The 121896-nt window shown below is 39.6% G+C and overlaps 2 protein-coding genes across 4 annotated transcripts; one reads left to right on the forward strand and one right to left on the reverse strand.

The window, feature by feature from the left end:
* Positions 1-28541: 28541 nt before the first annotated feature.
* On the forward strand, positions 28542-38744 carry Mocs2 (molybdenum cofactor synthesis 2). Of its 3 annotated transcripts, none has more exons than XM_027401430.2 (6): positions 28542-28663; positions 29198-29358; positions 33053-33264; positions 34041-34191; positions 35257-35380; positions 37593-38744. In XM_027401430.2, the coding sequence occupies exons 2-6, from the start codon at positions 29261-29263 to the stop codon at positions 37659-37661; spliced, it is 654 nt and encodes a 217-aa protein (XP_027257231.1). In that variant the 5' UTR covers positions 28542-28663; positions 29198-29260; the 3' UTR covers positions 37662-38744. The 3 variants fall into 3 exon arrangements, with proteins under 3 accessions (XP_027257231.1, XP_027257230.1, XP_027257232.1); XM_027401429.1 differs by having other exon boundaries at positions 29214-29358; XM_027401431.1 differs by having other exon boundaries at positions 29214-29358; positions 33137-33264.
* A 6104-nt stretch (positions 38745-44848) lies between these two features.
* Positions 44849-110612, reverse strand: Itga2 (integrin subunit alpha 2). Its single transcript, XM_035438786.1, has 30 exons — positions 110603-110612; positions 109084-109201; positions 97700-97809; positions 93981-94072; positions 90098-90212; positions 89811-89938; positions 86281-86429; positions 81456-81606; positions 81048-81213; positions 79731-79807; positions 77373-77511; positions 75956-76101; positions 74985-75128; positions 73263-73466; positions 72430-72566; positions 69464-69603; positions 66756-66907; positions 64492-64602; positions 63570-63652; positions 63013-63154; positions 61735-61827; positions 61171-61247; positions 61002-61085; positions 57366-57468; positions 56035-56145; positions 54251-54355; positions 51626-51739; positions 48283-48372; positions 45636-45752; positions 44849-45130 (listed from the first exon to the last, which is right to left on the reverse strand). Exons 1-30 carry the CDS (start codon positions 110610-110612, stop codon positions 45050-45052), a joined length of 3489 nt encoding a protein of 1162 aa, XP_035294677.1. The 3' UTR covers positions 44849-45049.
* Positions 110613-121896: the final 11284 nt, after the last annotated feature.

Raw genomic sequence — 121896 nt, forward strand, 5'->3', positions numbered from 1 at the left:
GTAAGTAAGGCTTTTCCCTATTAAATACCCTTATATTTCTGCTTGGCTCTGTATTGGTAATTCCCCACTATAAATTGGGTTTTGCTCCTCTGAAGAAGCCTGGCTGCACAGAGAATCCTATGTTGATAGTGAGCATAATAACTGTACAAATCAGGGCACATGAGAAAGTGACAGGTGTGGGAGAACAAGTAACAGCAAGTACAAAGGAGATGGGTTGATGGAAATGGGTACTGGGTTGCTCTATATAAGAAGGAAAAGTCTCATGAGAAAGTGAGATTGAGGAGTGATAAAAGATACTGGGAAGGATAATGAAATTTCAGGCAGTGCCACTAGTGGGGGCAAAGGTCCTGAAGCAAGTTGTGCTTAACGTGTTCAAGAAATAGCAAGAGGGCTGGTGAGGCTGGAATGGGAAACACACAGGATTGAGTGGCTGCAATTATGTGAACAGCAGTAATATGAAGGGACAATTTTAGAGGTCATTGTGAGTCCCACTGTACAGGGAGTCAATGATTGTCACCATGTTTTCAGAAACTTATTTCTGCCTTCTGGATACAAGGATAGGCTTGAGTTGACCAAGGTAACAACAGAGATATGTGTCAGGCAGTTGTGTCCATTAGCTTTTCAGAGTAACAAACCATCTCAAATGTTAGCTGCTGAAAGCAAGAACCAGTAATTAGCTTATGATTACGTGGACTGGAAAATCAGTCTGGATTCAAGCAGGCAGCTCTTTTGGTCATTTAACGGTAAATACATTTCCAACAGGACCTCAAATCTGACATTCTGCAACCTGGCATGTTCCTCATTGTTTTTTCCTTGCCATCAGTCTCTTAGTTCCCCAAATCCATTCTGTAAACCATTTTATTAATCATATTAAAGCCTTGCTTTTGTGCCATTTCTCTTCTGAAAATCTGCAGTAACTGCCTCTTTCCAGCAAGATCCATTTGATCCCCACTCACTTGGGCAGGTTGGCTAACACAGGCAATAGCATTTCCAATTTTCCCTTTGACATCCTCACCTCAAAGGCTGGAAAGAGTACAGTTTTCTTTGCTCTATTTCAGCCGCAAAAGTCCATTGACTCAGCTTTGGACAATGTGATATAAGACTACTGGAAAATTGTAGGAAAGACTTTGTTTTTCTCTCCATGGAATATGTGCCATTGCCTTTCTTTTTCCCATCTTAAATATAGACATGATGCCTGGAGCATCTATCCTACAACCATAAGGAGACAGATAGAACAAAAAGTCCTAAAGTATGGCATGGGAGAAGTAGAAAGCTTTCAGTCCGTGAGAACTCTGCTGACATGCTGACACAACCCCGAGATTGCCTAATTCTGTTTTTTTTTTCAATTAAGAAAATGAACATTTTTGAGATTAAATCAGGTTTTCTGCTTATTGACGATGACATTACTCCTAATTAATAAGGCCTGGTGATATTGAGATACCTTCACTGCCTTTTCAAGGCTTCCTTTCCACACACATCCACCTTTAACTCATCCACGTTCAGAATATTCACTGGGTTTCATTTCTGTCTGGTCCCTTTTTGATTGTAGCTCAGGCTCCTGCTTCCCCAAGGGAGTCTTCTTTTGTGTTTTTCCGGTACCACCTCCCTTCTATGTCTAGAGTTTGCTATCAAGTCCTCAATGTCCGGCCTGCATCTGTCTTACCCCCTTCTGAAAGCTTTCCAGATGTTATGGTTTAAAACAATTTCCAGACGTGGAAATTCTTAAAAGAATTTGGCTTTGTGTGATAAAGTTAATAACGAAGCATAAAACAATATATTTGTAGTCTCATTTAACAAATTTTAATCCCTGACTGAAACTTGATCTATCAGAATTTCTTCTTGGAGAGGGATCGAAATGCCACATTTCAATATTTTTCCCCTAGATAAGTCAATGAATGGGTGGGGTATAAGTATGTAAAAACACAACATTAAGTTAGAAGCAACAGAATCGAGAAATGGTAAAAACCCACAGGATTCCATCGACAGGATCAGAGAACAAAATATTCAATCACTATTAAGAGGTCAGGGGAAGTTCCACAAAGGTACAGGACAACCTAAATGACATTAGGGTCAATGGCAAAGAGGGAAATAGCTCTTTGGTCTCATCACATTTTGACTGCTGTGTGTGGTGAGTTTTGTGCATTCTTCTCATTATGTTTAATGGAAATTGGGAACATAATTCTATATATTGTACAAGGAATACTGGGCCATAAAATATTCTAATTAAAAATTGTATTCTTTGTGGTTTCATTCACATGTTTTCTTCGTATTATAACCTAATATGATTGCTTAGGAAAACACATTTCATTGTTTTTGAGTCATTTCCCCATCTTGAGTTTATTAAACTTGAATTAAAATAAATTATCCTTAAAAACAAAGCAGAAGTTTTTTTTTTTTTGCACTGAAACACAAAAACCTTTGAAACTAAATAAAGTTAAAACTCGAAACACAATTTAACTTTTAAAAATGGTAAAGTCTTGCCCATCACTAATATAGACATTCATTATGGTAACATGGGAGTCACTTTTGTCTCCTGGACTTTTCTAGTTGAGGCCGTTTGATTAGTGTGATGCATGGCTAATATTAGGTAATAAATTAAGTTACTCATCCTATTCCTAGCCTCTTCCACCCACTTCTAGCAGCAAAGGGTAGCTGAGTATAAATAATTCTAAGCAGAGATATAAATATGTTATATTGATGTGTACTACAACATGTCATTTTTTCTTAAAGAGAAAGAGAGGAAAAACAACTTTGGAAGAAAATACTTCAAATGTTTCTTTCTCTCTCCCCTTTCTCTCTCCCTATTATGTTTTATAAATATGTATTGCAGAAGAAAAGAATTCTCAGCAAATTAGGCAAGCTCACTAGGAATCCCCAAAGACTGCTGTCACTACTAGATCTTGATGACAGCCAGCATTCTGAAGAAATATATCTAAATCATGTATTTTTTTTGTTTTTTGAAAGTTAAGAAGTACAGAAAAGTCATAGGTCCTGATTACAGATTCTGGCACAGTCTCAACAAGCTTGTAGACATCGTGTCCTCTCTGTTGGAAACCCACATATGGGCCTTTCTCTAGCCAAGGTTTTCATGCAAGCCTGGAACCCTATCTACTCCTTTCTGATCTTTCAACAGTTTCAAGGAGTCAGCCTTCCTTCTTTCCAGAAAGCAACCACCCACCCTTTCAATTTTGTGTCACTAACATTACTCATCACAGGAGAGGAATAGACAACGACAATTACATGTTTTTAAGCATTGGAAATACACCAAGGTTCTAAATCTCTCTGAAAAATTGTCGAAGTACTTCCCCAGCCTCTGTTAATTTCCTCAGATGTCATTAAAAGTTTCCTTAATTTGTTCTTCCATTCACTCTTTCACTCAACACGTTTATCAAGCACCTACTGTGTGCCAGGCACTGCTCTGGGATTAGGGGATAGATCAGTAGATAAAGCCCTAACGGAGTTTGTGTTATCATGGAGGATAAATAGTTATATTAATAGATAAATGCAAAGAAAATGGGTCAGGTAGTGGTAAATGCTGTGAGAACAACAATCATAGTAATGTGGAGAAAGAAACAGACACAGCTGCTTATGGGCACTGAGAGGTCAGCAGAGGGTGATCTGAGCAAGACCAAAAGAAACAGAGGAGCTCCAGGGGACAGATGTTGGAGATGTGAAGAGAACAGAAGAAAGAAGAGATGTTGGCTATGTTCAGGGCATGTCTGGGGCCAGTATGGATGAATGAGATGGTCAGAGTTGGCGCAAATGACACAAAATAAGGATGGTGAGGATAGATCACGGACCTGGATCTTTTAAAGGCTCTGGGATTGGTTTCAGATGAAAAGAGATGCCTGGGAGCTTTCAGTGGAGACAGTGCTATGGCCAGACTTAAATCTCTAAAGTATGATTTTGGTTTTGTGTTCAGAGCTAACTGTAGAGGTCAAGTTCACAAACAGGGAGGAAAGTTAGGAAACAACTGTGTAATGCAAATGCTAGATGAGTGTTCTCTTGGAAATACACAGATCCATAGATGAAAAGCTGCAGGGAACTAATGGTTGCTGAGAGAGGAAGAATCAGTCTTCTCCAGGAACCAGGAAGCCCTTTAACTGGTTGTTCAGCACCAAGTGGTCAGCCCTGAAATAAATACTTAAGAAACACCATATAGACGCATCAGGTTATATTTAGATGTTAATGTGTATATACGTAACAATAATAATTAAAGATAAAGAGTCCATGAATTTGAGAGAGATCGGGGGATGAGGAAGGAGTTGAAGACAGGTAAAGGAGGGGGAGTACTCGTATAGAAAATTCTCAAAAGATAAATATTAAAATAAAAAAGAAATACACATATCCAACCCAGTCTGGGTTCAATGTCAAAACATGATGCTCACCTCATGGCCAGTTTCTCAATGTAGCATTTTCTTAGAACCACACGTAGTCTGCTCTGATCTCATTTCTGTATGTGGGCCAGCACTTGTCCAGTCCACCTCCACCCAAAACACTATCCAAGGAGAGGAAGACATTTGGCCTTTTGGCTCAAAATGCTTTTTCTGTGTGTTTAGAAAAGTTGTGTTTGTAATGTTTTCCTCTTCCAAGGAATCTCAGATACACTAGGCTTTCATGAAATTCTGTCTTGTGGCTGGATTTATCTTTTCACTTTGCATCCTCTTGGTCTCAACTGTGGCACATCCAGCTGTATGTCACCAAAGCACATTGCTGCTTCAGCTGATATTTGGTCTCCCTGCCCATCCCAGGCATGCCTGAAAGAAGCCTTCCCAAAGCTTACATGTGGCGAGTGACATCATCCTAGGGATACCGGTACCTCATTCTTCAGCATTAGTAGAATTTGACTTGCTTCTTCTAGTGCTCAGACCTCCTACAATAGTATTTCCAGCCTGAGAGACATCCAGGGCCCATTTAGCAGCAATAATGATCAACAATCCCAGAGCCTTCATCCCATATTTCAGCTCTGACCACCTTCTCCCATTACCTATGCCAGAGGCTGCTGGCAACCCACCAGCCATATCAGCCCACAGATGTGCTTTGTTTGGCCCTGATTGTGCTTAAATTTTTTTGAGTAGTTGCCAATGCTTAAAAATAATGAGATTTTTGTGAAAAAGGGAAGTTGTCATTTATCTTGAGAAATTGGAAGACTTGGCTAAACCAGGTGTGATGTTCACATGGCAACAGTCAGTAGGAAGGGAGTAGCAGCTGCATCCTTTGACAGGCACTCTGCACTTCTCAGCCCACCCAGATCTTCCACATTCTGCCAAGACCCCGACAACCTAACCAACTCCCTACATATTTCAATGAAACACCTATGGCTTCTAATTTTATTGGTCCTTATCACATCATGCTTTCCAGAATTATCCCATGGTTCAGCAATCCTAAAAACTTGGGGATAGTGAACATAATGTATTTTTAGAATTAGACCTCAAGGTTAAAAAAAATACCTCCTAACATCTAGGAAAGAACAAAAGACATAAATCACATACAGGAAAAGTGACCAATTCTCATGTCTTCTCCAAATGAAGCTCCAAGTTGATTCTTGAGCTGTTCACTGTAATGCAATCTGAGCAACCATTAGACCTACACTATAATCTCTCTGTGGTTGACTCTCAATCTCTTCTATCAAGACTTCTGAAGTGGGTTATCTAGGAAGACAGACAAGGTGGTGTGGCTGTGAATAGGAAGGTACTAGTGCCACGTTCACCATGGCTGCTTCTAATCTGATGCCAAAGTTTCTGTTGATTGTTGGGCCATTTTCAGCTGCCTGCCTGAAGAAGGAGAAATTCTCCAGTACCCCATTAGAGCTGATGAACAATCCACTCAGTGTGGTGTAAATACATAAAGGATTTATTTCTTCCAGGCACTGCCTCCAACCATGCCTAATCCATTCTTCATTTCTTGTCACTTAATACCATCTGGGATAGATCCTGTAAATTTCCAGTCACTTTGAGCCACTAAGACCCATTACACTTACTTTAAAGCATTAATCTCAATTTTGACTTTAATCCTTTCCCTCTCTTGGGATCTTTCTTGTGTGGTCTACACATAAGTCTCCCAGTGGGTTCTATAGGACCCTTCTACTCTGTGGTTGTCTGTCCAGGAGACCCAGCTGTTAACTATACTGCTTCTACTTCTTTTATCCATCAAGACCTTGTGCCATAAACCTTCAACTTTGTATTACCAGAACTTTCTGTTTGGAGCGGTCACCACCATGGGTAGGACAAGAGATTTGGATGCTATCTACTTTCTGCAATACCTTCTTGACCCACTTGTCTTTGCCATGAGTGATGGCAGGAATGATCTCTCTCTATCCCTTTCCTTCTCCTTCTCTCCAACCCCTGTCTCTTTTTTGTGGTACTTGGAATTGAACACAGTACATTTCACAGACATATAGGTAATTGCTCTACCACTGAAATATATTCTCAACCTTCTTGTTACTTTTCATTTTGAGGAGGATCTCCCTAAGCTGCCTAGGTTAGTTTTAAACCACTCTGTACTTCAGACAGAAGTTGAACTTGTGACCTTTCTGTCTCAGCCTCCCGAGAAGCTTGGATTACAGGCCTGTATCACAGATCTAGCTTTGTTGACTCTCTTTGGCTGCTTTTTTCCCCAACCCAGACAGGAACATGTACACATCAGATAGTGGGACTTACACTGGCACCTAGCCAGGGAAACCATCTTTCTTTTGAGTAAGAGTCTGCAAGCCCTAAGCTCTGAGCCCTTCTATTGAGCCATCTTATTTGTCTTGGTGGAGGAGTACCTCCTTCTCTCTGGATAAAAGAGAGATAAAATCATTTGTGATCTGAAACCCTACAGTTTCCTCAATGAAAGGGAGTACACGGAACTCCACCCTCTCCTCTCCTCAGTACTCTTGGTTCATACAGACTAGAACATGGAGTTACTTCAGTTCTTCAGCCTTTATGTATATCTGGAGACTGATCTGATCCTTGACCACTCTCTTCCTAGTGCCAAGTCTGAGAAAGCACTGCCCAATATCCTCATAAATTGTTCTGCTTGAGCTTGGTGGATCAGCTTGGGGACTTCTCATTAGGAGGGACAGCGAATCTGACCAAACATGGTTCTGCTGGTGAAGAATCTAAGCAATAAGACCTGCTTCATGTCACACTGATTCCTAGCTCCCAAGACCCCTACATCCACTCTTCCTCTAGCTTTGTTGATTTCGCATGACATCAACCAAAGAAAGAGTTGATCAAAGAGTCTCAGGGTTTTTGTGGAAGCGCAAGAGACTCACACCATCAAAGACAAGCTATCTCACTGTTCATATAAATACCCTGCAATATGACCTGGCTTTGTACATGTCCCTGACCACAGTGCAGTGCTCAAGGATAAATTATGCTACTCCAAGAGTGATTTGAAGTTTGGAAATAGCTCTCTTTCATCCCTTCTCCACTTCGCATGACATCAACCAAAGAAAGCCATGCATTTTGCACATCCAACCACATTCCAACATATTTTACTAGATACATACAAATCTAAGCTGTGAACTTGGCAGTATCATCAAAATGCTGCTGGCAGTGGGTGTTGAACATATAGGATGTTGGGATAAGATTGACCTGGATCCAAACCCTTGCTTAGAGTAAGGAACCCTTGTAAGTACTTCGTTTCTCAGAGACTCCATTTTCCCAGCCATTAAAACAGTGCCATTGATAATACCTAAGTTTTCAAATTGTTAAGAAGATAAAATAAAATGTGCCTGATATAATTAATCTTATACAATACTTAGCAGAGCTGGGCACTAAATAATTACCATCTTTATTACTAGGTACCTCCACCTTCCCTCAGAGAGAAATACTATGGATAAATATACCAAATAAGAAGGGAGTTCCTGCACTCCTTAGAACTGGTTAGTTTGATAGTGTTATCCTGTACAAGAAGCTTGTTTTCTTGCCATTTCTTCTGTTACTCTTTGGATATAGCAAATGGAGAATAATGTGTTGAAGACCTAGAGGCATGAGTTGTCTTAAGTAATGGTAAATGACTACATGTTTTTATGTATTCACGTTGGTCATTAAGACCCTCAAATTAGATCCAAGCCAGGGGACATCCATAATTTCCAAGAATGATACAAAATACATTGGTGGCTCTACAAATTAGGGATACCTATTGATTTAGCAATATTTCAAGACACAAAGGAGCCACTCAGTGAACTTTTAATGTTTAAAGCAATACAGTATTTGGGCATTTTTTATTTATTAAATTGTAATATCGGTAATAATGTTAGTTTTTATTTCTAAAACATATTTCTTTCCCACTTATTTTTGTAGGACCTACTTATTATGTAGGTCTCCCAGAAGAAGTCAGCTGGCCTGGAATTCACTATGTAGCCAAAACTGGGTTTGAATTTCTAGTCTTCCTGCCATAGCCACTCCAGTGTTGGTATTACAGGCATGCACCATCATGGTCTGTTTGATATTTACTTTTTAAAATGAGATAATACCATGTTTAAGTTTCAATTTTAGTAATCTGAAATGTTACTTTGAAGGAGACAGTAGTAACAAAGATGATCTTTCTAAATAAATTTGTGTGTGTAATGAATACTTTGCATTACTACATAAATAAACAGCTCATTATTTCAAATTAGTATTCTGAGGATAGGTTATCACTAGCTCCCTATTGTGGAACTATTTTAGCTGTTGGAGAAGAAAATGTATAAAACAGCATTACAACTGTCTCTTTTTCCAGGCACTTGATGGCTTCAAATTAATTGTATAGCTTTTTTTTCTTAAATACACACAATCTAGAAAAAAGAATTAACATAGCAGAATGAATGTCTATACAGATTTACACTCCAAGGCTTTTTCTTGTTTTTAGCTAGCATTATTTGACTGTCCTAATTTGAATTAGACCTTGTTTAATTACATACATTTATATTTCATCCCAAAATGTTGAACCAGATTAAGTTCATTACAATATAATTGAGATGCTCTACAAATCCTGTGGAACAGACCCTTTGGTGTCTTCATCTGCTTTGTTCTCCAGTGGCATATGACCTGTCAAAGACTCTCTTGATGGTGGGAACCCAGGGAACAGTTCCCACCCAGCTTCTGGATATATATATATCACTATGAAAACTTTCAGAATATATATATATATATATATATATATATATATATATATATATTCCTACTTGCTGAAAACTGAAAGTAAATCTCAGACTGTAGAATTGTCAGACACTTGATTGGAGGGAGGGTGGTCAGATGCCCAATAGGCACTTGGGAGAACATATTCAAGTCTGGTCACTTATTTGGACTTTCTAATCCTTCCTGTTTCCAATGATTCTGGTGCTCACCTATTCAATCCAGAATCTAGAATCTGAGTGACCTAATTACCTCCGTTGCTGTTTTCTAGTCCTAACATGGTTACGATGTTTCAAATCCTACAGCATGGATCTTCACCTTTCTCTGAAATTATCCTTCTAAGAAAATTATCCTTGGAATCTTTAAAGGGACATTCCCATTGTACACTGACAGCAAATGGACTATGGTAGTGATGCAAGACTCCATTATTTTTAAGTGATTGTGTTTAATTGGGGACTATATTGGCTACTTCTAGTAGCAAGTTTTCAGGTATGACTAAGAGTGACATTCAATGCAGACCAAGAAAACGGCAATACAGAAGGCAGAAACACACTCATTCTAGGGTCTCATGAAGCACTCTGGGGTTAAGGGTCTGTGTGGCACTTGAAGCACAAATAGTTCTTTGCTCTGTTTCTTGCTAGATAAAAGGCCCTGAGTGTTTGAGTTCCCTTTCACTTATAAAGTAAAAATTATATCTCACCAGGCTTTTTTTGAAAATTAAATATTACTAAATATTGGCTGCACTGAGCATGGAACCTGACATAAAAATGAGTCTCTCTTAGATAGGGGAAGGAACAATTTAAGGAGTGGGGTCATGGCAGGAAGTCTTGCTGTCTAAGATGTTAATAAGCAATGACAGCAGATGACACACTAAATAAAATTTCTTGGATATGATTATGGTGTGTCCACTCATTTTTTCCCTGATAGTATTACCTTGTGAATCAAGGGGCAATATCACAATCTTCCATACTATTTTTGTAATATTCTGATGTGGGCTTACTATTTGGGACACTTTGATTTCTCAAATCAGGACTGGCTCTGTGGAAGATCCTTAACCCACCTGGAATTTACATCTTCATAAAAACAGAACACTGTGCCGTGTACCCCTTTCTTTTGTTCTGGGGGCAGCTTCAAAAGATGGTAGCAAAACCATCAGGAAAACTCAGCTCTCAGTCCTCACAGAGTGGGGAGGATCTTGAGGAGTCTTGGTAGTTAAAGTTTAAATATGAAATAGTTTAGAGTCAGTTATGGAGTTGATCAGGCCTACAACCTGGGTGCTCGAAGTTCATGCTGGAGATTCATCTATGAAGATGAATCTAGTGGCATTCAAGAGATGCATCCTTAAAGTCAGACTTTGGAGGCTAGTATTTGTAATTGTTAGTTGAAGTGGTGCCATCGTGTGGTGTGAGCAGAAACAGCATGCATTTAGCCAGTCAGTACTTCAAATAGCATTTTCTTTTTCATTTTTAATATATTGCTCTTGGGTTCTCTGTCTCCTCTCCCTCTCTCTGTTTGTCTCCCTTTCTCTTCCTCTTCCTCTCCTTCTTTCTCTCTCTACCACTCTTTCCTTTCTTCTCTCTCCTGCTGCTCCTGTCTCTGGAGGCTGGTCTCCCCCATTCCCTTTCCCTTTTCTATGATCCCTTTCCCTAATAATAACAATAACAATAATAATCATCATCATAATCATAATAAAAATAAAAACCTTCTGCTGGAACCCTGTCACACGGCATCTTTCTCTTATGAACCGCTTTTCTTAAAATACAACATTGGTTCCCTGATTGGGAATTGAACTCAGTGTCTTCTCCTGCCCTCGGACAGTTTGAGGCACAGTAGGACCCTGGAACCCGGTTGGCATAAAACAGCCTTGCTTCTCCGGATTGCTGGGCCCTTCCATCCAAACTAGTCATGATTGGACTACCAGCTGTGGTGATGGGAAAGGATCAGGTGCTTTAAGCCTTAGGGAGTCAATTTGGAGCCCCCAAGAATGGCATTTTGCCAGGTCCAGGAGGCACCTGATGGCTCCTCAGAGCCTGGACAATGAAGTGAAACAACCAGCTACTCCAGGACATGGCTATCACCCCAGCTTCCCCAGGTCTCTCAATGAAGAGTGACACCCCCAAGTCAACAAGAAGTAATCTTGAGAACAAGGTATCCTCATCCCCGTCTCACCTGCTACCCTTTTCGAACTCCTCACCTTTTTATAATAAATAAAAATGGAGGAATGTTAGTATTAAGGCATCCATACTGGCCTGCCCTTGGAGTTCTGACAGGATACGCCCTCAGCTGCAGCCACTAAGAGCACCACCACCTGTGCACATTTACTATGTTTCCTAATACTGGACAATTTTAAATATGTGCATAGTAATTCAACTGTGTATAAAAGGCAATATCTAAAATGGATTGGGAAACTAAGTCATTAAATGTCAAGGATCCTGGACAATGGTTAAAAGGCATTATATTGCTGTGATTTGTTTTAATCCCTGTAGCGATAAGTCTTTACTCCATCGGCCCAAGCCCCACCACCACATGGGCACCCAAAATAATACACAAAGGCTTATATAGGTTTACAAATGCTGCTTGGCCAATGACTAGGATTTCTCATCTCTAGCTCAGTCTTAATTATCAACCATAATCATAAAACTTATCTTATAGTGGACACAGGCCTTTCGTCCTGTCTTCCTGGTGGTTACATGGCAACTCCACAGAGAGGAGTAGGAAGAACAAGAGAATGACTTCCTGTTTGTCCCTGCTTATATATGAGTCTGCCTGCCATGTCACTTCCTGCCTGTATCACAAGACTTCTTTTTACTACATTTCCCAGAATCCTCCTCGACTCCTAGTTCCGCCTAACTTGCTGCCCCATTGGCCAAACAGTACTTTATTCAACAGTCAATAAGATAAACAAACACAGAAGGAAATTCCCCATCAAACTTCTTTGTAGTAATTTGATTTAATATTTTGTTGTTTTGTTTTTTCTTTAATAGTTTTTGAATTTTAATCAAAAGATAATCACATCCTTTGACCCCTTTCTTTTTTCCTTCAAATCCCTCCCATTTCCCTCCAACTCCCTTTCAAATTCATGGCCTTTTTTCCCCTTTGGTTATTATTGTTATGTCTCCTGCTGTATGTCAATCCAGATGTAGAACTCTCAGCTAGCTCTCCAGCACCATGTCTGCCTGTGTGCTGCCATTCTACCAACCATACTGATAATGGACTACACCTCTGCACCTGTAAGCAAGTTCCAACAGAATGTTTTCCTTTATAAGAGTTGCCATGGCCATTATGTCTCGTCAAAGCAATAGAACATTGACTAAGATACCACCTGTGGATTTCAACTTATGGAGTAGGCTTTAAGTTGAATCAGAAAGTGGTTGGTTACTACCATGACATTTGCCACTATTGTACACATGTTCATGTCTCAGCAGGTTGGTCATTATTGTAGCTTAAAGGGATCATGGATGGATAAGACTGATGATTATTCTTGCCCTCTGGAAGCATGCTTAGCACCTTCCAGTACTGTGAAAGCTAGACAGTATGAGTGAAGCTTCTAGGTTAGTATGATTTCTCCATGTTGTATGATTCAAATGTATGGTGTCTTCAGTAGGTTTTTAATATCTAGTTCTGGAGTGTAATCAAGAACATTGGCAATAGCCTGTAATGTTTAGGGACCTATGGGACTTCAGTGGTCAACAATTCCAAAGAGGTAGTCCATTCCTTGCACTGGACTTTTTGTTAGAGTGTGGTATCTATTAGGGACATTGCTGTCCCATTCTAGGATAATTTAAATTCTTCTTGAATATATGTAAGTATATAATGTGTATGTTTTAGGAAGCATCTAAAGTAGTAGGTTTGCTTCTGAGTGTTTTCAAAAGGTCTTTAGTGTTAGTTATCTATCTCTTTGTATTTCTTCCTCTGCATACACATCTCCTACCCCATTTATCACTTCCTATTCTATTATTCACCTTTAAATTCCTTGTACTTGTATAGTCTATCTATCTACCCTCCGTTAAAAACTCCCCTCCATAGCCCCTTACTGATTCCTTAGCCTCTATGAGCATTCCAAAAGAATAACACATACATGATGATTCAAAGCTAACACCCACAGATGAGAGAAAACACATGGCATCTTTCTTTCTTGGTCTGGGTTATCTCACTTAGAGTAATTATTTCCAGCACCATCCATTTACCAGAGAATTTCATAATTTTGTTTCTTATTTCTCAATATCTGAATAATATTTCATGAATAAGTGTACTGCATTTTCAGTATCCATACATCAGTTGATGTATCTAGACTTTATCTATTTCCTGGCTATTGTGAACAGAACTGTAATGAACGTGTATGAACAAGCAACTTTACAATAAACTATACAGTGCTTTTGTATTTATCCAAGAGTGAAATAGCTGGATCATGTGGCAGCTCTATTTCTATCTTTTAAACTACTAATCTACTGATTTAGAAAGTGGCTGTACCAGTTTCACTCTCACCAATGATGAATAAGTAAAAGACTTCTAAGTTCTAGACATTCATGTCTTTTTATGTGTAGAGTTCCACAGAGCTTCAAGCCCTAAGAAACAAGCCAGACAATGTGTCTTTACATTTCAATCCAATTGTGGTGTGAAAAGGCTTCTTCTGGTCAATGTAAAGTAAAATGGTCCAGCTCTAGCCTTCCAATGAAACAGCTAGAAAACTAGTAAAAGTCTATGAACCATTGTTTCTCAGGATATTAAACATCAGGCAGTAAGGACTAGTCTATCATGACAATTTGGAAGCAACAACGGAGTGTCTCAGATCCTTGATAGAATTTCTATACTGAAACACAGAAGGAGAAATCTAGGCAGAAACCCATTATCTCCTTGAGTAAGAAAAGTCAAGTAAGCTAGACACCTAGACCAAATATCCCTGGCCTCAGAGAATGAGCCCTAAAGACCTGATGATGTTCTCTGTTAAGCATTCAGTTGGTTATTGATCAATATGTGGCGTGAAGAAGTTAATCACATAGAGAATCGTTATAGAAGATTAAAAGACTAATAGGGCTCACAGATCCAGGGTGAGTATCTGTCATCCTCAGATTACTGGGAAACAAAGTGAACAATACAAAGAATCAATGAAACAGAGAAAACTAGAAGATTTGTTGGACAGAGAACCTTAAACAACATGGTAACATGTTATTTCTTTTTAAAAATTCAATATTTACTTTGATCCCAGCTTCAGCCTCTTGCCCAATCCTCCCCTCCCAGTCCTTTTCTCCAATTCCCCCTTCTACCCCCCAAATCTTCTCCTCCTTAATTTCCATCCAGGAAACTTGTAGGTTTCCTATGAGTATCAATAAAGCATGGCATATCAAGTTGCTGTAAGACTAAACACCTTCCCAAGTATTAAGGCTAGGCAAGGTGACCCAATATGAGAAGTAGGGTCCCAAAAACCAGTAAAAGAGTCAAAGACAGCCCCTGTTCCTGATGTTACTAGTCCCATAAGAGGATCAAGCTACATGATGGTAATATATATGCAGAGTGCCTAGGTCAGTTTCATGCAGGCTCCCTGGTTGTCAGTTCAGTCTCTGTGAACCCCTATGAGCCCAGGTTAGTTGATTGTGTGCACATTTATGTTGTGTTCTTGACCCCTCTGGCTCCTACACTCCTTTCTCCTCTGATTACATTGACTGGTTTTCATATGTTGAATCAACCCTGCATCTCTGGGACGAAGTCTACTTGGTCATAGTGGATGATCTTTTTGATGTGTTCTTGGATTCTGTTTGCCAGTGTTTTATTGAGTATTTTTGCATCAATGTTCATGAGTGAAAGTGGTCTGTAATTCTCTTTCTTTGTTGGGTTTTTGTGTGGTTTTGGCATCAGGTGGTCTCATAGAAAGAATTTGGTAATGGTCCTTCTGTTTCTATTTTGAGAATAATTTGAAGAATATTGGTATTAGCTCATCTTTGAAAGTCTGGTAGAATTCTGCACTAAAGATGTTGAGCCCTGGGCTTTATTTGTTTGGGAAACTTTTAATTAATGACTGCTTCTATTTCTTTAGTGGTTATAGGTCTATTTAAATTGTTTATCTGGTTTTGATTTAACTTATGTAAATGGTTATTTGTCCATTTCTTTTAGATTTTCCATTTTGTGGAGCACAGGTTTTTGAAGTATGACCTAATGATTCTCTGTATTTCCTTGGGTTCTGTTATGTTCCCCTTTTGTTTTTTATTTTCTTGATTTGGATATTCTCTCTGACTTTTAGTTTGGATAAAGGTTTATCTATTTTTTTGATTTTCTCAAAGAAAATTTTCTAGTTTTCCCTGTTTCATTGATTCTTTGTATTGTTCACTTTGTTTCTATTTTACTGAATTCAGTCCCCCATTTGATTATTTCCTGCCATCTACTCCTCTTGGGTGTGTATGCTTCTTTTTGTTCTGGAGCTTTCAGGTGTGCTGTTGAAGTCAATAGTATGGGATTTCTCCATGTTGTTCATGAAGGCACTTAGTGCTATGAAGTTCCTCTTAACATCTCTTTAATTGTGTCCTATAAGTTTGAGTATATTGTGCATTCATTTCCATTGAATTTTAGGAAGTCTTTAATTTCCTTCTTATTTCTTTCTGGACCCAGTGGTAACTCAGTAGAGAGTTGTTCAGTTTCCATGAGTTTGTAGGCTTTCTGTTGTTGTTGAAATCCAGCTTTAATCCATGGTGGGCTGATAAGATACAGCGGGTTATTTCAATTTCTTTGTGTTTGTCGAGACTTGCTTTGAGGTACATGGCCAATTTTGGAGAAGGTTCCATGCAGTGCTGAGAGGATGGTGTATTCTTTTGTGTTTGGGTGAAATGTTCTGTAGATATCTGTTAGGTCCATTTGAGTCATAACATCTGTTAGTGCCATAATTTCTTTGGTTAGTTTCTGTCTGGTTGACCTGTCCATTGGTGGAGTGTGGTGTTAAAGTCTCCCACTATTATTGTGTGCGGTTCGATCTGTGATTTAAGCTTTAGTAATGTTTCTTTTACAAATGTGGGTGCCCTTACATATGTGCATAGATGTTCAGAATTGAGACATCATCTTGGTGGATTTTTCCTTTAATGACTATGATATGCTCTTCTCCATCTCTTTTTATTAATTTTGGTTGGAAGTTTATTTTGTTAAATATTAGGGTAGCTACACCAGCTTGCTTCTTAGGTCCATTTGATTGAAAAATCTTTTCTAACTCTTTACTCTGAGGTAATACCCATCTTTGATATTGTGGTGTCTGTTTTGTATGCAGTAAAATGTTAGATCTTGTTTTTAGATCTCTGGCCTCTGGGGTCCCTAGGACAAGCCTGGCCTGCAGTACAGATGGCAGCTGGAGTCTCTATAGATCTGTCCTGTGCTTCAATAAGGTTGAATTCTTCTGAAGCTGTAGACCTGTGGTTTCTAGATCTGGCCTGGACTCTGTGGTTCCTAGGATCAACCTGGCCTTCCATAAAGCTGTCAGCGCTGTGGGCCCTTATATGGAGCCCAGGGAAGGGTGTGCAGTCTGGTGTTGCTGTGCAGACTCTAAGGAAAGTTAACTGACAGTGGGCTGTGTCTTACTTGATAAGGTTCTTTGATCCTGCCTAGTGGAGATAATGGGACCCAGGGGTGGGGGTGTGGTCTGGGGTTGTTGGGAGAATTAAAGGAGTTTAGCAGGAGATGGGCATTGTCTTCCCTGGGGTACATGGGACTGCTCTGGCCTCCTCTACAGCTGCTGGGAGCTGGTGGCCCTAATGTAGAGAGTCCAGGGGAGTGGGTGCAGTCTAGAGTTTCTGGGCAAGTTTTAAGGGGTGTTAGTGGGGAGGGGGCAGTGTCTTACTTATCAGGGGTCCCTAGATTCAGCCTGGCCCCTCTCCTCAAGGCCTCAATTTCCCTGGGTTTCTGCCATTTCTTTGTTTGTTTGAACTTTATGTTGTTGTTGCTCATTTTACAATAGGTTTTCAAAGGGAGAACAGGTAAACACATGTGCCCGGGCCACCATTAGATTTTGTTAGAGAATTCTACTTCAGTTAGAAACCCTTGAATACAATGTGCTGTAGTTCTGCATAGAATAGTGCCTTTGTGCTCATGCTTGCTTGTTTTCCCCTTCCTAGCCCTCTCTCCCATCTTCTTAATGCTTCCTAGGAGAATTTCCTTAATAAACCACTTATACATGAGCATCAACTTCAGGTTATACATCTGGAAAACCAGGCTTAAGGTAGTTTGGCTTCCTGTATAGTTATTATCTGTTAAGTTGTGTTTCATTCTATATGGATAGTACCATGAGGTCACCTAAGTTTGGTTGTATATTTGAGTAGTTTTGATGTTTATACATGGTCAGTGTTTCATTTTTAAAATCATGATACTTTGCTTTCTGTATGGGTAAAGTTTATTATGATGAAAGTAGCTCCATGTATACTATATAGTTTCATAATAGGGGCTACTTATTCCATATTTGTTTGGTACTGAAAATGCCCATCCACCTGACTTGTAGGCGTGGTTAAGCAGACCGGCAGTCAGCCCCAAAGCTGGCGTGGCTTCCCCTACAACCTTCCTAGTTGGACAACAGGTCTGAATGCAATATATTTTGGTTCAGTTCCTCTTGCAAAGCATTTTATGGATATTATTACCTGTCTTCTAAAGCTAAATGTCATTGAGAAGAAAGCACAAGTCATTTTTTCTTTGTATAAATAGCTTTGCTTATTCTTGCTGGAGACCAAAGGATGCTTATCATAAAAATTCAATATGTGTCAGGCATGGTGGCTCACTCTGTCAATCCTGGCACTTGAAAGGTAGAGGCAGAGGATCTCTGTGAGTTTGAGGCCAGTGGGCTCTGTATAGAGAGTTTCAGGCCAGTCAGAGCTACATAGTGAGACACTGTCCCAAAGAAAAATAAGCATGAACAAGAAAAGTTGTCATTGTACATTAGAATGTCTCCACATTTTATTAGACTACACAGTGTCCTTAGACTATCATGTAATTTATTCCTTTATTTGGCAAAGTCTCCTTCTATTACAACTTAAAATGCATGTCACATCCCTTTTGCTGTTTCCCGAAGACATAGATTGTCTTTATGTGCTATGATGTATACATCTATTCTGCATTTATTATGCTCTTTGCAACTATTTAGTATCCTTTCCTTTGTTCACTTTAATTACCCCCAGTGCATCCTTCATACTTGGAAGTCAATAAATAGCCACAAGCAACATGGGGCTACTTAAACTAAATTGATTAAAAATTTAAGGCCATTAAAGTTCAACTCCTTGCCTGCACTTATACACATTTCTACCATGCAGTATATGCCTATGGCTGCCCTGGGGGCCACAGGTGTGGAACACTTCACTTATTTCACGGAAGGCTTCTGGAGACAGAATTCTCAATCTTTGTGTTGTGATGCCTTTGGGGGGCGGGGTCAAATGACCCTTTTCCAGGGTTGTCTAAGACCATTGGAAAACATGGATATTTACATTATAATTTATAATGGCAGCAAAATTATAGTTATGAGGTAGTAATGAAATAATTTTATGTCTGGGGGTTACCTCAACCTGAGGAATTTTATTAAAGTGTCACAGCATTTGGGAAGGTTGAGAACCACTGGTCTAAAACAATAGAATCTGACACTTGTTATGGTTTTCTTCTTATTTGATGTTTGGTTCTCAAATGGTATCAATATTTCCTTAAGAATTTCATTTCTACTTTGTGGTTGTGTATGATTCTTATTTGTAAATTTTTAATTTGTTTATTTGTGTATGTTCACATTTGTGTGTGTTTGTGTGTATATGTGTGTGAGGGGTGTTAGTGTGAGCTGTAGCCAGCATGTGAAGACCAGAGGACAATTTGCATTAGTCAGTTTTCTACTTCTATTGGGTCTAGGAATTAGCATAAGCTGTGAGACTTAGTGATAAGTACTTTACACCCTAAGCCATCTCACCACCCTGGCTTTGACTTATTCTTGAGGTGTTCTTAACATAAGTTTGAGATCTTGCTACATATTTCCCACTATTCAGAGTGGATACATTTCAAGACCTCCAATCAATGTCTCAAGATACATACATGCATACATACATATATAAATATATATATATATATTAACTCATAATAAAACAAAACAATAATAACAATATGTATAATAACTATCATAAATATAGTCTCTCTGTCAGCACACCTCTGTAGCTACTTTTCAAGGGATGAGGTGATGAACAAGTCAGGCAATGTGATGTAGGATGAGATATGCATGTGACAGGCACTGTGATAGGATATGGGAATGCAGCACTGTGATACCCTGACTGTCACTATGACAACAAGGAAGGCTACCAAGTGACTAACAGGTAAATGGGTATATTGCATGAAGGGGCAATTTATGATTCACATCCCTGGAAAAAATGATAACAAAGATTTCACCAAACTATTCAACATTATGTACAAACCAAAAATTGTGATTTTTTTCCTGGAAGCTTCTATGTAATAATTTTGTACTGCAGTTGACTACATGTAACTGAAATTGAAAAGTGAGACCATGAATAAAGGTAACTATGGTAACCTCTCTCAGTGTAAACACACTGAAGACTTTTCTTTTGAAAAGCTTGCTTTCTATTATGTTTTCCCATGTCCTGTTTGAATGCTGAAAATTTGCAAATGAGTTTTATTTATTTATTTTTCTTGGCTGTAATATATTTCTCCCAGTAGACTGATGTATATTTTATGTTTCTTGTTTTATGTAAACTTCTTGAAAAATTTATCCTGACCTATTTATTATAATTATAACATGTCTCAGTTCTGCCCAGTAGCTCCTTGTCTTACCTCTCTTATTTTATGAGCTATGCTGCAAAGGTTATCAAAGATAGCCTGTGGGGACAAATGGACTCACCTATTTGGAAATGAACTGTAAAAGCTGTGGTCATTCAGCTTATATTGCCACTCGGATCACATGCTGGGGCAGGTTAAATCCTTACCGTCTTATGCCTCACAGAAGTCTGCTGAGTTCTAAAGTACAGGGAGGGGACAAACACCTGGAGTCTGAGAGCACAAGGCTGGGTGAGGATAGGATGGGAAAACCGGCTTCAGGCATATTGGTTTTCCGTTCGTCACAGCTTTTAAAATGGGGATTTTGTCCAGCTTTACGTCATGTCTCAGATCAGGTTGCCATGCAATGTGCAGTTGCCCTTAATATCCATGGCAGTGGGAAGTTTGTCCCAGGTTCTTCTGGGGCTGCCCAAAGCTGCAGATGCTCGTTCCCTTATATGAAATAACATAGTGTCTGCATATGATTTATCTGCCCCCCCCATACAAGGCTGACTGCATTATAGACTTATAAATAAAGGAAATTTATAGCTCACTTTCTGGAGGTCAGAAGTCTGAGATCTGGTGGCAAGAAGTTTGGGTTCTATTAAAGAGTCCTCTTCGTGCTGTAGGCTGACATCTTCTTGCTGTATCTTCACATTATCGAAGGAGCAATCTGCTTCTGTAGGTTCCTGCTTACAAGGGCACCAATCCCTTTAACAGAGCTCTACTCTCATACGATCTATATATCTTCCATATACCTATCTATGAATGCCATCAGCTTGCTGGGGGGGGCAGGGTTTCAACTTAATGCATCTTGGAAGGATGTAGACATGTAGTCCACAGTGCCGGGCAAATACTCCTTGAGTCCTGAAAAAAACCTGGGCTTCAGATCATATCCAACTTCTCACACTATTTCAATCTCTATAGGTTTTTCTTTAAACACACACACACACACACACACACTTAAGGAGAGACATTTTGCTTGTGTTCTTGACTTGTATTCCAGTATCAGCCACTGCTTCTGACAAAGGCTGAGAGGTGTGCAGAGGGTAAGTTTGGCTTCCTTATGGAGCTTTTTTTATATTTATATCTATGTTTTATTTCTTTTTTATTAGAAAGAAGATTATTTTACATGTGAATCCCAAGTCCCTCTCCTTCCCCTCCTTCCCTGCCCCACTAACTAACGCCCTACCCATCCCATACACCTTCTGCTCCCCAGGTAAGGTGAGGCCTTCCATGGGGGGGTCTTCAAAGTCTGTCATATTCTTTGGGATAGGGCCTAGGCCAACCCCCTTGTGTCTAGGCTCAGGGAGTATCCCTCCATGAGGGAAGGTCTCTTCACTGACACCGACATTCAGGGGATCTGGATTAGTCCCATGCTGGTTTCCCAGCTATCAGTCTGGGAACAAGAGTTCTCCCTTGCTCAGGTCAGCTGTATCTGTGGGTTTCACCAGCCTGGTGTGGACCCCTTTGCTCATCAGTCCTCCTTCTCTGCATCTGGATTTCAGTTCAGTTCAAGGTTTAACTGTGGGTGTCTGCTTCTACTTCCACCAGCTGTTGGATGAAGGCTATAAGATGGCATATGAATTAGTCATCAATCTCATTATCAGGAGATGGCATTTAAGGTAGCCTCTCCTCTGTTGCTTAGATTGTTAGTTGGTGTCATCTTTGTAGCTCTCCAGACATTTCCCTAGTGCCTGATTGATTCCTCTTTGAACTTATAATGTCTCCCTCTATTATATTATCTCTTATCTTGATCTCTCCTGTTCTTCCCCCAACTCAACCTCCCTGTCCCATCATGTCTTCTTCACCCCTCCTCTTCTCCCCTTCTCATTTCCTAGTTCCCCCTCCCCCCATGCTCCCAATTTTCTCAGGAAATCTTGTCCCTTTCCCTTTCTCTGGGGTACCATGTATGTTTCTCTTAGGGTCCTCCTTATTTACCAGCCTTTCTGGCAGCCTGGGCTGCAGGCTGGCAATCCTTTACTCTATCTATGTCTAAAGTCCACATATGAGTGAGTTCATACAATGCCTGTCTTTTTGTGACTGGGTTACCTTGCTCAGAATGGTTTCTTCTAGTTCCAGGCATTTGCCTGCGAATTTCAAGATTCCATTGCCTTTTTTTTCCCACTGAGTAGTACTCCATTGTGTAAACGCACCACATTTTTTCTATCCATTCTTCAGTTGAGGGGCATCTAGATTGTTTCCAGTTTCTGGCTATTACAAATAATGCTGCTATGAACATAGTTGAACAGATGTCCTTGTTGTATGAATGTGCTTCTTTTGGGTATATGCCTAAGAGTGGAACTGATTCCCATTTAACTGAGGAATTGCCATACAGATTTCCAAAGTGGCTGTACGAGTTGGTACTCCCACCAGCAGTGGAGGAGTGTTCCCACTTCTCCACAACCTCTCCAGCATATACTGTCATTGGTGTTTTTGATTTTAGCCATTCTGACAGGAGTAAGATGGTATCTCAGAGTTGTTTTGATTTACATTTCCATGCTGGCATCCGACAGATGGCTGATCTCCAAAATTTACAAAGAACTCAAGAAGCTAGTCTCCAAAACACCAAATAATCCAATTAAAAAGTGGGGTACAGAACTAAACAGACAATTCTCAATAGAGGAATCTAAAATGGCTGAAAGACACATAAAGAAAGTGTTCAACATCCTTATGGAGCTTTTTAAATATAGGACTTTACATGGGCTATTCATGAAGCCCAGACATAGCCTGTACCCTCCCCAGAAATGGCTCCCAATCTTCTATTCTTTATCTTCTAAGAGAATGGGTCTTCTATTTCTGCTTCATCATTTTCAAGGATTTCTTTCCCTCAAATCTTCCTCCAAATGATTCCTAAAGGTTGATGTGTGCAGCTTTCTAGATTCTGTACTGTGGTCCTTAAAGGAGATTGGCTAACAACTATTTGACCAGCTTCCTCCCCTCCTCCCTCCCTTGCTCCTCCCTCTTTCCCTGTGTGAGCATCTTCTATATCTCTAAGTACGTTTCTTAGATTTTGCCAAAATGAAAATTTGAAATCTGCCTTTTCTTTCACACCTTCAACTGGAAGATTGCATATTGTTTTTCAAAAAATGTTTTTGAAAATGATCAAAGAATTTTTAACAGCTATCTACCTACTTTTTGAGGTGAAATATTTGTAATAGAAGGGATATGTGTGCTTCTTTTGATTTTATTTCCTCCAATAAACTAACAAGTATATGGAGTTTATATGGGGTTTGCTCTTTACTAATTACTAATGAATAGAATTATACAAGATGTATGTCATTTTTCAAATGCTCCCATCTGATCACAAAGCCAACTCAATAATATTTGTACACCTACAAGGTGTGCCATGTAAGGCATTGTGAAGCGTGCTCAATACTAGCATGTCTTTGCACTAGGGATGCATGTCTTAATAAAAATATACCTTGAGAAGTTATTAGTGTGGATTGTGTTTGAAATTTTGGGTCACATGCTAAAATGCATAATTTCATGTGGTTTTATGTAAATCTAGCCTTTCAAAAAAGTAACTATCGTGCCATCAGTTTTTCAATGGCATCAGAAATAATTTAAGGACATTATTCCAGTGTCTACTCAACTTACACCAGTCTCCAAACATCTTCAGAAATATTTCCACTGATTATAAATTCTTTTATAATCAAAGAGATATGTAGAGACAGCAATTTGAAGATCTATACTCTGTATTTTTAAACATAGCACATGATCATAGACCTCAAAGTTTTCCAGTCAGTGAAGCCAAGTGTCATCCCAGCAGGAATCCTTGATGATATGCAGTAGATTCCTAAGGTTAGATTAGATTTAATAGCTAAAAACAGATTACAGAAATGTTTCTACAGACATAAGAGTAGGCTGTGGCTAAAATGTTTGGTGAGTATTCAAATATTCAGATTAAACAAAATCTCTGAACCAGGTGATGGTAGCACAAGCCTTCAATCCTAGCACTCAGGAGGCAGAGATAGGTGGATCTCTGAGCTTGAGGCCAGCCTGGTCTACAGAGTGAGTTCCAGGACAGCCATGGCTACAGAGAGAAACCCTGTCTTGGAAAACAAACAAATAAACAAAAACAAAACAAAAACAAAAACAAAAACAAACCCAAAACAACAACAACAAAACAAAAACACCAATCTAAATACTAAAACAAACCCATATAACAAAACAAAACCAAAACCAAAATGAAAAGTCTGCAATAGGTGGATAGGTTGCATTTTAGAAACAAAAGAAAAAAATTTTTTCACTTGAGGCTCAGCTCAAGTAGAGGCTAAGCTGTTGTTTTTGCTTCCTTTCTGTGACCATGTAAAACACCCTGACCAAAAGCAACTGAGGGAAGAAAGGTTTTGTTTGGCTTGTGGCTCAAGTTTACACAGGGAGCCACAGCACAGCAGAAACCTGAGACAACTGGTCACTTCACATCCACAGTCAAGAGCAGAAGGACATGGCTGCACTGCACTGCCCATTTTCTTCTCACTGTCTTCATTCTTATAAAGTCAAGGCCCAGAATAGGGGACAGTGCCAGGACAATCAAGGGAATTCTCACAGACATGTCCACAGCCAACCTGATCTACACAATTTCTAGGAAACTCCCTTTTCAGGTAATTCAAGGTTGTGGCCTATAGATGTTTAAATTAGCCAGCACAGCAGCAATGTGCAATAGGAATGGTGGAAAGTATTTGCACAATATTAATTGGACAGGAAGTGCATGCAGTTACTTATGTATTCAGTTTGTTGGAAATTCTAATGAATAAGTACCTGGAGTCACAGGAGTGGCCAGGTCCCCTTCTCCAAGGACCACTAACTGACAGGTTCTACCTACAGAATACTCCAACTTCCCTCACTGCTTGACCCTGTCCCACCCTACAAAGTAGAAAGCGCAATCTCTGGATATGAAATCCCACCAGTCTCCACCCTGGAAAGCTCCACCCTGACAAGTTCCATCCACTTCCCAAGAAACTCTATATTCAGTTTGCTGCTGTTTCTCAACTGAGCAGAAGTCACCCTCCTGGTTCTCCCCTCCCACAATAAATCTGTGTGAGGTTTGTTGTGCAGTGTGACTTTGTAGTACTCTTTGGATACCTTTCCATTCAAGCTATAGTAGTTATGATAAACCCTGATCCTGTCAGACATTTCTGGGAACTATTATTTTGAAAAAGAAAATGAACATTTTTTTGAAAATCCATTCCTAAGATAAAGTTATCTTTATTAAATCTTAATAGATATTTTTGAGAGGAACCAAAATTCTCCGACCTTTCTAATATCACAGAATTTAGCCATTTTTAAAAATCTGGAAATAAAATGGAAGAGTCTTTATCTGAACTCATGTTTTTATTTTTAACTGAATGGCATTTTTTTATAGTACAGCTGAGAAAATGGTGGCTCTAAATACTTTTTTTAAATAATGAATTGTAACTTAAGCAAAACAATTACCTTGCTAATGAAGAGGTTTTGCTGTTCCTATTGTAATTTATTATATTCCATTCTGATCACCCATTTATGTAATTAAAATAATATCAAAGTCTTTAGCATAACATAAAAATATCCTGGTGTTACTCTTGCTTGCAATCCAGAACTTAGATAAAGGGTTGCATGCTTTTTATTCATTGGGCAATGAGAGAAAAAATGGATAGAAACTTGAAGTATAAGAGTAAAAAAAAATATAATAAGGTTTACACCACTAATAACTCAGAAATGAAACAGCAAGATTCTCAACATAATTGAGTGACAAAGATGTTATTTTTTAGCCAAGTCATTAATAAATCCATCAGAAAAAATTGAAGGTATTTTAAACTCTTATTTTAACTCCTAAATGATTTTTTAAAATTTATTTTTCAGTGCTGTGCATGTGACTTTACACTAAGTAACATTCGCAGCCCTAAGAATCTTGTAAAATAAGTGCTGTCATTATAAAAACTATGGAGAAACTTGATGTTTTGTAACTACATACTTCAATTCTGGGCAATTTTCATTAATGTTTTAAAAATAAACGACATTATTCTGATGCCATGAACACTTTAGTCTATAAACATGGTCTCATAATGAACTTTTTTATATTTAAGTGGATTAAAACTTTACTAATCTTTGTTTTTGCTATTACTGTATTACTGTGCTGTTTAGTCACACTCTTTAATGAAATCTTTCCCAAAGAAGGGGTTTTGTCATTAAGAAATTTATTTATTTATTTATTTATTTATTTATTTATTTATTTGGTTTCTCAAGACAGGATTTCTCTGTATTGCTTTGGAACCTGTCCTGGAACTTGCTCTGTAGACCAGGCTGGCCTTGAACTCAGAGATATGCCTGCCTCTGCCTCCCTAGTGCTGGGACTAAAAGTGTTCGCCACCAATGCCAGATCTTCATTTTAACTTCTGTTTTAATTAACTTCTAAAGTAAACAGCAAAATGCATGAAGTTCAAAGTATTTTAAAACTAACTCCTTAATCATACAGAATATCTTTATCACATAAGTTACTCTCCTTGTGCAGTCAGCAAAGAATTTATTTTTTATGTGGGTGGATGTTTTTCCTGTATGTCTGGGCACCACCTGTGAACCTGGTACCCAGTTAAGCCAGAGGACAGCATCAAATCCTCTTTAACTGGCATTACAGATTGTGAGCTTCCACATGGATGCTGGGAATTGAAACTTGGTCCTCTGGAAGAGCAGCCAGTGCTTTTAGCCTGTGATTCATCTCTGAGACCACCAAAGAAAGTTTTTAGTTTTTAGGAAGGGTTCTTCTTGGGTAATTTTTGAGCCCCACCCCCTATCAGGAGCAATTGGCTTTGGCCTTTATGTGTACAGTCTGGCTACATAATCACATTGAGCCATACCTTATTTCTTAACCTCTTGTACCTAGAGCTCATTGCTGTCATTGAATGCCATTGAGGAGCCGAGGGTGACAGTCACAGTTTCCTTTTTTTTTTTAGTAGGGTGTGGACATAAATCTTCAACCTTAGTGTTTCACAACTTACCGAAATATATGTTGATGTAAATTATAAATCAAGCTTATTCTCCCGCCAGTATTTCTTTTCTTTACTTTACCTGGGAACACCCACCTTGCCAACTGTTTTTCTCCTGGGTATTTATTACCCAATTTTACATTCTTATGGCTTGACACAGAAACGTGAAATGTTTCTTCCTCCTGTATTTGTTACTATTTTGGCAAATTTATTTACACAAGCATCTCCTCGGTGAGTCTTAGAGCAGGTGACTCAGCCACTCCTGGTTCCACTGACATAAAATGTTTTTTTTTGTTTGTTTGTTTTGTTTTGTTTTGTTTTTTTTTCCCCCTAGGATTACACTTGGGACACAGTTATCATAAACCTTTAGAGTCTTCTCTCAGGACTGAGTGCCCAGAGAGGGCTACTTAAATCTATGTACCTATGTCAGAGACTTGCAGCTAGGAAGTCTTGATGGAGCCACTGACTGAGAGACTACTGAGCGCCCAGAGCACTGTCAGATATGGTCCCCAGGCTGGGATAAGAACCTGAACCTCACACTGGGTGGAGAGACCGCAGAGGCGAGACCAGGGAAGGGTAAGGACACCGGGCCAGATCATCAGCTGACCTGCAGATCAGAGACCTGAAAGCCAGGGAACTGCAGCACAAAAGCCGGTTGGGGCAGAGGGAGCGGGGCGGGAGGAGAGGGACGGGGCGAAGTGTGCGCACGCGCTGTGTCCACAAACTCTGTGTGGCGCAGAGCGGAGCAGGTGGAGCATCTGGCTGCGCATGCGCCTTGAGTCAGCCGGCGCCTCTGCGGTGGTAAACCGGCTGCGGGATGGTTCCACGGTGCCAGGTAAGAGTTGGTACGCGCAGGCGAACTAGTCTGGGCTTCGGACTCCACCATAGGACAGGAGCTGCTCGGGAGGCCCTTTCTTCCCCTCCCCTCCCTGGCTCCGGGCCTTGAGCCTGCAGCTCACTGAAAGTCAAGTTCTGTCCCCGAGCTCTGGTGGTGGCCTGCAGGACCGACTCCCTTCTGAAGGCTCCTCTACGTTTTGTTTTCCTGTCATTCCTGATGATTCATTTTGACAGACACACTTTTTACAATTAGGTCGCACCAAACTAAGAATTATTGGAAGAAAATGTGTGTTCCCTATGGGTTGACAGGCCCTGGATAATTTGCAGAGCCCGTGATTATTGCGTAGAGACTTAAGCACTGAGAGACAAGTGAGCCGTTTTTTTGCTTGGTCACGTCCCTTGGTTCCCAGGCTGATTGCACAGGTTTGGCCTAGTCAGTACCAGTTTGCCCTGTAATTCAAGCCCATTTGCTTTGCTGCATGTCAAGTTTTGTGTGTTGTGTAACTTAATCGTAATGCAGACTGGAATCAAAGGTCATCTGACCACCGTGAAATGAAAGCTAGGCCTTTGCTGATTCTGTCGTTTATTTTACTTGTGTAATTCACCTCCTGACCCAGGCTCATGCTCACTGATTTATGATTTACCAAAGAATCACTTCTATGTCAATTGAAGTCAGACTTACCATGTTTTTTAAGGAAATGCATTAGGATTTAATGATGCCACACAAGCTTGTGACAGGTTTAAACAGTATGAAGAAATCAGAACTGAGTGTAAAACGTTTGTCTCAAATATGAACCCATAGATGTGTTGAAATTTTATGAGCGATTACACTTGGAAACTTCTCAGTGTGAGTTGTTTAAAGCATCCTTTCTCCTTGCAGATTGAAGTGTTGTATTTTGCAAAAAGTGCTGAAATAACTGGAGTTCGTTCAGAGACCATTTCTGTACCCCAAGAAATCAAGGCGTTGCAGCTGTGGAAGGAGTTAGAGACACTACATCCCGGGTAGTTAAAGTTGTAGAATGCATATAATGGACCCTTGAATGTTTTTAAAATGTGTAAATTATATAAATCTCTCTCTCTCTCTTTTTTTTTTTTTTTTTTTTTTTTTTTGGTTTGGTTTGGTTTTTCGAGACAGGGTTTCTCTGTGTAGCTTTGGAGTCTTGGCACTTGTTCTGTAGACCATGCCTGTCTCTGCCTCCCAAGTGCGGGTTGGGAACTTTTTATTTCTTTTTCTTTTTTTCTAAAGTTTTGAATATTGACTCCTGTCTAGTTTGGGGATATTTGTTTCTTTTCATCCAAACATTAAACTTTTCAGTGAATAGTAATCTAATCTGTCTTTGTAATCGAGTGTCTTCTTCAAGGGATGTACCCTCTACAGAATGAGAGTTAGATTCATACCTTTGTGAGTGGTGAGTTTTTTGATGCAACTGAGCAGATGTGAGGTACAGCTCACTTTACAACTTCTTCTTCTCCTCCTCCTCCTTCTCCTTTTCCTCCTCCTCCTCCTCCTTCTTTCACTTTGCAACTTCTATTCAGACTGTTTCTCTTTCAGATTGGCTGATGTTAGAAATCAGGTGATATTTGCTGTTCGTCAAGAGTATGTCGAGCTTGGAGATCAGCAACTCCTGCTTCAGCCCGGAGACGAAATTGCCATTATCCCCCCAATTAGTGGAGGATAGTGCATCGGAGCCATCTAGGTATGGGGTATCTCTTTTGTGAGGGACCTTACGCATGATAACTTGTATATGGTTTGCTGTCACTATATGTTCTTTGTGAGTCTGTCTGCACCAACCCTTTGCTGATGCTGATACAACAGTAATTGAGATAACTGCACTGATGGAAGGTAGCGATGAACACCTGTCTCCCATCACTGCTGCGATAAGCAGTTGAATGTCAGTGTGACATGTTCGTTATATTCATTTAACATTGCTTATTGAGATCTTCTTATGCTTGTATTTTGATGGTGGGGAAACAAATTCAGAGAAGTTAAAAAAAAAAAACCCTCATCTTTGGGGGCCAAGGGGGTCACTCCATCTGTAAAGTGCTTGTACAGACACGAGGTCTTGGGTTGGAGATTCAGCACCCCTGTGAAAGCCAGATGTGGCAGCATATACATTTCATTGCAGCACTGGAAGGCAGAGGCAGATGGATCCTGGGGATGTACAGGCCTGTGAGAGCCAGACTCAGTGAGAGACTCTGTTTTGAAAAATAAGGTGGAAAGTGATTGAGGGAGACACTAATGATGACATTTGGCCTCCACTCAAACATACATGCTGTTCAGGTTCATGAATATACACACACATGCCTGCACATACACACAAAACCTCGCTTTGGTCACATGGTTTAAATGTGGCCTTAGGTCATAGTGACAGAACCCAAATTTGAATTTGTCTTTGTGATACGGTCCTGCTTACTCCTTGACAAATGCGGTTGCTCAGACCTGATGCTAGCTTCCTCAGACATAAAGAAATTATACAAGTAGGGAGTGAAATGGTTAATGTCCCATTAACAAGACAGTCAACCATTGCCCAGTCAAGGTGCAGCTTCGAAGCTGTGTTGCATTGTGGCTTCACAGGCAGCTTTGCTCACTGTGGAGTGGGATGCATATTTACTTTCTTTCGGGTACTTTGGGAGCATCAAGCTTAAGGATGGAGTCAAAACAGCTTATTTTATTGTCAACTGAAGATAAACTGCAAACTATATTATTATTGATTAGAAATTCTTTAAGTTATGGGTAAAAAAAATCTGATAGGAATTTTTCCCCCTAAAACAACAGTAAATATCCTACACAGAGGCAATGGTTTGTCAGAATTAAAGACAAGTCGAAGGTGCCAGTTTTCCTCTACATCACTTTCCTGGAAAGATGTATAGCAGATGCCAGCATGTCCACACTTGGGGGTCTTAGGCCAGACAGTCTTAGGCCAGCTGTCTGGACATGAGAGGATTCCCTGTTAGAGATGGGTTTTAATTTCATATGGACATTCTGATCAGTGTATCACCATGGTAACCTCAGGGAGTGCTGCTTTTAAAAGCCTGTGCCTGTAGTTGCAGCTATTGAGAAATGTGGGAAAGATTGCTAATAGCATCATATCATGTTTGAGTGATTTGTCCTAGTGATTAGAACCTGGGGGCTATGCTTTAATAGTCTTGTACAACCAGAGGTATGAGGACTCAGTACGGTTGGAAGTACATAGGTGACCTATTTGGTTTCTGTGTTATCAGGAAAAAAAAAGTGGGGTAAGGCAGAGGTTCTCAACCTGTGGGTCACGATCCTTTTGGGAGTGAATGACCCTTTCACAGGGGTAACATATCAGGTACCCTGCATATTAGATGTTTACATTGTGGTTCATAACAGAGGCAAAATTAAAGTTATGAAATAGTGATGAAATAATTTTATAGGTGTGGGTCACCGCAACACGAGGAACTGTATTGAAGGGTCACAACATTGGGAAAGTTGAAGACCACTGGTGTAAAGGAGCTAAGCCCCTCCATTGGCACATGGAGATATGAGAAATCCTGGGAGTCAGTTGGATAACAGGGAAACAAACACTGGATTAGGAGTTCTTAGATTCTCAGGACTTTGAACATGTCTGTAGTGACTTCTCTGAGCCTTCTTTAATTTTTCTAATCAGATGAACTGTCATGGGATTTCTAATTTTGCTTCTCATGACCTCTTACCTGGCCAGCCTTAGGCTAGCCTCTCCCCTTTACTCCTGTGCTTCTAGGCACATCATATTCTTGATCGTAGCAGAGTCTTGAAATTTGCCACTCCCTTTTGTTACCTACACCCTGTTCCTTTTCTTCATGTGGTTACTTCTTATCTCTCAGGTCTCAACTTTGAACATTACCTCTTTAGAGAGACCTTTGGGATCCCTTTATCTGCAATAGTTTCAGAGACCTGTTTGAGAAATTCATTTATTTGTATTAAGTTATCTCGATGTGGTAGGTTTGTGATACCTCTCTCTCTCTCTCTCTCTCTCTCTCTCTCTCTCTCTCTCTCTCTCTGTGTGTGTGTGTGTGTGTGTGTGTGTGTGTGTGTGTGTGTGTGTGTGTGTGTGTGTTTGTACACATGCCACAGGATGCATGGGAGGTCAGAGGACAACTTGTAGTAGTTGACTTTCCTTCCACCATATATGTCCTGAGCTTGAAACTTGGTAGTTAGGCTTGATGACAAGTACTTTTCTGGCCGTGTGGTTCTTCATTGGTTTGCTTCTCATAGTCACTTATGAGCAATCTGAGGCCAGGAGACTGTGCTTTTGTTCCCTGAAGACCTGTGCCTAGGGTAGTCTCTGGCCCTTAGAATTTCTATTTCTGTGGTGAACACCATGACCAAAAGCAAGTTGGGAACAAAAGAGTTTATGTCTGCTTACAACTCTCAGGTTGTACTCCACTGCTGAGGGAAGTCAGGACAGGAACTCAAGGCTGGAACTGAAGCAGAAGCCATGGAGGAGTGCTGCTTACTGGCTTGTTCCTCATGGCTTGCTTATCATGGCTTGCTTTGACCACTTTCTTAGAGCACCTAGGACCACTAGCCTAGGGGTGACACTTTGCCACAGTGATCTGGGTCCTCTCATATCAATCATCAATCATCAATCAAGAAAATGCCCCCCAGACTTACCTAAGCCAATCTGGTGGGGGCAGATTGAGGTTCCTTCCCCCAAGATAACTCTAGCTTGTATCAAGTTGACATGAAACTACCCAGCATAGTATAAGCATATGGCTTTGCATAGTACTGTTTGATGAATAAATGAAAAACTAGAAAAGACTTTACACAATACCTAGATAATAGGAGGTCACACTTGTTACCTTCTTTCCTCCTTGTCTTACTAGGCTTAAGCCAGATTGTGAAGGGCTCCTTGTTCCAATGGAATCATCATCCCTTCTCTTTTCCCTTTTCTTCCTTGAATAAAGGAAAAGGGCATTCTAGGTGTGGGGCTCAGCTGCATAGTGATGTGGGCTTGGTTACATAGTGGTAAATGATGTTCTAGGTGGTATGGGGCTTGGTTATATAGTGGTTGTTCTAGGTGGTGTGGGGCTTGGTTATATAGTGGTTAGTGATGTTCTAGGTCGTGTGGGGCTTGGTTACTTAGTGTTTCCTGATGTTCTAGGTGAGGGGTTTGGTTACATTGTGGTTAGTGATGTTCTAGGTGGTACGGAGCTTGGTTACTTAGTGGTTAGTGATGGCATACATACAGATGAAAGTGGTGATAGCTCAGTTGTATTGTGATGAGAGAGATGAGCAATAATTACATTCTTGGGGGTATTTTGGCACATGATAGGGATCATGCCCATGTTGAATTCCTGTAGACTCATGAGGGATAGTAGTAGTTGTATTAGTTTGTTAAAACTTTGGACTTATCACTCAAATCCTCCTCTTTCCACCTGCTATAGAAAAAGTGGACATGGAAACCACATAAAAGTGGAATGTGTTGCTTCTGACATTCTTGCTGAGGGCTGCTGCTGTCTTGTTTCTAGGGAAGATGTGGACGAGGTTGAAGAGAAACCTAAGGACATAATACAGTTCAGTGCCAAGAAGCTCTCAGTGGATGAAGTCTCACAGTTGGTGATCTCCCCGCTGTGTGGTGCGGTGTCTCTCTTTGTAGGTGAGTTTGTGATGATCTCTGCTTCTTCAGAGTAAAAACCAGTGAGTGCCTTCCATGTTAGTGTCAGCAGTCAAAGGACACAGAGTACCTTCCATGTTAGTGTCAGCAATCAAAGGACACAGAGTGCCTTCCATGTTAGTGTCTGCAGTCAAAGGACACGGAGTGCCTTCCATGTTAATGTCAACTGTCAAAGGACAAAGAGTGCCTTCCATGTTAGTGTCTGCAGTCAAAGGACACAGAGTGCCTTCCATGTTAGTGTCAGCAGTCAGAGGACACACAGTACTGAGTGGCAAACTAAGACTGCCATGTAAGTGGACAGAAATTCTTCAGTTTTAGTTTTATCTTGGTTACTTTTTGATTAACAAGCTGTATTAAATTACAGGGATAATAAAGGCATGATAAAAGTAAACCCTAAGAGAGAAATTTTGCACTTTCCAAATATTGAGCTAAAATGTCTCTGTTGATAATACTGGGAACACAGATATTTTCCTGGAAAGAAGAGGAACACAGCTTGTTTGGGTATATGAATGCTTTCAGAGAGCTTGCTTAATTATTACTATTTCCTGATCATCTTGGAGATAATTAACTTTTGTTCTCCTAGTCAAGTTTTTCTTGTATAAAATTTAAAGTAGGTTTTAGACAAATGTACACCACTTATTTGTAAGTTAGAAATAATCCTTTTTTAAAAAAATGCTATAATGTAATGTATTTCTATTATAGGAAAAAAATCTTAGTTTCACTATGTGATTATGTTGGTTTTTTCTTTTTCTTTTTAGGGACTACAAGAAATAACTTTGAAGGCAAAAAAGTCATTAGTTTAGAATATGAAGCATATCTACCGATGGCAGAAAATGAAATCAGAAAAATTTGTAGTGACATAAGGCAGAAATGGCCAGTCAGACACATTGCGGTGTTCCATCGACTTGGGTAGGATTTCCTTATCTTTCAAATGTTGTGTATGGTTGTCTGTATATTGATACTGACTCAGACTCTCCCTTACTGAGAAAGGAAGGCTTGTCCCCACACCCCATCCCTGTCCTTCCTGCCCCCACCCCCCTAGGACAACAGAGAAGGCTCCCACATCTGCCTTGGCTGCTTGTTGGATTGCAGCTTTGGATGCCCTCGTACCCGCTTTTGCTTTAATGAAATTTAACCGCCAAGACCTTCAGGTCCTGGCCTGCTTGCCTGTGGGAATGTCTCTTAAATCCTTGAGGCCTTTAGACAGTTGTTCTGGGCTCTGGGCTTCATGTATTTTGAAAGTTGGCTACAGATCTGAAGCCATTAAAAACAATTCATTTTTCATACCACCAAAAAGAATGGCATTCCAGGATTTTAGAAGAAGCCAGCAGTTAAGACATCTGTCATTATTTTGTTATTAGTTATAATTTTATTACTAACTGCTAATTCTACTGGGTGTTGCCAATCCTGTTGCTTAAGATTAATTGATATTTATTATTTTTAATTGTATGTTAAGTGTACACGGTCACTTTAGTCTTTATATACTATCTTATACTGTACCTTTTTTTGAATTAGATATCTGTTGAATTAGAGTAGTGGTTCTCAACCTATGGGTCACGACCTCTTTGTGTACTCTTTCACAGAGGTTGCCTAAGAACATTGGAAAACACAGATATTTACATTTCAATTCATAATAGTAGCAAAATTACACTTATGAAGTGCCAAAGAAAATAATTTTATGGTTGGGGGTCACCACAACATGAGGAACAGTATTGAAGGGTCACAGCATTAGGAAGATTGAGAAACATTGAATTAGAGAGAACCTTTTCTTCTTAGTCCCCATCCAAGTTTTATGGATAGAAGCTAATTTCCACTGATCTTAACTGACATAAATTCTCATTTTCTAGTTAAACTAGATACTCAAAAAAAAAAAAAAAAAGAATTACATACATACATATTGTCCCACCTTCTTAGTGGTTTCTTTAATATGTGAATTGGGAGATGTTGGTAATTTTCTTCGTCATCTTGTTACAGTTTGGTTCCAGTGTCAGAAGCAAGCACAATTATTGCTGTGTCCTCAGCTCATAGAGCCGCATCCCTTGAAGCTGTGAGCTATGCCATTGACTCTTTGAAAGCCAAGGTGCCCATATGGAAAAAGGTAAGTGAGGACAATACCTCATTTTGCCATGTGGACATGATTTTATTTATAGATCAAGGATGTTGATGAAGAATACATTCAGAATTTGGCTTCATATGCCTTGTATACCTGTAGAATCTTGTTTTCCTTATAGTGTGTTTATGTAGAGCTGTTTTCCAAGTTTAAGCATAAACAGATATGCCCCAAGGAACGCATGGTGTAGAGAAGGCCTCCGTGAGTGCTGGCAGTTAAAATTACTAATCCATACTGTTTCTGCGCTCCATAAGGCAATCTCTTTCAGTTAGGACTATTTGACTAGAGGTCTTTCTTTGGAAAGTGACAATAATGTTGGCCGCTTAGTCTGGATAAAATAGAAATCCCTTAAGGCAAAAGAGCCTTTATCTAGTGGTTTTTTTCTCAGGGTGGGGAGTGTATATCCTATGTATATACACATACGTGTGTGTGTGTGTGTGTGTGTGTGTGTGTGTGTGTGTGTGTGTGTGTGTGTGTGTATGTATGTGTGTATATAATATATATGATAAAAGCCTTAATAGGACATTCTGTTGTGTTTTCTGCCAGTAAGTCAAGCTAAACAAGAATACAAGAATGAAGAATTCTCTGGTTAATGGAGCATTCTGAAGGGACAACCCCCCCCACACACCTCCACAGCCCTCTCCCTAAACACCCCCCCTCCCCAGAATGTAGCAGCATTGAGCAGACAGTTCTACACTTGGAAATCTTGGAAATGTATACTTATGCATCTGAGTCTAGAACTCCCAAGTTGCCCTCAACAGTGTGGCTGTTCCCAAAGCTGAGGAACTAATGCCAGCTCAAAGGATCAGAAGAGCCACACAGGGCCAGAACTGTCCTCAAAGGAGTGGCTGGCCTCAGTCAGTGGGAAGGATGATCAAGTGGGATACTGAACCAGGGTCTGGGAAATTGAGTGGACATGTTTTCTGGGTGAATTTTGATCCTCTCTGTGGGCTAAAGAGTTTAGGAACTACTTTGGGATTACGGGATAGGTTATGTGTAAAGACTTCATGATTCTGAGAGAATGGGAGGCAAGCCTGCAGGAGGGAGAGGACTTAAGAGCATCCCCAATGAGGTTCAAGTCAGATGGCAAAGATAGCTTTCTTCACTGGAGAGGAGGGGACAGACAAGACAGCTCATGGAGGCCTAGCTCTGCAACCAAGAGCAAGAGGCAGGAGTGGGCATGTACCCTCACTTTATGCTTCCAGGAATAGTTGGATTTTCTATTTGCTTTTCCTGGTTTTTAGAGGAGTGGGAATGTACAGGTGCTCAGAGACAGTTAAGTAAAGCAGGAAACCCAGACCTCATGCAGAAACAGACACAAGGCATTAGTGACCCACCCCATGATATGCAGTGTAGACCTTTCAGACCAAGGATATAAAATGACTGTTGTAAGGAAACTGAGAAAACCCAGGAAAAGCAATTCAGCAGTTTAGTAGAGAGGATGAGAGAGACAGGAAGGGAGGGAATGGAGAGGGGGCAAGGGAGGGAATGAGAGAGGGGACAAGAAGAGGGGAGAGGAAGGGGAGAAAGGAGAAGAGAAGAGTCTTAGAGGTGAAAACTACGGAATGAATTTAAGGGCAGTTGAATCTGGATTTCTCACACTGTAGAGATGAAATCTGGCCAGTGTGGGAAGAGACAGTGACTTTCCTCTTCCTTTTGGGTTGTCTGAGTTCCAATCTGATTCTTTGCCTAGTTCACAATTGAAGATTATCTGAGACACAGGAAAGAGGGCTGCAGGCAGGTAGAGGGGACTGCATAGAGGTCACAGGGGACTGCAGAACATGCCTGTTTAAACACTTCCCAGCTAGTCATGTAACTTCACAGCTGGTGGAAGTCCAGTCCACCTCTAATTTTAGGAACATCCAAGTAGTTGAGTTTGGAAATAAAAAAGGATTAAAGCTAAAGACTGCATTTTCTCATTCATAATTTAGCTCTGGATAAATAAATAGAGATGAAAGAGGTGGGTGGTCCAGATGGAATTGTTTACTCTTTCCTATAGTTGCATCTTGTCTTGTGACAGCTTCTGGCCTGTCATCTGTGTTTGTGTTCTTGGTGCCTCATGGAAGTGTCACTTAGATTGGTAAAAGGGGTGGGTGGTAGCAGTAGTTGTACTATTCTCTTGTCTGACTTGTTCGAGTGTGTTTTATTCTCTCTTGTTAACATGATGCATTTTGATATCTACTGTGGTTTTGTTTTCTAGGAAATATATGAAGAATCAGCATCATCTTGGAAAAGAAACAAAGAATGTTTCTGGGCAGCTGGTGATTAGTCACTTGATTTTTTGGTACTCTAAGTCTTAAATGTGGTAAATAATCTTAGGTTATGCCAATGGAGGAATAGCAGAATGCATGAGTGTGTGAGATGAGGAGCTGTCTAAAGATGGGAAAAAATGGCTTACTTTAAATATGAGATAAGGTGTCTGTGCTAGAGCATCCTTCAGTGACTAACTCCTAATTGTAGTCAACTCACAATGAGCTCTGGCCTTCCTTCTACAGTCAATTGTCCCAGGAAGACCTCTCTGTCCCACAGTGTATTGACAGCCTTGTTGTTAAGCATGTATTACAAAAAATTGGCAGGATCAGAAAGTCATTGTCAGTTTTGATAATATATATTTTACGTAACCTAAAAGTGAAGCTAAACAAATCATGATTCAAACAGCTTAAAAGTAGATCTTGTTTGTTTATAGTCATCGATAATACCTAAGAAATTTTATATCACAGAGACTGCTATGACTTCAGAATCTATAATTATACAATAAAGCTTTTTATATTTCATTAGTTATCAGTATTCTTATGTCTGTACAAACTAGCATAAAATTGTTGTAAAACTAACTAGTAGCAAAGAGGTTTGCATTAATATGGTGTCTGATGTTTAAAAGTTGGCTCACAACTATTTAGAGAGATTATGTAATAATTTATTAAAGTAATTTGGATAGTTTTCATAATGTTTATATAACATTAGCCTATGTGAAGTTATTACTAAAGAAATTAAATTTTCTGCAAGATTATTATACCAAACATCTAGTTTTTGATTGATCAAGCTGTCATGGCAGGTTTGAGTGTAAAAGTCTCAGACAATTTGTTTTGAATTTTTTGGCTTTATTGACTTATAGTTGACAAGAAAAATATAGTTAAGTTCTATAATGTGGTGTTAAGATGCTTGTGTTGTAATGGAATCATCACAACCCAAATGAATAACACATATGTCACTTCATATAGGTTCAATGTGGGTGGGAGCTTAAGGAGCATTCTGAGCTCATAAAGAATTAAAATATCAACATAATTGGATAATTGACATCATCATAGAATTAGGAACATTTATACTAAGAATAAAAACTACTTGTAAACACTTACACTGAAGGGTTTTTTTCTTTTTTCTTTCTTGGCAAGTAGCTTAGTAATCCTATTTATTATATTCAGGAAAACCACATTTTACCTAATTAGTTCATATGTTCAACAGATGGTTTCTGAAAGCCTATCATATGACAGACTTCCACCCCTATCCCCACCTTTATTATCATAAGAAGATTATTTGTCCTGATGGCTGTGAGCAACAGAAGAGCCATGCATCCTCAAGGACCTCTTGGTTACTTGGTCTCTTTTCCTTGGTGCACCCCTAAGGATTGCATCAGAAGGTTACTTGGAAGAGAGAAAAGTCTGTACCCACTTCCATTAGTGTCTGGGGTCATCTGTATAGGTCAGCCTTCTCACTTTAGAACCTCCCTGTCCTTCCCCAAGCTTTAGTCTGCATCTGTGGGGGATCAAGAGCTGGGTGTTGGAGTCTGTTACCCTAACCCTGAAACCACATTAGGTTACTGGGCCACTGTGTATTTTGCAACCCTGGTGTTAATGTGTTGCATTTAATGTTAATGCAAGATGCTTTCACGTTTTAAGATATCTCTACTACTGCTGAGAGTGGCGGTGCACACCTTTAATCTCATCACTAGAGAGGGTCTCTGTGATCCAACATAGTAGCTAGCCTTCCTCCTCACCTCCCATCTTGCTCCAGGCTTGCAGCTTTGCTCTAGCTGGTGTCGGCAAACTACTCCTGCTTCCTTTAGGTTGTTCTGAGACTTATGCACTTTGCTTCTTTCCTTTGTTCCAATCTCTGAGTGTTATTTGCACAGAGGGCCTGTCACAGACTTCCCTGATTAAAAGTAGAATCCTGTCCATTTCCTGTGCTTATGTTTTGTTATGGTAACTGATGTTCTATGAAGTACTACATCAGCAATTTATCACCATCATTAGCTTCAACTCCTTGAGATCAAGGGCTTTGTCACCAAAGTACATGAGCTTATAGTATTCACTCAGATATTTGTTGGATGAATGCTGGTGCTGTTGGTTTCCCATACTGTGTCTCCAATTAAACACTCCTGACATATAAGTTGTACCACATGCAGATATGAAAAAGCATCTAGTTAAATGAACCAGTGGGCAAATGTAGCTACTCTATTCCACTGTGTCGTAATTAGTGGAATCATCCAGCAGAGGGCAGTAGATCCAGCCCTATAACTGTGACTAGAACCAAAAAGTTGAGTTTAGTATAGCCATTCTATAAGGCTAGAGTAGTTCTTATATGTGACCTAGTGTTTAATCCTTAATTGGTATCTTATTTAAAAATTAAGGGTGAGGAGCAGATTTTTAGAGAAATTTTGTTTGTAGTCTTTAATACTAATATAGAACAGTAAAAGGAATCAATTACCTTTTTTAAATGAGTAAATACAAAATTATTGTACAGTTATCTGTATGGGAAAAGATGATGGTTTTAATACAGGTTTTAAAATGCCATCAATGAGAAGGGGAAGTGGGCATAAAGGCCCACTCTGACCAATAAGCTATTTGCAATTGATCCTTGCCAGGAATTGGGAAGTTAATAGACTGTCATTTCATCTGTCAACCACACCCCAGGGCAGTCCTGTGCCCAGGAGTAGTTGGCCAACACAAAATGGATTCCATTGTTTTGGTGCTGTTTTATTTGTTCCATTTTTTGAGGGGGGTGGGGAGAGGAGAAACAAAACCGAAGTTGGATGAGTAGGGGGATGGGAGGGCCCAGAAGAATCGAGGGAGGGGAAAGCATGTGGTCAAATACATTGTCTAACATTTTTAATAAAAAAGTAATATAGGTCTTTCCATAAAGAAAATAAAAAAAAAAACAATGACAACAAAATGTTCTTTCTTCTGGCTTATCTCGTAAGCACATGTTTTTCTATAGAAGGCTGTCAATTTTGGGGTGGGAATTCACCATGAAGGAATGCCTGATACCTGAATAGGAGATGATTTATCATTGATACAGATGGTGACACAGTCACAGCCTATCTGAGCATTGCAGTGGACTGCTCTGCATTAGCAAGCGCAGTCTGCAAACTTAAGTCCATTTAGCTTTAGTTCTTCATTTTGTTCATTTCAGTGTGTATAATTTTTTTCTTAACATTTAAGTCACCTCCCGCTTCATATTAAAATGTTTTAACTGTGCTTTGATTTTCTACCAGACCAGAAACTTAGGCTACTGACAGCCAGAGTCTTCTTAAATTGAATCTTGAATGTGTTCTGAAGCAAAAGTAGTCCCTAAGACATATTGAAATTTGTAACTTTGTAATAAAAATCCACATAGAGTAGCTTACTTTCAAAACAATTTTAATGATATTTAATGACAGAATATGAAAATAACAATTTACAATTAAATAAAGCTTTTCTGTCTGGTCCTTGTGCTTTGATATCAGAGAAGCTTTTATTTATGTCAATTACTGCAATTTGATTGTCTCTAAGAAATCAAATAAATTCACCAAGTTGGTGTACAACAAATACATTCATCTTATTTACTTTTGGTGGACAGAAAAATGACAAAACATACTTAATTCAAACCTGTACCATTACATCTTACCAAGATTACTCATCTAATCATCATGTGTGAAGTAAGATAATCTCCTCCTTTAAAAATAGACAATTCTAATATAGTTGTGCAATATATACATTTACATTTTGGCTTCAGTTGCCAAAGTCAAGTACAAACAGTACAATATGTATTTACACAATGACTACATCTTTATACTTTAAAATTCAAAGTGGTAAATATTTCACTCCCAAATTTGCCCCCATGTTTATCTTCTAACTCTAGATGTTTACTCTTCCATGTTAATGAAAATGAACATTCCTGGGTGTACATGAAGGACATAGTCCTAGGAGATTGTATACAGAATTGTTCTGTGTGAAAGGAGCTGGGAGCCCTACTGAGAGTCCCACCTTCTATTTAATGGAATCTTAATGAGATTGTCACATGTTAGGTTGCAGCGCTTTGTCAGGATAGACACAGTATGACATTATACTTTATAATTTAGAGTAATCACTGTGCACCTATCATAAAATGGCTTTCATTTTCTTTATTCTTCACAGTTAAAAGGCAAGTTTCACTGTTTTATAAAGTAACACTGCTAGCTAGAAAAATATCTGTTCAGTTAGGCATTCCTAGTTTGCTGTGAAGATGAGCAGTACATAATTTTAAGTGAATCCAGTATCTTTATTACACTATTTTACCTTGCTGCTGTTTATAGAATTGTGTGGTTACCAAGCAGGAAGCGACTCAGGTTTTTAAGATCACATTTTGTGATATACCATTTATGAAATGGAAATTTTAACCTGACATCTCTTGAGTCCTATACTTACTTTTAAATCAAAGGTATGATTGAATGGACTACATAACTTCCTTTCAAACACTGCCTACCCGCCAACCCCTCCCCCAATAATTTCTTGAGAACATTCATCTTTGCTTAAAATTTCTTGAAAAATACAGGAGTCCTTTAGTAAACACTGGGCATGGGACTCAATGGGGACATTTGTTATTGTCATGACTGTGGGGGAAGATGCAATCTGTCCCTGAGTTGGTAGAGGTAATGGATGCTGTGTCAAACCCTGTAAGGAACAAGACAGCCCCTCCCCTCATAGAACTACCTGCTCCAAAATTACAGTATTGCTAAGGTCACAGACCCTGGGCTAGTGTGACAAATGGTTTAGAGACTGTGTCAGGGTCTTAGTTGTAACCCAGCCTTACCCCTTAAAAACTGAAAGTCAAGGCTCATCAAAGGTCTCAAGCTCTGTGTGTATAGGAGTAGATAACCCCAGTTTACTGCCTGTAGGAGGAGAGGAAGGCAGTAAAATAAAGGAAAGGTGTGCCATGGGCACTGATAAAGCACACTAGAAAGCTAGTGTGTGTGTGTGTGTGTGTGTGTGTGTGTGTGTGTGTGTGTGTGTGTGTGTGTGTGTTAGGCTAACATAGCATGTGAAGTATTCTCTATGAACCTAATGACTGTTTTCTCCAGTCTAAAAGAAAATTTTGGTTAGAATGACCCACTGACTCTACACAGCTCTTAAAAGAACTGGTCTCTGGATCTACTAAGAGAGTATCAAGCTGTTTTTGCGGTGCCTCCCTGACATTTACGGCTAATACTTTTCCCCTTCCATTTGTCTGGCTTTATCAAGAATGAAGTAAGCCACTAACTGGTCCAATTAGCTCTGGACCGACACTCAGGAGCCTGGCCATCCATACACACACGGGCAAGCTGTTTTTCCTCTGACCTCTCTGGTTTCCATTCTCAGATGTTGTGCAGTAGGAAATCCTTATGGTAACTTCTAACACTGAGTCACTTCTGAGCCTCCCCCCCCCCACTTCCCCTTTCCTAAGGAGAACAATGAAGTTCCTAGCGGTTAAGGATTGGGCCAAAGCTTCATGCATATAGTGTGTGACAGAGTGGTTTCTACTGTTGTTCCTTGAACCCCTTTCTTCTGGCTCTCTTCTGGAGAATGTATAGGCTCAGAAATAAGCTGCAAAGGGTGGAGAAGGTACAACTCCCTGGAGTGCAGCCTCTTTACATCACCATGACTGGCTGCTTGTCAAAAGGAGGACCTTGGGCTTTCGACCAGCCTGACCTAGTGAGAGTTTAAAGACTTAATGCATAGTTTTGCCTGCCTGAGTCAAGCACAGATGGCACACCTACATTAGTGGTTTCAGCTGCTCCTCTAATCTACAAATCCCTGAGCTGTTCCAATTCCCTTATTTATAACTGCTACAGCTACACATCCAGGCTTGGTTTTCTTTCTTGTGTAGCAACAAATGAAAACAGTCCCCTAAAGCTAAGGAGTGTGGAGAGTAATCACAGGTGTGTGGACTAAACAGGGGTCTCTCTCATCCCAACACCTGGGGTGGTGTGTGGGTGGTGTGTTGGGATTCATGGTGTGGGAGATGGGGCTGGCAGATAAAGGAAAGTGATAACTGCTGGAGAGAAAGGCAGGCCCCTTCTGTCATTAAGGGCAGTAGGGAAGGGGAGACATGGGAAGCAGTTAGCAAAATAAATTGTTCATCTCTAGCAAATGCACTAGGTTCCTCCCAGCTAGCTAATCAACTGAAAGAGAACTCTTGCTATTCCTAGAAGGAGTGCCCCTCCCCCTTTCCTTTGGCAAGGGATGGTCCCAGCAGACAGTTATACTATAAATTTGTAACAGTATAGACAGTATAGGTTACTAGTAAATTTTCATGTTTTGGCTTTTGAACTGGCCCTTGCCCAGCATAATGTTTTCTTTAGTAGGTCGTATATTTATTTTCAAATATATATATATATATATATATATATATATATATATTCTGTATTTCTCTTGATAATTCAAGCATGTTTATAGTAAGATAGGACTCAGAAGAGGCAGTCAGGGCCTGAAAGAAAGCAGTAAGTTTTATTTTTTTAAGATCCTGCTAAGTGAGCACTCTATGATTAAGCTATGCCCCAGCATCATTTCACCTTTTGCTTTTAGACAGGATCTCCTTAAGTTGTTCAGGATAGCCTTGAATTCACTGTACAATTCAGGGAGACCGCGGCCTCAGACTCCTGTCTTAATTTCTCCGGTAGCTGAGATTACTGTCCTGCAATAGCAGAACCTTTTTTTTTTTTTTTTTTTTTTTTTTTTTTTTTTTTTTTTTAAAGAAACTAGTTTATAAATAAGATTGTCATTTAACAGTGTCCTCTATGGCAACCATGGATGAGCAGCATAAATTGAAAAAAACAATCTATGCTGGTTTTCTCTCTTTTTAACAAACATTAATATTTATTATAGTAATATAGTTATATATATGTGGAAGTACTCAGTATTATATATATTATCTACAATATAAGTTATGTCACAGTTTTATATATACATATATGTAATATGTACTTATATATGCTATATTGATAATATATAACATACATAATATGTGTTATGCATTATATACATATCAGGTACTTTCCACTTTTTCTGATACTGTTAATTAAATTAAAAAGAGCATTCCCCATGCACTTTACCACCCCCCCATATGAAAATGTTACAATTTTCTTGAAGGCTTGTCATGCATAAATACATCCCATCTTCCTGACACAATAAATGTTAGCATGTAAACACTGGACTAGCCAGTCTAGAGATTACTCTGTTTTCCTTTCTATATAATGTCTTTGGTCTTCCTAGCCCTAACCACCACCCACAATGTCTTCTTCCCCAACTGACCAGCAGTTACTCTAAAATTATCAGGCTAGTTTCCCTGTTAAATTATTTAAAGCTGGACTGTAAGAGAAATCCATTCACCACACAGTGAACCCTAGCAGGGATGTCGCCAGCCACCATGCCGTGGTGTCGCGGGGGTTTAGCTGTTGAGTTCTGTGGTCTCATCCGTCTCATCTGGATTTTGGATTATTTTTTTATATTGTCTTTTGAAGAAGCCAAGCTGTAAGGTGACAACATAGCCTGTTACCACCCTGTGACTACAGTTACCTTTGATCATTACCCAACAAGCATATCTATTCTCACGGCACTGTGCCCAGAAAAAGAATGACATTACCACCCATGACTTCCTCAGCATGTGCCTTTGACCTGCTTTGTTGCCCATTTATCTGCAGCCCATCTGACTGCCTGCAGGTTTAGAGGGACTGGTGCAGAGGCTGCTGGCTAATGTCTGAGCACCCATATGTTGAGGAACTTTATGTCCAGAGAGTTAAGTTTCATTGTACGAAATTGAGTATCTGTCATAGCTATTTGAAACTGAACAAAATGTTCAGGGTGCTGGGTGACAGGGAGGTTAAAACAAAAACCAAGTCCTTATTGGATTTTCAAAGACTTGAGTAAGAAAGTAAAAACATCCTTGTATTTCTTTTCTCAATGGCAAGACATTCCATGCCATGCAACACAGGGGCCTTTGGTAGTACCACATTTTAGCCATGAAGTTTGCTTACCTTCCACAAACCTGCAACCAGAGCCAGCAGCAAGAGGATCCCAGCAATTATGCTTCCTATTATAACCCCTGTTGGTACTTCTGCTTTCTCAGTGGGTTTCATTATCATAAGGGGAATCTGTAAATGCATACACATGCTCACACTGAATTATCTATGTAGCAGAAAAGTAATATGGCCTAACACAGTTCAATAACTTATACATATGATCTACAGTTCTAGAGGGGAGCTGTAACTTGTCATCATGGCATTCGTCCCTCAAGCATCATATGAAACATACTGCAGAGACAACTTGAGAACTTGTAATGCACAATCTTTCTACTTTATCTTCTTCAGCTCTATTGCTGTCTTATGGCTGTGCTGAGCTGAAGGCATCAAATGCTTTCATTGTTTAAAGTAGGGACTTCAGTTTCTGGTGCACTGTGTGTGTGTGTGTGTGTGTGTGTGTGTGTGTGTGTGTGTGTGTGTGTGTGTGTGTGATCAAATGAGATCAAAGCATCCGAGGCAAGGGGTTGCAAATATAGCCTCATCCAACCCTTCAGTCAATAACTCTGTATCAGTTTTTAAAATACTGATTTCGATCTTATTCATGTTTGATATAACACACTTGGAAAAGTAGAACGGATAGAATATTGCAGGGGTGAGGTTGACATTTTCAGTGATGACATTGTCCTTGGGCACATTTATGACTTTATGCCCATGTCCCACAATGATCTTTGTGGCAGTGGAGTAGAATGGCAACCCCATTCCAGTGACACTTTATACTCTTTTTCTTAGTTAAGAAGAGGAATCTCCACAAAATATTCTTAGAGTTACAGAGCAAAGGGGGACAAAAATTTATTTACTTGATACCATGTTAAACTGTAATGACAAAGGAGCTGTCGTTTTTGTTTGTTTGTTGCTTCTTGTTTTGTTTTGTGAGACAGGGTTTCTCCGTGTAACCTTGGCCATCCTGGAACTCATTCTGTAGACCCACCTGGCCCTGAATTTAGAATTCAAGAGATTGGCCTGTTTCTGCTTCTCTAGTGCTGGGATTAAGGGCATGCATCACTGCCACCACCTGGCAAGCTGCTTTTCATGGTGGGATAAATAGGAAGCCAGCTCTGTGACTATGTTTCTCCTCTTTTGTGTTGAAAAGCTAAATTGTTCTTTTATGAATGAACAATTTTATCAATGAAGTTACTGTGAATTTGTGCAGTTCACTGCTGTGTAGTAGTATGGTACCAAGGTCATATTCCAGAGCCCACCCATCTGACACTTGGATCACCCTGAACCCTTGAGCACAATGCCTCATGTGTCTGATTTTGAAGTGGGCCTATGAAGGTGTGTGCCAATATATTATTTGGGTTCCAAGAGTTTCTCAAAAGGTTATCCAGATTATTGTTTGGATTACAGGATTTCCCAGTCACAAGTAGAAGTCAGTCTCTGCTTTTAATTAGTACTGCATATAGAAAAACTAGGAAAGGAAAATTCTGGTGGATTTGTGAAAATGAAACTTTGAATTTTCAGTTAATATCTTCAATGGCTGCTTTCAGGAAAGGAAGACTTTAGTAGAGTTTACCTATCCCTTAATGCTACATTTTTCTAAAGCCAGCTCTGAGAACAGTCTATACTGCTTTCTTCAGTCACTAGGCTCACAGCAGTTCGAGTTTGGAGCCTGCACTTCCTTTGGCTCTGTTTCTGGGTTTCCATGCCCAGCCTCTGCAGAGAGGGTGTGGGCTTTCACAAGGGTTCCCAAACCAGAGGCAGAAAAGCAGCCTCTATTGTGTGGAATCATTTTTCGTAGGACAAGAGTGGGACAGCAGGGCTGTGAACTCAACCCAGGCTTTGAGAGAGGCCCAGAATTCGTGGGGCCCTTGGCTTTTCAACTGATCTGTAGGCTGGAGCACTGGACAGAGGCCAACTGTCCAGCTGGCCTTGGGGACAGAGTTGTGAATTGACTTCCAGTTCTAAACAAAAGCTTGGGGAGGAAAATGCTGGGGGCTCTGCCAGCAGATTAGCTGGGTATGGAAATCCTGCTGTAGCTAAAAATGGTACATGCTAGCCAGAGGCTCACTGCTGAGGAAAGTTGCCTCTGCCAGCCCCAGGAACAGACAGCCTTTGTCTTCTGTAAAAGGACAATCCTCCATAGTACTCCCCCTTTTAAATAAAGGTGACATTTGTAGTTCTTTAGACTGTGAGGCCATGAATGGACATGTCACAGTGTCTAGTTTTAAGAAGTACTCTTTAGAAAAAGTTTAATAGATGCCTTATTTACAAACTCATTTATAATGCTCTAGATCTGATTCATGAGTTAAGTCAGTGCTTCGGATCCTGATGGTTTCTCACTGCACATGAAGAGGTAGTGATGCTACTTGAGGCATGAACTGTCATCATGGTGTCACACATACTACAGAGCCCCTCTGCTTGTACCTATTTGGTGGGTTGTCACTTCTAGAAAACCAGCTTTGCAGCATGGTGGGCTAAGAAGAAGGCAAGTGTGTCACTGGACTTTCTGAGTCGCAGCCACCCTGGCCACATCTCAACCTAATAAAGCCCAGGCTTTCAGCATGTCCACCAGAGCCTTCTAGATGCACAGAGTTGAGAATGACTGTTCCATGTTTTACGCACTAGAATGCCCGTCCCAGGGAGTCACGCAGCACACACTCACCGTGACGGTTTTGTCCTCGATCACGTATAGCTGGGGGTTGTGGGTATCCATTTCTGCTGCTGCTGTCAGTTGCACAGTCTGGAAAGTCGACTGGAACACAGAATAAAAACATTGCGTTCTTGCAGGAGTAAACACAGAAAACCTGGCAGGTTTAAGGCTGTTTAGTTCCTGGCAGAAAGTCACAAGAAGAAAACCCAGTTCTGAAGACTCATCCTTTGCATGCTTGAACTCGCTGTGTGGACCAAGCCTGCCCATCAGAAGTTGCTGAGCAGCCTTTGAAAAGTGCAGCAGTTGGAGCCTGTTGCTGCGAATTAAACCAAAAACTCAGGGTGGCACCCAGATGGGAGCTTTGGAAACACCTCTGAACATTATTCAATTTTGAAAATGATTCAAAGAGAAGGCTTACAAGGCCTGTTTTTAAGAGGAAAAAAATTGTCACTGAGATTTTTCATAAATTTAATGATGCTTAATGCATGAAAGAAAATTGCACATAATACTCTTTTACCTGTACCTGAACAAGGCACATAATCAACAGGACACCAGCATTTGAGTTTCTTCTTCGATTGTATAAAATATTACTATCTCAAAGTTATACACGTTGTCTGCAGAAATCTGGAGCCTTCTTACATGTTATATCACATTAGGAATGATTTCCCATGTCTCTATCAGGTGATGCTGACTGGGTGGATGTATAAGCGCATACATGTGTGCTAATGCTATGAGTACGGATATAAAGTAAGCTCACATGTCATCATCAATTTGTTTGTGGAAAAAGAGTCTGCTCAGTGGGAACATGATGATCCGAATGTCTTGCTGTTAGTGATTGCTATACAACACAAATTGTGGGCCTGATAATGATGTGTGATAGAGCAACACCCAGACTTTAGAGACATCTTCATGTGTGCTGGCTATTAGGACTCCGTTGTTCTGGTTACCAGGGCACACAATTCAACATCTTCATGAAGTAATTTGCTAGACTGTATCCAGGAGCCAGCAAGAGAGAATGCATTTCCAAAAAGTGAGCAATTTGTTTCCTTTCTGCTGGCCCACTCTATGGTTATTCTTAATTTTCTCAAGATGGAAGATCACATCATATGTTAACCCTAAATGCTGATCTTTTAACATATACTATAGGTGAAACATTAGGAGTATTCACATGGTGTGTGTGTGTGTGTGTGTGTGTGTGTGTGTGTGTAGAAATGGTTCAGGGATTAAGAGCCCTCCCTGCTCTTGCAGAGGACTCCAGCTCAGTTCCCACCTCCAATTATAGAAGATCTAATTTCCTCTCTTGACCTCCAAGAGTACCCACATGCATGTGGTACACATAAGCTCATGGATGAGCATACATGCATGCTCACATACATTCACCCCCCCCTGCACACACATACACACACACCCTTTTGTTTTTAAAGTTCTGACAATGGTAGGAATTTAAACAAAAAGTGGCAGTCACATGAATGCTAGACTGTGTGAGGAAATAATTGTTCTTAAAATGATCATATAGCTGCCCACACAGAGTTGGCTGTTCTTACACATGCTCAATATTCTGCAATAGTAATTAGTAGAGGAAGGCATACTGTACTGCACACACCCAGAAGAGCAGAATAACACACTTGCTAGCATTCACCAATGTATTCCTTACAAAAAGGCAGCCTTTTGGGGAGGACGGGCAATCTGTGTGTGATGAGATACTTGAGATGTTAAGCTGATGTGCACTGCATCAGAAAAGGGATTAACAGGAAGAACTGCATAGTGAACCCCATCCAGGAAATGAGACCCTAAGCTCAGACTGCAGCATCTACTTGGCTGGTAAAATAGATGAAAGTAGAGCAAGGGTAAAAAGTTGACCTAGCATGGAGGAGAAAGATGTGCTGGGCTTGACACCCAGTAACTCTGAAGGTTGCTTTCTCCATTTAACAACTGTAACTATTGTGGAAAAGGATAAATTCTTCACTGCTTAAGAACTTGGCTCCCAGAAAGGAAACACTAGCCCTGAATCTACCGAGAGTCACTTTCACACAGCCTGATGGCTAAAATATTGTAGCTTCTAGCAATCTCCAGAAAACCCAAATACTTTTCACAGAGATGGAGCGACAATCTTTTGATGTGCAGAAGTCTGTTTTTCTTCCCACTTGGCAAAGTTGGTTACAAAAATATTTGGTCTTCAGGTCTAAGGAGCCAGGAACCCACTGAGTAGTACCAAGACAGACTGAATACCAAGACTGAGTACTAAGACTGAGTACCAAACTGCAGCATCTGGGAGAGTGGTGGGGCCTCCAGCATCACATCTTAGGACTTAGATGTCCTAGATGCTGTAGAGCCAATGCAGCTGGCAGTTCTGTAATCTTTCCCTAAACTCCCACCACTATTTTCATATTGTGTCTTTACTCAGTCTTACAGCTTATGTTTTGACTCCAGGGCCAAGGTAGGAGGGCGAGCTCTAATCTAACACAGAACTCCAACTGAGAGAATGGGGATGATTGCGATGTGAAATGGTGAAAATGGAGGGATCAGAGTTCATTGAGATCCAGTGAGAGCCACACAGATCCCTGGGAGATCCAGACTAAGACAATTTGTCAGTGCTCAGAGCCAGCATTGGAAAAGTTGTTAGCTAGCCATTCAGTCAGTAAGGATTCAAGTAGGCTGAGGCTTGCCCCTTCTTGTGTTGTCTGTATTTACGTTGTTCCTGCCATACTAAAATCATGGCTACCCAATCCCTGATTTACTCTTGCCTGCTATACAGAGAAACAACACTGACAATTGTTTTGGTGTTCTTTTTCATGGAGGTTGAAATGGCCTAAGAGTTGTATCCTTTCTGTGTTTACCATCAAATGGAATTAAACCAGGAAAGTAGAGTGTCTGCCTGTTTATTAATAGAGAGAGATGGAATCTTACTCTGGATTCATCTTTGCATGGTTTAAGATCAATGACATACTTGGCCGAGAACTCAAGAATAGGGACAGGGCATGGACATCCTGATTCAGGTGTTACTACAAAAAGAGAGCTTTGGGGACATCATGAGGGAGATGAAGAAGATGTTGTTTATGGCAAGGACTCCAAAGGCATCCTCAGCACCATTCATATAGATACTATGGACTAGTGTGGCGTTTAAGAGGCAGACCCCTTGAGCTCTCCAGATGATTCTGAGGCAAAGCCAGACAGGGCAAGCATTGGAAAGGGATGTGAACTTACTACCTAGAGTACAGTTGCTCTGGCTTGCTTGGGCATTGCTGACTGCAGGCAGGGTGCTATTCATCAAAAAAAGGGGGAAGATTTTTGGCAATGAAGCTGAATGCTTTCTTGCTGTCCCTTGATAAACCCAGTAGGTAAAGCTGACACTTACAGCAGCGAAGGTCCTGTTCCAGACTCTGGTAGTCACATTGATAAAGTACTCTGTTTTTGGGTGAAGTTCCTTCAGCCAGCAGGTGATGTCACTGCAGGAGGTGGTTGTGCAGTCCTTTCAGATCAGAGTCCATGGGGGAGAAAGAGAGAGAGAAAATGGGTGTTACAAATGCTAAAACTTTAGAAAAAGATAAAATAGTGCTAAGAAAGACCTGTGGTAACAAGCATTATCAAGCTCTGTTAGTACTTATATCATTGTTTGTGCATTTATATCTATTATTATTTATATTAATTTATATGAGTATTCATATCTGTTTATTAGTATTTATTACTGGTACTTAGCTCTATTAGTGTTTATAGCTATTGCTAGTATTTATACTAAATTATTACTAATTATTATCTTCAAGGGATTTTGCTATCATGTTTCAGAATATAAAGAGAGTTGACAGCTTTTTTTCCCCAGATATTTCCTATTTGTATGGATAACTTCAGAGATAACAGGACTATGTGAAAAGAAGAGTGTTGCAGAATAGTTGTTTAACCATGTAAAAATGTGTTGTATTTGTTTAGTTATGTAAAGATGTGTTGCTGTTTTACCTTGTCTATCTAAGGTACCTGATTGGTCTAATAAACAGCTGAATGTCCAATATTGAGGGAGGAGGTATATGTGGAATTTCTGGACAGGGGGAGGAATTTAGGCTTGAGGAGAAAGAAAAAGAGACACCAGAGAGACCAGTCAGCCAAACACAAAGGAAGCAGGGAAGTAGGGTATATAGAATGAAAGAAATGTAAAAATCCCTGAGGCAAAATATAGATGAATAGAAACAGGTTAAATTAAGTTGGAAGAGCTAGTGGGACAAGCCTAAGCTAAGGCTGAGCATTCAGTATTAGTAATAAGTCTCCGACTTTATTTGGGAGCTAGTTAGTGTCCTGAAGAAAATTCCAACTACAAAAGGGCACAACCTGTTCATTATACTATTTATTTATACTATATACAACCTGTTCAAATATACTACTATCAGAAATATGCTAGGCAAGTAAATTATTGAACAGAAACAACAGGTCATATAATTTAGTCATGAAATGTAAGGATAATAATGAATTTCCTAGATTAAGATATGTCAGTAAAAGAATCAGTAGTTATCAGGGGTTAGGAGAAAGAGGGAGGTGTGAATACACACAGCACCATAGGTTTGTAGGGCTGTTAAGCTGCCATAATTAATGGACACAGGTCATTATGCATTTTAAACTCCACAGTGTGAATATTTGAAATTCCAACCATGAGCTCTAATATAAACTATGGCGTAGGCGATATGATCTGTTAGTGTAGGTCTGTCACTCATGACAAAACCTACACTCATCATGGGGCTTCGATGGTGGATGAAGCCATGAATATGTTAGAATAGGAGGTATATGGGAAATTCTTCTACATTTTATATCATTTTTTAATGAATTGCTTTAAAAAGTAAAGGCTTTTAAAACAGTTTATGAGGCCTAAAGAGTTAGCACAGTGGATTAGAGTACTTGTGAACATTAGGACCTGAGCATCCACATGAAAAGCTATGTGTGTCTGTAGCTGCAGTGCTGGGTGAGGCAGTGCAAAGATCAGTGAACCCTGACAGTTCTCTGGCAATCCAACCTAGCCAAAAATGGTGGCCATCCAGTGCAGTGAGAGACCCTGTCTCAAGGTAATATGATAGAGTACAATAGAGAAGTGCCCCAGCCTCATACTCCTGTCTGTGCAACATATGACCACACATACACACACACACACACACACACACACACACACACACACACACACACACACACAGGGACACACATACTGTACTATATAAATAGACACACATTGAATAGAGACATAGGCACACACCATGCTCCCACAACACACACTGCACACATACACATATTCTCCCCCCACCCCAAACCCTGAAAACCCAAAAGCACGGTCTATAACATTGGCTTGCTTATGGCCTAAAATAACATGGCTTACTAATACAACAACATCCATATACATCTACATATTAATACATATAGAAAAAAGTTTTATTTTTGTCCTTTTCTGTTTATTCCATCCATCACAATATAAAAAAATTGCAAATAAAGCCAGGACAACTTCAGTGTCACTGAAGTTGCTTGGGGTTTATTGTTTACTTACCCGATGGATGACTGAGTCTGTGCCAAGAACCATGCTAGCTACTACACTAACCCCACCCTCCCCCCAGAACAGGGCTGAGCTGGGAACAGGCAGTAAGCACATGGGAGTCCCTTTTTTAAGTTAGCAGAGGAAGTGTTGCTTTCCACCAGCTGTTTTCCTACCTGATTGTTTCTGTCAATTCTCTTTCCCTACTCACCATCCCTGACCCTTTTGCATCCTCCACATCCAGGAGCCCCCTTTTCACTTCCATGCCACATCACACATGTCCTGCTGATGCTGTGCATGGTTGACCAGAGCTCGAAAACCGGTTTGCTATATATATATATATCCTAATTCACACTCAATATCAAAGGCAAAAGGGCAGTCTAGAGTGTCCACTGCTGGTCTAAAACAAGAGCCCTGGTTCCAGGTGCAACAAATACCAGATCACTTAAGGCAAATTCGGCAGGAACATTGACATCTCCTCACCAATTCTTTCGTGTGCCAGAAGTTTTCACTCTTGAAAGCTACAGGAAAGGACTCGTGTCCCAGCTTTAGTGGGTTTATTTCTGCTGTGCAACTGATATCACCAGCCTACAAAGAAGAAGACCACGTCAGATGTGGAAAGCAAAATGGTTAGTGCCATTCCTTTCAGCCTGCCAGGAAATCCTGCCATCATGTGGGGTATGGGAGGGGCCCTGGGCTCCTTTCTCAGGGGCTCAGTGGCTAGATGCTTCAGGAAAGTCTGAAGTATTGCAGTCAGCTGATGTGACCTGATGAGACAGGCCAGTTTCTTGTAGCCTGTGCCTGTCATGATTTCAGTGTGGCTTGTTCCTCAAAGGGCACACATTAGAAGTGTGATCTTCAAGTTGGCAGTGTAGAGAGAAGATGGGACCTTCCGAGTTGAGTTTCAGTTAGAACGTCTGCAGGCTAATTGGAAGGATGTCCTAAAAAAGGGAGTTCAGAATTCTAGGCCCTCTCTAGTTTCCTACTTGGTGATGTACTGCCATTTCCCCCACCTCTTGTACCAACTACCATGAGACCCTCAGGAAAGCTGAAATGATGCTGGCATCATATCATTGAATTGCAGGAGCTGAGGGTTAAATAAGCATCTTTATGTGTAAAATTAATCTAATCTCAGGCATTTTATTGTAGCAATGCAAAATGAGCTAATACTTTTCATGTATGACATGAGACCAAGGGGCTGGTCCTGCAGACCCATACTTGTAGGATCTTCAGGACACAGGAAACCAACAGGAGTCCCAGTAAGGGCCCAGCAGGGATAGTGTAGCAGAAACCAGCAGCCTTGAACCAGCTCAGTGACTCTTTGCAATGAACACTTGCAAGTTAAGATATATGGACAAGAGGGTTTACTGTGTGATTCACTATGCCACACTACAACTGACGTGATGGGTTTTTCCTTTTCCCTCTTAAGCTTTATTTATTTGTTTATTTATTTTGGTGGGGGAGTTACAAGGGCAGAGGGTAGATATGAAAGGATAGGAAAATGAATGGGATAGAGATGCATGGTGTGAAAGATACAAGAAATAAATAAAAAGAAAGTTCGTTGTTTTCCTTTAAAAAAAAAGTTTATAGTAAAATAGGACACACACCGAGTGGTTCAATTCAAGGTTCTTCTCTCTGGAACATTTTAGGGCTTTAATTTCTTGAAATCTACTATGCATATTACAGAACTCATACTACTGTAAGACCTGCTAAGTGCTCAACTGAAGAAGAGCCAATGTTAAGACATATGGCTATGTCAGGCACTGCCTCTTGGTTCAGGCTGCACAGAAGAACCCATGTCTGTAACCTTTATGCCAGTGTTCTGGCCTTGTCTTCAGATTCTGAATCCATTGCCTTGATGTTTCTCCTTAAAAGGAAACTGGGTGACTAAAATGAATAGCTAGGACTGACTCCTCCTGTGTGAAAGTCCCATCTAGCTCCTTGAAGACTAGCTACTAATTGCAGCTCTCAAGACCTACTGTGTGCCCACAGTAGACTGAACTTGTCACTTTTGAGTATCTTCTCCTAGCAGGGTCTGACTGAGTCAAATCCTCTCCTCCCCAGAACAGATTTTTTATAATAATTTCAGCCACCAGAACACTGTTTTCTTAGGACAGAGTTCTGCTTATAATATGAAGTCTGATTCTGGTTTGTTGGGGTCTGGGATGCATAGAGTTCCTGTTTGTTTTTCAGCTTTTAGGTGCAGACACAATCACCCTTCAGTCATGGGTTGTTTCTATCTGTATGGTCAGCTGTATTGTCCTTACCTCATCTGTTTGCACCCCAGTCAGATACAGGAGTGGGTTCTTTGCCTTGGTGTACTGAGGAATGTGGATGGTTACTGATGCCATGCTTACCGGAGAACTTCCTGTTGTTACCTATATAGAGAATAACAGGGGATGCAAATGCTGTCAGAAACACCACCCCTGATGCTAGTCAAGGTGAATGGAGAGTAGTAGCGTGGCTTGGGCAAGGAACTGAATCTCCCTAAAGATCAATTTTCACATAAAAATTAAGGATCACCCAAAATTCAGCGGCCATGTGCTCCCATGCTGTGTGTTCTCACTGGTGGGAATTAGGCTGTTAGTGTGTAAAACACGTGATACAATGGCTGATGTTTACACTCTTAATAGTGTAATTTTTAAAATCATGGATTGATTAAAAATCCTATAAAGCATGTGGTTACCATCCTCATTTTCTGAAACACAATCTGGATAACAAATCAAGATTCTTTTGTCATTAAAGACATGAACTAGTGTACCAGTGGAAATGCACAGAGACGGGACTGGTGTTGACTCAGGGAGGCAGGTGGATTCCTATTTACTTTTCAAGGTTTCTATAGTATTCTTTTCTAAAATAGCTATTCTCTTATAACTTAATTTATCTGTCTCTCTCCATCATACTCTGTGGCCCAGACTGGCCTTAAACTTACAGCAATCTCAGCTCAGCTTCCCAAGTTCTGGGGTTAAAGGTATCTTTCTTTGAATTTCTCCATATAACTGATTCCGATCTGTAGATTAATAGTTACCTATTCACAAATACTTACAGTCATGATGCACTGAATTGGCTCAAAGTATGTTAGATAGTTGTCACCATGACTGCACAAAAGCCCTATTTGTACCATGTACAAATGATGAGTTTTGCAAACAACACTGGTCTCCAGGCATAAAGTAGTGTAATGGACGCACCCACAGTAATGCTATGTAGCAATGCCTTGCTGGTTAATCTTGAATAATTGCTTTGAAAATATATCATTTCGATCTTACCAAGAACACACAACTAAACATAAGTTCCTGTACTTATCTGTCATCTACCTCAGTGTTCTCAAAGAGTGACACCCAAACTGGCAGCATCTGCAACATGGCCTGTGGCCTTGTCAGAGATGCACAGTTCCAGGGTCACCACAGAGCTTTTGAGTCAGAAACTCGAGATGAGGCTCAACCGTGTATGCTTTACCACGCTCTCCTGATCTTCCTGCACACTTAAGACTGACAGCCACTGGTGCACTGCAACCTCCTGTTGCTTTCTTCCCATCCTATACTCCTTTATTTCGTTCCTCCTCTTCCTGGTTTGTCATCTTTATGACAAGTTTACCAACCTTGAGAGAGAAGATGAATTTAGGTCCAATTTCTTCAACACTGTTTATGACAGAGGGAGCATTCTTATCCGAAGAGATTTCACAAAAATTTATGTTGGTGGATCTGTTGGGTGACATCAGTAAAACCAATTATTTTTGTTTTGCGGTTGCTCTTGAAGCATTATATTTATTTCACTTAAGTAGCTTCTGGCTTGGTTTACCATCAAAATGGTTCACTTTTACTTACAGAAGCACCAAATGATTATTTTTAAGCTTCCACACGAGAGGTTATCAGAATCTGTCTTTCTGCTTGACTGGTGTCTGGGGAATATAGTAATGGCAATTCTACCTACCACTGATGTCATTTGAATGCACATGGACACACATATATAAAATCTTGAGCCCCATAAATACTTAGAATTGTTAATTATTATTATGCAAAAGTTAAAAAAAACCACATGTGAATGAATGCTTGTTAGAGTCCACAATCCAATGAATGTTTCTGAGACTAAAACAACTTCCTTTCAAATCATTCCCCATTCACTGTCTGTCTGAGGAGAGCCTGTGTGTTTATCAGTTGTCAGGTTCCTAACATAGGAATAAAAGCACTGCTTTAGAACTGACAGTTTCGTTAGTCTCCAGACTTCTGTTACATTAGCAAGTGTGTTGGAAAGGTAGACACTTCAGCTTTGGAGGTTGGATTGGATCTGTAAGCCAAGATCTTTTTCACTTGCTGTATGTAGTACAATGGTGGGTACCAGCTATTAGCTCTTGCAGTATTCATTACTAAATACCTTTCAAACAGGGCATGAATTTATTTTATTAATCTTTCTCTAGTTTTAGACCAACCCAAATAGTTGGCAATGAATTGAGGGTGGATTGAATTTGTTTCCATCATCATAGAACCACTCTTAAAATTCAAGATTTTATTATGAGATCTTGACTGCATGATTTAGGATTCCTGATTAATGCCTGCAAGTACAGCAATGCCCAGGCCAGAGGATTCCCCAGGACACTGTTCAGATGTGGTGAAACTGTACACCTTTCCATTTTCACACTTAGGTCTGGTGTTTCGAGGCTATAGTCCAGCCAGAGCAGCTTCTTTGCATTGTGTGGAATGCAAAAGGGCTGGTAGCCAGAGTAGGATTCTGCAAAGTATTCTGCATATCCTTCCATACATCCCAGGGGACAATTAGTCTAAATTGTAGGATGCTCAATCCATTTCCTAAAAGAATGGACTAGACATTTTCTGAGACAGAATGTTTTCTATCCTCTGGCACCTCTGTCTCTTTCTCTCTTTATCTCTCTGTACCTGTCTCTATCCCTGCCTTCCTCTCTCTGTCTCTTTCTCCTTCTCTCTCTCTCTTTCCCTCCTTCTCTGTCCCCCTCTCTGTCTACCCCCATCTCTCATCTCTCTCCATTTTTTTAAAGAAAATTCTTCCAAAATTTCCAAAGGAAAACCTGTCCCAGGGAGAGTTAAACATATTGGTATTTGTCAGGGTTTTATGTGTATGTGAGGAAACAATGATGTGTCAGCCTTTTATGGAAAATGAGAAAAATGACTGGGACTTGAAACAGAAAACCCAGCTATGTGTGCATGAGCTATCCTTTTTGCCTTCCAGATGTTTATGCAAGCCCCTAAACAGAGCCAACTCTTAAATTGATTGATAGGGTCTGCTTTTTGTATTTTAAGGAGATCTGACAATTTTCCACTTTTATGGACATTTTCTCTAGATTACTTAAGGGTTATAGTACCAGTAGTCTAATGAGGATCCTGTTAAAATAATTCTATTTGTATTTATCATATGCATAGAATATAATGACATAAGTATACAATATTATAGTGGCTACAGAGGGACATGATATAGATGGGACTTTTCTCAAAGTTTTCAAAATCTTAAAACTTTCTTTACAGTATTATTTTTGAAGGTTACACAGGCAATAGTGTGAAACAACCAAATATCTAATTACTGCTGGAGTGGTTACATGGATTGTGACTTATCTGGAAATAGAATGAATTAGATATGTATATCCTGCTGTGAAAACCACATAAAGATATAAAAAAGAATGTTTTAGTATTACATTTTAGTAGGTAAAATGATGGAGTGTGTGTGTGTGTGTGTGTGTGTGTGTGTGTGTGTGTGTGTGTAACGTCATAGATAAATTAACTCTTTGTATAGAAGATATTCCAAAATAGTCTTGTTAGTCCTTTATGAGGACTGTCATGAAGGTGGTGGAGAATGCTAACATCACTTTTCATTCTGTGTCTTACTGAAATGTTTGTATTTTTCAAATACACTCATGTAATTTTTTTTTTAAAGAGAAGTATGTGGGGAACCATCTGGGTGTAGCATGAGAAGTCATTTCTTTCAAATTCTCCATAACAATTTTTTTTACCATATATCTTAGCATTTTAAGACAAACTATAGACTGTAATATGAGAATGAACTAGAATAAAAATTTCAATCACAAAAAACACATGGCTAAGATGTTAGTAAAAGTAAAGTCCTATTTTAATCCCATATTCATTCCATGTCAACATACCTGAAAAAAATATAGACTCTCACTGATTGTGTTTAAGAGACTACAGAATTGTATACATTAGAGGGAAAAAGTGATGTGGTAACACACATCACCTTAACTTTGTCATAAATTAACTTATTTTAGCAAAAAGATTTTTAGAAACTCTAGCTACTGATACACTGGGTAACATGGGCTATATTTTGTTTCTATATGTGCCTTTGTGACTCACTTCATACAGACATGTTCTTTTTATCTTTGCTCATGTGTCTCAAGAGGATGCCGTGTGTGTTCTTTTCAGTTTTGTTTTGTGATTATGAGCTTTCATGGGCTGGGCTGGCAAGGTAGCAGTTAGAAAATGTGATTGCCTACATACTTACTGGGAAACCAGTGCTGCATGTTTTCAGGGGTCTTTGATTTACACAGGGAAGTGGCCTTAGTTCTGAGAGTGAACTAAGATGGTATCTGCCTATAACACCTGTAAGGTTTATGTGTTACCCATTTCCCAAGACACCTGCCTCTTGGAACAATTAAAGGTAACTGGTGTCTACTGGTAACATTTTAACCACTGTCCTCAGGTTGACCTGTGTTGGAAGGCAGAAAAGGAAATAAGAAAGAAAAAGGAATAAAGCCTTTCTTCATGGATGACTTCCTTTGGAAAATCCCTCATTTCCTCCTGGTTGGAAGAAAACCGTCACCAGTCATGTCTGGAGTTTTCCGTTAAGAAGCTGGACTTGGTCTAGTTTCCACATCAGCTTATTCATTTTTTATTTGTTGTGCCCCTTAGATGTCCAAAACATGATGCTGAGGACTTCCATGTCCAAAAAACAGGAACTCTCACAGCCTCCTAAGTCTGTTTCACCATCTTAGTTACAGGCACCTTACCACCTTCAGAGGTCGTTGACCTATGGCATGTGATGAAACCACGTTTCCTCTGGTGCTGTTCCGAGTCAGTAAATCTAAAACGTCAAGTGTTCCTAGGCATCAATTTGTCTTCATGTTTCTGGTCTAGTTGACAAGTGGGAGATAAACCCATGTGCTTAAACTACAGTCTTAACTGTAGTTATGAGCTCATGATTTATGTACCAGGGTGCTGTCGGGTAAAAACCTACCCACCGTGCAGCAGACTTCACCTACCGGGTTAGGTGAATTTCGGCATCATACAGAAGAGGGATCTTGAGACTGACTGAGTTGTCTGCTTTGTTTGCCTCTTGGCTCTCACTGTTAAAACAAGTATTAGAAATTACTTAAAAGGAACTCACATAAAACCCACCAAGCATATGTTTATGATTGCATTGCATCTTACCTGAAGGCTTGAAAATGGATGGATGCCTGATTATGGAGGTTTTGAAAGTTGAAGTCAAAGTTGATGGTAAAAGTCACCTACACATGACATTAAAACCCATCAATCTGTGATACTTTATACTAGGAAAAATGTTCCCCTGCAAGGTGAATCTATTCTCGTATAACTCTCGTATGAGTTTCATGTCTTAAAAATTTTAAGTTTGTATCTGTCTGTCTTGCCTACCTGAGAACCAGAGCTTAACTTCTATCAGATATGTATGCCATCCAGTTACACTTGTCAGAATTGTCAAGCATTGTGGTGGTCTGAAAGTTACTTACAGCATTTTGACCAATGTTAGTCATCATAATCACATGGGAGAGCATTGCATGCTGTTTGTACACTTGGGAAAAGGTACGTGGGGAAACATGACCTTTGTTAGTGATTTAAAGAGAGTAACCCCAGCGAGGGAAACCTTTCTAGCTACGTGACTGGGATTTTTGTGGGGTCTGTTTAATGATGATGCCTGGTAAATACAGTGAGTGCTCTCAGGTGTGGAGAGCTTGGATTAGATGATGCAAGCTGTACCTCCTGTTCACTGTTTAAGGCGGGATATCCCACATCACAGGTAACAGATTTCTGCGATGCGCCAACCTGGCATGATACTTCTGTTCCATCGACCTGAAGAGGACCAGAGAAATAACAATTAAGTGTGTGTGTGTTCCCACACTGAAAGGCAGACATCTTACCAGTGATACTGGTTTATAGTGAAATAGTTTGTTGCTCTCAAAGAGTTGAATATCTTGTATTATCCGAGTGGTTAATGTGTTTTTATTGCCAACTCTAAAGGATTGGGGAAATGTACTCTTAGATGGAAATCAGTTTTTGTATTTCAGAAGCACAAATATCTTTAACATAGTATTCAAAAGCCTTATATTTAGTAGTACTTTCTTCATAATGTATTTGAAATGCATCTTTTTAAAAGAAGAAAAGTACATTTTGGTGTTTGTGTTTTAGATATCTAACAGATTTTGCCAATTTCCCACAGTTCCTTTTGTCTTTCATCTAGGAACTGCTATCCAGCACAGGCCATTTAAACACGAGGACAGCATAGGCTTGGAATTCTAAATTTATAAAGTTCACATGAACTTGAAACAGAAACATTTTTATATCCTTTAATCAAGCAGCCCGGTTGGAAAATAGCTTTCCTTCTTTTCTGTTTTTTTTTTTTTTTTCCTCCCCATGGCTTGAGAGCAGGGGAATTAGCAAGGGGCTCTCTTGGTTATGTCTATTCCTGGTTTAGTGATCAGGTCAACAGAGTGGCTGTGCAGGAATGCACCATCTTAGCACCAGAAGTAGCAGCATCGCAAAGCAGGGACCACATTGTGGACTGGATGCCACTGAGCAAGTGCACCACATCTGTGGAGCCCAGGATTGACAGGGGGCCTCCTCACAGTGCAGATGGTTGATGTTAGTAGTTGCTGCCGCCAAGGCCTGGGCTAAAGGAAAAAGTGACCCTGACTGCAAGCAGAGCGGCCCTAGATTCGGAGCCAGACTGCATTCTCAGGAGGGTTTACTAACTGGAAGCCACAAGGTAGAAGTGAGCATGCCCAGGGTCAGCTCTGTGTTTTTTTTTTTTTTTTTTTTTTCAGACAGCTCGGAGGACACAGAGGTCTGAGTATCAGAGACAGCTATTGGCCGAGCGGAATGCTGTGAGGGGGTGGTCGTTTGTGGGAGTGCCTGTAGGGTTAGGGGGTAGGGATTTGTTTGTGTGTGTGTGTGTGTGTGTGTGTGTGTGTGTGTGTGTGTGTGTGTGTGTGTGTGTGTGTGTGTGTGTGTGTGTTGGGGGTGGGGTTCCTCATGTACCGGCATGGAAAAAGAAGCAAAAAACAAGTTCTCTGAAAATTCCGCCGCGACTGCAGTGTTGTATGCGCTCTCCCCTCTGTTCTTCAGTGTGATTGAAAATGTTAACCTTTTGTTCTGGTTGCTGACAATAAAGGGTTGATCTCTGTTTAAACAAGAAAAGAGAGAAAGATAAAGCCGCTGAAGTTGAAACTACCCCTGTATTTAAAAACTTTCTTGATTCAAGAAATTCTTAGCATTTTTTTTGACGATTACTTAATAATGAAAGACTTTCTTCATAGTAAAATGATGCTGACAAGTAAGCAAATGATGCTGGATTCTGATTCTTTGTTGCTTCTAATTTTTGCAGGGACGAGAACTGCTCAAATCCAGCAGTTTGGTATTTCTCGTGGTTTTACTCTTAGGAGAATGGTAGAAGTTGAACTTCAGTTTTAAAATGTCTTAACTATATTCAGAAAACCTCCTCTGTAGAAAAGAAGTCCACAATTTTATCTTGAATGAAGAGATGTAATGTGCCTTTTATTTCTACATTTTTCACAGAAATGCAAATTCTCACATACTGAATGGCTGGCAGCTGTTGGACATCCAGGATCAGGTCAGAGATGCAGAGTCCATCGCTGCCACATTCTTTATAGAAAGGGATCTACGACAAAAGTAAAAGCATCATTCTATTGGGTACTCTTGGGTTAAAAACTATACATACATACATATATATATATATATATATATATATATAAACTAGTATATTAGTGTACTAGTATACATGCAAATGTTTATGCAAACAGGATTATATATATACATATATAATATACATAGATAATATATTAGTGTATTTTAGTGTACTAGTATATATGTATATTATATATATGCATATACATATATATAATCCTGTTTGCATAAACGTCAAAACTATGGAAAACCAAACAAAGTTTTGGTTTTAGGAGACTGTATGTTGTTAGCATAATCATAAAGGAAAAATATTGAAAAATACAAAATTCAAGACAATTGTTTGTTTTGTTTGTTTGTCTGTTTTGAGACAGGGTTCTCTATGTAGTTCTGGCTCTCTTGCAACTTGCTCTGCAGATCAGGCTGGACTCAAACTCAGAGATCTGCCTGCCTCTGCCTCCTGAGTGCTGGGACTAAAGTCGTGTGCCACCATGTCTGGTTGGTAATAACTTGTTTATGGGGAGCTAAATTAAAATAGACATAATGGAGAGAGACCAACAATTTCACAGGCATCTGAATTTTTAAGTGAGTGTTGAGTACAAACAATTTGACCTGTTTTATTCTTTATTTCTTCATGAAATTTTGTTGAACACCTGTAGTGGCTTGGCACCTCTCTTGGAGACAAGAGGAAATATCTGCTTTGGGGATCTGAAATGCCTGTGAACTGTGTGCATCATTACATAGTGCTACATCCTTAGTGTCTTTAATACCACAGCTGTCAGTCAACCTCCACTTGGAAGGGCAAGCCACACTCACGCTGAAGACTTTGACAGTGTCAGAATAGGCTTCAAGGGCAGGGCTAGTGCCAGGGTTTTTCAAGCTGATGTCCACACGCAGATCCAGAGGGTTGACAACATCAGAGGGCTTCTAAATACAGAAGGAGGGGGATGATAGATTACTTAGTCATAATAACTTGAAAACAAAGTCCGAAAATGTGTTTGTAATTAAAAGTACCATCAGTTACAGAGAAGAGGATTGTTCTGAATGACCAAGACTTCCCCTTTCATCCCAATTCAGAAATCTAAGGTGACTTAATTACATTAAAAATCTGAAGCAGCGCTGGACATTAGTGTCGCACGCCTTTAAGGCAGTGGCAGACGTATCTCTACGAGTTCGAGGCCAGCCTGGACTCCAGAGTGAGTGAGTGAGTGCCAGGATAGGCTCCAAAGCTACACAGAGAAATCCTGTCTCGATAAACCAAAAAAAAAAAAAAAAAAAAAAAAAAAGTAAAAATCTGAAGCAGCAATTCTTACTGGGTTGGTAAATAATCTCATTATTTACACACAAGTAACTGTAAGTATTTAGATATGTCCTATGTCAGTGCCCTGCTCTTGGGTGGATGGTCTTGCTTCTCTTTCCTAGCATAAATCTCTCTTCTTTCCATGAAATCTGTGATTGCATAGGTAATTTGATCCTATAGTAGACAAGGTCTGGAAAGAATGGAAGCCTAGTTTCTTTCCTGCTCCTTCTCCTTCCTCCCTGTCTTCTCGCCTACCACTCGACCCTTTGTTCCCCTCCATTCCTAGCCCCTTCTCTTACTACACACACGGTGTGTGTGTGTGTGTGTGTGTCTGAGAGAGAGAGAGAGAGAGAGAGAGAGAGAGAGAGAGAGAGAGAGAGAGAGAGAGAGAGATGAGAGAGAGAGAGAGATGATTCTGGGGGACCTTCAATAACTAACAAAAGCCCCAGGGGTTCATGAACATGAAATCTTCAAATCAACTAATAAATAACAGAACTTATTTTAATGGATCAAAATTTCAAGGGATCCACCCTCCACCCAGTGTTCTGCTTAACATCGTGTGTGTGTGCGCGCGCGCATGTATCTATGTGCCCATGTGCTGGTGTCTTCTCTTACTTTTAAGGTATTAGTACATATTTGTTAAGGGGTTGTGTTTCATATAACTTACAAAGCAAGTTTCTGATTGTAAAGTTTCCCCTAAGAAGCATTTTTTTCCTACAGGAAAGGTTTCCTGAATCAATGTGAACTCTAGCAACTATGGCCTAATAATGGAACAAGCAATCTTTACCACATAGCCTACCATCATTCACTTAGTGCAATGGTTCTCAACCTGTGAGTCATGACCCCTTTGTGGGGGGTGGGGGGGACGGGCACATATCACAAATCCTGCATATAAGATGTTTACATTACAGTTTAGAACAGTAGCAAAATAACAGTTCTGAAGTAGCCACAGAATAATGTTTTTGTTGGGATCACCACAGCAGGAAGAACCATATTAGGAGGTTGCAGCATTAGGAAGTTTGAGAACCACTGACCCCAGTGCAAAGCAATAGTAGAAACCACAATTGAGATTTTCATTTTCAGTACCTTAAAAATGACTACAACTTTTACCTGATGGGAAAGATGTCATAATAAAATTGCCAATAGAAAGTTCACCCAATTAGCCATTTAAGAAAGCCCCATCTTTCATTTTTTCAAAATATCATTTATTTAATTAATCTATTTATTTACTTATTCAATGTGTGTATGGGGGGGGGGCTGTGTGACCATGTACATGTGTGTGTGTGTGGTATATGTGCACATATGTGTGGAGGCCAGAGGAGGACATCAGGTCTTCTCTTTCATCATGTTCTACATTTTTCTCTTGAGACATAGATGATCCTGGAGTTAGGCTGGCAGCCAGCAAGCCCAGAAACTGTTTGTCTCTGATGTTCACAGCACTGGGGTTACAGGCTCACATACAGTCACACTTGGCATTTCTACATATGTGCTAAGGATTTGAATTCAGGTCCCAATGCTTATGCAGCAAGTATCCTTACCAGCCCAGCCATCTCTCTAGCCCCCCTTGTTTTATTTCGTTAGTTGTCACTAATACATCTAAAGTCGGAATGTGACCATAAGTATTAGCATAGAAAATGTGCTTCTTGTTCACAGAGTTAGACAAGAAATGCAGCCACCAGAAAGGCAAGCATTTTCTAACATCCAACTCTCATTTCAGACTTCCTGTATTCATTCGTCCTTTAGAAGAAAGGGGTGGGGAGAGGTAACCCCAATGTCTCACCTGTATGCTAATGTGGTACTCAGAACATTTCTGTACTTGGGTTACAATCACATTCTTCTGCAGGAATCGTTCATTGTTTTCTCTAAATGTCCCCCTGGAGGTTACTCTGGACGAATATCTGTCTGCATCAAGTGTCATGTTAAACAGGATGGCTATGACAAAATCACAAAGAGATATGTCAAGTGAGCTCTGAGGAAGAAAACAGATAGCCTTTTTTTATTGTATCTTATTGGACAAAGCCTGATATCAAGAAAATGCAGAAACTATATGGCATTTGTAATTTCATGTGATTCAATCTAAGAGGATACAAAAAAGAAAGAGGCAGAGAAATGCAGCTTGCAGCAGTTGAAAACAACAGTTGCCCCAGGAAATCTATTGGAAAAACCTGGAAAAGTGATCCCTTTCCTGTGTATTAGCTTCATCTGCCATAGCCTGGGGCGCACACAGGGAAGAAGTTGCCATTATGGAACGCTTCCAGTTGAACACATCCTCATATGCTACCAACTCTACAGTAAACCTGGACACTTGGTATCCTGGTGCTACTGTTGAAAGAACAAGCCAGAGTAAATGAAACACAATAATTGGCATGAGTTCACTCAGCTAGGACAAGGTAAGAGATAAAATTTGAGTCACTCTGAAATGAAAGTTCATGCTCTTTCTATTCCCATGCCATTATAAGAACTAAATGTTATTAAAAGAATTAACTGTGATCACTTAAAAGAACAGGTACTGTGTCTGACATACTGTAGATGCTTACGTGGAGAAAGACTTGCAACATCGCAGCTCGCAGTTTGAGCCAGATGTTCTTAGATTGAACAGTAATTCTACAGTTTATGACGTCTTTGACTCTGAGCACTTTACTTACCCTCTTCGATTCTCTCTTTCTCTAGGAATCAGAAATTATTAATATTAACTCAGGGGAGTGGAAATAGAAAACTACTATGTGATGAAAATTAATGACAGTAACCAAAATCTACATAGTCAGACCAGCTGCCTTCAAGAAAGTCCATGGGCCACATGCCAGAAATTCAGCTGGTTATAGCAGCTGTCTTATTTGGAATTACTTTATTAGATTTATTCAGTATTTTAAGTTGAGTATATTTCCTAAGACAATATATGTGTTGCCTTTAATATATCTATTGAAGAAACTTGAGAAATTTCTGTGTTTAATGAAACCAATAAAGATATAGAAAAAATTGAGTGGAAAGATTAAAAGTAAATGATAAAAAATATGGATATGGAAAACTAGTAACAGAGGTTGTGGAACTGTCAAAAGGACAAAGTTAGTACACAGCATGTGTTTTCTTCAAGTAGCTTGGTAAAATAGATATATAGTTTCATAGACCATATGGTTTTAAGCCATATGGTTCATTCTTATGTACCGTTATTGTCAAGTAACAAAGTGAAAAATTATGACCAGCTCATCAGTGTAGAACTGAACACAGCAGGATAAAGAGTCAAAGGGAAAGGTTCCTTATGGCAAGAAAAGCTCCAAACCCTCACCAGCCAATCAGTTGGAAGGGAATTCTCTGAAAGTCCAGGTTTTTCAATATGTGCCAACAGAATATATGAAGAACATTCAAAGTGTGGAAGACACACAGAAATATTCATGCTTCAGGGCCAAGATAGCTGGGCAGCCAGCCACATCTGCCCAAGAATACATTTTCCATTTTAATCTTTTAAGCAGACTAAAAATGTTGATATGGTGGCAGTTTTCTGCTTAACTACGGTGGCAATTCAGATGGATGTGTGCTCCAAGGCAGGCCCGTGACATATGCCATTCAAAGGTGGGCCAATGTCTGAACATCTGAGATGAAACCCGGAAGCCGTGTCAGTTGCATATCTCTTTTGCTTCTCTCCTTGTTCATGTATTTCTTGCTATGAATCATGACAAACTACTGACCCAATTGCTTTCAGCCTTTAAGTTAATTTGCTTGCAATTTCATTAAGTGCCACTAGGAACTAAGTGTTCTGAAATGAACTGGGGTCTGATGGAGGAGAGATTAGAACCCAATGATTAGCAAGGGGAAACACTCAGCTTTTAATGACATGTTGCTTTGCTTGCTGTCTGCAGAAGATACTGAGATAACAGAGCTAGTTGTTTGGTTAGAAATGGCTTCAATGAGGATGTAGCACCTCAGACAGGTCCTACAGGATGACCTGGTGTCTCTAGGGAGAGAGGAATGACAGCTCCTGCTGACATTTGCCCACAGTCCTGCCTGTGCTTTCTCCCACCCAATGGGACACACTTCAGACTCCTACCATGCTAAAATGATGGGTACAAGTTGTATATTCCTTTCCTGTTTTCTTCTTCTTCCTTGGTAATAGGAATAATATTCAGTGCTTTTACTAAGCACACCTGTGTAGTCAATGGCATAGACAGTGGGTAGCTTGCTCATTTAGAACTTGCAGCAATTCAATGAAACCCATGTGTGCTGAGGATCCACAGAAGGGAGATGTAAAGGCAGAGCCCATCATTATGCCCCAGTGATTACAATGTTCTCCATCAGAACTCCACCAGCTAGAACTGAGCAAGGACGCTCTAAACAAACTGCCATACCTAATGAACTACTCCTAGGTATTGTATGTGTGAAAATTTAAGCATATCCAGTGAAGATCCTTATTTCTTCTGGTCTGCAAACCAAAACCTCTAGCTAAAGCTGTCGAGGCAAAGCCATCTCTGAATGGGTTATTTCAGGTCTACTTACCCACTTGATGGTTTTGCCCAGTAGGTTTAAAGTTTGCTCTGAAGCAGAGTTTGAGGGTTATCTTAGCTTCCTTGTTGAGCAATGTGATTTTGTCCGGACTGAATGAAGCTTCGATAACCACATCAGCAATGCTTTGTGACCTAAAAGACATAAATGGAAACACATGAATGTTTTTGTCCAACATACCAGCATACACATGAACTTCACATAGAGAACCCAGGGCCAGTATCACTTAATTTTTCTCTCCATTGTCTTAGAACTTGAGCAATTTTTTTCTATTTGGAAGCAAAAGATAGCAGCAGGGATGAATGGATTTTTGCTGCTAACTGTGTAGCCTGTAGATATATATATATATATATATATATATATATATGTATACATACATATATATAATCTATTTATATTTAAGTATATACATATATTTAAAATAACACTTGAACCTACACAGAATAGAAGCCTGAAACCTCTTTGCAAATGAAATGTTAGGTCATGACCCCTCTGTCTTCCCAGCTGGGGTCGGTGTCGCTCTCACTCTTGAGATGGCAGGAGAGAGAGAAGGTAGGAAGATGGAGGTGCCAGAGCTACTGAATATTGCCATGTCTTCTGCTTTGTTGCCTCTGTGGTTAGCATCACGTCTATAATGGTGACAACGCGCATGATGGCAGAGGATGACCGAGGAGTCCATCACAGGGTGCAGAGCTTTGTGGCCCTTTATATACCTGAGACAGTCTTATTTGATCCTTCAACATTGTTGTAAAGTAGGAAAATATCAGAGACAAAGGTACCTGAGGGCTCACCACTTCACTGGGTACTTGTCACTGAGGAAATGGAACCTACAGTCTGAGTCCCTCCGTTACTGGAACTTGAACATCACCACAATGACCCCTGCATACACCTTCCACTATTTATAAGGTAGCAAGCAATAATTCGTAATTTCACTGTTTTGAAAAGTACCCCAAATAGATCCAGAAAGTTCTTTTTATTTTCAGACATCACTGGAAAGACTGTTTCAAAAGTTACTACGCACATCTAATAAGAAATGTAACATGGCTTCAGGTTATAATCGAGTGCTTAATTGAATTTTAGCACAGCTATTTGAGAGACTGACCATGCATTCTAATACAGATGACATTGATTTACATGTTTTATAAATTTATTAGACATTATTCCTAGAGTTATCCAGAAAAAGCACTCAGTACTTCTTAGGAATGTGACCACAGAATATTAGCTTAGCTTGAATAGTCAGCTCAGCACATTTATTTGATCCCACTTGTTTTGACTTTTCTGAAGAATCAAACATACCTTGTAAAACAGAAGCTTGGTCACACCACTGACTAAGCTGTATCACAGTAGAGCGAATGCAAAGACAACACGTGGGAAAGCCTGCCTAGAGGCTTACATGGTGTTGTTTGCTGACAGGTATGTGTTTTGATACATTATTTTAAATGAAGCCACAGAAACTCTATAACATTCTTAGCATGCTTTCTTTAATAATTTCATCTTTATTCAGTAAATGTATTTTCTGGTTTCTCAGTCTTAAAGCTATCATTGGTTTTCCATGTAATAGTTTCATTTGTTAAAAATTTGCATTTTACTCTTGAAAAGCACAATTCACATGTGTACAGAGTAGCATCAAACTCAGAAATAATATAACATCCATGGCCTGTGTTTCTATTCCCAAGTCTGGACAATTAAGGCATTTATTTTCAACACAGAAAAGTGAATGCATGAGTATTCCTGACTAAATAATCAATATTCTTTCAATTGCAGTATCTCACTAGATCATAGACCTAAGTTTTGTATGTATGTGTCTGGTTCTTTTTTTTGCATGCATATTACGGTGTGTGTGTGTGTGTGTGTGTGTGTGTGTGTGTGTGTGTGTGTGTGTGTACATGTGCATCTGGATGCCAGTGGTTAACCTTGGATGTCATTCCTCAGGTACCCTGTTGATTGAGACATGGTCTCTATGCCCTGAAACTTGGCAGTTATTCTAGGTTAGCTAGCTAGTGAGCTCCAGGTATTGTCTCTGCGTCACCCTCACTGGGGTCATAAACACATGACACTATGCCTGGCTTTTTGTTTGTTCATTTATTTAAATGGTCTCACTATACACCTATGGCTGTCCTGGAACAGTCTATGTAAACCAGGCTGGCTTCAAACTCACAGACACCCACCTGTTACAGCCTCCCAAGTGCTGGGATAAAAGGCATGAGCTACCTCACCTGGCTGTGATTGGCTTTTTGGCATGGGTTCTGGGCATTGAACTCAGGTCCTCATGCCTGTATAGCAGACTGCTTCACCAACTGAGCTATTTTTGCAAGCCCTTCATATAGCTAGTTTTTAAAACCTTGAACCATGCTTCCTTTGAGTCCTGATTTGTTCTCTCAACTTTTACACCAATGCCAGCAATGAAGAGGTTAGCTAAGCCAAAATAATGGTTCCTATTCATGACTAGCAATTTTAAAATATGCCTTTTAAGCACTTAAGAAGTTTCACTTTGTTTGTATTCTATGAGTTTGTTTTCATGAGGTTTCCTGACTGGAAGCTGAAATGGAGCTGTGTGTAAGAAGACAACATTTAGAAACATGTGGAGTATCATTTCACGGGCTTTATCTTTTCTACCTTCTGATTCTTTTCACATAAGGAGAAGAAAAGCATGATTCTAATGATAAAGAAATCTCTCTATATAGATGCATATATTATATGCATTATATTATATGTATGCATCTCTCTATATATATGTGTGTGCCCAAGATACATGCCTGCCAGTAATATATATGCACAAATATGTATACAATAATATATATTCTCCCATCTCAGGAAAACCATACATATTCCTTCCTTTATGCAAACTATGACAAATACATTTCCTACAGTCTTACACAATACATTGATCATTACACACATTATGCAACACTGCATGTCATTTTAATTATCCAGTCTGAATCTTGCACTTACTGACTCACCAGAGTTGAACCACTTGCCCCAAAGCACCAATGGATACATCAGTGATGGAATCCCCATTTAAATCCCCATAGCCATCCAGGGACCTTCCAAAGAACTGGAGATGACTCTTGAAGGCTCCATCAGATCCAAGGATTTTCTGAAAGAACATATTTAACATGAAGTTGTGGTACACACAGCCTACACAAGGAACGATGGCCTTTGCATGCCCCCTACATCCACTATACAGTCATTTTTTGGTTGTCTGGTCCAGGAAATTCTACTGTTTTCTTCCTCCACAATTAATCTGATTTCTATATTACCTTTACAATGATTCTTTCATCAAGGAAACAACATGGAACTCTAATGTGTAATCACAAGCCAGTAAAAAACGGCAAGAAGTCTGTGGGCTTGGAAAAAGCTGAGACAGTTTCAGGTCTTGATTCCCATCCTAGCTAGCTTTTCTTAGGACTTACACAAAATTGCCTGTTAGTGAGGCATTCTTCACCATCCTTTGGTCATCTGATACCTCTCATAATGCATTAATGATACTTAATACTTGAAAATTTGGCTCTTAATTAAGTTCTTATGTCTTATCCTTGCCATTTGTTATTATCTGTAACACTACAACTTATTTCTTTTATTCATATTTCCTCTATTGGAGTATAAGGTCAGAAAAAGCAGAATTTTGTCTGTCTTATTCTGTACAGCACTCTCAGAGCTAGAATAGTGTTCATCACATAGTAAAGCTTTACTGTTTTTTGATGGAAAGAACACAGGTTTAAGTAAGAGGCATGGTTTGGATGATGCTGTCTAGCTCTAGCATTTATATACCCAATACATCGTTCATGGTTACCTGGGAATACTTGGTGTGAATGGTACCCTGGTGACCATTGTAAATGTACACTGCTCCAGAGTTCTCATTCTCTACAGGTGAACCAACAATCACATCATTAAAGCCATCCATGTTGATGTCTGAAAGGGCTGCAATTGCTGAACCAAACCGAGCATTTCCAGTGCCTTCAGGTCCTTCGAGGAACTGGTGCTGATTCAAGATGCCCTTGAGAAAGGAGAAGGCACTGTTGCAGCAAAACTCTCAATATGTATCATGAAAATTCAAAGCAACTACATCCAAGATTTCAAAACGAGAAAATGGATAGGGGTTTAACCTTAGAATTGATGATATCCTATTGTGTGATGAGAGTTAACAAATTAATTTTCCACTAATTCAGGTCACAAGATACCTGCTCCTAAGCCAAGATTAAAGGAGGGAATAATTGTCTTTTCTGTACCTGTAAACCCTGCATAAAATATTTGACCCCTTATCTCCACTTTCTGTCAGTTTTGGAACTGTCACCTCTTTCCAAATCTTTGATTTAAAAACTCCCTGGTGAAAGTCTAATATGAATGAAATTACGATAGGTGCAAAACACAAGGAAACGTGATAATTTAGATCTTATTGGTGAATGGTCACATAATTATAATGGGGTAGGAAGTGGAAAATGAAGTCACTGTCATTCCACAACAAGCAACACTAAATGATTCTGTACAGAGGAAAAGATACTTCCTTATTTTGTGCTCAAGTATGGAAATACTTAATGGCTTTGCAAGAAAGCAAAGTGCCTCAACTAGGAAACTGGGTCAGTGTTGATTCTTTCTAAGTTTATGGTAATTTCATAAAGATTAATTTTCTTCTGAGTTAGATAAAGCATTAAGAAATAGTGTTACTGAGACTGGTGAGGTGGCTCAGTGGTTAAGAGCACTTTTTGCTCTTGCAGTGGACCTGGGTTCATTTCCCAGCACTCCATTATTTTAACTGCTTATGTTAAAGGGTGAGCTTTTACATTAATATATAGTATGTATCAAATATAGAAAATATAGGAAATGCCCCAACAGTGAAACTCAACTCTCCCTGCCTCCCACACCCATCTGTTTTCTTATGTCAACCACTGTCTTTCATTTGCTTTTCTTTCTGTCCTTGCTGAGCTCCAGATTCCTATCGAAATAGATTTAGAATTCTGTCTACAAGTTGGAAAAACGATGCCTCCTCTCTTTGAGTCAGTTCAGTTTTATGGCAAGGATCTGAAATTCCAAGAGTTGGACGTACACCTAAATGTGACACCAAACACTGGAATTTTCTGACGAACTAATGTAGAAAGCACTCTAGGTCATCTGGAGGTTGCTGGAGTTGCTGGGATGATTGTTTTCACTGTGAGATGAAGAGGTCAGCACATCCAGTAATTACTGTCATTTCAAGGAAATGTCACAAGATGCTTTAAAAATGAACCAATATTTATATTTACATGTATGCCAAAATTATTTATGCTTATAATGGCTTTATTTGCATAAGAACGCATATCGAAAGACCTCTCATAGAAAAGGGGAATACACTATATATTAAACTCCATGCCTTTTAATGCATTTTTTTAAAAAAAAATGTAACCATGGTGTCACCTTGAGTTTGATTAAATGCTATGTATGAAAATTAGCAATTATTCAAGAATGAGTGTCCTTCAAATTTCAGATTAACTTATTTATCAATACTAGAGCCAATTAAGATGTCTGTTTGTGATGTTACCTTTGTGATTGTGAACAGGTAGACTTTTCCCTCTTCTTTCTTGAGGTCATTCATGTATGTGGGAGCACCTACCAACAGCACATCTGTGATGGAGTCTCTATCCACATCAACTGAACACAGCACACTACCAAAATAGGAGCCAATCTGGAGTAGCAAAGCATATTAATCTTAGGAGTCATATAATCACATATGTATTCTAGCAATGCAACTCTAGGTATTATTGATGCCAGTGAGCCAGAGGCCACATTCAAAAGAGGAAACCTTAATAGCTACCTGAGCTGTGATTTAGAGAAAAAGAGGAGGGATAGGGCCAGCCAAGGACAGCAAATAACCATGTTCCCATGAGAAACAAAACAAAACAAAAACTGTTATAATAAAGATATCAGAGTGTAGGGAGGGAGTGGGGGGGTCAGGGAGGGAAGTATCATTTGAATGGTATCTTAAGGGACAAAATGAGTTTTCTAGGTAGAGGGAAACATGAGTGATGTAATGCCAGTGGCATGGCCCAGACCAGGTGATGTTGCCAGGTAGAAAAGATAGGAGAACTAGGAAGAGATGAAGTAAAATTAGAAGGGCTGGGAATCTGAATGCCATCCTATCCTGCAATATTCAGTGAGTGCCTGAGTGAACATTTATTAAGGATTTAAAAATTTATTTCTTTTGTAACACTTGTTTAAAGTTTTTCTCAAAATGGAAATACCATTCTTCAAGCTACCAATGAGGCAAAAGCTATGTGGTGACTAGTTTGTGGTTCCCTTACTCCCACAAAATCAATGGCAGTAGCAGGATCAGACTTAATCCCAGTGAACTTTCTGTTGTTAGGATTTAACATAGACATGAGTAAATTCAGATGACATTCTCAAACACAGATGAACCACTCAGTAAACACCAGTGTCCACTTCACCCACTCAACTGTCCACCTGCCCAGTTATCCATAAAATTAACTTCACTTGCTCAGTGATGATATTTACCTGGTCCCCTCTGTGAGACTGAATCACCGTGACCTTGCCATCCTTGTTAACACTGTACAGCACTATCTGGCCAGTATAATTTGCCCGAGGAGCACCAGCAACAAAGTGGACACCCTTTTCAGTAGAAATTGCAGCCACAGAGTAACCTAGGAGAGAAGACATTCTAGGTTGAGCACCACTAATTGTCTCTGCCAGAGAGGGCTTTTGAAGGGAGCATAGATGCTCAGAAGTCTTGATGTTGGATGTGATGATTACTCATGTTCCTGAGATGAATTGTCCTGACCTTCCTTTGTAGCCCTGACCACCATAGACAGGACCTCAACATGTAAAGCTGTCCCTTGATCCTTGGTTGTTCTTATCAGCCACCTACAAGCCTGGCTAATTGCTAACTTTAATTGTCAACTTGACACCATCTATTATTACCTGAGAAGAGCATTTCAGTGAGGGGTTGTCTAGATCCAGTGTTCCCTTGGTATATTTGTGAGGAATTAGGTTGATTACATTAAGTGAGGAATTGAGGTGGGAAGAGCTGCCCACTGTTGGTGACACCATTCCTTAGGCAAGGGATCCTGAACTGGATAAGAGTTGAGGAAGCGAGCTAAGAGCAAGAACACACCCATTCGCTCATATTTCTCTGTTCATAATTGTTTATGTAATGGGACTAACTGCTTTAAGTTCCCACTACCTTGATTTCCCCACATTGATGGATTATAACTTGGAATTGTGAGCCAAATAAACTCTTCTTTAAGTTGCCTTTGCCAATGTATATTTTCATAGCATCAGGAAACAGAACAAAGACACTGGCCTTTAACAAGTGTTTAATGAATGAACAAATGAATTTAAATGGCAATGCTGCTTCATGGAAAAAACACAGGTCTTGGAATTACAGAATTCTAGGTTTGAATTCTGGATTTGTCATTTGCTAGGTTGATAAAGTTGATAAAAGTTATTAAGGTCACAGGATTTTGGAAGGATTTGTGTAGCTAGACTACAATACCCCTAAACATCACTGGATACTTATCATATGAATAACAGCAATAACAAACACAAACACAGAAACCACTAAGAACTCTAAAACAATAGAAGGACATTAGTTTGTGTATCGCCTTTTAGGAACAACTTCTGTTTTGGAGAACAACTGTGTTCCAGGGATATCTGCATGAACAGATTTGCATGTTTTAGAAACAGTGGAGTTAAATAACACCATTGATCATATGAGCGCAAAAGATCTCTACAGAGATTTGTGTATAAAACCCAGCTTTCCTTACTTATGGACTGAAGCTTGACTGGCAAAGAGGTAACATCTGTGGATTACAAACATGGAAGTAGAGGACAGTCCAGAGACTCTGCTGCACTGACTTGAGAGTTTAAGGAAAAAGAACCTGAGTTGTTTGAGCCAACCTTGGTTGTGCCTCACCTAAAAATGAACTGTGATTTCTATCCTGCAGAACGTGGTCAAAGGCTTGTTTAGGAAAGATCAAGTGCTCGTGAGATGTCTCCTGGACAACAGTTCCACTCCAGTCAAAAGCTCCCACTGCACCTAACATAAGAATATCCTGAAATAATTGAAAAAAATGAAGATTAAGACAAATCACCTTCAATGCAAGATAACTCAGTGTAATCAAACCATGTAAATAAACTATTAAAATTTAAGGAAATTTGCAATATATATATATATATATATATATATATATATATTTATATCTTAGAATTGGTTTGATTTTACTGGAGAACAAGCTTGCCATAAGCTGTGGCAGCAGTTCTCAACCTGTTGGTTTCAACTGATTTGTTGGTTGAATGACCCTTTCACAAGTGTCACCTAAGATCACCCTTCTTAAAAGGTATTTACATTATGATTCATAACAGTAGCAAAATTACAATCATGAAGTAGCAATGGAAATATTTTCATGGTTGGGGGTCACCACAATATGAAGAACTGTACGAAGGGGTCACAGCATTAGGAGGGTCGAGAACCACTGAGCTAAGCTTTCTTGGAAGAAGTTATTGTCATGCATTATGTAGAAATCTTTACAATAGACCATGTACAGGATGGATGCACAGTCATCTTCAATTCAAAGGCACACCTTTGCAAATGCTGAACCTTTCAGAACTTACAGATGAATCACATGAGAACTCATCCCATGTATTTATAGAAAAGGCTCATGATGAATATGAGATACACTAAAGCAATGGGAAGTGCTGGCCTCAGAGCAGGGAGGGGATGCTGCTCTTCCCAAGCATGTCTTGGGAAACCTTCTGACCTGTTGCATTTTCGACTCTCATCTTTGTATTTTTGTGGCATGTTTTATATGTATAAATGTGCATGCTTGTACATGAAGAGTCCAGAGGAGGACATCAGGTGCATTGCTCTATCCCTCTCTGCTTCATTTCCTTGACAGAGTCTCTTACTGAAGCTAAAGCAAAGATGGCAGCCAGCAAACCTCAGTGATCCTCCTGTCTCTGCACTCCCCACAGTGCTAGGGCTACAGGCAGCCACACGCCCCTTCCAGAATTGTGGGTGCTGGGATTTGAACTTGGGTTCTCATGCTTGTACAGCAAGCTCTCTTACCCACTGAGTTATTGCTCTAGCCCTCACAGCCCTTCATTCTTTTCTTCAGTCCTTTCCAAATGTTCTGGCATCTACATCCCTGTATCCCATGAGTTTAATCATAACACAGCCACAAAATTCACCTGTAGCTGTGACAGTCAATGTAGTGGATGGAAAACAAGCCTAAGTCAGGCACAGGGAGGACCAAGCAGCTCAGGCTCCTCTGCACTGCTCAAACTCAATTTAAATATCAGAGGCTTCAAGTTATTAGGAACACAGGCTTGGTCAGAATGAAAGATGTTATTGTTAAGGGTTTTGTATATAAGGAAACAATGATATGATGATACGGGGTTAAAAATAACAAATAGGGGAAAACATATCTCCTTCTGAGGAAAAAATGTAAAATTTTTAGAATAAGCATAATGTAAGTACAGACTAAGCTAGGGCTATATGAATGGGCTCCAGGGAATGGATAGTAACCTCGTGGAATTATGTGAAAATATTTCTATAATATTATATTTATTTATCTTTTTCTATGGAAAAATTCTCTAACTTTTGTCAACATCTCTAAGGCTTGTCGAATCAGTAACCTAAGCATCTTTTATTCCAGGTGGAGGATGAGCTGTTCTTTGTCCTTGGATCTGGTTGTCACCCTCTGACTTAAAATTAATTGAAGTCAGACAAACACCTAAATATTTCCCAGAATCTATTGTCATTTTGTCTCCCATTTGTCTCCAAGGTCCTGGGCAGAATTCTGCTCCAGATCTAGAGGGTGTTTCTGATGAACTCCCTGAGCTACCAAGACAGTAGATTCCAGGCCACCTCAGACTTCACAAATCACCCATTTTCAACAATTCTCTCTCTCTGCTCTTAAAAATGTTAATATGGCAACGTAGACAGCAAATGTGTCCGGGATAAAAAGGCTTGTTTCTCTGACAAATGTTTATGGTAGTTAATTGAGTCCCATGAAATGCTTATGAGGACGATGCCTGGAATTAGTATAGTGTCTTTGTCATAGGGAACTCAAAGCCTTTATTATAGCTTTATATTTTCTTCTGACATAGCGAAGGAAGAATTTAGCTACTGTTTTTGTAAGCTTAGTGACTGGGCCCAGGAGTATGAATCATTGCTCACGCGATGGCTGTTTTCCTACTATGTTTAAACTATTGTGTTTGTGCGTGATCTGGAAAGTGACAATATTGTCTTAAACTTCTCTGATATACATACATTTTGAGGAGAGTAATCTGCACTGAATCCTACTTGTGCCATTTCCATCTGGAAGTTGTCTCCTCCTTGAAGAGTACCTGTAAAATATCATTTTCAAAAATTATATTATTGTCAGCAATTTTAAATCAAAATTTCAAACACACACATGTAAGCATGTGCATTCATGCACAAACACACACACTCACATTCACATACACTTTCTTATAACAATGTACAACTGTAGCATGGAGAATTCTAGGATGAGGAAACACTAAGAAAGTATCCAAAGAAGTGTTCAAAGTTGGCTTTGATCTCCAGTAAGCAATAATTAACACTGATTGCATAGAGACAGTTTGGGGGAGAAATAGGTTTGTGTTCCTCAAAAGTCGTCAACAACAGTAAATGTCCCAAATCATTTCAAGTTAGCCTGAAATTACATTGCAATTACTCTTACTCATGGACCTCAAGAGCTTTGCTCATACAGATGCATTAGTAGTTTTGAATTATGAAGGAGGCCTTGGTTTTTTTGGTGATGCTTTAAATAAATCAGAAATAGCACACTTCTGCAATAGAATTTGGGGTGGGATAGAAATTTCTAGTGCATCATCAGAGGATCAAAGGATGGACTACAGCTGTAGAAACCTCTGCAATACCTTTGAAGCCAGCTTCTAAGGTGGGACCTGAGATGTAGGCACACAATTAACTACCAGCTTTATTGCTGAGTTATTTGAGTTAAGCTCCTGGAACCAGAATTTGGGTCATGTGGCTCTTATTTTTATCAACTGTAAAGAGTGTTCCAGTTCTCCTGACTGTCTGCATGGGTGACAATTCTGCCCCGAGGATGTTGCAAGGGGCTATGGAAGTAGAGCTTCAATAAGGCAAGCCTTTCCCCCAACTGAACTGCTGGAGATCATCACTGTAATTTCATTATTTTTAGGTATTCAAGAGTTTCTGAAATTATATAATTAAAAATTATGATTATAATAGATGTTGCAAGGTTGTTCTCTCAAAAATTGAAAAAAAAAACATCTTCTGAACCACGTGTGAGATTTGCAACTCAAGAGATTTCTGGAAAATTATATAGTGTTGATGTGTTGTCTTTTAGGTAAAACACAAAAGTGGTTGGATTCATATTTTTCTTCTGCTCACTAATCTCTTACACTTTTCTTAGAAATTATAGATTCATGTATTTTGTCTATTTTTCTTGCCTGACTTATCTGAGTTATTTTTTATGCACAGCTTATAAGTTAATATCCACATAGTAAATACATTACATAAAAATAACAAATTCTCCAACAAAAAGTATTTGAAGGAAAAATTTGAGATAGGCCTTTTTACCTTCGATGCTGAAAATGTGCTCTCCTAGTGTTCCAGCCTTTTCCAGAAGAGCCGCTTCATCGGCCACATTGAAAAAATATCTCTCTGTTGGAGTACTAGCAATTGCTTTGATTTCTTTGATTAAATTTTTAGTATCAAGAGCATTTCTGTTTAAATACCCAAGAACCTTGAAAAAAAGAGAGTATGACAAAGGTCATTCTTCTACTTCAATGTACCTATCTATTCATTTCAGTACATTTCTGATCACCACAAACATCTTGAAAACATTTCTACTGCCATCTATTTAGTTGACAGGACTAAAAGTCAGCAGGAAGCAGAGAGATTGTACAAAGTGCAGACTGGAAAGTGATGGCATACAGGACTGTGTACCCATCAGCCAACAGATATGTCCAAACAAAAGCTACTTACTGCTATGCCGAACCTCAATATCTCATTGTCATTGCATTTCTGGATCTCCTGTTTCAGCATCGACCCATCATGGGATTCACCATCAGTCACAACTACCATGACTTTTGTAGCACCTGGGCGCCCACCAGAAGATGGTAAATAAGCATGCTTTCTGTGACAGATAAAAATTGCTCATTATTAACAAAAGCTAAGATGTAGACCTCTGTTTTGAAAGGGAAACAGGCAATTAGCATCTTTAAGCGTATCAGTCACAACTACGTTGTGCTTTCAATGTCAATGACCTTCTGTGACAACGCCATTATCATATTTAAAAGCATTCTTCTATTTGTAGCTTCCTCAGAAATACATAAAATATAATTCATGTTTAATAGTAATTTAATGGATTTCATGGTGTGTGTGTGTGTGTGTGTGTGTGTGTGTGTGTGTGTGTGCAGTTAGCTTTTCATTGCTGTGATAAAACACTAAAACAAAAAGAAAGTTGGAAAAGAAAGAGTTTATTTTGTGTACAGGTTATGTCTGTTATCATAGACATAGGCAGAAGCCAAGGCAGAAACTGAAGGCAGGAGCTCGAAGCAAAATCTATGGAAGAACAACAGAACAGCTTACCAGCTTGCTTCACCTGGCTTGCTTGGTTACTTATAAAGCCCAGGCCTACCTGCCTAGGAATAACACTGCCCACAGTGGGCTGGACCCACCTCCACATATACAACATCAATTATTAATCAAGGAGATGCCATGTCGTCATGTCCATATGTCCATAGAGTAGTCTGATGGAGGCAATTCCTCAGTTGAAGTTCAACCTTCTCAGGTCTCCTCCCTTCTCTCTCTGTCTCTGTCCCCCCGTCTCTCTCTCTCTCTCTCTCTCTCTCTCTCTCTCTCTCTCTCTCTCTCTCTCTCTCTCTCTCTCTGTGTGTGTGTGTGTGTGTGTGTTGTATATGGGCCATATATGCTTTCTTGTATATATTCACAGATACACATGCATTAGTGAATACATGAGGGTCAGAGGTCAACATTAAATGTCTTTTTCCACAGTTCGACACTTTAGTTTTTAAGACAAGGTCTCATTAAACCTGGATTTCAATGACTCAGCTATACTGCATGGCCAGCAAGCTATGGAGTGTCATCTTTATCTCTCCTCCCCAGTTCTGGATATAAAGACACATACCACATCTTTTCCATGGGTTCTGGGAATCCAAAGTCAGGTCCTCATGCTTGTGGAGAAAGCACTTTACCCAGTGGATAACTTTCCAGCCCCACTTAAACCTTACTTTTATATTCACAGAATCCAATTCACTAATCCATTTTCTTGTATTCCCTTTATATTTGACATAGTACTTACAAAAATGCATGATCTCTTTTTTAAAAACTCTAAAATTATCTTTAAAATCTAATGCACATGCTTAATCCTTTAATGCTTTGTTTTTTACATTTTGTATTTTTTTTTTCTTGAGGCAGGGTCTACCATGTAGCAAGGCTGGAATCATAGGCATACACTAATATGCCCAGCCAGACTGAAAATTTAATTCAGCTAAAATCTATTTGATGCAAGAAGCAAGGTACATTATTCAACTTCATTTTTTTCTATACAGCCAGCCAACTAACAAGTTATTTCTCTCTGTCTTTTAGACTCTCCTGTGACATTCTTCCTAGGTAATGTCACCTATTTCATAGGATAAATTAGCAGCTATCTATATAATAGCGTCTATTTCCTGTTCATCTTTTGTATCTTCATATTTATGTCTTCAGTGTTGACTAAACATTCTACCTATTTACCAATACCCTAAGCCAATGTTTATGAAGCTGATAAATAATTTTGCTATACAGAATATTTTATGTGTACTGTATTAGGAAACAGAACTGTAGAAATATATTTTATATTTTTCAGCCGGACAAATTTTCGTCATGGAGCTCATGTCATATCCTTTGTAAAAAGTGAAGTTTACCCTTTGTGGGTACAGCACACATCAAGAGTGATTTGAAGACAGAACTGCCTCATTTAGTTTTGATTTCCTGCATTGTATAGGGTGGTGTCTTGTAATGGTAGGTGTTCAATCTCTCTCTCTCTCTCTCTCTCTCTCTCTCTCTCTCTCTCTCTCTCTCTGTGTGTGTGTGTGTGTGTGTGTGTGTGTGTGTGTGTATCTGTGTGTTTTAGGAGGTATTAATTAGAATTTGGGTGGGTCCTGATTTTTGTTCATTGGGAAACTATTGTGGTAAGGGGAAAATCCAGGGTTTTAAAAGGATAATAAAACACAGACAAGCCACACCTCAATAAACAGTGGATCATGCCCTATTTTGGAGAGGAAAGTTTGCCAGGTCCCCAGGTTCCTTCCTTGGGGATAGGCCCTAGCTACATTCTCTGCTGAAGACGGGAGTCATGTAAGGCTATCTTGACAACATTCTTTTCCTTAGTCTGAGTTTACTGGACTGGAAAGGGCTCCACACTTAATGATAGGTGACTCATTTTTATGGTCAAGCCCTCAAAAAGCTAGAAACAGGAATGATGAAGCCAAACTTGTCTTTTCTATGGACAGTGTCTTTTGAGACATAGAAGAAAATCTCACCAGTTGATGAAAGCAGCAACTTCAGTATATACACAGAAAATAGATAAAAAAGAGGGCACAAAGAGATAGATGTGCCAAATGTGATGGTGGCCAGATATGTGCCTAAGGGGAAGTGGGAAGAGGAGAGGCAACACTGAACATCATGAGCAGTGAGGGAAAGGAAAGAGGCTGCTTGAGGACATAGTGAATTTTCTGACATGGTACTCCCAATAAAGATGCTCAACTTCAGTGAGATGCCTGATGGCTTTGGGGAGAGAGTTAAGAGGTGACATATGTAAAATTCATAAATTATTTTAAGTGTAAATTTAATGAAAATATAATTATATCAATTCACATCTGGATTACCCCAATGATTTGCATTCCAAATGTTTCAATATTCCCTCATCTATAATATAACTGCCATTTGATAACTGTTGTTACATATACATTTTTCCAAATATATATGTATGTATATATATGTATCCATATATATATATATTTATACAAAACAAAAATATAAGTACAGAAATTTAGTGCAGCTTAATTGCTTATGATTATAGCATTTCAGATCTCATCAGGTTACATTAAACAAGAAATAATAGACATAACCCATGGCACAGGGCAATTTTCTTTCTCACAACATTCATTAGGTGTCTAAATTCTTTGTTTAGGGATTTGACATGCATGGACACTATCAATTGGGAAAAAAGATATTCAGCAGCATTCTTCACTTGTGATGCATGGGTGCTCAGTACAAAAATGAAGGATTCAGAGGCAAATAACACCAAGGTTGTATGACATTTCCTCAAGAATATATGTTAACTTGTATTTTCCTGCAATCTTACACCAAAAAAGTATATGACACATTAAAGAAGCAATGACTTTATGGTGACAATACTAAACCAAATCCACAAAACAAAACAGAGACTAGCAGCAACCTTAGAACCAGCATCTGAATCTTCACTTAAAGTTGCATATATAAAATAAAAATTATGTTCAATGAGAAAACTTTGACATTTCTCTGGCTTATCTGTATCCCTTGAAATTCATGTTTTCTTAGACTGATACCTAAGACTTCAAGCAGAAAACAGAACGGGTATGTAGAGAGTGAGTATTCTATATTTTCCCAATCATACGGGAATATTTTTGAAAAATCTCCAATTAGAATGATTCTTTTGGTAATTTGCAAGCTAAAATTATATTCTGTTATATATAGGGATGTTCCTCATACTCCATAATTTTTACCATGAATGGATATATTATTCTGTAAAAAGCCTTTTTGCATCTAAATAAATGATCTTGTGGTCATTTTCTTTAAAAAAAAAAGAGGTGACATATGCATTGGGGGGGACCCACATAGGGTTGGTCCTCACATGAAGGGTAGGGACATTATTCTTAGAAGAAAGGACTGTGGATGGAAGGGGGTCTTTGTTCAGTGAAGAAAACCCAGGAGAAGGAGCCAATGAATAGGTTGGAGTTGGTGGGGATCCCAGAAATTTATGGTGTTCAATGAAGACTGAGTCCAGAACAGCAGTGTATGTCTGCCCTTATCAAATGCTGAGAGGAGCTAAGGTTGGTGAGCTTGAGATAAGAGCACTAGACTAGCTGATGGCAGAGACCATGTTCACCCAGTGGCAGAGCTGCAGCCTTCAAGGAAAAGGCGAGAAGACTCAGACAACTTGTTTTAATGGCTTTTGAAAGAATAAAAACATGAGATGGAAAAGGCTGCGAGCAGGTTTCAGGGCAGGCATGTGATTTTCATTCAAAAAATGACAGACAAAAAATAAATGATGAAAAAAATGACAGGCAGACATTTAATAAAGTGTCTAGTAAAATTGACAGGGCAGAAAAAGAGAAACTGAGGTAAGGAGGCGGTGGATGCCATGCAATTGTAAAATTCACAATCCCTGTATGTTGCAGGAGGAATAATAATCTCAACATTCAGATTCTTGTGTATAATACACCATGAGCTTCATTAATGTGTACAAAATACTATACTAGCTTAATTTGTTTGAAGTTAATATTAGCAAATAGTGACAGATTGTTTTACTTCATACTACTTTAATCTAAGACCTTTGTATTTTATGTAATTCATGAAAAAAAATCATGTATCAGACTGTCCCAGAACCATGGTGTGTAGCTTCATATCCTCTGTGACATGTCAAGGTACACATGTCATGGAAAGCTCAGGCTTGTCCTTGCCCTTGTTGTTTTGTATTGGCTTTTCCATCCCCCTTTTAACTTTTATATTGTCAAAGTGTTGACCTGATAGCATCAAAACTTACCTTGCAAATTCAATTGCTTTGAAGGTATTTGTGAGGTCACCACCATATTGGGAGGTCAGGGATGTGGCTTCAACTATTTTCTCTTTGGTTTTGTAAGTGTTGAAGTTAAATATAACCCTTGGCTCATTGGCATATTGAATTAATGCCACCTTCAAAAGAGAAGTTTATTCATTATCATTAGCTTATAAACAACTTATATTTAGCCAATATAATAAGAAAGGTGAATTTAGATGAGTAGTCTGATAGCTTAGAGGAACCAATTTCAATTCTGTGCTTGAAAATTCTTCTTCTTCCTGTGGAAGTGTCTTTGCTAGAGGTCTTTAGTATGCAGTAGGAGCATGGCTGCCAAGCAAGAGGACCTGTTACAGCTTACACACTTGGTTCAGAAGTAACCATAGATACTTAAAGTACTTCATTAGTGTATTCAATGCAAAAGAATGTTGGGTTCAGCTTTCTGACACAAAGATTAAAATAGATACAAATAAATACACTTTCTAATTATCAGTGGGTACTAGCTTGAAGACAGCTGTAAGCAATCATAGATGGAGGGTAACATATTATTAATTGTGAATAGTTTTGTAACAGAGTCGGCGCTGAATTGAAGAAAAGCTCATGTATCCCTTAGCTGTATGCTCAATTTAATTGACTATTAGATTTCCCCTATTGTGGGATTGAGTGTCATTGGAGCAAAAGTGTTAGATATGTATGTGGGACAGGGAAACTCTAGCCTTCAGAGGACAAACAAATTGAAAGAACCTTATTTGAAAAAGCAACAGAAAGATAATCATCTGAACAAGGTATCCAGGGGACAGTTTCCAATCCTTTACATTAACAAACTCACCTCTTTTTATCACTATGCCTATTTCTGAGCATTAGAAGAATTCTCCCAGCCCGGGAGATGGGATTGTGTAATCAGGAAATAGGGATGTGTGGTAAGAGGCTCTCTGAAAGACACAAGTCTCTCTGATGTAAGGCTATAAGGGAAGTGGAAGGATGGCCCTTGATTGCTGAGTCCAGTTTGTCATTTTGCCTGGGAGGTGGTATGACAGCCACTGGGAAGTCATGAGGAACATGGTGATGATCCTGTACATCTTCCTTTAAGATAAGACGTGCAACTGACTCAAAACTAAGTGATGATATGACTTCTATGACATAGCTGTAGACCTGAGTGCAGAGTAGGGGTTAAAGATAAGGTGTATTATTAAATATGGGCCATAAGAAGAGAGACTGAACTCAGCTTCTTCTAGAGAGGAACCAATGGATCATGGTAGGAAGACACAGAAGTGTGTCATGAAGTCTGGATACTATTAAATTGGCTGGAACAGGTATAGTAACTGAGACAGAAAAGTAACAGACAAATTGGGAAACTTTCTTCTTAAGGAGATTTAAAAGTCTTGTTCTCCAGAAACCAGTGTGATATGTAGTCTTCATTAATAGAATTTTCTATTAAAAATTCACAGTGGAATTTCCATGGTCTCTAAAGGCATTTTGCCCACTATCCTGGTATAAAAAAATCAACATCAAAATTATTTATACATATAATACATATGAAGTTGATATATATGTACATATACATACATATGTTTTTTTTTGAGACAGGATTTCTCTATGTAACAGCAGCCGTGGATATCCTGGAACTTGCTTTGTAGACTAGGCTGATCTTGAAATCACAGAGATCCACCTGCCTCTGCCTCCCAAGTGCTGGGATTAAAAGGCATGGGCCACCACTGCCCAAAACTGGAAAAGTGAATTTTCAGTGAAGATAACTACAAAGTCTAGGGGAAAGTATCCCAATAATTGTTTCTAGATGTGAGGCTTTGTCCTATCAGATGCCAGCTAGGAACGTGCACTGGGAAATCAGTGAGCTGCACCCTGGGGATACTGCTGCTCCAGCCAGAAGGACCTATTTGTGGTAGATCCAGTCAGGAAGTGGAAAAGGAAAAGAGGAGCATGGTGAAAGAAAAAAGAATCTCAAAATATCCAGGAATTGTCCCCCTCCTCTTTCTCTCCCTACCCTACTCTCTCCTTCACCCCAGGGCCTTGCTATATTGTCCAGGCGAGACTCAGAATCTTGGTTTCCAGAAATGTTCTTGCCTTTATCTACTTAGTAATGTGGAATATAGCTGTCACTTTTAAAAATGCATGCTACTTAGTCTTGGGGAATCATGAAACTTTTATTCCTGTATTTTGGGTGCCTACATCAAGAAGATTGCATGGAACTGACCTAGCCACTCTGCATATATGTTAAAGTTTTATAATTTGGTCTTCTTGTAGGATTCCTAAGAGTGAGAACAGGGCCTGTTATTGACTCTGTTACTGGCTTTGGGACCTTACTCTTCATACTGGGTCATCTTGCCCAGCCTTAACACGTAGGAAGGTGCTTAGTGTTACTGCAACTTGATATGCCATGTTTTGTTGATTCTCATAGGAGAACTGCCCTTTTCTAAACAGAATGGGAGGAGGAGTGGATGGGGGGGTGGGAATAGAGGGAGGTATGGAGGGACTAGGAGGAGAGGAGGGAGGGGAAACTGTAGCATAGATGTAAAATAAGTAAATAAATAAATAAGATATAAAAAACAAAACAAAAGGAGATATAATAACATCCAATTGAGACTTCTGAAAACATGGAAAATGATTTTGAATTATTGAAAATACTTTCTCTTATGTAAAAGATTTTCTAGTTTATAAACAAAAACTATAAACTAATATCAGAATTATGTTTACTATTTTTTAAATTTCACCGAATTCAGATAACTCTTTACAAGCAAAGTGTAAACAAGAGGAATTCACTATTCATCAAAATAGCTATAGGGAAAATATGTATCTAATTCTAAAACATATTATCCATTATTTTGTATTTATGTGTATATGTGTGTGCCTATGTGAATGTATGTGCACCATGTGTGTACAGGTGCCTATAGAGGACAGAGGACTTTGGACCTCCTGGAACTGGAGTTGTAGGCTGGGAACTGAACCTGGGTCCTCTGCAAGAACAGCAAGTGTTCTTAACCACTAAGCCATCTCTCTATTCCCCATATATGTATTATGAGTAAACCCATGGGTTAAAGAATTAAAATAAGCAGTTTTTTTTTTTGTTTTTTTTTTTTTTTTTTGGTTTTTCGAGACAGGGTTTCTCTGTGTATCTTTGGAGCCTATCCTGGCACTCGCTCTGGAGACCAGGCTGGCCTCGAACTCACAGAGATCCACCTGCGTCTGCCTCCCGAGTGCTGGGATTAAAGGCGTGTGCCACCAACGCCTGGCCAAAATAAGCAGCTTTTAAAAGAGGCATAAGTGCTATACACCATTCTTTTGACGACTCTGTCAAAAATAAAACTAAAATCAGCAACACTGAACAAAGCCATAGGCCAAATACTGGCCTTAGAAGTTTATGTTTCGATTTTAATTTCCCAGGTCACCATTAAATGCATTAAAATGAATATTGGACAAATGGAAATTTTAAGACTTCACATCTAACATCATTTTCCCCAAAGGAGATCCATGGGCTCATTTATGATTTTTGATGTCCTTACCTGAGTCTTTTTGGGTCCTATATCCAGGCCTTGTACAAATTTTTCCAAAAAATTCTTCACTGCGTCCCAGGGATAAATACTGTTTGATTCATCACATACAACTACAACATCTACGAGGGAAGGGCAAGCTACATAGGAAGAGATGAAAAAAAGAACACATTTTCCAAAGATAAGTCAAACTTCATAACAACATGAACTTCGGACTTACAGAGAGGTTGGGTTGCACTTGACACCCCTCCTTTTAATTGTAAGGCATCACTCAGATCTCCTTCATGTCCATAACTTACCCTGAACTGCAGGTGAGAAGCTGGTCAGGGACTGAAAGTCTGGACTGATGTCTGAACAAATTCCAGTTGCATAATACTGATTTCCACACTGATGTGCCCACAGAGGACCACAGGTCTTCAAAGAAAGGAGAAAATAATATATACACAGGAAATGTAACATTCACCTCTTATTCTATGGAATTAAGACACCATATCTATTCTTTCCCAAGACAGTAGGATTCACATACCCATACATGTACACATACACACATGGGCACGCACACACACATGCACATATGTGTGGATATACATACATATATACACACATTATGTATGTGTGTCCACAATATACATATATGTATATATATGGACACATATGTGTGTATAGATGTGTGCATATGTGTGTATATGTATGTGCTTCATCTATATATATGTCTTTGTGATTCTTTTGTGCCCAGTGCCCTTGGAGGCCAGAAGAGAATGTTGGGTTCTGGGATTTGAAACCAGGTTCTTTGGAAGGGCAGCCAGTGATCTTAATCACTGTGCCATCTGTCTAGCACTTTCATCTCTCAAAACTAGTAAGTCCAAAAAGCAATTGGAAGGCCTGGAGAGACAGCTCAGTGGTTAAGAGCACTTCTGTTTCCAGAGGACCCAGATTCAATTCCCATTCCCCACACGGCAACTGACATTCTTCTATGGTTCCAGTCCCAGGAGAGCCGAGACCTTCCTTTGGTTGCCATAGGCACTGGCATACAGACATATGTTCTGGCAAACATTCATGTGGTTGAAATAAAAACAAACTCTCAAAAATCTTCTTCAAATGCTTTTGAGTGGCCACCCTCTGGGAAGGCTAAAAAGATAAGGAGAAAACAACAGATGTGCTACCTCAGGGTGGACCTTCAGGAACAGAGATGGGGCCATCAGGGGTAGCTGTCAGTAGACAAAGAGACCCTGGGATTCCCCTACCATACTACTTCTAGAAAAGTTCAGTAAGAATTTAAAAGTCGACCTCATAGTACGTGATTGAACAATTGTTTATAAGCTTCTTTTTCTAATCTGTGATAGATTATTGAGTAGTAGACAAGCATGTTTCTCACTCTGGTGACCCCAAGTCACTTAAATCTATTCTTAATATTTTAACTTTCAAAATCATAAAGTTGGAATAGTCTTTCCTTCCTTCCTCTATGTCTATGCTGTATTTTAGTTAATATGTCACAGTCATAACAGTATATGTTTAAATAAAAATAACTGAAGGTTGCCTAAAAAAAAAAAAGTTCAGTAAGAAAACTGAATGCAGGGCCAGGAAGTGGTGGCACAGGCCTTTAATCCCAGAGCACTCGGGAGGCAGAGGCAGGCAGATCTCTGTGAGTTTGTGGCAGCATGGTCTGCAGAGTGAGTTCCAGGATAGTCAGGGCTACACACAGAGAAACCCTGTCTGGAAAAACCAAAACCAAACAAAACAACACCCCCCCCCCAACTGAATGCAAAGTTGGATCTCATGTGACTCATTTATAGGATAAATAAGATAATCATGTCCTTTTGTTTGCATGATTGTAAAGATTGACTGTTCAATGATCCATAGACACAGAATACGCAGAACAAAGTCAGGGAGGGAGCTGTGGCTGCATTACTGCATCCACTGTGGTTGTTTGCGAATCGGGTCTCCTCCTGTCCTGTTCATCTAGGACTTCTCAATAGGAACCAAAACCCCAACAGCCTGTTAGGACAGGCAGGGGTCCTCCAGAGTGCCTGGGTCGTGCATGAATATCACACTTCTTTCATTCAGGGACAGACCACTGTGTCCCTGTTCACCTGATATTTTAAATCCTTTTTTTTTTTTCATTCTGAGATTATGAAGGCAAATTTTGAGTAAAACCCCTTTATTTTAAAATTAACACATTAACACACTAATTGACACAAGTGATGTAATGAACTGCTACCTTTTAATCTTGCAATAAACTATTTCTTTATGTTGAGCTCCAAGGTCCCTAGCTGACTGGTATTTACCTCCTTGTCTAAAGCATACATACACCAACTCCTACTAACTCCATGAACACAACACCAATTCTGCCCTTTATAGAAGCCATTCTATGAGTGCTGAGAGCTGTGGATTGAGTTGTGATTAAAGCAAGTGGGACACATTAGACTCTCTAATATTAAATTTTCTAGAGGAAAAGAGAAAAATTCGGGAACAGAGATCAAGTCTAAAGATACTAAAAATTACCTAAGAATTTCACATTATGTAAAGCTGTGGCCCACGCCTAGAGCATTGAACTGATGGGCACACAAGTAATTAAAACTGAATAGAAAAGTGTGCACTTAGTATAGGAAGTAATTGGAAAAACAAAAGGATTTTATTTGACCCAGTTTAACTGTCAGTGGCTGAATCCTAGCAGCTGTACTCATATTTCATGCTCAGAGGGCAAGCATGGTTTCCCTCCCGTAAAAACTGGAACATTTTGACAATTAGGAAAAAGTCATTTGTTGCTTCTGGCTAGTACACACACACTCAACGCACGCATGCATGCATGCATGCATGCATGCACGCATGCACACACACACAGTAGATGACAATCATTCATGCCCATGTGTGCATCCGCAGTCGTTTTTATCACCTTGGCAGATAATTCATGATGTATGCAAGAATAGAAGTTCTTTTTCATAAGCAATGGAAAACAGAATTAAGAAGCTGAAGTTACAGGATGCCAATTGTTACTGCCAACACATTCTTGCTTTAAGCCCAGAACTTAAGAAGGTTCAGAAATATGTGATGATTGCCAGTCTTCTTCACATAATTCTTATGAGAAGCCCGAGACTCTGACCTTTTCAATGTGTAAAGAAACTCAGGTCTCCTCTTCCTTCCAGCTCCCTTACACTCGCTACTAATTCACTTGGAGTTTGTTAAAAAAAATTTATTTTACCTAGGATTAAGGATTAAAACTTTAATGAATATCTACAATCCATAATTCTCAAGTTATTCTGATTTAGCCAACTGAAAAAATAAACAAATCAAGTCTATTATAAAGATCTCAGAATACAACACAGCACAAAGATACCTTGCAATAATCATTTATACACAGATCTGACACATATAATAACCAATATTTAATTGGTTTAGTGGTAATAAGTTTTTCTCAATGTAAATAACTGTTACTCTAACTAAAATGACAATATTGGCTAAAAATCAGTTTGTTTGTTTTTTTAAGCAAGATTTTAGGTGAGAATTTCAATCGCACAGACAACCTGGGCTTTGAAGACAAGTTTTCAGATCTGTTTAACTAGGATATTTTTATATGAACCAGAGGAAATTTCAAATACGATTTAGTTTTTACTTGTCTTTCAACTTTGGGGGTCACGTGATTTTTTCACTGTATAATCAAATATTTTCAGCAATTTCCTATATTAAGTCAAAGCTCAGAAAGTCTTTTTTCCTTCAGAAAATTTCCTCTGCTAGCAGATATGTGGCAGGAGAGACAGCTCCTCACTTTAGATAGGAGCAGAGTAGCCAGAGTAGCCAGAGTAGCATGGGTCAAAGACAAGAGCACTCCTTGGCTTTGAACCCTGGCTGCTGAATGGAAGGCACCTGAGCATGCTCCTAGAGGAAGCAGAAACAGGACCTGGGATTTTAATGGGATCCACACCTGCTCAGCACACCTCCCAGGCCTTCTCCTTAGACTACCCATGTCATTCAAACATCCCATTGTTTGCTGAATACTCAAGAAGGCTCCACATTAAAACTGCTAATGTTTCCTTGGTTATCCAAGTAGCATAGTTGACCATAAAGCAAACTTGAACGTTTAAATCTCCAGATTGCGTTTGCTAAGATGGCAAATGCTACAATGGCAGGACGACACTGACCACAAATTCTCTCCAGAGAAAGGAAGATCTGAGAGGCAACACTTACTAGAAAGCCACCGGTTCCCGAGTTCCTGGTGAGGGTCAAACCCAGGCTCATGTTGGTTTTTATCTCCGTAACATTTGAGATGCTTGCTGAATCTTTTGGAGAGAAAGAGGTGTTTTAAAATATTAAATATCTATTGTTCATGAGAAGCTATAATAAAACCAACAGGCAGACTCATGTTTTTACATGGCTTGAGTGTAGCATAACCTATCTGGAAACAAGCATCATATCATGACGAGTGGGGATGTGGTGTCTTCAGCCACTCCCAGCTCACTCCTGTATGGGAGGCAGTTGGGCAGAAGCACTGACAGGGCATTTAAATATGTGTGTTTAAAAGGACAACATTTTCATCAAACAAAACGCACAGAGAGGGCACCATGTGTTTCTGTTTGTAACCTTGCCTCCTGCTTTTTTCTGTTGTTGTTATTGTTGTTTTGTTTCTTTTTATATCGGGACTGTTTAAAATACTCTTAATGAATACCATTTGATAGACCCTAACTCAAAACAGAATTTCAAAAAGAAACCATGGGACCAGCCAGATAAAATGAGACATGAATCTGTCTCTCCAAGCTATGACACCAACATGATTTACATGTTCTCTAGTGCCAGCTGGGTTGTTTCCCTCATGTCCCAGGGTGACTGCTGTTAGACTTCACTCTCCCTCTGAAGCCTCCAATTCAACACTGGTTCTGCCAGTCTCAGTGAGGAGCTCACACACTGTGGCATGAATCACTCTCTCCAGTGACCTTGGTTCCTCAACCCTGATGAGGGTCACTGCAATGCCTTCTCCCTCCCCGGTTCCTTTCTGTCTTAGAGGAGGGGGATTTCTCCTCAGACTCTTTCTCCCAGGCACTGGTGACACTTCTCTGGCTATGTGAATGCTGCACCGTCACTGACTAATACCCACTTCATTTGTTCCACCCCTTTACACTCTCTGTCTTTTTTTCTGGAAGGAGTTCTTAGTCTTGTTGTCCCCTAGAGCTGTCTTCTCACCTCTCCTGTATTATCTAACTTCTAGAAATGGAGACTGGCTATCAATCCTGTACTTGTGACTTTCTAAATTGTTTATTCTTTTTTTTCTAACCTCATACCCCACTGGACATATAACTATTAGTTACATATGTTTTGATAGAATAACAATTTCTTTGGTACAGAAAGAAAACAATGAAACTCCTATGTATATGCTCTTATTTTTATGTAACCATATTGCTAATAAGGCAATGTGCCAGTACGTGTTTTAGCTTAAAATTAAATATGTGCACCTGTGTCTTCTTAACTCCTGTGTTTTATTCAAAATCTTCTATGATTGTTTTGCTGAATATCCAGCTACACACCAACAGGTTTATTTTTCCTGGGCCATCCAAACAGTATAATTGGCCCAAAAGCAATCTCCAATGTTTAAATCTCCAGGTTTTATTCAAAATAGGGGTAGTGAGAAGACACTGACCACAGATTCTCTCCAGAGGAATGAGAGTCTAGAAGAAAAGTCTTACTAGAAAGCCACTGCCTAAATGTTCAAACATTAAGATGACACAATGGATCGAGGTGGTAGAATAAAATTGGTGATATTTGGGGTTTTTGTTGTTACTGTTGTTTTTCTGTAATGCTGGGGATTGAACCCAGGCCCTCACTTATTCTTGGATCTACCATTCAGTTACACACCCAGTTGTTACAGTAAAAATTTTGAATACCATTTCCATATTTGGTGAGTGTTTAGAGTTCTATCACCCACATCCAGTTTACGTAAACTGAAAATGTTTACTCAGGCTTCACACTTCAATCTCTAGCATTTAACATCACTGACCACATGGCTCACACACACACAAAATATGCTTATATATAGCACCTACTTCGGGGAAGAAATCATGCTGCAAATGTGTCACATAGAGCTATGTAAGGGGCACTCCTGCTCTTTTTTCTAATTGTGTGTGTGTGTGTGTGTGTGTGTGTGTGTGTGTGTGTGTGTGTGTGTGTGTGTGGTCTATGTGTATGCCTGCATGTGGAAGCCAGAGGACAAGTGTGGGTGTTGTTCCTCAGCCACCCTCTACCTTTCCTTTTTAGACAGGTTCTATTACTGGATTAATTCAGCTGGACTGGCTGACCACTGAGCTCATGAAACCCAACTGCCTACAACTTTCCATTGCTATTTTTGTAAGTCTGAGTAAGCGTGACTTTTTTTTTTTTAACAATGTCTGACTTTTTTACATATGGCTGTTTTAATTTTTTTAACTTTTATTCTTCTCTTATACATTACATCCTAGCTGCAGTTTCCCCTCCCTCTACTCCTCCCAGTCCTCCCTGCCACCTTCCCTCTCCCCCAAACCAACTCCTTCTGTTTCCCTTTAAAAAAAAAGAGCAGGTCTCCCAGGGATATCCACCCAACATGGCCTAACAAAATACAATAAGACTGAGCACAAACCCTTATATCACAGCTGAATGTGGCAATCCAGTGGAAGGAAAAGGGTCCCAGGCACAGGCAAAAGAGTCAGAGAGACCCTCCCACTCCCATTGTTGGGAGTCCCACAAGAACAGCATAAGGTATATGCAGAGTACCTAGCTCAGACCCGTACAGGGTCCGTGTTTGTCACTTCAGTCTCTGTGAGCCCTTATGAGCCCCTATGAGCCCTCGTGGTATTCTCAATCCCTCTGACTACTGCAATCCTTTCTCTCCTTCTTCAGGGTTCCTCTGGCTCCATCAAGTGTTTGGCTGTGGGTCTCTGCTATCTGCTCCCATTGGGTTCTGGATGAACCCCCTCTGCTGACCACTGGTCCAGGCACTGGTCTGAGTACTGCAGAACATCCTTAGGGATCATTTCATTGGCTTTTTTCCCCTGTCATGTTTGGTTCTATCTTGGGACTCTCGGCTATCCTGCCTCTGGTTCCTGGCCATCCAGGCAGTGAATGACTGACTGTTTTTATTTGACTTTTGGGCATTGAACTCAGGTATTTGTGTTTGCAAGGCAAGCACTTTACTGACTGAGCCAACTCCCAGCCATGTTTCTAATACTTAAGATCTGTCTTGAAATCCTTCTTCCCCCTAACTGAGTTTTCTAACAATGTTTTTTCTCCTTTCATCCCTTGATGATTTAGGAGGACTCAGGCTCAGCAATGTCTGTGTCCTCATGACTCTACTGAGGGGCTAACCATAGAGTTCAATGCTCCCTAACTTTCTTCAGGAAATACTGTGTGGGATATTACTCATTCATTTTTTCTAGTCCTATTATTTTTATTAAATATTTGCATTGCAATATAATACACCTGCAATGTAGTAAATAAAACAGCAAATAATTTTAAGTTGTATATTTTAAATGGAATGTAATTATTCAGCATAATCTTAAATACATAGCATTTCTTGAAGCCTTCAATCTCAGCCCCAGAACTATTGTTTTTGTACATAATAACTTATTCTGGAAAGAGGGGACAGAGAAATATCGATAGTCTCAGATTTCTGGCCATCATCTGGAAAATAAAAGTGGTAGAAACCAGTCCATGGTCTAAGGCAAATGGCCTAGGAGGTGGAACATCACCTATGAAAATTTATTAAACCAGGTCTTCAAACTCATTTAAAAATTTGGATACAAACTGGTATCCATATGATTAAATCAACAAAGGCATAAAGCTTTCTTTAAGGCAAAATTGGAATCTTTTTGTCATTTTGTCAGAGTTGATGACAAATGAGTCTTTGCTGTTTGTAAAGAGTAGCATTGCTAAGTACCACTCACTTTGCAGGTTCAGCTTTTCACACCGGGCAGTGGGTACATTAACAGGGCATTTGTACACGTCTCCCATTCTGTTCTCAGGAAAGCCGCTCCATGGAGACCCAACCAGCAGCCTAGAAACAGGAGGTTCTCATGAGTCACAGTGTGGTGTAGACAGATTATTAAAAAGAAAACTGACCACAGATCAGCAACATCACGTTTAACTTTAATCTTATATAAATTCATAGCTCAAATGTGTTCAGTTATAATTTGACTTGATTCCTGTCCTTACAGCTGATCAGGACACTTAATGAATGTCTGTGAAGTGGCTACTTTACAAAATACCCTGAGCTGTCTCTCCACAGCAGCTAGAGAAGCATAATGCTTGTCACAGCATGAGTTACACAAATCATTTCAGGTTTTCTGCTAGTCAGTCGCATTAATAATATAAAAGTGGCAGTCAAAATTAATTTTAATAATGTATTTTAACTTCATATGATAAAAACTAGCATGTAGTCAACATAAACTATTTCAATGAACTACTTGTACTTTTCCTCTACAAAGTCTCTAAAATTCAGTGCATATTTTGTACTGAGAACACATGTCAATATGTAAGCAGGATTTTAAGTACAGAAAAGGCACAAGTAGCTAGATATACTGCAGGTGCTGGCGTAGTGCTGAAGAATGATATCATACTCATTCATACCCAAGAGTTACAACTAACATTTTTGGAGTTCTTTCTATACCTTAATTGCTGTCATGGGCTGTGTTATTAGGCAGCAGATGGATTATCTAGGTGGCTTTATAGTTACTGCCTTTATAACAAAGATACTTAGCAGAACTACTGAACACAAGTATCTTGGAGATCTCCTTACTGATTGCAATATTGGGTGCATACCTAGAATACAGGATGAGTCTGGTATTCACATCCTTCCTTTGGTTAACTTTGTTGTCCTTCTAGAGACTATGCTGCTTCTCCCTACAGAGATACTCATATGCACACTCATATGGTACTGAACAGGAAGAGAGCATGTACTCTTTGATCATTTCTCTCTTATGCCTGTGTGTGTGTGTGCAGATGTATGTGAGTATTCGTGTGTGTGTGTGTGTGTGTGTGTGTGTGTGTGTGTGTGTGTGTGTGTGTGTGTGTGTGTGTGTAGGCCAGAAAATAACCCAAAACACTATTGACCTCCTAGGAGACAGGGTCTTTCCTTGTCTAGGGACTCCTCGGTTAGGCCGCACTGGCTGGCCAGAGAAGACCCAAGGATCCACCTTTCTTTGCCTATCTAGCTTGATTAATGAGTGAGTCACAATGCCCAGAATTGGGGCTCAGGGTCATACTTTTGAGACAAACACTTTACCAACTGAGCTATTGCCCAACCTGATAAACTTAATCTTCAGAGGCCATAGCATGTTATGTATTGTGTAACATTTGGTTGTTAAAGAAGTACATTTGCTTTACTGTTAGTTGTTTTTTTAAGTTGAGAAGGTTATCTATGAAATATTTTCATTTTCATGAGCCGTCTTTGTTAATAATTTGCTATTTTCATTTATACTTGTGCTCCATGCTAAATGCTATATAGTAGATACACAGAAATCTAAGACAGATCCTATCTACTAAATCCAGCATAACTGTTTAATATACATAACCAATAAAGCAATTATATGAGAGAGATGAAGGACAGGAATTAAGCTCTTCTGCGAAACAAATGTTCAGATGATCAAAGATGGCAAAAATAGGCAAGAAAGACTGAAGTTTATACTTCAATGGTAAAATTACATTATCCATTGCATAAAATTATTCTTAGAGAACATTCTGAATACTTTAATTCAATTAAGTTTAAGGTCACAACTGAAAGATTCTGTCCTCTTATAAGCAGATAAGTTAGCATTACCTATTAAAAGTTACTTTTAGTCAACACTTCAATCACATTAGGCACATAGGTTAAGGTTCTTGCAAAGTCAGTGATCTGAGTGATAGATATAAAGTTTTACCATATTCATTTTAGTTGGGGGACTGCTGATGGCATTTGGCATGCATGTATGAGCAGATCTGGTGCTCTTCATGACCACTTAGAGGCAGTTAGGAATCTCCTTTGTACTGTAAAAACTGTTTCAACAATAGTTCAACCATCTCCATCTTTAGTAGTTTCCTAATATTCATTTACCAGAGGTCTGCACAGCATTCTGATTTTTGTGCACAGATGCATCTTAAAGAAACAGGTGATAGGCCCCCGATTTCCTGTCCAGCCCTGTCTTATTCTTGCATTCTTCTGGGGTTGAAGAGTCCAGTCTTATGGCACTCAGCTCTCTAGATCAGAGTTTTCTCTGCTTCTAGACCTTCATACATGTCATGCCATTCCATGCATGACAAGCTCTACTATCTCCTGTTGGATAACTTCCCCACCAGGAAACCATTTGGCTCTTTGAACTCTGAGGACTAGATCCTCCAGTAGATATGAAGGTTGATGAGGGCCAGAGATTCTGTGCCTGAAGTACCTTAAGACAAGCAGTTACAGAAAGTGTGACTCTGGCCTTTGGCATTCTGTATGGCTGTGTGGTACTGAAGGAAACCAGAATTCAGACATGTGACATGGTCACCTTTGTGAGAGCACATATTATTGTCTTCATCTGCTATCTTTTTTTTTTTGGATTTTTTAATTTGAATTAGAAACAAGATTGTTTTACATGACAATCCCAGTTCCCTTCTCCCTCCCGTCCTCCCCTACCACTCCCCCCAACTAAAACCCTACCTATCACATATCCTTTCTGCTCCCCCTGGATGGTGAGGCCTTCCATAGGGTGTCATCAGAGTCTATCGTATCCTTTGGGATAGGGCCTAGCCCACCCCCGTGTGTCTTGGCTCAGGGAGTATTCCTCTATGTGGAATGGGCTCCCAAAGTCCACACTATGCTAGGGATAAGTACTGAACTACTACAGGAGGTCCCATAGGTTTCCAAGGTTTCCTCGATAAAACCCATGTTCCTGGGGTCTGGATCAGTCCCTTCATCTGCTATCTTCAATTATTAACATAAGACAGGAGAAAACAACGTAAAACCTGTCCATTTTGGGTGCACCTGAAGAACAAGGGAGTCCTGATCACACATGACTCATTCTGCAAATATAGCACATTATGTATCCACCTCCAGGCCAGCAATTCCAGGGGAGGTTCTAGACCACTGCCATGGCCTTTACTGGTAACATTTCCTGCCCTGCAACAGATACCTCATCACACCCACAGGCTTTCATGGAATCCTGTTCCTTACAGCTCATCCTCATGAGAGGAGGAGGCTATGAAGTCACCAGAGGCCACTCCTAGGGAATAATGGCATTATAATATTAAACAGACAGGAAGTTAAGGAGACTGGTACTATCAACCATAAAGTTTTATGGAATATAGCTGTAACAGAAAGAAGTACAAAAGGACAAATGTTACAACGGGAGGCATGGCATCCACAGGCAGGAAAGCCATGTTGAAACATGACAGAAATTCTTTGTAGTTATAGATTTCATAGACTCCCAACCAGAAAATAAAATAAAGCTGTGTGAATAGCCATGAGTGCTGATTCTCCAAACCAAACCAAAGCCCCAAATATAAACTTCTCCTTCTCTACAGTGAAACGGGGAATCCTTCCAAGACTATCTTAAATAACACTTACTGTTCAATTATCATGTGGGAAAATAGTGATTATGTAGACTCCCAAAAAGTAGCCAATTTGCCCACCTCCAGTGGAATTCAAAGTGCTCTGTTTAGTTAGTAAACAATATTTGTGGGGATGTAGGTCAGATGATTTTAAACCCACAATCCAACAGCTGCTAAAAATATCTTCACTTGGTCTGTGGGTCTCTAAGCTCTCCAGGCATTTCTTCAAAAGTAAGGATTTTTATAGAGATTGTAGATGGAGGTGTAGTTAAGACAATATGGTGTCATCAAGAAGTGTTTAATGAGTGCCTATGGGATGGGCATGTTGTACAGCCCCAGGAGGCACCATTCTTATGTAGACTGCGTGTCCTGGCCCTGTGCAGTTGACCAACTTTGAGGTTGTATATGGTGACAAGACCTACTGTCTTAGTTAGGGTGACTATTGCTGGGCTAAAACACCATGATCAAAAGCAAACTGAAAAAGTTTATTTTTACACTTTCATTTTGCTGTTCATCACTGGAGAAAGTCAGGACAGAAACTCAAACAGGGCAAAAACCTACAGGCAAGAGCTGATTCAGAGGCTATGGAGGGTTGTTGCTTGCTGACTTGTTCCTCATGGCTTGCTCAGCCTTCTTTCTTATAGAACCCAGGACCACCAGCACAGGGTTGGCACTACCCACAATGGGCTGAGCCCTCCCCATCAATTACTAATTAAGAAAATGCCTTATAGAGTTGCCTACAGCTGATCGTATAGAGACATTTTCTCAATAGAGGCTCCCTCCTCTGATGACCCTGGCTTGTGTCAAGTTGACATAAACTTAGCCAGAACACCTATTATGAACCACACTCAATTATAACTACTAAGGATACATCATTGATTAAGTTGCTTAAAAAAAATTCTGGCCTCAATATTTACATTCTAGGGAGAAGATAGATAATAAATCCTATAAGTGAACCATATGGTGGCATAGGAAGGAGGAAAAGTGGAGTAGAGTTAGGAGCGTGAGGTGGAGTGTGGTGTAATCTTTATTCGAATGGTTAGAGAATAAAATAAAAAAAAAGTATTCAAGACTTAAGGAGACTTAAAGGAGATTGTTTTTTAAAAAGTCAGGAGACTTTGGTGGAAGAGTAGCCTGGGGGTGCAATAAGCACTAATGTTCAATGGCAGGGACAAATGGCAACGGGGTCAGATTACATACAGACTCATGTGTAATTAGCCCCTGTTTTTTCTCTAAGTAAGAAGGGCTTCAGGGGGGTTGAGCTAAGTGATCATAACGTGACACATTTGGGGAACTGACTGGTGCTTCCTCAAAATGATTGCACTGAAGCTGCAGGGAAGAAGGTGTAGCCTCTTGCGGTCTCCTGGGGAGAGGTGGCAGAGGCTCAAAGAGGTTCAGAGGATTCCGGTGGTGAGCACTTGTCTTGTTCAAAATAGTTGGTCAGCAGGATTTCTTTAGGTTGTTTTACAAAGAAAAACCTGAACAGAGGAAGGAAGAAAGAGGGACAGAGGGATGACCACAAGATCAAGGAAAATCCTAGGAGTTGGGAAGTTAAGTAGAAGGGGTGTCATGACGAAGGACACTGTCAGCAGAGCAGGACATTGAGATGAAGAAGCTCAGTAGCTGTATGTGAGACACCGAGACACCTGGAGTGTGAGATGTCCTCTAGACCCCGAAGGGGTTACCTTACTAGTGACTGGAGCCTGCTCTATGTAATATCTATATTAACATTAGAAATTCCAAAGCCCACAGTGTATAAGAGTGCCATCCTTTTATAACTCTCGGTTATTGACAATACAGGACATCTAGGAAGTTATAAACAGATCCGTGCTCATTGTTAGTAATTTGCAAATGAAGGAAGTCACCTATGAAATGTTGCCCCTTAGGGAAATGGGGGGCAGGTAAACTTTAATTTTAGATTATAGTGTTGCTATTTCAAACCCAATAACCAAAGTCTTTGGCATAAGTTAAAAGCATTATTAGTATTTCAGCCTCATTATGTGACCACAGACTCTCCAGCTTCCAGATTGTTCCCTGAAGTGGGGAGATGGCAAAGCCCTTAAGGTCTTTTAATGTCACAGCACAGTCTACTGACCTCTATCTCTAAAGCATCATAAGTCTGTTCTGCTTCATAAAAACCCTAGAAATTAATTTTCTTACTGGAATCAAAGGATCCAATAAATACCAATTATTGCTTCAAATCATCCTCCATGAAGTTTTCCTGAAATTAAAGTCAAAAGCGGAGATACTCACTATAAAGAGTTATGGGAATAAAAATCCCCTCAGATATCAAAGCCCATGAGACAATACCTTTCTGCCAGGTGCTTTGGCAGCTATTTTTTTAAAATCAGAGCTAAACACTTGAATAGCAACAGCATTGTAAACTACATAACGGTTAGTAAAGAACTCTTATATGAATTATCTGCTTTGGTCCTTACAATTACCTATGAAGTGTTGTACCTATTTCTGCTTCTGTATAAAGACACGGTGTCTATGGTGGTTTGAATCCTTCCAGGATTCAAGCATTTGAACACTTTGTCCCCAGTTGGTGATGCTGTTTGGGGAAATTTGGGAGGTGTGGCCTTGCTGTAGAAAGTGTATCACCAAGGACAGGCTTTGAGAATGTATAGCCTCATCCTCCTTCCAATTTTGTCTCTCTTCTCTCTGATTTTGGTTGGGATACGACCTCAGCTTTCTGCTCCTGCTGCTTGCTGCCATGTCTTCTCATAGCAGACTCATCCATCAGGAACTATAAGGCCAAGGAAACTCTTCTTTCTTAGGTTGCCTTGGTCACCATATTTTATCACAGCAACAGAAAAGTAACTGGTAGCATCTAAGTGGCAGCAGAATCTAGATTCACTTCCATGTCCTTTACTTATGAATCCACAAGTCCATAGTTCTGGCTCTTCTTAGAACTCTTCTAGACAAGAATTCAATACTTGCTCATCATATGGAACCTAAAAACATTCACAACTACCTCCCATCTATGAACATTCTGATGGAGGGAAATGTTTGAGATGGTTGGATGCCAGGAAAGTATGTGTGTTAAAGCTCTTTACTCTTGCAAATAAACTTTGTTCTGGAGCAAGCATTTGATACTGTCATGAGGAATTTCTGACATGATGTCTGGAGAGCATGGAGGATTTTCAATAGATCACACATGTGTCCCTAGCATTCTAGGACAGCAGGTATCTTTCATGTGTTAGTCACAAATGTGGTGTGTGTGTGTGTGTGTGTGTGTGTGTGTGTGTGTGTGTGTGTGTGTGTGTGTGTGTAAATGAGCTCCACAAAAAAGTTTAGAATAGATGTTGGGAAAAGCAAGTCAGAGCAGGGGATATTTTACACACATAGCCTTCGATGCCTGCCTCCAAAGTGAACATACCTCACTTCTTTGGGACTTTTTATTTAAATTTCTCTCACAGAGACATTTGTTGGGGGACTATCACACTTATAGTAAATAAAGAACTTTACTAAAACTTCTCCTAACCAAAAAGCTAAAACAATAACACGTGCCCATATATAGAGGTAGTGTTTCTTTTTGCTGCAATATTCATTCATAGTTCTTCTCTCCTTTATAAGGAAGTAGAAAGCACCAATCCTTGACAAAACAAGAAAATACAGTTCCATGACTGGAAATACCCCTCATTCTTAGTCTTCGTCTCACAAGTGATTTCAGTTACAATGATTTTGAGTCATATAATGAACTCAGATTGTTCTTGGGGCAAGCCTTCAGTTTACACAAACAGAAAGAGTGCATATTACCACTAGTTCCAGGAAATGATCTTAAACATGTCTCAGGCCCTTGTAGATTGTTTGTGATAAGGATTACATCATCATGTTGAACATCCGGTGTATGAAATTCAGGCTGGAGGCAGGTTGACCCTCCTCTGCCTACACCAAAGGAAAAGCACACCAGGCTTTACTCTTAGCCAGAGGGCTGCACAGCAGCTCTGCTTGGGAGGTCAACTTGCTCTTAAAACTATGCTGTTCACAGAGGACTGTGGAAAAGGCTCAAGAAGTAATAGAGATGTCACCAATACTGTTAAAGTAGATGTCTAGGGTGTAATAAAAATCGAATAAATAAAACTGTGAAAATAGCCAAGTTTGCTTCATTAAAATCTAGTAGATCTTGAAGTGAAACATGCCTATATTCCTAACATCAGACACATAGAACAACTTGAACTGCACCCTAAAATAACAGTGTGACTAGAACCTCGAATATGTTAGAAGAAAAGGGCAGAGAGATGGAGTCAAGGGTAGAAGAGGTTGTAAAGACGTTAAAGTAAGTGGAGGTAAAGGAAGAGAAAACCTACTGCAGAGTAAGTAGTAAGACAATAATGAACTAAAAGGATCTGTGAGTGTGTGTGTCTGTGTGCGTGAGTGTGTGATGAACTGACTCAAGAGCAAACACTCACAATTTTATTGAAAGAATTCCTAGCAAAAGTTAACTTCATTAGTATCAGAAGGAAAGTTAATATTTAAACAGTTTTTCCCACAGCTGCTATTTCCATAACGTCTGGGCAATTGTCATAAATTAGGAGTGGGGAAGGGCACAGTGCCAATTGTCAAAACAAATAGGCGATTCTGGAGCCCAGGTTTCGAATTATTTTTCTTCCTCCCTGTGAAGGCAGCCTGTCCTGAATGAGGACTACCTAGCCCTGGCGCGTTGTACCCAGGGAAGGCCAATGACAGGGTTGGGCTAATGGCAAAGGCCATGAGGAAATCTTGTACCTACCTCTAGTGTCCTGGGCCTTGGAAAGGGAAAATGAGCTCTCACTGTTGAGTTCATGGAGGTAGAAGCATGAAAACAGGAGCAATTACAAGGCTTGGCACTGAATTAGCCCTTCTCTCTTATTCATACATTCCTATTCTGTATATAAATCTTCCTTCTAGACTGTTCCACACTCCAGAGGGCAAGTTCCATGCTGTGTTTCCTACATCCCACATAGGCACTGTATCCCATCCATTGTGGCTTAGGTAATTTTGTCAGTGGCTTAGCCTGTTCTGTTTCTTTGCTTGGCAAGACCAAGACAGTGAGAGGTTTCAGACAGGCTTGCACACCAGCTTTGCTCTCTTCCTTTCTGCTTTGTACCTTCATATCATTCAGCCCCTTAGACAGACATGAATTGTCCCTCCTCCTCTGTGTGGTGCAGTGTGTCTGTTCAGGCTGATGATTAGATACTAGCTGAAGGGAAGGAAGGCTGTGATCCTAAACTAAAAGTTACACTTTACCAGAAAGTTCCACACTGGTATTCAAGGCACCAACTCTACCAATTATAGAGTAGGGCCTTGTTTCCCAATAGCCATTACCATTATTTATACAAGGAATATTATGTGAAGGCTAAGGCAGGATTTAGAATTATCTGATGTACCTGGTCTTGACATCACCCGATCAGCACTGGAATTTCAATATAATCCACTGACACCAATGCCTTTTAACAATATCTTGAATTCTTACACAGAGAGAAACGAAGGGGCTGACTCTCATTTTCTCAGGATTCCTCCCGTTAAGGTCCCTGTCATCTCTTTGACATTTTAGTCTTATTCAATTGCCACATAGCCAGTGGTTGAGTTCTTCCCCAATCCATAAGTGTTTTTTGCTTAGACTTATTCTGCCCCTGAAAAGATGATTCTGAAAACAAACCAAAACAATCTCAAACACAGTGCCAGATTGTTCTTAGCTAGGTTGTGCCTCTGTAGGAGACCACTGGTGTTCACATGCAGCTCTTAGTCGGCCCATGTATCCTAAGTTAGTCTCAAATAGTTCACCTCATAGGCTCTCTGTGGTGAACCATTTGGAAGTAGGCCTTTCATTTAGTCACTCAACAAATGGTTATTCTCTTAAAATTTTAAGACGTATTTTAATTATGTGTTTATATATGTGTGCAAATGTGTGCATGTGAGTACAGGTGTCAGATATCCCTGGAATTGTAATTATAAGCACTTGATAGTCATCCAACATGGATACTGGAAACCAAACTTGGGCTTCTACTATAGCAGTATACACTTTTAACTTTGGAGACATCTCTTCAGCCCTAGCAAATAGTTATGCATTTCTTGCTTAGGTGAAATTCAATCTTGGGGTAGCAACCTACAAAAAGGGATTCTAAGGTCAAAACATGGCCTGTATCACCTTCTAGCTTGTTTTCTTCTCTATGCTAATTAAAGAAAACATGATAATTGGTAGGACTGTGGCTCCCTCCTGTATTCCAAATTATTACAGTAAGTGCTAGCCCTTGATTGTACAGCTTGGCTGTTCTCTCCAAGGCTGACAGACTATTCTCAACAGAGATTGCTGTCTCGATCTCTGATCTCGATCAGAGTAAGTAGTTCAGGCTCTTCTCCAGTCCACCTGTCTCCGTCATTTTAAACCTAGCTCAACATTTGCTTTGTCTAAATGCCTATGATGAACCATGATAGTTGCCTTTTCTTTCCTCATCACACAGATAGGCATGCATCAATGTGGCAACAAACAACCTGGATGTAAAATAGGTGTTTTTTTTTTTTAATTTAGTGAATTAGAGAATCAAATGTAAGTTCACAGCATGAAAGTTCACATTGAAAGTCACCTGAAGTTCATGTTATACTTTAAAAGCATCCATAGAGTGAAGATCAGGACTTAAAGCTCCAGGCCAAGTAGACAGAGCTTAAGTCTTTGTGCCCCAACAGAGAGGTTTGGTTCCAAGAACCTGTCCATAAATGGGCATCAAATTGTAGAGGAAAGAAACTTGCCTTCCTCAACATAATTTTCAGAGTCATTTCCTTGAGTTTTTTCTATTACTGCCCCAGTAAACTTAAATTAATAATGTGTATGTATATATCCATTATATATATTCATTATATGTATACATATACATATATAGATATATATTTTCCCCAGTTTCTCAAAGGTAGTCATTTTTCACCAGATAATAAAGCTCGGTTTATAAATGTAATCCTTTACATTAAAAGTCTTGGGTAAGGACATAGAGGGATACTCCCTGAGCCAAGACACACAGGGGTGGACCTAGGCCCTATCCCAAAGAATATAATAGATTCTGATGACCCCTATGGAAGGCCTCACCCTCACTGGGGAGCAGAAAGGATATGTAATATCCTTTTAGTTGGGAGGGTTGGTAGGGGAGGAGGGGAGGGAGAGGAAACTGGGATTGACATGTAAAACAATCTTGTTTCTAATTCAAATTTTAAAAAATCTCCAAAAAAAAAGGGGGCAAGGTCCAGCTAGTTTTATATCAACTTGACACAAGCTAGAGTTATCTGAAAGGAGGGACCCTTAATTGAGAAAAATGCCTTCGGGAGATCAGGCTGTAGGGCATTTTCTTAATTAGCAATTGAAGGGGGAGGGGCCAGTCCATTGTGGGTGATGCCATCTCTGGGCTGGTGGTTCTGGGTTCTATAAGAAAGCTGGCTGGGCAAGCCATGATGAGCAAGCCAGTAGGCAGCACTCCTCCATGGTGTCTGCATCAGCTTCTGCCTCCAGCTCCCTGCCCTGCTTGAATCTCTGTCCTGACTTCATTTGATGAGAACTGTGATGAGGGAGTGTAAGCTGAATAAACCCTTTCCTCCCAACTGGGTGTGCCTTTAATTCCCAACACACCCTGAAGATGAGGCAAGCATATTTCTGTGGGGTCTGGGCCAGCCAGAGTAAGATGGTGAGACTTGTCAAGGGACAATATTAAAGCACTTCCCATTAAGAGAATAGTCATTCAAATATTATATTTATACAATTATATTTTATTGAAATAATAAGAAAAAATAGACTTACCAGTTGCCCTGTGGGGTTTTGAGCTGCTGCACTACATAGCCAAACTGTTCATTTGAAGGACCGGAAAATATTTTTGCTCCTGGGAGACCAACATTGTATGCCAGACAACTTAAAATACCTGTTTAAAAATTGAAAACATAGTCCATATTTACAATGTTTAATGTAAGCATATGATTGTTAAAGACCATGTTCAAATAAAGCAACCTCTTTTGATCTGATAACCATTATCCTTATCTGTGTTGATAAGAAATAATAGTTACTACCTCTAATGTACTTATGTGGGCCCTGGCATGGGTCTAGACACTCATATACATTATTCATTGCCTTAACTATCCTCCTGGCATCCCCAGGAGACAGTTGCCATTGTGATCTTTGCTTCACAGGAATTTTTGAGGTGCCAGGTTCTCATTTTGAGTGATAAGGAAAGACCAGGATTTGAACAAGAGACTTGGCTCTTATAAACTGTTGTACTATTTCTAAGCATTATGAAGTGACTTAAATTCTACTCATGTTTCCTTACAGAGCAAGACTTACGCTACTCACACACAGTGTCTGAATGGTGCCGTGTTCTTGCTATGGTCTCTATATGAAATGTGTGTTAAAAATGCAGTTCTGACTGAGGAAGGGGAAAGCCACAGCCTAGGAGATCAGCATCATTTTCTTCTAGATGAAAATGATGCTTTGTAGGCTAAAGATTTAGGAACTGGTGCATTATCTTTTTATTCCAGTGGGAACAGCCAACAGCACTTTTGTCTTCTCATTTATCTTCCTTAAGGGTCAATAAATGACAGTCACAGAAAACAGAACAAACTGAAGGAGACAGTACCTGATAGACTTTTAAAAAGCTTGTTTCTGATTTAAAGGGAGAGAAGGGCAGAGTGAATGCCCTCTGGTATAGAAAGCATGTATGCTGGGAGTCCTTACCACTGTAGGAGCTAGGCTTTGTGCACTTGGAAAGATGGTGGTGTGCTGTGTGGCTTCAGCATTTACCTTTGCAGAGCTTAAAAATCCTGGACTTATTCAATTTAATGTCACCCTGTAGGAAGGTTTCACTTTTAGGGCAGAATTAAGGCTGCATGGACATCTGTAGTTACACTGAAAGGCTGGATAAAATGGCTTGCTTTACCGCTGTGCTTCTGAACTTATGGAAGGAGATTCTATAGACTGCTCCAAAGGAAAAATGAAGTCACTGGTGACACTTTGGGGAGTTGAAGTCAATGTGCCTTTCTAAGTGCCAAAAATACTCTGCTGGGCGTTTGCTCACTCTAAAAAGCCCAGCTCATTATTTCTTAGAAATATAAGCTTGCCAGGAAGAAAAGGGCACATATTAATTTTTAAATACACTGTGACATAATCTGCACGGGCCAACATTTGGAAGTTTGACCTGAAACATCTATCTCTTCATAGGACCACTGTTTCTTTTCACTGAGGAGACAAAATGCAAAAGGAAATAACAGCTCAAAAAATTTCAATGCCAAGAGTGGCATTCAGAAGGCTAGTGTTGCTCATCAATACTCACCTTCACCCATTATGAGAACTCAGCAAATGCTGTTTGAATATTTATCAGGTTTTATGTATTCTAGTTAAAGCTTGAGAGGTGATGTCAAACTATTGCCACCTTAAACATATCTAACACCAGAAAGAATGTATGTGGCTGGACATAAAATAATGCAGCTCCCTCCAACTATTAAGTTAGACTCTGGCAAATCATGTAATAGGAAATGAATCAGGATGGAGTTCATTTTATTATTTAATGTTACATTTTGTAATACATTACATTTATAGGCATTTATTTCATATAAAGGCAAGTGTATGTTTTAAGAGATGTGCTGTTGGGTGCTTTTGTTATTATGCAATCATAAAATATGCATAAACACACAAGATCACTATTACACTCTTGGGAATCATAATCTTTAAAATTTTTGTTAAAGGTTTTTCATACAATATATTTTTATTCTACTCTTTCCTCCCTCCTAACTCCTCCCCATTTCTCTACCCAAGCAACTTCATGTTCTTTCTCTTAAGAGTCTACTCTACTCTATGTCATCCATTTTTTGACTAAAATGCTGTTACATTGCATAGACATGTAGCATATTTATATTATTATATATACACATAGACTTATATGATGATTGATTTACAAAGAAGGAAATTGGAGTTCACTTTAAGAATCTAATTGTATTATAAATGTATGTATATTATCAATGTATGTATTGAAAACATTTTTTAAAATGGAAGAAATAATTTATTCTTTCTGTTTAAATACCCCAAGATCTTGCTGTAGCACTGAGAAAATCAAGTTTCCTCACAGGGCTTCAAAGGTCCTTCCTACCTGATGCTCATGTAGCCTCCTGGCCTCATCCCTCCACTTTTCTCCTTGCTTCACTGGGTCCCTGACACATCCATTTTCCTTCTGTCCTTGAACACACCTAGAACATTCCAGTCATGGCTTTTGATACCTGTCTCACTGCCTGGAACTTTCTCCAAATTCTAGGTTTAGGTTTTGGAAATCATTCATCATATTGGCCTGTGTTTGAATAGTCTCTATTCTAAGGAGTTCCTTAATCCCTCCATTTAGCAGCAGTGTTGTCTTCCAACACTATCCTACTTGGGTGACAATTACTAGCAGTTTGCTGAGGTATCCATATTTCTTGATGTTTGCTTCTGTCAACTAAAATGCAAGCCCCTTGAGAGAGCAGACTTGGCTTTTAATCACCAATATTTTTTCAGCACTCAAGGTGTGTGTGTGTGTGTGTGTGTGTGTGTGTGTGTGTGTGTGTGTGTGTGTGTCTGTGTGATGCACCTGGCTAACACACATGCCCATGCACACATGGAAGTCAGAGAACAGTTTTAGGAATCCTGTTGTATCGAACAATTGAGAGAGTCTTTTACTGAACCTGGAGGTAGATAAGCAGCTGGTAAGCCCCAGCACTCTCCTGTCTCCACCCACTACTTGGTGAGGGACACTGAGGTTACAGCTGGTTTTGCATTGGCTTCACATGGGCCCCAGGGCTTTGCACTCAGGCCCTCCTTCATGTTCTTAGCTGCTTAGCAATTTCTACAATCTCAGCACCTAAGATGATGTCTACTGAACAAAATACAGTTTAAATTAAGACGTATTTCTCAATGATGATTTTGAATATAAAAACTGAGGGAGAAATAAGAAAACCCAGAATCCCATTTCTCATATTTGAGAAGTATAATTGTTTTTAAAAATATTTCCTCACAGTATTTTTCTTTATATAGTTTAAGCCATAGTACATATCCTATTATCCACTATCCCACCGCATTCAGGATCACACTAAAAGCCTGTTGTATCTTAATGGTCATGTATTAATGCCTGGCAGAATTATCATTACATATTTGAACCCCAGAATAACCTTGTGTGATTGCAAAACCCATTACCACCAAATGACAAATAAGGGAAATGAAAGTCATGAAGGTTAAATGTCCTTATTGCTTATGTCCAAGTTTTTCATCAAGTGTTGGCATGGCTCATTTTCTCTAACATCACTGTTTAAAAGTTTCTTTAATAAGTGATCTGTTCATGTTCTCATAAAACATGTCACTCGTCATCACCATTCCTTTATTCTACTGATCCTAAATTCTCCTTTTCTGCTACTTAAATCATTTCCTCGAGACTCCGATTCTTTTGATTGATAAATCTAAATATTATCAAACACACTTATTTCCCTCCTAAAGTATACTTACATCTCAGTATCTTCACCATCCATTCACACTGAACAGAAGTCTCTGTTTCTGTAAATCTAATACTTGTATATGGAGTATACAGTCTAACTCAATATCTATTTCTCCTTTGTAAGCCCACCATTTGTAATGATACTTTCTTATCATCTATTTAGGACCATATGGGTATTAAGAACTATGCTTAACTCACCTTGAACTTCCATTTTCTTTTTTTATTAATTTATTTTTTACATTCCAATCCCAGGTCCCTCTCTATCCTATCCTATCTCTCCCCCCACTCCCCCTACCTCCCATCTTCTCCTTTAAGAGGATAAGGCCTCCCCTAGGAAGTCTACTAAGTCTGTCCCATCATCTCATGAGGCAGGACCAAGGCACCTCTCCACCCCCCACACACACACACACACTCCTGTGTCTAGGTTGAACAAGGTATCTCTCCATATAGGCTCCACTAGGTCAGTTTGTGCATTAGTGTTAGATCTTGGACCCATTCATATATTATCCCAGTTCACACCATTGTCACCTATATTATGGGAGTCTAGTTCAGTCTTATGTAGGTTCCCCATTTGTCAGACCTGAGTCAGTGATCTCTCACTAGCTTGGGTCAGCTGATTCTGTTGGTTTCCCCATCATGGTCTTGACTCCTTTATTCATATTATCACTCCTCCATCACTTCAGTTGTACTCCAGGAGCTTAGCCCAATAGTTAGTTGTGAATTCTGCATCTGCTCCCATCTGTTTCTAGAAGAGGGTTCCACCTTCTCTGTGGTTGTAGATTGTAGGCTAGGTACCTTTTGCTTTATGTCTGGCATCCACTTAGAGTGAGTACATACTGTATTTGTCTTTCTGTTTTTGGGTTACCTCACTCAGAATGTTTTTATCTAGTTTTGTCCATTTGCCTGAGAATTTTAGGATGTCATTGTTTCTTACCGCTGAGTAGTAAAAACACCATGTTTTCTTTATCCATTCTTCAGTTGAGGATCATCTAGGTTGTTTCTAAGATCTGGCTATTATAAATAATGTTGCTATGAACATAGATGAGCAAATGTCCTTGTGGTGTGAATGTGCCTCCTTTATGTATATGCCCAGCAGGGTCTTGAGGTAGATTGATCCCTAATTTTCTGAGATATTGCCATACTGATTTCCACAGTGGCTGTACAAGTTTGTACTCCCACCAGCAATGGAGGAGTTGAACTTCCCTTTTCAACCATGCCTACATGTCTATAACCACTAAGGAATATCTCATTCAACAAATATTTATGTGAAACCTTTGTGCCATGAACTTTTCCACATCCTGAGGATATAGCATACGAACAAAACAAACAATATCCCTTTTTATCTCCAACTTTCCACTCTTGTGAGCTGAGAAAAAAACGAAAAATTATATCATAACATGACAAACATAGAAACAGAGCAAGCTATGCCAATTCTCAATACAGTTAAATAAGTTAAGTGTTAAGACAAGCTTGAAACAGCGGCAGCTAACCGAGTTGTTTATAGCTGAGTTGGAATTGACTGTGTACAGAGGAAGACAATCATGTCCAGTGGCCGGATACGGGTACAGAAGAGAAGACTGTGGTAACGGTGAATGGTTACAGCTCAAAAACCATAACTTACTTCATTTATGTAAATGTTCCTAGTTCTATGGCAGATGCATTAAGTGTCAAACCAATTTGACCTTGGCCCTGCCAGAAGCACATTTTTCCCTAGACTATAACATTTTAGTTATCCAGTAAGAATTTTTAAAGATTTCCACAAAGGTGATCTTGTTAGCCAGTTGTTGACAGTAACCAAGCCAAAATAAATCTCTTCAAAATACACTACAGATATAAGCATTGTATCTCTGGCACATGTGACAGGGGGTAGGTGGGTGGGTGGGGTGCCAGTTAACTTCTTCCCCTACTTTCAAAATAAAAAGGGGATACTGTTTCATCCTTGATTTTTATTTGACATGCTGCCATTTTAATATAAGTGTGTCAACCAGATGACCAGATAGTTAAGCATAAGCTAGCTCATGCAGATTAGGGGTTATTTCTCATTTAAATAATTTTATGAGCCCCCCTCTGAAAGTTGGCATATGCTAATGAAATAGTTTTTGTTTGTTTGTTTGTTTGTTTGTTTGTTTGTTTTGTTTTGGAGGGGGTTTCAAGGCAGGGTTTCTCTGTGTAACAGCCCTAGCTGTCTTGGAACTATCTCTGTAGACCAGGCTGGCTTTGAACTCACAGAGATCCCTCTGCCTTTGCCTCTCAAGTACTAGGCTTAAAGGTGAGCTCTGCCACCGCCTGGCTGAAATAGTTTTCTTAGAAACCATAAACATTTAAGAATTAAGTTTTGGTGAATGAGGAATTTATTTTCTCATCATATTTTAGAACTCAATTTTAAGTTTCAAGGTAATTGAGTATAGTTGGGGGTTGAACAGATTTAACCTTACAAGAAACTTGGCTTCTTTGATGTGATTTGCAGAGCTTATGGAGACATATTCATAGCCGTGTTTGGCAGTAGAGTCTAACCACGTGCCCTGTGGAGATTTCAGCCCCTCTGTGTGCACTGAAGGACAAATGGGGTAGGGAGGGATTCCAGTGAAGGTTCCTTTACAGGAAGACATGGATATATGCACAGGAATAATTTGAGTTAAGAAAAGAGTCACGAATGGAAGTGAGAGATGGCCTTAGAATCAGCCAAGTTGTTTTGACAGTTATTTCTCGGATCCTAATGGGCCCTTTCCTACAGAGCTATGCTTCTGTTTCAGGAGTAAAAGATGATGGCCAACATGAGGAGCACACACCAAGCTCTCCATGAGTCTAAAGCACAAGCTGTCAATACTCTAAGAAAATGGGACATAGTTCTACCACATTAGTGGATCCTGGTCATCAGCAGCTGTAGAAGCCAGCTGTGCATCAAGATTTATACCTAGGAAAGGGACAGCAATGAACAAGGCATGGGGACACTCTTAGGGGCAGCAAACATTTCCAGGAGAACAATGTTCAAGGTCCCAGGGGATATTCTGTTCTCACAGAGTGCAAACTCAGTGCCTAGGCACCCACACTCCCCTGTGATATATGGCTGAACTACAGATATACTGTGCTAGTAATCACTGTTTTGTATATTATTTCTTAGGTGATGTAAGAAAACCTACTCTGTGAATCTTAAACAATTTAATGATTTCTAGCAATCTACAGGATTTGTTTTTAAAACATTAAGGGCTGGAGAAATGGCTCAGACATTAAAAACACTTGTTATTCTTACAGAGGTCCTGGGTTAAATTTCTAATACTCATATAGGGTGGCTTATAACCACCTGGAACTCCAGTTCCAGAGGATCTTATATCGTATATAGAGATATATATGCTCAGGCACACACACACACACACACACACACACACACACACACACACACACACACACTATTAACATTAAGAAAAATCATCATCATAACTAACATTCCCAAAATGTCCAAAATAAAAGGTTTGAGAATGCAAAATGTAGCACATTAACTAGATGGAATTTGGCACTGTTATTTAAGACTATCTTATAGTCCTCACAATTACTGTATAGTCCTCACAATCACAGTAATTGTGAGGACTATAAGGTAGAATGGAAATGCTCAATTAAAAATATAGTAAAATGACTTTCAGAATTAAAGTGTTCAAAATGTATACAGAATATTAACATAGTAAGTTGAGGTTGCCTCCCTTCTAGGTTTCTCAAAGTGCATTATAATATTCTTGAAATAAGTAAAGATCAGGTTAAAACAAAACAGGTATTTTCCCTTCCAACTCATACTAGTAGGAAGACACACAAAGTCTGTTTTCTTCAGCTTTGATTGTTTCATATTTTCATCACACCCTTGAAAATATCATAGATAAATGTAAAGAACAATTCTGCTTCACTGGAGTGACTTTGATTCTTAATTGTATGTGTGATTTAAGAATCATATTTCTGGAAATAAATGTTATCATATTCAAAAGACAATGGGTATAAATGTTTTTCATATTTTCAATACCTGCATGACAATTCTTCAGTTCTTTGGAAGTCTATATAATATTTCTCTGTGAAAGCTTAGTTATATTCATATGATCTGTGGTTTACTCTGGCCACAACTGTCCATAACACAAAACTGATGGATTTATTCACACATGTGTTTACTAAGAATACTTATCTCATTTGTTAACTTTTTATTTAGTCAACAAACATTTATCAAATGCTTACTACATAATTCACACCACTCTTAGTATTGGTGGGCCTGTATCTCAGTTACTTCTCTATTGCTGTGAAGAGACACCATGACTAAAGCAACTTATAAAAAGAGGTATTTGATTGTGGGTTTACATACAATCTCTGAGGGTGAGTCTATGACCATCATGATGGGTAACATGGCAGCAGACAGGCAGGCATGGTGCTGGAGCTAGCAGAGCTAACATCTGACCCAATAGGGCCACGCTGCCTCTTAATCCCTTCCTAAACAGTTCCACCAATAAGGCAGAAAGTATTCAAATCTATGAGCTATTCTCATTCAAACCACCACAGATGATGATAGTGAAACACCTTCTCTTTTATAAGTTTCTCACAACACCCCAAAGCTCTGAAAAACATCTGCGACTTCTACCAACTAGGACTCTCGGGAGTAGAGAACCAGGCTCCCCTCTCCTGATACAGTGGTATCCTGTGCCCACAGAGCTGGAGATTTGGGTCTTCCAGCCTACATAATGTTGGTCCCTCTTTAAAGGAGATATTTTTCCTCTTCACATACCAGCATAATTCTGCAGGAACGGACTAGCATGAATCTGATAACTCAGTGTTCAGCCTACTTGCTCATCTGTGTTACATTCCGTAACTCAGAGGATTGTGAGTCACACAAAAGAAGCAAGTACCGGAAGGAAAGGAGACTGAGACTTACCTGCTGTGCCCCATGGGCACAAGTTTCTTACCTTCTCACAGACTCAAACTTTTAATCTCTGAATAGAAATTCTATTAATAAACTTTCTCATAACACAAAGTAATTGGAGATGCTTATTGATATAAATTTCTCGTTGTATATTTGTGGTTCTTAGATGATTGTCTCCTTATTTAAATGATTAAATTTATTTCAAAGCTTTTTTTTTAGAAGCAATTGTTTGAAAGTGTTTATAGAACATCTCATTGATTTTAGAGATTTAAGTGGTTAGTGTTAATTATCAATTTGACAGGATGTGGAATCACTTAGGAGGAAAGTGGAGGTCATTTATTCTCTGGGCATTCCTGTGGGGGACTGTCTTGATTAGTTTAATCTGGGGAACTGATTAGATAATGTGGGAAGACTCACCTTAACTGTGGGGGTGGGGCCATTCACTGAGCAGGGGCCCCAGACTATACAAAGGAGACAGGGAACTGGGCACAAGCACTTATCAGCCTCTGCTTCCTGACTGCAGATGTGATGTAACAGGGTGCTTCTTGCTCCTGCAGCCATTAATGACTGTACCTTGGACTGGGAACTGGAATGAAGTCTTTCTTTCTTGAGTTGCTTTTTTTTGGGGGGGGGCTGCATTATCACAGTAATGGGGAAAGAAAGTAAGAAATGAATCCCCCAAGAACAGAGGCAACTCTTAATACAGTTTCATGTTTTTCTTTAAGGAGTTAAAAGAAATCAAGTGCATGTATGTGCATGTACTCCAGTGCATGGGACAGAAGGAAGGCCAGGCAGATATCAACATCCTTAATTTGAAATGATAATTTATACATAAATAACCCTTTATTGTTCAAGCACTCTAGAAAGCCATTCCATTATGCTTTCATTGTGTTCCATTTATAATTTTTTTCACTTAGTGATGACAATTGTAGAATGCTTATGCTTGCAAATTCTGCTCTTTGACTTTGCTATCCAAACATAAGAGACTGTGTTCTCAGCCTTGGAGATCCTGACTTTCAGATATGAGGAGGTCTTCTTCCAAGATTCTTCTCTCTCCTAGTTTTCTGCTCTCCCCTGACCTTTCCTGCTCATATCTCCTGTATGCACAATCTCTGCTTTCAATCTTAAAGTTATTTTAAACATATCATTTGTCTTATGTGTTTTTAAATGTCAATGCTAGGGGCAGAAGAGCATTCTCTGTGGTTAAGCCATGCTTACTATTCTTACAGAGGACCCAAGTTCAGTTTCCAGCATCCATGATAACCACTTGCATCTACAGTTCCAGGGACTATGAGTCCCTTCTGGACTCTGAGAATACCTGCATGCACATAGTGCATATAGACCCACAGAGGCAAACACATAGACACAAATACAAATTATAAAATGTCAATGCTACAACAAATTGCTATGTAACAGGGCAATCTTATATAACATAAGCAGAAACTATGTTTGCTTAGGGAACTTTTTGATAACCTGCTGAGAAAATAAAAGTTGTAGAACAGAGACAATAGAAGCAAGGCTACTGTAGAGATAGCCTCAAGGACGGTAGAGCTAGTGAGAAGGGCATAGAAGAGAGGGAAAGAAGAGACAATTATAGAGTGATGCAGGTGAAATTTTATAAGAAGAGGGATGTCACACATGGTAGCTTAGTCTGTATTGGTGCCATTGGCCTGCCTTTTATCTTATATGGCTACAACAAAGAGTCACAAATGGAGGTAAACTGAATCAAGATTTTAGTCAACATAAAGCAACTAGCAGATGATCAGTGCTGGAGGAGACAGTCTCACTGGGTTTCTTGTCCTTATGCTTACATTATAGTGGATATATTGGGTTCCTGTGGCTACTGCAGAAGACAATGGCTCAAAACTATAGAAACTTGTTCTGTAAGAAACTGACAGTCAGGCTGTCAGCAGTCTGTAACCTTCTTGAGACTCCAAGAAAGAATCTATTTCCTGATTCTTTTAGCTTCTGGGGACTAAGGACACACTTCAACTTGTTCCTGAATTGCCCTAATCTGTTGTCATGCTGTCACTCCTTGTTTTGTCATATCTGCTTCTGCATCTGTCTTATATGGATACTTATTGTTGGGCTTAGGGCCTTCCAGATAAAAATGGATGTTTTATTTCAAGAGCCATGACTTAATTGCACATGCAGATGCCTTTTACCACATAAGATAGCACGATAGCACTTAGTAAGTGGTTAGGACATGGACACTTTTTATTTCTTTTATAGGAATGACCACTAAGTCTATTTTTCTCTACTGCCTACATCTCTGACAAGTCACATTCATGCTACATGTAAAATGCATCATATTTCTCCAAAAGTTTCAGCTCATTCTCAACTAACTCTAGGCCCCAAATCTCACCTATTATCAACACTCTACAGTCACAAATTTATCATCCAAATCAGGTGTGAGTGGTGGTTGGGTATTATGTCGCAGAACAAAATTCCTTTTCATCTCTAAGCTTCCAAATTTACCAAATAAATGATCTACTTCCAACATATAATACGAGGCAGATGCAGGAAAGTTGATACCATTCCAAAAGACAGAAATCAGAGTAAAGGAGTCACCAGTCTCAAATTGCTTGACATGAGAAGGGAAGTTTTTATTAGATCTGAGAATAATTCTGTTATTCATGACTCTATCGCATGAACTATTGGCACCACAGGCCTTCCTACCCATTGCAGTGGTCTTGGGTCCTTGCTCTTCCTATTTCAAGTGGTAGCATTTCTAGTGGCACAGGGCCCTTAGAAACCTTTTAAACCCATAATACATATCACAGGGATCTGTGCCAATAGGTAAGCTCTCATTGGCACATCTTTCCTGGGTAACCCCTTCTGTGCTGGATTGTCTGGGTCATCAAGGATGATGATTCCTGGTTCTTCTTCAGTTTGCCTCTTTTCAAAGTTGCTATGTTAGTGAGGAAAAGACAGCCTTTGACTTCAGCATTATATCTGGAAGGTGACTCAGCTAAACAACCCAAGTTTAAGCTTCACAACTGTGTTTTCTGACAATATATAGGCATAGTTAGATCTAATGTTCTGCCACAGTACAAGGAAAGTCACATTTCCTCCAGTTTCCAATAAGGATGTTCCATAGTTCTTTCCAAGCCTGGAGGCAGCTTGAACATCTGTGCTTATATCCACATCCTCCCGTAGGTTCCCTACAGCCCAATCTTAAGGAGGCATTTTCACAATTGAGATTCCGTCCTCTAGGATGACTCTAGCATTAGCCAAATTGACATAAAAACTAGTCAGTACAGAAATAGATATAGGTTCTAGGGACTAAGTGGTGACTTATTTTTGAGGGTCACCATTCAAATCAATAAAACGGGTATGGGAAGAATGTGGAATCTTTGCTCTTTTTTCCACAGGGTTGGGCTTACATTGGACTACACTGGTGGATAATTATATCACCTCAGGACAAAGAATAGGCTTGCAAACCCTTGCAGTAAAAAGGCAAGTTCACAAGTTCATCCCCCCTTTCCTGTAGGACAATGCACTCCATGGGCAGATGTTCAGCTAGCCTTTTCATGCAAACACTACTAGACTAGCTGAGGAGTGTCAAGGGGTGCCTAGCTCAGGCCACTCATGCTATTTGCTAAGCTAGAGTAGTAACATCTTTTTCTGCTTTACAAATATTTGTTTACAGTGAATGTATATATCATGTATTAGGCAATTAAATAATGGAAATAGCATCACTCGCATGATCAGAAATAAACATCTAAATATATTATGCAGCCTCAGGGAACGCTGTGGGCTCCACTCAAAAGTCCTACAGAGAAGCTGGAGTTCCCAGTGTGAGTGAGTGCAATTAGAGACTGGGACTGTCAGGAAGTGACTCAAACTGAATGAGGCCATCACAGTGGAACTCTAACACAACATGACCAGTGTCCTCCCAAGAAGAGGAAGCAACATCAGGGTTCTTCTCTCTCTCTCTCTCTCTCTCTCTCTCTCTCTCTCTCTCTCTCTCTCTCTCTCTCTCTCTCTCACACACACACACACACACACACACACACACTCACACACAACACACACACACACACACACACACACACACACACACACACACACACACGAGGAAGGACCATGCAAAGACAAAAAAATAGATGGCCATTTTCAAGCATCTCAGTAGTTGTCCCCAAAGCATTTAGGATGCAGGCCTCCATCACTATTAGAGAATACATTTCTGTTAGTTAAGGTATTTTGTCCTCAGTATCTGTCA

The sequence above is a fragment of the Cricetulus griseus genome, chromosome 2 (genome assembly GCF_003668045.3).
Source record: "Cricetulus griseus strain 17A/GY chromosome 2, alternate assembly CriGri-PICRH-1.0, whole genome shotgun sequence".
In the NCBI taxonomy this organism is placed as follows: domain Eukaryota; kingdom Metazoa; phylum Chordata; class Mammalia; order Rodentia; family Cricetidae; genus Cricetulus; species Cricetulus griseus.

Bases quoted from the DNA above. Each gene is read 5' to 3' on its own strand.
- Mocs2 (XM_027401430.2), top strand. From the start codon at position 29,261: ATGTCGAGCTTGGAGATCAGCAACTCCTGCTTCAGCCCGGAGACGAAA. The intron at 34,192-35,256 runs GTAGGATTTCCT...ATCTTGTTACAG, and splicing joins GCGGTGTTCCATCGACTTGG to TTTGGTTCCAGTGTCAGAAG. The intron at 35,381-37,592 runs GTAAGTGAGGAC...TTTGTTTTCTAG, and splicing joins AGGTGCCCATATGGAAAAAG to GAAATATATGAAGAATCAGC.
- Itga2 (XM_035438786.1), bottom strand. The intron at 73,467-74,984 runs GTAACATCACAA...TCCTTTCTCAAG, and splicing joins ACCTGTTCACAATCACAAAG to GGCATCTTGAATCAGCACCA. The intron at 45,753-48,282 runs GTGAGTGTGTGC...ATGCATTTACAG, and splicing joins TCGAGGACAAAACCGTCACG to ATTCCCCTTATGATAATGAA.